The sequence below is a fragment of the Nomascus leucogenys genome, chromosome 12, assembly GCF_006542625.1.
Source record: "Nomascus leucogenys isolate Asia chromosome 12, Asia_NLE_v1, whole genome shotgun sequence".
Taxonomy (NCBI): Eukaryota; Metazoa; Chordata; class Mammalia; order Primates; family Hylobatidae; genus Nomascus; species Nomascus leucogenys.
Window position 1 is genome coordinate 43,220,183 of NC_044392.1, and position 143,389 is coordinate 43,363,571.

The 143,389-nt window shown below is 48.2% G+C and overlaps 1 protein-coding gene and 1 pseudogene across 3 annotated transcripts; both read right to left on the reverse strand.

Annotated features, from left to right (window-relative positions):
- Nucleotides 1-12,858: 12,858 nt before the first annotated feature.
- On the reverse strand, nucleotides 12,859-13,705 carry LOC101178019 (annotated as a pseudogene). Its single transcript, XR_004032625.1, has one exon. The product of XR_004032625.1 is annotated as an uncharacterized LOC101178019 (transcript).
- Nucleotides 13,706-14,059: 354 nt separating this feature from the next.
- KIRREL1 (kirre like nephrin family adhesion molecule 1) lies at nucleotides 14,060-116,678 on the reverse strand. 2 transcript variants are annotated; one of them, XM_003258647.4, is made up of 15 exons: nucleotides 116,547-116,678; nucleotides 33,807-33,956; nucleotides 31,926-32,075; nucleotides 25,185-25,342; nucleotides 23,034-23,184; nucleotides 21,934-22,039; nucleotides 21,640-21,788; nucleotides 21,340-21,467; nucleotides 20,483-20,609; nucleotides 20,293-20,393; nucleotides 18,562-18,760; nucleotides 16,677-16,784; nucleotides 16,361-16,500; nucleotides 15,713-15,790; nucleotides 14,060-15,464 (listed from the first exon to the last, which is right to left on the reverse strand). In XM_003258647.4, exons 1-15 carry the CDS (start codon nucleotides 116,596-116,598, stop codon nucleotides 14,988-14,990), a joined length of 2,274 nt encoding a protein of 757 aa, XP_003258695.1. In that variant the 5' UTR covers nucleotides 116,599-116,678; the 3' UTR covers nucleotides 14,060-14,987. The 2 variants fall into 2 exon arrangements, with proteins under 2 accessions (XP_003258695.1, XP_030680018.1); XM_030824158.1 differs by lacking the exons at nucleotides 31,926-32,075; nucleotides 33,807-33,956.
- Nucleotides 116,679-143,389: the final 26,711 nt, after the last annotated feature.

The window sequence follows — 143,389 nt, forward strand, 5'->3', positions numbered from 1 at the left end:
GTGAAACCCCATCTCTACTAAAAATACAAAAAATTAGCCAGGCGTGGTGGTGGGCGCCTGTAGTCCCAGGTACTCGGGGAGGCTGAGGCAGGAGAATGGCGTGAACCCGGGAGGCGGAGCTTGCAGTGAGCCGAGATTGCGCCACTGCACTCCAGCCTGGGTGACAGAGCAAGACTCCGTCTCAAAAAAAAAAAAAAAAAAAAAAAACAATAACCGAGGCATGTGAGGCCATAGGGAGGGGCACTATGAGATGACAAAGGAGGGACACTTAATTTGGCATGGTGGGGCACAGACCTTCTGTGAGGAGATAGGAGATAATGCCTGATTTGAGTCTTTAAATAAGAATGAGCCAAGCCAGGCATGTTGGCACATACCTGTAGTCCCATGTACTCAGGAGGCTAAAGTGGGAGGATCATCTGAGCCCAGGGAGCCGAGGCTGCAGTGAGCCATGATAGTGCCACAGCACTCCAGCCTGGGTGACAGAGCAAGACCATGTCTCAAAAAAAGAAAGAAAGAAAAAAGAATGAGCCTAGTTATCTTTTTAAAAGACAGTTATGGAGGCTCAAAAAGAGTCAAGAGATTGCACAAAGTCAGTACCAAATGATATAGTTTGGATCTGTGTCTCTGCCCAAATCTGAGGTTGAATTGTAATCCCCGGTGTTAGAGGTGTGACCTGGTGGGAGGTGATTGGATCATGTGGGTGGATTTCCCCCCCCGGGGCTGTTCTCATGATAGTGAGTTCTCACAAGATCTAGTTGTTTAAAAGTGTGTGGCACTTTCTCCTCTCTTGCTTCCTCCTGCTCCAGCCATGTAAGACATACCTGCTTCCCCTTCACCTTCTGCTATGATAGTAAGTTTCCTGAGGCCTCCCCAGAAGCAGAGCAGAAGCTAGCCTGTAGAACCATGAGCCAATTAAATCTCTTTTCTTTATAAATTACCCAGGCACAGGTATTTCTTTATAGCAGTATGAGAACAGACTAATCCGTGTTATGAAGAAATCAAGCTGTGGAGGGAAAGCCTTAGTGCCAAAAGATCTAGATCCTTGCTCTTGCCACTGATGTGCCATCAACACTGTAGATACAGAAACTGAGTTCTGAATGGAAAATTGGTGCAAGACATTTGGAATTGTACTTTTCTGAAAATTCAAGTGGCTTAGTTGCCACCACTTTGACATCCCTAAAAGAGATCAGAATCATGGAATCCTACATGTTAGTGTTTAGAGAGAAATTAGAAATCATTGATCCAATTCCCTTTTAAAAATGCAATTCTAGTCCTTTACTTTAAATTTCAGACCCCCAATTTTTTACAGATAAAAAGACATGCAGGTGCTTCCCTGCCCTGAGAGTGTTTCAGTGTTATTGATGGACCCCACACACCTGAATTAGACATGCGTAACCAGCCATTGGCCTAAACTTGAATACTAGTTTTTGTTCTTTCTCTTCAATCTACCAAAATCCCAGTGGTTCTACACTTGCCTTTAAGATCCTTTACCCCTCTGAAGATTTTAAATGCAAGAGGAACCTGTGCCCAAAGGTGAGGGTCTGTGTCCTCCCATCAGAAAGAGACTGATTCTTGAACAATGAGGTCTGTTTTTCTTTTCGTACCCTGATGAGGGGCTGTCCTTTTAAAAGGAGGATCTGAGAATTCAGGCCTTTTTTTTTGGCATGTAGCCAAGACCTAAGGGACAGTCTACAAAAAAAATTGTTTTAATAAGTGAGGAGACTGTTAATAGCCCTTTAGGTTATGAGGAGGAGAAAGTTGGAGCTTCAGGGGCCCTGAGGCTGGAAGCCTCTCAGGTTTATTTGCTGAGCTTTTCTTCTAGCTCGTTTACTGGGTACTGGGGATGGAGGATAGGGGAATTCCCTGTAAGGGCTAACTTCAGAGGCCCGTTATACTGAAAATTGCATGTAATCACATATATGAAAGTGCCTGGCTCACTTATTAAATATTAACTCTTTCCCTATTGCAAGCCCCCAACCTAAGCATCTCCATAAGAGGGTTTGGCATTTTATCCCATGATGGAATGTCATAGACAGCAAGGTCAGTGAAGCTGGAATGGCAGGTGACAAAGTAAGAATGGAGAGAAGGTGGGCAGGGGCCAGCTAAGGTAGGGCTTGTAGGAAATGAAAGAAGTATGGATTTTATTCTAAGTGAGATAGGAAACCATAAGGTCTGAAGCAGAGGAGTGATGTGATGTGATTTACATTTTAAAAGGATTACTCTGTTGTTATACAAAAAGATTGTATTTTATTGTTGTTAAAGTCTTCTATGGTTTGAATGCTTGTGTCTGCCCAAAGTTTCTATGTTGAAATCCTAACTCCAAGGTGATGGTATTAGGAGAGGCCTTTTGGGAGATGAATAGGTCATGAGGTCGGAGCCCTCAGGAATAGGATTCGTGCACTTATAAAAGAGGCCCGATACGCGGTGGCTCACGCCTGTAATCCCAGCACTTTGGGAGGCCAAGGTGGGTGGATCACAAGGTTAAGAGATTGAGACCATCCTGGCCAACGTGGTGAAACCCTGTCTCTACTAAAAATACAAAAATTAGCTGAGAATGGTGGCGCACACCTGTAATCCCAGCTACTTGGGAGGCTGAGGCAGGAGAATCGCTTGAACCCGGGAGGCAGAGGCTGCAGTGAGCTGAAATTGTGCCACTGCCCTCCAGCCTGGTGACAGAGCGAGATTCCATCTCAAACAACAACAAAAAAAGTGGCCCTATAGAGCTGCCATGTCCCTTCCACCATGTGAGAACATAGCAAGAAGGTGCCATCTATGAACTAGGAAATGGGCCTTCACCAGACACTGATGCTGCCATCAGTGTTTTGGACTTTGCAGCTTCCAGAACTGTGAAAAGTAATTTCTACTTCTTATAAGACACCTAGCTTCTGGTATTTTGTTATAGCAGCTCAAACAGACTAAGACAAAATCTAATGAATTTTAGTATTCATAATGAAACTAACAATAGGTAGGGAATTGCTACCAATGCCCTGCTGTGGAGAACAGACCCCTGGGGCACAAAGACTGGAAGCAGAGACCACTTAGCCACTGTAGGAGTCGAGGGAGAGCTGGTGGACCCTTGGACTTGGGGAAAGCAATGGAGGCCTTGTGCAGTGGTAGGATTTGGGTTACATGCTCAATACCCATCTGTGCTTGCTCCTCCTTCTGCTAGGGTGGTAGTATCATTATTCTCATTTTATGGATAAGAAAGCTAAGACCCAGAAATTTCCAGTAACTTGTCCAAGTCAAGTGGCTAATAAGTGGAGTTTAGACTAGAACTCATGTTTTGATTTAAAAACCAAAGAGAAAACAGATCTGGATTCTGAGAGCGGAAAGGATCTGGGTCATTGTGATGCTGACCATGTTGTTAAAAAATTACAAGTAGACCCACTACATAGAGCACATTAAGTCTTGGGATACCCCAGGAGAATCTAGGTTGTAATGCCTGGCATGGCCATAGCTGAGCTGCTGGACCTGGGAACCCCTCTTATTTCATCTCCCTGGGATTTCTGCCTGAGAATCTGGCACCATCTCCTACTTCAGTGGAGGGGATGGGTATCAGGACCTTTGGGAGGTAAAGGGGCCACAACTCCCTCCTGGGGAAAAGCCAGAATTCAGTGTCTATATTTACTGAAGATTAGGAGGTGAAGGAACATAGAGGATCTTAATGGGCTGAGATGGGGAACTCTCCCTCAGACTGGTAGGTTGAAGTGGGAGACGCTGAGCACAATGGGAAGAATCCAAAAACCATATCCTAAGAGAAAGGGTTTGAAGAATTGGAAATATTTAACTGAGAAAAGAAACTTCTTAGAAGAGACATGACATCATGACAACTACATTTCAATATCAAAAGAACTGCATGGGCCGGGCGCGGTGGCTCACGCTTGTAATCCCAGCACTTTGGGAGGCCGAGGAGGGCGGATCACGAGGTCAGGAGATCGAGACCACGGTGAAACCCTGTCTTTACTAAAATACAAAAAATTAGCCGGGCGTGGTGGCGGGCGCCTGTAGTCCCAGCTACTCGGAGAGGCTGAGGCAGGAGAATGGCGTGAACCCGGGAGGCGGAGCTTGCAGTGAGCCGAGATCATGCCACTGCCCTCCAGCCTGGGCGACAGAGAGAGACTCCGTCTCAAAAAAAAAAAAAAAAACAAAAGAACTGCATGGAGAGGGAGGGGGAGGTGGCAGACTACCCAGACAGCACTGTCCTGAAGGCAGAGCTACAGCCACTGGGTAAAAATAATAAAGAGGCCCGCTCAGCCTCAATAGGAGGAAGAAATGCCTTTCAATTAATCCTGCCAACATAATAGAAAGGCTTGTTTTTTAAAGGTGGTAATGATAAATCAACAGTACTGTACGTTTACATGTATTAGTTTGAACCATATAAAATTGCTGCTGTTCACCCATTTTTGACCTGTAAAAACAGTTCATATGGCTTGATTTACTACGTCGTCTCATCTCACAGTAATTTCCAAAGCCCTTTCAATGGCCTGCAGTTCTCACAGGATCTGTTCCATCTCACCCTTTCCAGATTTCTCACCGCCCTCTGCTCATACTGCTCCCCCAGCCACATTCCTTGCTGGCCATTGACTAACTCATTTCTGCCTAAGGTCTTTGCAGGTGCTGTTCCCTCAGACTAGTATATTCTTTCCCTAGATATAAACCCAGCCTACCTGTCCTTTTATCTTGGACACTGTCTTTGACCATCCAACATAAAATAGCACATCTCTCTTCCCAGTGTCCCACTCTACCCAGCCCTGTGTCTCTCCTGACTCCTGTCTGACATTCATTTGTTTATTCATTGTCTATCTCCCATCATTACAGTGTAAGTTCTGAGAAAAGAAAAGAACTTGCATTTGAGGAATGCAAGTCCTTTTAATTATCAGACCCAGAGAGACATTAAAAGAGATCACAATCATGCCTCACTCTTCCCTTTGAGCTATGTATTCATCTCTTGAGACTGCTTACTTTTGCCACAAGTAGCTATAAATTAACCTAATAATGCCATACAGAACACTATAACCCACGCCCTATAGTTTAACAATTTATAGCCAATCACTAACCAATGTTATTTCTGTAAACCAATAAGAATTCGTGACAAAAAACTTTGTAGCAGTCCACTCCCTGTCAGCTTTTTTTGCCATTAAAAATCCGCTTGTAACTGCTGCTAATTGGAGTGTATATTCAGGGCAACTTGAGTCTATGCTCCTGGGTTGCAATCCTCAAGCTTGGCTCAAATAAACTTTCCATGTGTATTAATTTTGCCTCAGCTTCTTCCTTTTAGGTGCACAGTTCCATGAAAGCAGGGACATTGTTTTGTTTCCTGCTGTATCCCCAGGTTTTGATGTAGTTTCAGACACAGGGAAAATGTTCAATAAATATTTTTTGCATGAATGAAAGATTTTTATGGTTGAGAAAACCGAGGCCCAGAGAAGGCAAATGGTTTCCCCAAAGGCACAGAGTTGGTGCGTGCAGAAGTTCAGGGGAATCAAACATTCAGATCCCAAAGTCCAGACCCCATAAAGAGTCACCCTGCTTTCTGGTCCCCTGTTGGTCTTGATGCAGAGCCCATTTGTCTCTGAAGCTGAATTGGGGCTTCCGCTTCGGGTCCATAACAGGGCCAGGTGACCCCAGAGGTGCCTTCAACTTTTGAGATTCGATTTCCACTGTTAAGGATCTATTTTAGTGAGGGAATCATAGAGGCTCTGAGAAAAGCAAGGTTTTGGTCATCCCTCGGGTGATCACATGATTCTGGGAGCCAGACCCTTTGCTAGGAATGCTGACAGGATACTGCTCGAATAGAAGTCCCAATCAGTGTCTCTTTTGGGGAGGTAGAACATTAATCTGATCCTCAAAATATGAAATATTCCCCAGTTTGCAAATGAATGCAGGATGTGTTTGCATAGTGACCACCAAGAGAGCAGTATTATGTGGAGAGGAACAAAAAGACAAAGCTCCCTGGTTCAATTTGGGGAGCTGATGGCTCTGCTCTCCCCGGGAGGTTGCCTCTGTGTAGCTAATTACAATGAGTAAAGGAAATGGGAAAGTGAGTGCCGATGAAGTGATCTTTCTCCTCCCCCAGGTTCCTGCTTTACAAAGAGCTGGTCTTTCGGTTTTAGAACCCTGGGGGCTGGCAAGATGGGCTCTATCATGCCCAGCTGGATGGGCACATTCTCCTAATATCAGGTCACTGCTAGAGCAGCGTTCGTGTTGTGTTTGTGGCAGGGAGATGTGTGGCGTGGGATGCTACAGAGAGTGAGGCAGGTGGGGTGGAGGGGCGGTAACATGCTTCAGAGAGTTAATAGACCAAAGTAATCAACTCACATTTGAATAGCATTTAGCAATTTACAAAAGGCTTTCGTCTATCTCATCTCATTGAGTTTTTACACCATTTTAAATATAAAGAAATGGTAACTCAAAAAGGTGTGCTGACCTGCCATGCATTGCAGTTACAGGAGGCTTTGCTGGGATTTTAAGCTAAATCTTCTCATTCCAAAATCCTTGTTCTTTCCATATCCCTTGGGCAAACAGAGACGTCTTTCCCGATGTCTCTAAGGAAGAGGCAAAGGAGGGAAACGGACAGATGCCCAATGCTCCCCTTTCTCTAGGCTAACAAAAGCTCACCTTTACTGGATATTTACTTGCTAGGAACTCTGCTAAGCATTTTCCACGGGATAGTAACTATTACTAGTCCACTTCACAGAGGAGAAAAGAGGCATGCAGAGAGGTAAAGTAACTCACCCAAGGAGCAAATGGTGAAGGCAGGGTTTTAGCACTATCTGTACTAATCAGGATAGGATATACTGTGTTACAGTAACAAACAACCACAAAATTTCAGTATCTTAACAACGATTCATTTCTCCCTCAAACTACATATTCACCATGGGTTGGCTAAAGAGCTCGGGACACAGCCAGACAGATTCCACTATGACAAAGCCGTACCATTTGGAATAAATGGGCTCCTGTCGCTAGAGCAGAGGAAGACAATGCTGGAGGATCTCACACGAGCAATTAAATGCTTTGGTCTGGAAGTGACATGCCACTTCTATTTATAGTCAGCTTGGCCTTGTCTAACAGCCAGGGAACCCAGAAACAGAGAATTCAATATGAATAAGTACTGGTCATGTCTATCGGCTTCGTAGACCGACTTGAACGTCCATGTTTTTAATCACCATGCTATACTACTTTATCAAGCATGAACTCTGTCAGGCCTCTGAGCCCAAGCCAAGCCATCGCATCCCCTGTGACTTGCATGTATACATCCAGATGGCCTGAAGTAACCGAAGATCCACAAAAGAAGTAAAAATAGCCTTAACTGATGACATTCCACCATTATGATTTGTTTCTGCCCCACCCTAACTGATCAATGTACTTTGTAATCTCCCCCACCCTTAAGAAGGTACTTTGTAATCTCCCCCACCCTTAAGAAGGTTCTTTGTAATTCTCCCTACCCTTGAGAATGTACTTTGTGAGATCCACCCCTGCCTGCAAAACATTGCTCTTAACTTCACCGCCTATCCCAAAACCTGTAAGAACTAATGATAATCCACCACCCTTTGCTGACTCTCTTTTCGGACTCAGCCCGCCTGCACCCAGGTGAAATAAACAGCCATGTTGCTCACGCAAAGCCTGTTTAGTGGTCTCTTCACACAGACGCGCATGAAAAACTCCTCTAGGTTAAATTCCTTTCATGTATTGTGTTTATGGGTTTGCTTCTCCTCCCTCTTTCCTTCCCTCCATACCTGCATTCCTCCAGCACATGCTGAGAAACTACATGCACTCCATTGGGTGATGGATACTAAAATAAATGATACATGCTCTCTGCCTTTCAGTGACCTTCTTTTAGGAGTAAAATGCTAATGTGTCATACACAACATCCTGTTAGCAAAGCAGAAGGGCTATAAATGAGATGAGATCAGTGACATAATAGCTAACCCACGAGACTTCCAGGGAGGAAGAGAAGGTGAGTAATGAGTCAGGCAAGGCTTCCTGGAGGAGATGGCCTTTGGGCTGGGCCTTGAAGATAAGTAAAACTTAGAAATGGGAAAGTAAAGGGACTCCAGGCAGAGAAAAGAGCTTGGACAAAAGCACAGAGGGAGGAAAGTTCAGGGGCATACCACAAACAAGGCATAATTCCATTTAACTGTGTTGAAATGTAGGGTAAGTGAAAGGGAGGGTTGTGAAGTAAGTGAAAGGTGTGGGGTCATGTCATGGAGAAATTTAAACTCACACAGGAATGTGTTTACGCCTGGGCCAATAGCTCCTCTTGTGACGCAAAAGCCTCACAATGAGGGTGTGGCTTTTACAACTTTGCAAAGCCAGATGATAAAGTGGCTGTGTCATTATTACTTATCCTCAGGCTGGAGGTGACTTAGAGGGGCTGGGGCTCCCATCACAGAAAGAGGCCTGATACACAGGGACAAGGTCCTGTGGCCTTTCTTGTGGCTGAGAGTTGGTTTAGGCCCTTGGAGCCTTATGTAGTGCCCTATACAGACTTGTCCCAAAGAACCTGCTGGCCCTGTGCTGGGGTCTGGGGATGTGGAGATGAATAAATGTATCCCAGGTGGGCACATAACATAGGAAGCGCCCCACCTAGCACCACTTGGCCTAATAGTATTCACCTGTGCCTCCACATTTGCACAACTTTGCTTCCTCTCCTGGTTTTTTCTTTTTTCCCTACTCTTTTCTGTTTGCTTTTGTATTCTATCAATGCCATTTTTACCTATGCCAGTGCAACTTACCTCAATGCAGCCTCCAAATATAACTGTACCTTGGCCTCTCATTCCCATCCAGATTGGATTCACCTTGGGCTACCTATAGGTTCTTGGTCCTGGCTACATGCCTCCAAACCCCAGGCCCCACGGCACCTTGCACCTTCCCTCAGCTGCAGCTCCTGTGCCGTGACTTCTAGCCCTCTTGGAAATGGGTTGCATTATTTCGAAAGTATTTTTTCAGCTCTTACATCCTATCTTCCTCTCTGACTATGTTGGGTGTCCCTTGTGTACAAAAAAGGCTACCGTAAACTGTCTTGAGTTTGCTTGGTTGTTAACTGGATGAAGAAAACAATAAACCCTATTTCTCTAATGATTTATAGCTTTAAAAAACATTATCTGGGCCAAGCACAGTGGATCACACCTGTAATCCCAGCGACTTCAGAGGCCGAGGTGGGTGGATTACTTGAACTCAGGAGTTCGAGACCAGCCTGGGCAACATAGTTTCTACAACAAAACAAAATAAAAGTCCAAAACAAAATAAAACAAAACATTATCTGAAAAAGCATTATCTGAAAACAATTTCAGGTATCTGCAAACACTCCTGAGAAATGAGCAAAGTGAAACCCTTGGGAACTCAACTCAGAGAATTTAGGATTTCTCAGCAGGATGGCCTCTGTGTGTGTGCACTGCTGCACCATATGTTTTTTCATTCTGCTTCACTACAAGTTCAAAAGGTTGGAGACCTCGTAACTTTGCTTTTTACCCAAACCACATCATTTTAAATAAACAAAACTAGCCATTCTTACACACCTGTCCCAATTCCTTTGGGATCCAGATCTCAGATTCAAAAGTCTCCCCCTTTCGCATTCCCATAATGCGATTTGGCACAGAACACTTGGATGCAGTTTTCCAATAGCAGGAGCCTCCAGCTGTTTGTCCCTGAACTGCCATAATTGGCCTCAGGGTTCTGCACAAGTGGCAAACTAGAGAATACATTTTGCCCCACGGCCTGGAGGCGGCACAAACATTGCTTCTGCAATTTCATTCCAAGCCTGTTTTTTCCCCAAACCAGGATAACACCCAAAGCCAGATCTTTTAAGTAACTAGCCATTAATGCATTAAATAACACAAAACATGGTACTTTTTAAAACATTTATATTTATATATATAAAAAAATTAAATATATATAATATATAGTGTGTTTGAGACTAAAAATATAGTACATAATATTTTAAAAAAAAGAAAAAAGTAGAATAGGAAAAGGTGTGAGGGACACACAGATACACATTGCTAAAAACCTACGATGGTTTGTCCTAACAAAAATAATATCTTTTTTTCTCTTCTCTTAATTATCATCATGGATCCATTTATTTCTGGGGTCTGGGTGGAGAAAATTCAACTGGAGCTAGAAATGGAGGTTGCAATGCCAAGAATGGCTGGGTAGAAAATGTGACCACAGGGAGCCCTGGGCCTCTTCTGGTAAAACTGGACATTTCAAAATTTTCTGGGTCACTGTTACTAACAAGATTGTGTGGAGTTTTATTGTATTGGGATTTTGGCTGCTCTCTCCCCAAAGTTAGGGTATTCCCAGGGGGGACAGCATCTGAAGAGCTCCAGAAGCAAACAGAAGAGCTCAGGGCCCGTCAATACTCAACAAGGCCAGTGGTTGGGGCCAGCAAAAAACCAGGGTAGGGACAGCAGACTGGCAGGAATGAGTGACAGTTCTATGCAAATGGGGTTATTATTATTATTGTTATTATTATTAAGGGCAGGTTTGTACCAGAACTGCCCAGTATGGCCTGTGACTTCTGCGCAGCAATTATTTCTCCAGGGACAGGGCCTGGAGCTCCCTCACAGTGATGCAAAAAAATGGGATTCCTCACCAACCCCGACACATACCCCCTTCCTACCAAACCATACATCTCTCAGTCCTCTCCAGCAGCCCAGAGGTGAGCGTCAGGACCACGCTGACAAAGGTGAGCCAATGCCTTTCACAAAAAGCCTGGCCTTGAGGAGAGGAGGAGAAATACCATAGTGGGATAGGAGGAGGCCAAGAGAAGGGAATGGGATATTTAAATGCTAATTTTATAGCATCTTCACAAAAATAAATGCCTTTCAATTACATCCCTTGGCCTGTGCACTCAGTGTTCATTATGGCCTCGCCAGGGTCAGGAGCTTCACTAATCCTTCTTGGCGACTCTCAACATGCACAGCGGCCTGTAGAGGCACCAAGCGGTGGCCTGGCTCAGGTCAGACAGCACAAACTTGGGGAAGCCAGGATTTCTGAGGCCAGGGTGCTTGGGGAGGAACTGGAGTTCAGCAGTGGGGACAGAACCTTCCACACAGCAAAGAACAAGGCAGTTCGCTCCAAACCGGGTCTTGGCTTTAATGTGGTTTTCTTCAAACCCAAATGGCTGAACATTGCTAATGAACGTAGGTCATGTATATTGAGACACCGATTCCGTTTTATGGAGCCCTGTGACTCCTGACAGGTTAATGAGAGGGCACGAAACTCCAGTGCGACGTGCTCCATTTTGAAAGCAGATAAAGCTCCCCTCATCAGAGTGAAGAGGAAAGTAGCCCTGCTGGAATAAGGGGAGAGCATACCGCCTGAAGACAGGGTGCTCAAACGGACGTTTTCATTCCAAGCAAGACAGTGATAAGAGCACAGCACTGCTCCCATCCCTGGCCCCTTTCCTTTCTCACCTACTAGGCTTTTTGCTTCATGCAAACTCTGTGGCTGGACTTTGAAGGATCCAGAATTTAGGATATAGGGCGGGTCCTTCACGAGGGAAGTGACCGTGGCTCAGCCAAAATCACAAGATCCTCCGTCAAGATCCAGAACGTATTCCAAAGCTGTTGTACCCCTTTCCCTCCACCGGCTCCCCTTGCAAGCTGCTCCTTCTCAGGCAGGGGCAGCTGTGCTTACTCCCCGACCTCTCGCTCCAGTCACCTTGGACTGCAGGCTTCACCTGTTTGGTGAGAAGAACAAGCTATCCCTGGACCGGAGGAATGTTCCTAAGGATCAGGGTGGAGGAAGGCTCCTCCCATTTTCCCCTACAGAAAAAGTGCCTGAAACCTAGGCACATAATATCCCTATGTGCATACTATGTCCTGCCCTGGCAAAAGACACCTTTGCAAACCCATCAGAAATGCGTGGGGAGCAGCACAGATGACCCGATAGCCAAAGGATAGCCCCATATCAATTTTACTCTGAGGTTTAGGGTGTATTTTGTGTTGCTGTTTGGGATAAAGGGGTCCCTGGTGGAAACTAATTCACAACACTTCTGACAAGATAATGAAGCCCATGGTGAAAGCTCCTTAGAACAGGAGAGAACTCCCTCAACCAGCTCCCCAGCCCTCATCATGCTTGCTACTGTTCCCAGTTCCTTGCAGCAATGGGCAGTCCCATCCCTACCCTCAACCCAACGGGTATAACAAAACCAGAATAGTTTTAGGTTTATGCAACCCTCCCCCTTCATTTTATAGGCCAGACAAATTGGGGGTAATGAACAGAAAGTTAGGCCGAGATCTAACCTTCGCAGCTTCAGGACTGGGTCCTGGGTCTCCTGACCTTTAGTCCCTTGCTCTTTCCACTAAAACAAGCCGTCAAAGGTGATCAGGATCACCAACTGCTGAGGCATCACCATGTTGCAGGACTCCAGGATTCGACAGCAAAGCTCTGTGATCAAGGACACCTTCCACTCCCCAGAAAAGCTATTCCACTGGGCCCATCAGGTAAGTTCCAATTCAGATTCTGATGCACCAACATGTAAGTTACAGAGGGCAGAGACTACCTTGGTTGCTGATGCTTCCCTGTGCCTTCCAGGGTGCTTTTTTGACACCCAAGAGGCTCCAGTTAACTTGTTAAGGAGTAGAGGACAGTGAAGTAGCTCTGTGTCAGGCTTCTGGAAACTAGGCTTCCTTTTTCAACAATTCTCCCTGCACCATTAGCTCAATTACCTAGTAACCTTAGGCCCTCTCTCCATCATTTCGGTAGAATGAAACTATTACTTAAGCTAAAAAGGGATAAATAAGAGAATCTAGCCAAACCCAAAGCAAAACTGAATTCTTTTTGGAATTTGCATGTTTAAAAAGCCACCATCTTTAGACTTTAAGTCTTTGGATTCCCCATGGCTTCTGGTTTTTGTGAAAATAATAGAAATTTGCATGAATTTGTCTGTACAAGAACCTGAATTTCTTGACAGACCTTCCCACTGAGCTCTCATAAAAGGATTCTGTAGAAAGGTGTCAGCTTCCAGGGATGGAATACAGCTGGAAGCCTGTAAATGCCCCAGGTAGGGCCCACTCCACAGGAGTTTTCCCTGCTGAAATGAAGGAGGATGCAGAGACTTCCTGCGAGGTTAAAATTAGAGCTACTTGCTTCCTGGGTATTATCTGGTCCTTCCTAGCAAGGCGTTGGCCAGGAATGTCGCCCCCCAGACCCATCCGTAAGGGTGGTAATGGCCTGTGGCTGATGAACATGTAACTCATTAAAGCGAACATGAATTATGAATGGTGACCATGGAGAAAGGGCGAGGAACATTTTGGGAACTGCACCAGAGGCCCTGTCTCCCATTGGGCTGGACATGCAGCTGGGGAGGCGGGAAATAGCCACCTCCAGACACTGCTTCTTAGGAAGGCGAGGCTGGGGCAGGGGTACAGGTTCTCCTCGGAGCGCCTGTTCTCTTTGGTCAGAAGGTGGTGGCTGAGAAGCGGTCACATGGAAGGTGTGTGTTGGATGTGCGTGCACATGGAGGAGGAGAAATGGCCCGTGGAATGCCTGTGGTGCCCTTCCGCGCCACCTTCTCCCAGTCAGCACAAGTTCTCTGCCAGGGCCATTTCCAGGCCCCTTACCTCTCCAGGTCCTCTCACCCATCTCTCTCCTAACACTGTAACACTTAACAGTGTGTCCGAGGCTCACAAGTACCCACTCCCTGCACAACCGCCCACGTAGGGTCAGTCATCCAAAGCTTGACACTCAAGGCACTGAAAGTGGAAGAAGGAATCTGATTGGTCCAAAAAAAAAAGAAAAAAAGACACTTAAAAAACCAAAACCTGTCTCCCATACCCCCGGAAGGTGGCCTCCAACCAACTGATGGGACCTAGGAGAGTAGAGCCTGAGAGCCAGGCCCCCTCCGTAACCCTATCGGAGCCCACTGTGTGACAGGTCTGGCAACCTGAATGTTTAAAAATGGATTCAAAGTGCTTGGAGACTGAAAGAGTAATGGAGGGTGTTAGGAACCCCATGGAGAAGAATAGGTACTACCTTTCCTTTCCACTGGGACTTGTATTTGGGTGGGGGAATCCCTACAGCTTTTCTTCCCAAATGAGGTTTTCATTGTTTTTTGTTTTCTTTGAAAAATAGCCTACAGCACCCCCACCCCTACCTCACCACTCCCCAAACCAGCTCAAGAGTTAAAGCCAGGAAGTGGGGCAGATTGGGGAGAGGAGGCTTGTGTGGCTCCCTCTAGTGTTGGTTCACTGCTGTGCAGCACACAGCGGTATCTGGGTCAATCAGGACATAGTCCTGCCTTTCTTTCTCCACCAGGACCCTGACTTATCTGGCTGGCCCAGCATGGAGGAGAAGGCGGGCAGTGCTGCCGGGGGGATTCCTGGATCCCTCTGCATGCTGACAGACAGCTGTCCACAGTGGGTAGCCAAGGTGACTGGCATTTTGATCCCAGCTGAATGAAGGCTGGATTTGAATGCAATGCCAGGGCTGTTCTGTAGACAAGAGCAAACATAAATCCAAGCTCCCTTCTGCAGTACCCTGAGGAAGGAGAGAGGCACCCAGGGCACGAATGCAGACAACAGAGGGACTGGCCAGGCTATCCTGCTTTCCATCTGTCTGTGCCACAGCCACCCACTCCCATACTTCATGTCCCTAGGCCAAAGCATGCCCATCCCTGGGTACCCCCATTTCCACTTATGGGAGATCAGAGGGGTGGGATAGAAAGGGAATGCTAAAAAGTGCCCCCTTTGCTCTCCCTAACCTTCACTTTCCCTGTCCCCATTTTAGGGTCAGGCAAGAGTGCAGGTCAGAAGAGACACATCCTCCCGAAGAAGAGGGAAGGGCAGGCCCAGGAGGCTGGGGCATGCACAGAGCACCATCCTCGGGACAGGGTGTTTCTGGGAGACCTGCTCCCCACCTGCCACGGTGGGAGGAAGAAGGCTGGTCCGAGAAGGGAGCAATGAGCAATGCCCCTGAATATCAGGGAACAGCTGTGAAAGCCTTCTCCTCTGCCCCGCAGAGATGCCCCAGCCAGGCTCTGGCCCCTACACATGAGTCTGCATGCGCTGCTGGAATCGCTGGCCGTAGTCCGAGTGCTGGGAGGTGTAGGAGAATCGAGTGGCTGTGGCGTACTTGCCAATGGGGTCATACGCCTCATATGGGGTCCGCTCCAGGCCAGAGGTTGGAGCCTGGGGGTAGCCCAGTCTGTAGGTGGGGTACCCAGCTGCCCCAGGGAAGGGATGGGAGTTGAACTTCTCATAGTTCTCGTAGGACAGCTGGCTGGTTGTGTCGGTGCCAGCTGGGGCAGCAGGGCCAGGGGGTGTGGGCTCAGGGCCATAGTCAGAGGCAGGCGCCCGGCTATAGGTGTTGAGCTGGGCATAGCCACTGGAGTGGGAGAGACGGGATGAGGGGCGGCCGTCGAAGCGGGCAGGGCCAGGGGCACGGTAGTCAGCATAGAGCACTGCCCTGGAAGACGGGCGATCTTCATGGGCACGCACGTTGTAGTAGCCATTGGTGGGGTCCTGGGGGCAATGAGAGAAGAGGATGGAGGCAGTGTCCCCTCTTGGGTGGGGATCAAGTCTCACCATGGCCTTCTGGGCCTCTTCCTCCAGCTCTCCCTATGTCCCTATCTAGCATTCCACCTCCTCTGCTCCTTCAAAAACCCTCCCAACCACTCCTGCCCAAGTCTGTCCTCACCTCCCCGCTATAGGACCTCAGAAACCCACTGGCCCACTAGCCCTCATGCCCTGGCCCCTTCCCTCTTTCCCACCTTCATCTCATACTCCTCCCGGGTGTCGATGGTGTCGCAGCGCAGGTCCTGCTTCAGATCCACATCATCCTTAAATGACTGCGGAGCAGCAGGAGTGGGGCATCAGCAGACGGAAGCCCTGCTCTTTTCGCCCCTCACCAACCCCTCCCCACACTCAGAGGCCACCTGCTCATGGGAGGGGTCTGAGGTCAAGGGCAGACTTGAGTTCTGGTGCTCTCAGCAGAGGCTCTGGGATGTGGTGGGAAGAGGCCAGAGACCTTGGTTCGAGCACTAGTTTGGTTGCTAACATGTAATGTGACCTTGTGTATGTCACTGCCCCTCTCCAGGGCTGTTTCCTCATCTCAGCAATGAGGCAGATGGACCAGAAAGCCTCTGGGGACTTCCAACTTTCACACTCTGTGGGGCAAAGGAAGTCTTTGGAGAACCCCAGCTGCCTATCCTCTGCTGGAGGAAACTAGCCTGGGGTGTGTGTGAGAGAATGTGTGTGAGTGTGGGAGAGTGTGTGTGAGTGTGGGAGAGTGTGTGTGGCAGGACCAGGGATGGCCGACTGAGGAAGGAGAGAATGACCACGGTTATTAGAGATCTGGGATGGAGCTGGTCCTCAGAGAGTGGAGAAGGCAGGAGGCCAGCAAGGAGCAGGACCCTCACCGAGTAGATGGCCTTCATGACCCGGGTCGCTGTGGAGACGCTGGTAGTGTCATCCTCCCGGTCAGAATGCATCGTAAGTGGCTCTCGGTTCACTGTCTCCACCTTGATATCCAGCTTCCTCAGGGTCACGTCCTTGCGACCTGGGATGGGAGAGGCAGCCTGGAACAAGTGCTTCCTGCTGGCCTCTGCAGTGGCTGCTTCTGGCTCCCTCTGGGCTAGAGCTCAACGGCCAACCTCCCATCCATCCCGAGCACTGCCTCTCATGGCCCCGGAAGAGCCAAGGGAAGGCTGTGGGCTGCACAGGGCCCATACTCACTGCCTTTGCGGCGCCGGTAGAGGAAGAATACCAAGGCGATGAAGAAGAAGATGAGCAGGATGCTCGCGCCGATGGTGGCCCCAGCTATGATGCCCACAGGTAACACCTCTTTCGATGGGGAAGGAAAGGTGGAGGGGTGAGGCTGGAGTTATACTGGGAGCTAAGCTCAGTGCTGGCTAAAGGCTAGGCCACAGCTACAGAGGCAACCTTGGCTTGTGTACAGGGCTAAGTTTTGACTGAGCCCTGGGACAGTGTTAGGTTTAAGTCAAGGTTGGATTAGAGAGGAAGGTCTGCATTGTGGTTGGATTTTGGTCTGTGCTCCAGCTCCATCAGAATGGAGATCATGGTCATGTCTCATCCCTGCAGCTGGGGCAGGAGTTTGCCCCTGGTCTTGGTTGTCTGTTGATCCCTGTTCTTCAGCCCACCTGACTATGATGCTTGGCCCCTCGCTCTTGTTTGAGGTCAGCCATCTCCAAACTCTCCAATCTGCCACCTGTGTCTCAACATCTTTCACCACTGTGCCATCCATAATACCACTGTGACTGCCGCATGTGCACCTATCTACTCAGTGCTCCAACAGTTTTCCTTGGTTTCCTCTGCTTCCCAGAGCTGAGGAGGAGCTCAGGAATCCTGCTTCCAGCCTTCTCGCTCTTCCTAGCAGCCCTAGTTGAATCCAGATCCTGCTTATAGCTCTTCCCCTCTGAGATCCTTCCCTGTGGAGCCCCACATTACTGTATCTACTCCATTCTTCCCCACCCCCAACCCCCTTGCTGGCATCCTCATTTAAGACTGAAGTGATAGGCTGGGCACGGTGGCTCACGCCTGTAATCCTAGCACTTTGGGAGGCCAAGGTGGGTGGATCATGAGGTCAGGAGATCGAGACCATCTTGGCTAACACGTTGAAACCCCGTCTCCCCTAAAAATACAAAAAATTAGCCGGGCGTGGTGGTGGGTGCCTGTAGTCCCAGCTACTCGGGAGGCTAAGGTGTGAGACTCGTTTGAACCTGGAAGGCACAGGTTGCAGGGAGCCAAGGTCGCACCACTGCACTCCCGCCTGGGCGACAGAGCGAGACCCCATCTCAAAAAAAAAAAAAAAAAAAAAAAAGACTGAAGTGATGGGATGCTGTCATTTCCCATGCGGTTCCCCATCTCCTATGTCAAATGGTTCTCAAAAAATAAAACAACAACAACAAAATGCTATCTTTTCCTCCTTGGACATGGTAGTTTCCAAAAGCCAAAGGAATACCTCTTTTATCATGTGAGAAGTGCCTTAAAGGAGAGAACACTTTTCTGCTATCAGAATGACAATTCTTGAAGAGGTAGGGGAACCCATACTTACTAACACCTATTATATGCCAGGCATTTTGTAAATATTCTCTCATTTAATCCTCACAACAACCCAATGAGATGGGAAGTGTTTTTCCCTTTTGCAGTTCATATGATTCTTCTCCATCTGAATTAATTTGCTACCCCTCTGTAAGTCCCTCCACTACACTGAAAGTTTCTTGAGGTCAGGGACTGTGTCTTGTTCACAGCTCTTCCTGCAGCCCCTGGGGCAGAGCCTAGCACACAGCAAATGCTCAATACACTTTAACGAAGTAAGGGAACTTCCCCAGTTGAGCACGGAGGCCAGGTTCTGGAGGGGAGGCCCAAGAGAGTTCTTTCCCTCTGATGCACAGACTCTTATAATAGGCAGGAATCAGAGGGGTGTAGCCCCAAACCCCTTCACTCCTGACCTCTCAGCCAGGACCTCTCTCTGTGTGTCCCCTCCCTCACAGCAGAGCCCAAGGGAAGGGGAGCAGCTGAGCCCTGCCCCTGGAGAAAAGAAGGAGCAGAATCCTCAGGCTGCCCTGCACCCCAGCTGGCAGGCAGCACTGCCAGTCACCTCGCTCTTCCAGCTGGATGATGGCTGTGCCCGGCCCAAAGCTGTTCCAGGCGGTGCAGTTGTAGTGAGTCTGAAAGTCGGCCTCCATGACATTGTTGATGGTGAGCGTGGATAGCACCCCACTGCCTGAGTTGGTCCTCTCCACTGTATAGCGTTCCAAGGTCCCCACCTCCAGGAAGTTCTCCTTCCAGGCCCATGCCTGAGGTGGAGAGGGAAGGGAGAAGGTAAGAAAGGGGCAGGTGGCAGAAGCCCATGCCCACGTATCCCCTGATCCATCCTCAATGCACCCTCACCCCTATGTGCCATGTGTGCCCCACGAGCCCAGCCTAACACCTCCCTGTAACAAACCTAAGTCACACCTGCTACCTCACACCCTCGGCACTGACACTCCACTCAAGGAGAAGCAGTGGCTCCCAAGCATGGCTGACATCAGATTTACCCAGGGAGATTCTTTCAAGTGTAGATATTTGGGACTTATGTCCTAAATAGGAATCTCCAGGGAGGAGGAGAATCTCTATTCTCATAATGATCACATGTAATGTGGATGCAGCTGATCCAGTGAACCGACACTGGGAATCCCAGATGTAGAAAAAGTTGTGCATTTGTCCTCAAGAACGCTGGGCTCCTCTCCCCATCAAGCCCCTGTGTGGCCTCCCTGTCCCTCTCTAGGCCTCATTTTTTTCATCTATACAATGACAGAACCAGGCTAGGGCTAGACAATGCTCAAGATTTCTTCCAGCTCTGATAGTCTGTGATTCTAAGCAAGCGTAACTCAATCTTTAGGCGTACATTTAACCAACCCACATGACCTGCCTGGCTGGCTCTGAGACTGATCCACAGACTTATAATAGGCAGAACCCACAACAGGGTATTCCTGGACCCCTCCATCCCTGACCTCTCAGCCGGGCCATTCCCCTGCATGGCCCCTTCCTCAGAGTGGAGCCTAAGGGAGGGGGAGCAGCCGAGAACTGGCTCTTTTCCAGGGATCAATCCTAGATCTGCAGGGAAAGCCCCCCCAGGAGGCCAGCCGCCTGCTGCCCGGGCTGCCGTGGTAATGAAGTGTCCCTGGGCAGCCCTGGAGTTAGCCAAATGGTCATTAAATGTGATGAGGGGTTTGACAGTTAATAGTCACGGAAGGAATTAATGGCTCATGGTGTGGGGGAGAGGAGAAAGGAGGGAGGAGAGTGGCAAGGCAAAGGGGCTGGTAGGAGGAAGGCAGGAGGAGGGAGGGAAGAGCAGGCCAGGCAGGCAGGAGAACTGATGGGAAGGGAGGGAGACAGCAGGAGCCAGAGGAGGAGGAGACAGGGAAGCGGAGGGAGCAAGGAAAAGAGCAGGAGGTCAATGACAGGGCAGATGAGGGAGAAAAGAGGGGAAGTGTTAGCCCAGGGGAGAGAGCGGGGAACTAACATGAATCGAGTGCTGGCCTAGGCATCTCACACCTGCTGCTGCCATGACTTCTCACAGCAACCCTATTAGGTAGGAGTTACTGGCCCTGTTTTATAGATGAATAAACTGAGGTTCAAAACATTAAGTGATCTGCTCAGGGACACATAACAAGTAAGGGAGGAGGTGGGATTTGAGCAGGTAAAGGGACAGAGGGACAGCAGAAGATTCAAGGATGGAAACGGGACAGGGAAGTTGAAGGAGCAAAACCAGCAGAAGTGAGAGGAGGCTGGGCCTGGGCAAAGAAGCAGGGAGGGCTGGCTGTCTGCAGCCAGGTCCGCCACTCACTATGCGGTCTGGGGGTGGTGTGCTCCCAATGAAACATTCCACCTTGCCACCGTCACCCCTCACAGCGTACTGCACTGCCTCACTGGAGATGATGGGGGGCCCTAAAAGCAAGAAGACACGAGTCAGAACCAGTTAAAAACTGCAGTACCAGCCCGCCCAGGCCCGGCTGCCTCTCAGGCCACTCACTCACCGTTCACATAGAGCGGCACCTCCCGCTCAGCCACTCCGATTCGAGGCACGATGGCCCGGCAGGTGTAGGTGCCAGCGTCTGCCTGAGTCACCGACTTCAGCAGCAGCTGGTTGCTGTTACTCAGGACCTGGGCAGAGAGAGCAGCCTCGGGTGGGGAGCCAGGAGGCCTGGGCCCCTACGTCCATGAGGGCCCCACATTGGAGGCATTGGAAAGAAAGCAGGAAGGGCCACAAGTGAATTCCCGGAAGGGAAATGGGGTTCCCGAGTCCATTTTGGTCCATGCTCTGACTCTACACAGGTTGGCACGTAAATACGCCATCTCTGCAAGTGTGGGCAGGGATGCGGTGGAGGCCAAAGAGGGCAGGTGAAGGCTGCAATCATTTTAGGAGGATGCAGCCTCTTCTGATGATCTGTTCTAGTGTTTTCATTGCCAAATGAGGTAGGACGTTTTACTCTGAAATTCCTCTTCCTGCAATTCTGGCCCAAATGGTCTAATGGGGGTCTCTGCAGAGCTGTAGACTCCAGCCTTCTTTAGTGAATCGCCTCAGCTTCCCCACCTGCCTGTGCAGCATTATTTACCAGACCTTTGCCACTGCAGTAGGCCTGTCCCAGGCCCTCTCCCTTCCTCCCACCCCACCCTGCTTCCCACGCACAGGTGAGTTTGTCCCCCCAGTGCTTCTGAACTGGGCAGCTGTCCTGTGAGAAGAGGTGGGGATAACTGTAAGCACTTTCTCCTCCAAATTCCAAGACCCTAGAAATAGCCCAGGTTCAAAGATAATGCTGCAGCCCCCCATCTACTCCCATCTGTGGCCGCACCCCTTCCTCCCAGCATTCAGAATAGGCAGTAAGAGTCTTACCATATTTGAGTCCTTTTTGGTCCAGGTGAGAGTGAGGGGGGGATTCCCAACCCAGACACAGGTGAGGGTCACATCAGAGCCAATGTCTGTGGTTGTGGGTTTGGGGTCAACTACAATCCGGGGAGCAACTGTGAGGGAGAAAGAAGCCACTCGTTAGGGTCTCAAGCTCATGGGGTTAACTCCAATCAATCTTTCTCCTGCCCTGTTACCTCCCCATTCATGGAGCAGTCCCCGACTCTGCCCCAGGCCCTTTGGGGGCCCCTGCTCTCTGTCCCCATCCCTGCCTTCCCAGCTACTCACAGTGGACATTTACTAAAGTGCTGACATTGGTGCTCCCCACTTTGTTGTGAACCTCACAAGACACAGGCTCCGTGAAAAAGGAGTAATCCACATTTGTCTCATAGCGACTCTCATGGGCGTCTTCAATCAAGAAACCCCCTTTGGCCCACCTGGGGGAGGAGGCAACACAGAGGGGGGATCAGGCCTCAGACCCTCTCAACTACATCCATGACACTTGGCCTCCCCAGTACAGCCTCCAACCCCGAACTCTTCCGTATCACTCCCCAGAGTGCTCCCAGCCTCTGATCCCCTCACCTGTAGCCCAGGATCTCGGGGTTGGCTGTGGCCTGGCAGGTAAAGACAACACGTTCACCCTCCTGCACCGTCTGTGGCTCAATGGACAGGGTCACTGTAGGAGGGTCTGCAAAGTAGAGCACAGGGAGTCAGGGTCTTTTCTGTCCCTTGAGTTTCTTTTTCCCTCCCTAACACATACACTCAGACCTGACCACTCTGGTGGGGATCTGGGAATTTGAGGTTGCAGTGTATCAGCTCCAGTTAACGTGCTGTCTTCCTCACCTTTTCCACATGGAGCCTCTAGGGGGCCTGCTAGGGTGACCACCAATGAAGGCACCGAAGGGAAAAATAACGCAATGGACTAATGACCCACTGTGGCCACTAGGCGTCAGTGTGAGCTTGCTTGGCTCACTAAAAGGGATGGGGTGTGGGCATCCCCAAGTGCTGCCCACACCACCATGGTTCCCTGGGCAGAGACAATTTATTACACACCTATCAGGTAAGGATACTCCATGCTAGATGCTCTTCTGCTATATCTCATTTAATGCTCACAACCCCAGGAAGCAGGTCCAGGTCCACAATCCCTTATTTGAAACCCTTAGGACTAGATGCATTTCAGAATTTAGAATTTTTCAAATTTAGGAAGGCAATGTTGTGCATAGAGCGTTTACTGTGTAAGATCCCCAGCAGCGTCTGGACCACATCCCATAGTCACACATATGAATACATTTGCAGTAAGACTTAAGACTAAATTAAATAAAAGACTATGAAGAGCCTTCGTTCAGGCTTCACCACCAAACCACTTTTAGTTTGAATAAGGGACTATAGGCCAGTATTTTATCTTTTGCAATATACAGTATACAGAATTGGAAACTGAGGCCCAGAGACTATAAACCATTGACTAATAACAGGCTGATTTAGACCTGGGGACTGCCTGACTCCACAGCCAATGGTCTACCAGCCCTTAGTCCCCACGGTTCAATCCAGGGAATGAAAGATGTGAAGAAGGCGAGCGTTTGTCCTGGGGACCATGGGGGGACTCTTAGTTTGTGCTTCTCAAAAGGCTGCCTACGTTCCCCTCCCACCCCCCTGCTCCAGACTGCTCCCCCCAGCCCACTCACGGTGCACGTCCAGCTCGATGGAAGTCTCCTTGCCACTAGGGATGGCTTCGTTCATGCTTCGGCAAGTGAAGACACGCCCAATGTCCAGGTCTGTGGGGTTAATGAGCAGTTGGCTCACGGTGGTCTCCCTCTTCCCATCCTTCAGCAATTCCTGGAACATGACAAGGGTGGGAGATACGGTCAAGCTAAAAGCCCTCTCCTCTGCTCTTAAGTTCACCTCACTCAGAGATGGGCTTGGGCTGGAGGGGTACTTTAACTTAAAGCTCAACCCCCTTCACTCCCCCAATCTCTTCCCTGTGTGTGTGTGTGTTTAATCAATAGACTATTAATTATCTTTTACTTAAAAGATATATTTTTAGGGTCTTGCTATGTTGCCCAGGCTAGCCTCCAAAGCCTGGACTCAAGCAATCCTCCTGCCTGAGCCTTCTGAGTAGCAGTGACTACAGGAGTGTGCCATCATGCCCACATCATAGACTATCTTTTGGAACAGTTTTAAGTTTACAGAAAAATTGAGCAGAAAGTACAGGGAGTTTCCATATACCCTCCTCCCTGACCTTACAGTTTTCCCCATTACTAACACCTTAACACCTGGCATTAGAGTGATAAGTCTGTTACAACTGATGGACCAAAACTAACATATTATTATTAAGGCCACAGTTTATATCAGAGTTCACTCTTTGTGAGTCCAGCGCAAATCCCTTCTCTTCTGGAAAGCCTTCTTCAGCCAGCCCAGCCCTCAGAACTCTCTCCCAGACTGAATTTATGCCCTTATAGTCAGTGTGTCCTGCTCACAGCTCCAGACACATCCAGCCTTGCTTGTAGGCACCATGTGTGAGTGTTCCAGGGTTGGGTTTTTTCTGCTAAACTGTAAACTCCTTGAGGGCAGGGAAGGGACTCACAGGCTCGAAGTCTTACACTTGCTCAGTGACAGCCAGGGGTCCCTAAATATGGTCACAGGAACCCTTGATCTGTTTTCTATGTTGCAAACTGCCTGAGGGAAGCCGTATTATTAATCAAAGTAAGGCCCCGTTGTTTGACCACCATGCATGCAGCTTTGCTGGACAGGCACAGTTCAGGGCCAGTGCAGTAACACTGACTCCCTTGTGTTGCTTTGAAGCTCCATTGTCTTTAATGAATATGAAAAATGGGGGTGGATGACAAATGGATATTAACAAATCAACTTGTTTGGTTGCCAAAATATCTAAAAACATGTAGCCCTGAGGAAGAAAAATCACAGTTTTTGGTTGTGAAAAGGTTAAGTACCACTGAGGCCAAATTATCATTTGTCAAACGAGAAACTAAGGCCAGAAAAAAGTGAAGTGAATTATCCAAGGTCACACAGTGTGTTAAGGGCAGAACTGAAGCCAGAAGCCAGGTATCCCTGGGATTACATGCTGAGGAGCATGGGAACATCTCTCTCTCCACACTGAGAAATGCTCCTGCAGCACCAGCAAAGGGCTGAATACACATATGTTTACCCACAACTGGCAGGGTAACCCCAACCAGGAAATCTGGCTTTGAATTCCAGCTGTACTGTCCGCTTTGCTATGTAATCCTGGGCAAGTCACTAGATATCTTTCATGGCTTCCTCATCTATAAAATGTATACAAGGACCTCTGCTTCCCCAGCCTCTTTGTTATGATGACTGGAATAATCTGACCACCAGATGCTGAAGGAAAGAGGTAGAAGTGATCAGTGGAGAGAAAGCACAGTCAGACCCAGGTACAAACCCCAGCTCTGTGCCAGCTGTGTGACCTTAGACAAGTCACTCAACCTCTCTGAGCACCAGTTTCCTCCTTTGTGAGTTGGAAATATGCCTCCTTTATGGGACTCCTATAAAGATTAAGAGAGACTGTCCATAAAGTGTTTAGCATGCACAGTGTCTGGCACACAGTAGGTGCTTAACCCATGGCAACTTATTATTACTATTAGTCTCTGTTCAGCTACTGAATGACACAGTAAACCTGGGAATTCATTTCTCTTCTCTGGGTTTCAATTTTCCCAACTGTAGAATGGGAGGGCTGAACCAGATGACCTCTAAGACCCCTCTCATGTCTGTGTGCTCCGGAGTCTGTGGTGAAACCCCTGTGGGAAAGGAGAGGTGAGCTGGGCTAGGCCCAGGAGGAGCTGGGGGAGCTGGCCGGAGCTCACCGTGCTGGCCACAGCGCCCTCCTGCTGCGTCCCGTCCCGGAACCAGATGATGGTGGCAGCAGGCTTCGCATTGAAGGCCCGGCATGTGAGGTTGTGGGGGGTGCCTGCCTGCAGTAGAATCACAGGGCCTCCGTCAATCCTGGTGTCCTCTGGGGGGACTGTGGGAGAAAGCAGAGCAAAGTCAGTGCAGGGTGTGGCTAACACTTCCCTGATGACCGAAACTACCGCCTCTGGAAGCATCCTTGCACCTGCATGTGCGTCTCTAGGTAGGCAGTACCACCCTACTCCTAACCTACAACCACTGTCTCCATTGCTCTTGTGGTGGCTTCCCCCAGGTACTCAGCTCACACATCTTTCCCAGCCCTTGTCTGCTTTTCTTTCCTGGCCTATAATATTTTCTGGTACTCCATGCCCCTACTGGTTTTTTGTTTGTTTGTTTGTTTGTTTGTTTTTGAGATGGAGTCTCGCTATGTTGCCCAGGCTGGAGTGCAGTGGTGCCATCTCGGCTCACTGCAACCTCCGCCTCCTGGGTTCAAGCGATTCTCCTGCCCCAGCCTCCCAAGTAGCTGGGATTATAGGCGCCCACCACTGCTCCCAGCTAATTTTTGTATTTTTAGTAGAGATTAGGGGTTTCACCATGTTGGCCAGACTGGTCTCGAACTCCTGACCTCTCAGGTGATCCACCTGCCTCAGCCTCCCAAAAGGCTGGGATTACAGGCGTGAGCCACTGTGCCTGGCTCCATACCCCTACAGTTGCTCAGAGCTGCACACTACAGATGGAAGCCTCAAACTTAGGAAAGGGCTGGGCTATCTCAGGCCCTGAGTACAGCTCATACCCTTGGGAGTCTGGCTCGGAAAGGCGGCTACCTCCATAGGACTTCTCCCATCCTCCCTCCTGTCTGCTCCTCTGCCCTGGAGCAGCCAGATGGGCTGCCCTATCACAGTAACCACCATGTCACACTGCTAGCAGGTTATTTTTCCCTACAGCACAGCTAAGTATGTGCCACTCCCCTGCTCAAGCACCTTCAATGGCTACAACTGCCTAGGGCATAAGTTCCAAGCATTTCGGCCTCCTGTTCAGGGTCCTCAAGCCAAGACCTGCAATGCAGTGCTTTCCATATGGCATGCCCTTCTCCCACAACTTCTATTGAAGTGCCTCCCATCCTGTTCAAATCCCAGTTGATGCACAAGGCTTTCCATGCTGTAGCCCACCCCAACCATGGTGGCCCCCACCAGTCACTCAGAGCTCTTAGCACCATCTGTCTTGGATTTTGTTTACTTATAACAGCTGCCCCAACCAAAACTGTGATTCCCCTGGAAAAACAGCAACCCTGTCTCACTAATATTTATGTGGTCACCAGTGCCTAGAATGTGACCAAAGTAGGCTCTTGCTAAATGTTTAAAGAATTGAATTGACCGATATCTGATGCTAGCAAACAAGGGGGGCTCTCCCTGTCCTATCTCCATAGGCTTCTAAGACAAACCAGACTGTAAGTTCCCTGAGGGTAGCGGCTGCTTCTGATATACCATCAACACTTCAATATCTAGCCCAGGGCTTGGGTGATCACAGGTGCTCACGGATATTTGCTGAATCAATGAATGGATACTGATGAAATAGAGGCAGAAGGATTTTGATTATAATTTTTCTGGTCCACCCAGTGTTCATCAACCATAAATGAGAAAGGAACTCCTGGGCTCAAGCAATCCTCCCACCTTAGCTTCCCAAGTATCACAAACTACAGGTACACACCATCATGCTTGGCTAATTTCTATTTTTTGTAGAGACGAGGTTTTGCCACGTTGCCCAGGCTGGTCTGAAATTCCTGGGCTCAATCAATCCTCCTACCTCAGCCTCCCAAAGTGCTGGGATTACAAGCACGAGCCAGTATGCCCCACTGATAAAAGATTTTGTTTGCTTCTTTCTGAAGAAGACAAGAAAGACTCAGAAGAGGGTCCAGAGGGAACACTCGAGAGGAGATCTTGGGAGACCCACAGTGCCCAGTGGTGGGCAGGGCTGTTCTAGAATTTACACAATGAAGGTCTCTATGCTGGGGTTTCCAGTAGAAACTACTCGAAACCTGTCTCAGCATTCTGTTCAACTGATGCGTGCCTAGTGATATAGTGGAAAAATAATAAAACTTAGATTCAGACTGCCTGGTTTCAAATCCTGGCACCTTTGTTCACCTGCTGTGTGATCTCGGCTGAGTTCCTAAAATCACTGAGTCTCAGTTTCCTCATCAGAGAAGAAACCAAGACATAACAATGCCTACTCACTAGAGCCTCGTGAAGGTCAGATGAGACACTGTACATAGACTATGATGTGCAGGGCATGCGTGAGGTGTGGAATGTATTAGCCTTACTGCCTGGACGAGAGTAACAGTGGCTCCAACTCCTGCCTGGCTAATTATCCTCTGAATCCCTGGCTCTTCCTCCTTGTTCTGTGGTGTGTCTGGTTCCAATGCCAGATGGGGACAGGTTTGAGGATGGGGATGGGGAGCAGCTTGAAAAGTAGAGAAAGGTGGAGAGAAATGAATAAACAGCTGCTACTCAGGGCCTCCTGGTCTGCTCAGGCCCCTCTAAGGTCACATGCTGCTGCCACACCCAGGAGGAAGATCCTGGATGGGCAGAGCCCTGAGGAGACGCCATGCCCAGGTGTGTGCCCAGGCGTGTGAAGCCCCTCCACTGGGAAGGCATCAGCTTCCTCTGCCCTGGTAATGCTTCCTGCCCCTTTGTTCACGCAAAGAGTACCCATCTCTCACCTCTGCCAGCAGTCCACCTTTCTCTGAATTTTCCAAACTCTCTGCTCATCCTCCATGAGCTCATCCCTGCCCCTCATATATGGGACAAATGACAATAAAGCTGTTAAGGTGCCTGCTGAGCCAGCTGTTAAAGGGCATGCGTCCATGTGTGCATGTGTTTATAAGCAAGTTTTTATGGTTTGTGACTTAAATCTGTATATCCATATGCTCATGTGCTTCCCCACACTCATGTGCCCCTAAGTCTGTGGTCAAACAAGGCCTCAGTCTCCTTGTTTATAAAACTTCAAAAATACAGTGGATATCTACTCCCCTGAGTTGTTATTGTGGAGGCAAAACAAAATCAAGAAGGGGAAGCCAACTGTAAATGGTGGTGGGATCGACAATAATTTCTGCCACTCAGTGAACGTTCACCTTGTGTCAGCCAAAGTGCCTCCTGTATATGACTTCATTTAATCTCTACCACAAAGTATATTTCATTATTCCTTTCATGGTAAATATCATTAACCCCAATTTACAGACAAGGAACGGAGGCTCGAAGAAGATAAACAAATGTGCTCAGAGACAGGAGAGTGAGTTAGAGGGTAGAGCTGAGATGTGGACCAGGCTTGCCTGACCCAGAAGTCATGCTCATCACCATGGCTTTGGAGGTCTGTATATCTATGTTATGTCTGCATCTGTGGGGGGAGTGGGAGGCATCTTTTCAAAGTCCTACCCTAAGGAAGAATGACAGAGGCCATTTTGTGAAAAAGGCTGGCCTGGGGAGCTGGGGGGCCACTGAGGGGGATGGCTGGGGAGGAGAGGAGTCTATGAGACTGATGTCATGCAGGGAGGCTGATACCAGGCACTGGGCACAGCCCACTCCTCATTTCTGCCCTGCCTAGTCTCTGGGTCCCCCAGCTGCTGTGAGCAAAGGCTGTAGGTAAGCAGGTATGCAGGAAGGGATGCAGGAAGTGTCATGCCTTCTTATTGCCTCCATGTGCTGCAGGTGGCAGGGTGTTTGAGAATTTAAGAGAAAGACAAGGAGAGGAGAGAGTGAGGGGAGAAGGGCCTCCTGGTCTGCTCAGGCCCCTCTAAGGTCACACGTTGCTGCCACACCCGGGAGGAAGATCCTGGATGGGCAGAGCCCCTAGGAGACACCATGCCCAGGTGTGTGCCCAGGTGTGTAAAGCTCCTCCAGCTGGACTAACTGTCCCTGTCTCTCTTTCAGCTTAAAGTTATTCCTGGGGCCTCTCCCTGTTCTCTCATCCATCCAAGTCACCCAGGCAGGCCAGCAAGGACCATACCTTCAATACCCACCATGCCCTCGAAACAAGCCAGTGGGCTCTCCTGCTATGTAGCTCTCCCTCATTGGCCTGCAAGCTCTTAAACAAGGCACTCTTCCATCTAGGGTTCCCATTGATATTCTCCTTTTCCAGGTTCTTCCTGGATTGAACCAAGCCACTGGGTGCCATTATAAGACATTGTTACTGCAGGCCGGGCGCGGTGGCTCAAGCCTGTAATCCTAGCACTTTGGGAGGCCGAGGTGGGCGGATCACGAGGCCAGGAGTTCGAGACCATCCTGGCTAACATGGTGAAACCCTGTCTCTACTAAAAATACAAAAAAATTAGCAGGGCGTGGTGGCGGGCACCTGTAGTCCCAGCTACTCGGGAGGCTGAGGCAGGAGAATGGCGTGAACCCGGGAGGCGGAGCTTGCAGTGAGCCGAGATGGTGCCACTGCACTCCAGCCTGGGGGACAGAGCCAGACTCTGTCTCAAAAAAAAAAAAAAAAAAAAGAGACATTGTTACTGCAACACTTAGTAGCTTAGCCGGCCTTTCTTCATCTCTTTCCATCTCTGTGATAAGGTAGCAGAGAGAAGAGTATCAAGGTCCACTCATTAGGATGAGAGTTCTCTAGGGCAACAATAGCACCTTCCAGGGCCTAAGATAGAGGCAGTTAGGGAGGAAAAAAGGAAGAAGAAGGTTTCCTAAAAGTCTCATGGTTCCTTGGAATGCTTGATTGAGCATGGGGCTGACACACTTCAGTGAGGGATGAAAGATGATGTCTTGGTATTCAAGCTCACCCTCTAATTTTTGCTGTCTAACCTCGTTCCTGCTCCTTGCTAATTCTTTCCATTTTAGTCCTAGAGAGGAAAAGCAAATCATCCAACAGCCTTGAATCCTGGTCCTTCAGGGCCTTTACATCCAATGAAATTGGCTGTTGGGTCCCTCCAGTCCTCACTTATTCTGACACCTCACATTCACCCAGACCTTCACAGTTTACAAGTCTCCATGCAGCAAAGCAGCAGTTGCTAAGAAAAGGCTGGTGTCATTATGCCATGTTACTGATGAGAAAACTCATGCCCAGAGGTTGTCACCTCTTTAGGATCATGATGCCAAAATGGCCAAGGTACCCAGGTCTCCTAACCACCAGCAGTCTAGGACTCTCTCTTTCCACTACACTCTGAGGACTTGTTATGTTCTCACCTCCCTCCTTGCAAAAACAAAAAACAAACAGGCTGGGCGCAGTGGCCCATGCCTGTAATCCCAGAACTTTGGGAGGCCAAAATGAGTGGATCAACTAACTGAGGTAAGGATTTCGAGACCAGCCCAGCCAACATGGTGAAACACCGTCTCTACTAAAAAATACAAAAATTAACCAGGCATGGTGGTGGGCACCTGTAATGTCAGCCACTCAGGAGGCTTAGGCACAAGAATCGCTTGAACCCGGGAGGTGGAGATTACAGTGAGCCGAGATCATGCCACTGCACTCCAGCCTGGGCGACAGAGACTCTATCTCAAAAAAACCAACCAATCAACCAACCAACCAACCAACCAAACAACAGAAAACCTTCCTTGTGCCCAAACTCCCTCATCTCAGCTCCTCTCTCCTTTTCTCCCATCCATCTTGGGGGCTCCCCACAAATTCAGTGATTTCAAGTTAGAGGGAAGGAAAGGAAGAGGGGCAAAACATAGCAAATGGAGGCAGAAAAAAAGGGACAGAGTCAATGTAAATAGGGAAGAAAGAGGGTCACAGATGGACAGAGTCCAAGCCCAAGACAGAAAGCACAACAGAGGCAGAGGCCCAGTGAGACAGCAGGGCTGGAGAGAACAGGAAGACTGGCAGATTCAGAGGTACTGCAAGAGTGAGACCTGGAGAGAGGCTGGGGGCTGAATGGGCGAGGGGGGGCAAGGGGTGTGCTGAAGCTGGCCTCCTTCCGGTTCTGTGGTGCTGCTGCAGGAGAGAGTCCCCTCATTATGCAAATGGCCTCGGGGGTTACCATAGAGGGGACATCTGCTTGGTCCCCCAGTGGGTGGCTGCCTGGCTGGCGCAGGGTTTCCAAGAGCCGCAGGGCTTCCAAGAGCCAGCAGCCATCCAGACACAGCAGGACCCCATCCCTCCCACCCCTCACCCCAGTTCTCAGCCTCAAGGCCCATTCCTTCCAGTCCTATTCCCCTGTTTCTGGAGGAGGCCCCCAGGGTGAATCTGAGAGGAGGGGTGAGCGCTGAGGGAGGAAAGGAGGCAGCTGAGGGAAGAAGGGCTGTGTGAGGCTGGGGTGAGGTGGAAGAGGGGCACAGGGGCCTTCTGGGGTCTCTGAGGCAGCTGAGAGGAAAGTAGAAGGGAGACACCCCCTCACCAACAAGCCTGCCAGCCAGGACAGCTGGGAAAGGAGGGCCTGGGCCTCCATCACTCCATAGTTCCCTGCTCCTTGTCTCCACAGCCTTGTTTCTAAAAGGCAGAAGGCCCTGTCCCTGAGTGGCTGAGGCACCGGCTAGAGCAGAGAGGATGCTGGGCGTCACACAGCCCACGTCCCGCCAGCACCCCACATCTCCCGCACGCCTGGTTTGCTTTCTTCTACCTGGACTTGAGCATTAGGGCAGGGATGAGGCCAGTAACAGAGAGGGAGAAGCTGGGAAATTAAAGAGGGAGCTGGAGAGGGGGAGAGACTGCCAGGATACAGAGAGACGGGGCCTCGAAGTACTGAAGGGCATTGGGGTCCTTACTGAGCACGGTGAGTTTAGCCCGCCGAGAACGCAGGGCGGCCTCCGTGGCCTGGCACTCGTAAGAGGCGTCGTCAGAGAGCTCAGCATCTGTGATCTCCAGGTTGTACTGCCCAGCGTCTGCGGAGCCCACGACCCGGTACCGTGGCCAGGCTGCAGAAACAGAAAGAATGAGGCCCAACCTTGAAACAAGGACACATCCTCATTCATCCCACACCAGTAGTCCTCCCTCTGCCCTCTCCTGGGACACCACTGGCAGGTGAGAAGGTGAGGCCCCAGACACAGACACCTGATGCCACGACACCCCACGGCGAGGCTGGGAGCCATACAGCCGGAGGAGCAGACAGAAGGGCAGCAGAAGCAGGGAGGCCAGCAGGAGCAGATGAAATCTCCAAGGCTGTTTGCAGACAAATGCCTCTCATAATGATAGGAGAGAAAGAGGAGAGAAAAAGGCACACAGCAGGGAGCAAAGGAGAGGGGGAGAGAGGGAGAGCGAGTGTGTGGGCGCCAGGAAATATAGGGCATCACGGCACAGACATGAGCTCACGGGAGCACCTCTGCGGGACTCATAAGGCAGAGGGAAGCCCAAGGCAGGCCCAGGGAGGAAGGATGAGGCAGGGGCCCGCCAGCTCCCAGGAGGAGCCCCTAAACCAAAGAGTCCTGGTTTCCTGCAGAAGCAGTGGCTGAGGCAGTGGGCCTTGCCCTCCTTCCTCCAGGCTCCCCCACCCCCTTCTTGTTTCCCAGCCCTCCCCTCACGTTCCCCCATCAGCTCCTTCCTATGATCTCCCTCTGTCCAGAGGCTATCGATTCTTCTCACTCCATATCTATTGATCTCACTGTCTCTCCCAGTTTCTTTCTCTTTCTATCATCAATAGATCTACCAGACCCATCCCTTTCCCTTTTATGGATTGCTCTACACAGACAAATTTCCCCTACCTATACTAACACATGGAACTCACAGCAAATAATCTCAACTCCCTCAACAATAATAAGAATAAAAATATACAGCCCATCCCCCACACCCATACTTACTTCATTACAGTGCTTTAAAGCTAAAATGTGTTTTTACAAATCTCTTCTCCCATTTGGATCAAAACTCACAGATGCACTTCTAAGGCAGACAGGCTTGCAACCACTATGCCTGTTTCACACATCAGTAAATAAAGGTCCAGAGAGGTGAAGTGGCTTTCCTAAGGTCACCCAGCTGGCGGAGGCAGGACTAGAACCCAGGTGTCCACTCTGTCAGGCAGCCTTTCCAAAGGTCTCTTTACTTGCTTTAGAATATAGGAGGTTGGCTTTTTCGTGTTTGACTGACTCATTATGTTTGCTTCAGCACCAGCTACATAGCCAGTGCTTAATAAAGGCTTGTTGAATGAATAAATAAATGAATGCTTAGGCTGATATTAAAATGAGTTTTTGGCCTCTGAGCAGACATCGCCTGGGCAGCGGGGAGGAGAGAGGCTGGAGCCAAGCCAGGCCGGCATGAGACACTTGCGGGACACAGAAGTTGCCTGTGCCCTCTCCTACCCTTGCTGCAGACTCTGGAGTCTCCCAGCACTTCCTGCTAGATGGCTGTCTGCCTGCAGCGCCCCTCACGGGGTCTGTGTCTGCCTGAAGCTCTCTTATATAAAGGTCTCTTGGTTTCCCTTGACCTCTCAGGCTTCGTACTTCCTTCCTCAAGTCAGTCCTCAGTGGGAGGAAAGGCAGAGCTGCAGGGTGGGAAAGCTGTAGAGATGGAACTCAGCAGCAGAGAAAGAGGGGAGGCCATGGCACAGAGGAGGGTGGTGAGGGAACTAAGGGATGGTGAGTCCAGGAATCTATGCTGGAAGTGGGGAATGGCAGAGAAGATGGGACAGTTTGGAAGTTGGGTAGCCAGCCACTCACCTTTGAGGCCCTGGCCCATGCCCAGGGCCAGCCCGTCCTTGGTCCATTGCACAATTCCAGAGTAGTTGAGCAGCACACAGGGGAGCACGGCCCGCTGTCCAGCCACCACCGTCTGGTCAGCCGGCTCCTGGCTGAAGCGGGTCTGGGTCCCTGCAAAGCCAAAGCCAGCACTGGGTAAGATGAGTAAAGAGAGGGGCTCCTCTAAGAGGTCCCCCTCACCATGCAGCAGGAGGGAGGGAGACAGCCTCAAGTTGGGGATGGGGACTCTCCGGTCCCTGCCCCGCTTCAGCCTCAACCCCTTTGTTCCAAGATGCCACGTCCTCACCCTTTATTCCTTCCTCCCTCTGAGACCCATGGGAACGGATTTCAGGAGATGAAGTGCTCAGCAATCACAGAAAATGGTGCACTGTTATATAAGGGCCTTAGAAATGGGTCTAGTCCAACCTTCTTATTTTACAGAGGAGGACCCTGACTTCCAGGGAGGAGAGTAACTTACTCAAGGGCAAGTTAATGGCAGAGCTGGGATTAGAACGTGAGCCCCTGCATCCAGGTCCTGGCTGTTCCTCTACTACCCATTGCCCTAGCTCACCCCCACATTAATGACTCCTACTTAGACATGCGTCATGTGAGCTGATGGGAGCCAATGTGAACCAACACACATGTGCAACTATGCCAGGTACAGTTCCTCCATGAATACATCAGGGTAGATACTATAGAGCCAGCATGTCCACATGTGTGTATAGAAGCTTCCTGGGTGGAAAGTGTATCCAAAACAAAGTAGCTCTGAACCCACTTCTTGGCACATGTGCCCTGCTCCGTGTGTTCATCCTTTGCTCCCAAGTGCAGAGGGGCCTAAGTGTGTACACATGAACACACCTACACACACCCCGCCTCCCTCACTGTGGGAGCCGAGAGGCCACGTGACTTTGTTCCACTCTCCCTCCGGCTGTGGGAGCTACACATGGCTGCCTGGCTGGCAGCTCGGCCGGGAGCATTTGATTAGAGAACTGCAGAGTAATTGCCTTTAATTGTGGAGCCTAAATGGAGCAGGGAATTGCATTGCGGGTTTTTTCTCCCCCACCACTCCCACCCACTGGCTCCAACCAGCACTGGTCGGCCCCAGTGGTGGGGCAGGCCTAGGCTCCTTGCAGAGCTATGTGAGCTATGGGGCTCAGGTTCCTTTGCCACGTTGTGGGGAAAGGAGAAGGGGGACAAGGGAGTGACTAGAGGACAGCAAAGGAGAGTTCTGGGACTTCCTTGCCATGCTCCCAACCTGTCATACCAGGTAACTGAAATCGGCTCTCCCCAAAAGTCACAGCCTTGTCCTTCTTCTTTCCCTCCACAGCTCATGAATCTGCACAGAGGCCACAATCCCCAAATCTGACCTTTTCCTAACACAGCTTTCTAAAATTTATCTGCCCCATCATCACTCCTGTGTGTAAGCAAACTTAACTCACCCCTCCCCACCCCAAAATCTCCCTCTAAGCCCCCACAGAAGTGGGATCCTAGTCTCATCTCCTCCATTCCTTTTTCTTCACCAGCCCCATTTCTCCTTTTCTTCCCAAACCTGCTCTACATGTCCCTCTTCCAGGAAGCCCTCCTAGCCCGATTCCTTGGCCTCTTGGGCAAATATAACCGGTCGCATCACTCAGCCCTGCTGTCATCACTATGTACAGGGTTTCCTCTCTCAAACGATCAGGGGTTATGCCCACGATTTTGTTTGTCACAGGGTAGAGGGCAGCTAGAAGGTGAGAGCATTTGCCCTATCTGTTCCAGCAGAATGCCAACATCTCCTTTAAAGCAGAGGGCCAAGCTCTTTCCTCCACCTGAATCTCCCTGAACATCCAACATCCATCCCCATTGGTTGTTGCACACAAAGGGGTCTGAAAAAGAGGTGGCCGGGGCCTAGAGTGGACTGATAACCAGAATGTGATCTAGCATGAGGCAGACTCTTTACTCTTGATTAAGTGTGCAATTTTAGCTCTTTGGGTCTGCAGGGGCCAGGAAGTTAGAAACAGGGTCCCTCTCCCATACTCCATGAGTGGCTCCTCAAGTCTGCTGACCTGACCTCTCATTCATGTCTTTGAAAGGATAATCCCTTTTGAGAGATCAGGGTGGCAGGTGCTGAGATCCTGGGAGAGGGGTGGGTCAGGTGAGCAGCCAACATTATTAATTCAAGCATTGCCCTCATTATTATTCAAATTTATTCATATCCTTGCGCATTTCTCTAGTGCAGCTATATGCTGCAAACTCTCCACACTCACGTTTCTCCTCCCCATGGCCCCCAGAGCCCAAGTCAAGGGCTTAAGAGTGGGCTTGCGGGTGAGCCCTGGCTCAGAGGTGGAATTTATATGCATAGCTTTCCTGCATGGAGCCTGGACACCCCGGTCTCTTGCTGAAGTCTCTCAAGGACAGTGAGCAGCTGGCTCCTTGTCCACTTGGAATGAAGAGGCAGCTGACCCTGCGGCAAGATGGAGATGGGAAGCACTTGAAGTAAGAATCAGGAGACGGGGGTCTTGTGGAGGTGAGGAGTGGTGTGACCTTGGGCATGTCAATTCGTCACCTGGGCCCCCATTTGCTCACCTGTACAATGACAAGCCTGGACTGAGAAATGCCAAATCCCTCCGTGCCCAAATACCAAGAGCACAGGTTTAGGAGACAGACTGTGGTTTATATATTGCCTGTGTGGCTTCCTCACCCAGTGACCTTGGCCAAGTTACTTGCTAAGCTTCATCTTCCTCCCTGGTAAACTGGGGAACGTTCATGTCTATTTCTGGATTGCTGTCAAAGTCAAATGAGATGAGGTATATGCTATGCTTGGTACAGTCCCTTGCCTGTACGCACTAAATGGCAGCTATGATCATGATTTCTCCTGAACAGTTAGACAATTAGAGGGACAAGTGGAAACCTTAACAGGAACATGACAAAGAAGGTGGTATCTGACTTTCTGAGAGTTTTGAAGTTTCCTCTTGACATAGGCCTGACTGAAGCAATTCAGTCCAGACACAGGGGGATGGAAGTAATAACCCTGCAGAGAGTCCAGAAAGGAGGGGAAGTAAAGACATCTCGGGAATTTAATTGGATGGAAAGGCAGCCTAGATCCTGAGCCTACTAAAGCCACTGGCAATGTTTTCTGGTCCCAAAACAGCCCCTGCAGCCAACACAGAATCCCAAATAGAGTTCAGATGCCCCTGGGTTATGCCGACCTGGATTATGATTACAGGAACGCCCCAAGTCTGCCTTCACCAAGTCCTGTTCTCTCTGATCTGTACACACTAGGCCTTTGTCACCTCTTCATGCCCTTGCACAGGCCTTTCCCTGGGGAGGACACTGCTCTCCCTGCTCCCTCGGGATTGAAACAGTCACCTACTCTGGGAAGTCTCCCGTGACTTTCGTGTAGTTCCCTCAAGGCCTTCCTATTCACGTCTCACTTCTGCTGTAGTAGGGCCCACACTGCACTGGCCACCCTGTCCCTGCTGTTGCCCCAGGGGCAACTCCAGGAGTCTGGACCATGTCACTCATAGTCAAAACCATCACCCGGTGCAGGGCCTGCTGCCCAGCACACTACAGGTGTTCCAAATATGTCTGTTGACTGAGGGAGTGAGAGTGAGCAAATCCGAGTCCACAGTCCTGCCTGTGAAACCACCATCCAGAAAAGGAGGCAGGGCATGCCCCTGACCCCAGGGGAGGCTCACAGACTTCCACAGAGGTAGAGACAGGCTGGGCGGGTGAAGAGGACAGCACCCTCCTCTCAGCAAGAGGAGGAACAATGCTGGGTGGAACTTGGAGTCGGTCCTGGGAAGCTCCCTGAAAAAGAGAATGTGGAGCAGAGAAGGGAAGGGCAAGGGAAACAGGCTCTGGACGGTTCTGACATATGGTGGTGGCGAGGGGGATGTGGAAGAGCAGAGGAGAAAGCCTAGAAAGTGAGCAGTCAGATGCAGGCCTCGGACAGGGCACGGCTGCTCAGTTAGCAGGAAGGTGAGAGGGGACCCAGTAGCATTACAATGTAAAAGAGGGGTGAGGTGTTGGTTTGCCCTTGAGTGTCAAGAAGCCACCAAGAACCCACGACAAGTGGCCTAGCAAGTGGCCTAGGCACACATTTGTGTGCACATCTGCCTCTCAGGTCCTGGTTGCCTGGCCGTTCACCATCCACGCCACAGAGCAGAGCCTGCCCTGGACTGGGGGTGACATTTCAATCCCATCCCTATGCCTGCGCCCCCTTCCAGGAAATAAAACCAGTGCCAAACAGAAACACAAGGAAACTGCTCTATGTGGGGTGGGAAGGTGGCCTCGGGGGGCCAGGTGGGAGAGGAACCAGGAAGGTCCTGACCACAGACATAAAGTGAAAACAGACCATTGCTGGGTCAAATTCTGGCAGCTCCAGTCTGGGGCCAGCCGGTGAGATTCTGCGCGTATGTTTTAAGTGTATTCCCACCTGCTTTGATCTTGCTCCCTCCCTGCCTTCAGACACCATCACAGCTGTGGTGAGCTCTTAAGCAGTCATTGTGAAGACAGGCAGAGAAAAACTGAGCAGCACACCCGTGTGACAGGGCACACACACTCACACATACTCACACGCACCCACACGTACCCAGAAGGCTGACAGAGGCGCAGACAACGCTGAGAAACAGAGACAAAGACAGACACCCACACAGAAGCAGAGGAAGAGCGAGGAGGGAAAGGAGACTAGAGTGAGAAGGGAAGAGGCGAGCTCTGTGGGAAAGAGCCCAGGGTGGAAAAGACGCAGGCCGGGCCGACAGAAATCCAGAGAGAAAAGCGGAGAGAAATCCAGGAGGAGTCAGTGAGACAAAGACACCCATGGAGTAATAGAGACCCAAGGCAAAGCAGGGGGGATGGAAGGCAGAGATATGGATACCAGGAGAAAGACAGGTGGGAGGGGAGCTGGGGGCCCTGGCAGCACCGCATCTCCTGCCCCAGGGTTGGACACTCCGTTTTTCTCACCAGATAGGAAATTACCAGAAGGCCCAGCCAGGGTTTGCAGGCAGGTGAATAGTCTAATTAGGTGGAGGAGATCTGAGCCTTGAGGGGTGAGAGGGGCACAGAGGGACCCTGGGGAGAAATTAGGAGAGCAATAGGGAATTTGGTGTGGCAGCTCTGTGCTTCTTCCCCAGGTGAGGCGAGGTGAGAGGTGAGAGAACCCCAATCACCCACCAGCTTCCTCTCTGCCTCTCTCTCAGACATCCGTCCTTTCAGGTTAGCCCACAACCCTCACCACCCGCACCCCATAAGGCAAAGCTCCTCTAGCCTCAGACTGGGAATCATTCCCTCCCTATTCTCCTACTGCATTGTTGGGGCCTCTGGTTGTATCACTTTATCACAGCCTGCCTTGGATTAAAAGTTACCCATATGTGTGTGTTTCTGTCTCCCCCACACTCCTGGGAGCCCCCGGATAACAGAGATGCTTTGATTTACCTTCCTTGACCCTTCAACCCCAGCAATGTTCCTTAATAATAAACACTCCCAATTATAAGATGCCAACTATGTGCCAGGCACCAAGGCAGATGCCTTGTAGACATTGTTTCTGCATAATAATCCACTATTATTATCTCTGTTTTATAGAAAAGGGAAATAAGGCTAAGGGTGCTTAAGGTACAGTTGTTAAGTGGCAGAGATGGGTTGTGAACTCAGGTATTTTCTGCTACAGGGATACCCAGGATGTCTCTCCTGAATGGACGAGATTCATGGCCTCTACCCAGAAGAGAACTATCAGTGACCCTAAGTTCTGCCCATCTACCACTCCTGCTTCCTGCCCTACAGCTTAGACTCCCATCTTAACCCTGTTTACCTCCTGGGAGGCTGCACTCTTCAGCTCTGGCCTGGTCAGCACTCTACAGCCACGCAGGACTTGCCCCACACGCTGCCACCAACATAGAAGGCTTGGTCTAGATGTCCCTACAGGAAGGGAGGAGCGGTAGCCAAGGCTGGAACGACTGTCAACAGTATCCAGAGAGGTTTTGGTGATTCATAAAGCACCAACCTTCAGGCCACCAGTGGCTACCAGCAGAAGTAGCCCCTGCTTATAAAGGGCCAATGACTGTTCTGTGCAGCTCACTAATCCACTGCCACTTTTATACACAACAACCCAATAAGGTAGGCACAATTACTATCCTTAATAAAAAAAAGCTAAGGCTCAGGGACATTAAGAAACTTCCGTCTAGTCACATAGCTGGTAAGTATCGGACAGAGAGTACAGCAAGGAGCCGGATCACTGGCTCCCTTGGAATGCCATCTCAGCAGCCTGGCCACTGCTGTCTTCTCTTGGAACCTCCCAGCTCAGATTCAGGTCACTGTGCAAAACCAGTCCCAAGGGGCTTCTCCACCTCCCCTTCATACTGTCCCCTCACCTGGAGCACTCTCTCCCTCTTAACACTGATGCTCCTGGGGCGACTATCCCTGTTCTCCAGCTCCCTGCTCCATCCTCATCACAGCACTGGGGTCCAGAGCTAGGCCAGTCTCTGTGCATGAACACACTTCCTGCTCCTGCAAAGGCCGGGAGGACAATGAGGTCCAACTCCATTTTTGACAAAGAACTAGGAAGTGACCTCTAAGTCTATCCTAGAGGGGCTGGAAATGCTTAGATTCATACACACACACACACACACACACACACACACACACGTATGTCATACACTTCTTATAGGGACACATGTACCATAACACAAAAGCGCACGCATTTACCAGCAAGCACATGCACACACACACCCCTCCCACATTCAAGTACTTGTCTCTGCACCCATGGATGCCCGTCTGCTTCCGTGTCTCTGCACACGTGCCCTGATGGTCATGTTCCCAGAGCCTGGGCTGCCAGACTAGCCCAGAACCAGAGAGGGAATGGGGCCAAGCACATGAGATGCCAGGGGACCAGGCAGCAGAAGAGGGGGGTGGTGGAGGACAGGCCCTGTCTCCCTGGATTTATCAAATGAGCAGTAATGAATCCCCTGGGCCAGAGCAGTCCCCAACTCTCCATTCCAGATCGTGCTGCTGGTTCAAAGAGAAGCCTTTGATTCGCACCGACAGCTTTCAGATGGAACTAAATCTCTCCACTCTCCACTCTCCCTCCCTCTCTGCTCTCACATCTTGGCTCTCCCTACCCCCGCCAGACTCTTTTCCCCCCAACCCCAGTCATTCCCTTCTTGCTCTATGAAAAATACAACAGCCAGAGAGGTCCCCTCACATTGGGTTCTCTCAGAGAAAAGAGGATTTCAATTCTCTAGGCTGGGCCATCGAAGGGGGAAGGAAAGAAGAAAGGGAGAGATTGGCACTTCTGGTAGAGGAGAAGAGAAGGCAAGAAGGAGGGAGGAAGGGAGGGGAGTGCTGGGCTGGGGCTGGGCAGGGTGAGGACAGATCCAGAGAAAGAAACCTGGCAAGGGCCACGGAGGCAGGCAGAGGCTCCCCAGAGTAAAGCTCTGTGCCTGCCCAGCTACTGCGGATGAGGGGTCTGGGTCTGTTGATTTTGCCTTACACACAGCCCAGCCCAGAATCCTAAAATGTCAAATTTTGATGAGACTGACTTTAGAGACCCTTAACCCCCTCCTTTGACAGATGAGGCATGAGAGGTCAGAAAACTCCATTGCCTTGCTCTCAGTGGATAATCTCAGAGGAATGACTATGTGTAGATGTCAGGTGATATGGACATCAGACGAAGAGAGGGAAATGACAAACGGCATTCCCCAAAGACAAGTTTCCAAACATTTAAGGACTATTATCACCTCCTGTCTCTGCCCACCGAAGCGCTCTGGCTTCATTTCACAGTTTGCAGTGAAAAAGACACTGAACAGTAGGAGCCTCAAATGCCCAGACTGAATCCACCTTTACCGCCTTCCCACTGCTGGTCCTTTCTCATCCCAGGAAGCCGAAGCCATGGGCAGAAGATCAATCTCTCCTCCCTCATCCAAGCAGCTTGGCCACCACCTCCCTGATGTCCATCTCTAAGGCTGGGGGTATGGTAGGGACAGCCGTAGGGGAATCTTTCCAGGGACCAGATGGGATTTTACAAGTGGCCATGGTCTGGCCTGGTTTCCTTGCATCTGAGCAGACCACAGAGACCAGCTGCAGCGGCTGGCTGGAGGGGCTGGCTGGTGCTCGCAGTGACAGGGCAAGAAGGTTTACTGTTCTGGGCCTATGGATTAGTCACCCCAAGAGGCAGGAACAGAGCCCTGAAAAATGCAAGGGGGATCAGCCCAGCACAGCCCTGCCAGGAAGGGGCAGAAGTACTCTAAGCCAGAAGTTAGGAGACGTGGACTGGTCTGGTCCTGGCTCTGCCACCAACTTGCTGTGTGACTTGGAGAGCTCACTTCACTTATTTGGGTCTCAGGCTCCTTAGCCTGTAAAAGGGAGGAGAAGATTCACTTGGCCCCCAAGGGCCTTCCCATCTCTAATGTCCTCAGACTGCACCCCTGCCTCCTGCTGACCTGGGGCCTCGGTCAAACCTTGAGGACACTTAAGGACTCAGCACCAACTGCTGGGAGGAACTAGTGTACCTGGGCCCATCTTGGCATTTCCTCCCTGGGGCGTTTCCTCCCTCATCCTGCAGGGATGTAGAGGGAGGTCTGTGGGTTTGTGTCACTAAGACAGAGGCTGAGGACCCAGATGAGGTATCCAGCATAGGAGAAGAGAGGCCATCTTTCCTTTCCCATTAGAAGCTCGCATCAGAGTTTCTCACATCCTTTCCAGTAGGGCTCATGGTGGTGCATGGAGGATAGAGATCAGGCAGGCTGAGATCCCTGAAGCCACCTGCCAGCCCAGGCCCACTCACAGGACTTTGAGCTCTACATGGAAAAGGCTGGAAGTGGTGCTGGAAACACTCCCACCTGCCCCTTTTGAACCTCCAGCTCAGAGCACCTGGGCCAGACCTAGTAGGACAGCTCTGTGCAAATGTACCCTGGCAAGGGCTCCTGAGAATGTTTTATGGGAAGGACAACGGCATGGGGAGCCTAAATGTGTTGGCTATAGCAGGTACGACAGACAGGTGGGAGCAGAAAGGGGGTGGCAGGGCTGGTAGATGGTTCTGCTGAAAACCTGAATTTCAATCTGGCTTTAGTGGGCAAGGGAAGGGAGGTAGGGGAGACAGGAGGCAGGTGGCAGGCAGGGACTTAGTTCAGATAGGAGGCTAAGAGGAAGGAGAGCAAAAGACAGAGCAGGAAGGAGGTGAGAGAGCAGAAACTAGGCCAGGGCCAGAGAGGCTGCAGGAGATGGAGAAAGGCACCAGAAGCTGGGGTGGGAAAGCAGAAAGGGAGGGGGAGCCTCTGTCCTCTCCATCCAGGCCCTGTACCTGCCTCCCTGACCTACAGGAGCACATGGAGGCAGGGTCCAAGGCTTGGCTTTCCAGCAATCCCCAGGGTCCACACAGTGGGAGGGAAGGAAACTGAAATGCAGGACACTGAAGGAGATGCCTCAATGTGCAAAGGCAGACTGGGAAGAGAAAAAGGATGAGAAGAAAGAGTCATAGGCAGAAATAGACAGCAAAGGAGATAAAAGAGAAAGCTAGTTGTGGGAAAAGTAAGCAAGAGGCTGCTAAAGATTGTTTTAAGGTCAGGTAAGGAAGAAAGGTGCTAAGAGGACACTACGGTATGAAACAAACAGAGGACAGGATAGAGAGACAAGCAAGGGGAAGAGAAGACAACTGAATTAGAATGATGACAGGAGGTGGGTGGGAAAGGCCTTGATGGTCACCACTCCAACATTCTTTATTTTGAAGGAGCTGAGGGTCAGTGAGGGAGGGAGTTATGTGGGGTGGTCATGTCTCCAAATTCCTGGTGGCTTTGGCACTAGCCTCACAATAACAGAGGGCCCCACTCTAGAGGCAGGGCACACCCCAAAGCCTACTCTTCCTGCACTGATGGTGGGGCAAGAAGAGGCTCTTCCTGGAAACCCTCCTTCACTGAAAGAAGAAACAAACAAAGGTGGTGAGAGAGGAGTTATGGAAGAGAAGGTTGGGAAATTTGATAAAAAATAAGAAGTGAGAATCAAGAAAAAAGTAAGGAGACCATCTGGGAGAGGAAAATGAGAACAAAGATAAGGATAGAGGAGCAAGAGAGAAGAAACTGGAGAAGGCTGAGGGGAAAGAGGGCAGGCGGCAGAGGCAGCGGGGTCCCACAGGCAGAAATCCGGGCTGCGATTCCTACCCTCTGGCCTCATCTGAAGGCCTTGAGCTTCTAGGTCAAAGAAAAGGAATGAAGTCGTTGGGAAATGGAAGGGAGCTTTGAAAGGATTAGCCAAGGAGGGAGAGAAGAGAATGAGGTGGGCTATATCTGAGGTAACACAGAAGGCAACAGAGGACAGGGCCTTTGTGTCTCCCCACAAACCAAGGCTGGCTCACAGCTCACCTTCCTCCCACAGGAGTCCTTAAGGGGCTCTCTAACCTCACCTTCTTAGAAGAAAGGTCAATCAGTTACTCCTTCATCTCCTGCCATCCTGCCTTTTCCTGGGCAGGCACAAAATTTTTCCTGGAGTCTAACCCCATTCACTTCTTTTATGTAAAAGCCATCCCCTCTGGGCACGACACCTCCCTACAGGCTCCATAATTAAGGAAAGTGCAAGTTCTGCTCTGAAAACCTCCCACTGCTTACTTCAGCATTCTTAGTTACCACTGTTACCAACAGAGCTTGTAAGCACAGTCTGAGAAGAGCCAGAATGGTGCCTGGGTCCCCGCAACAGGCTGGAAGCCCAGGAAGAAATGCAGGCTGGTCCCAGACCCTTTCTAGAGGTCTCCTGGCACTTTTAGGAACAGTCTCCTGAATAAACAGCCTCAACTCAGAAATCCACAAAGGGCTGGGCAACAGTGAGGAGGGCATTCTCTCCTTGACCCTGAAACCAAAAGAACCAGAAGTAAATCCTTCGATACCAGGCAAGCGCTCTGAAGGACACCTCTCTGTTTCTAATTTTAACAAGCTTTATTACATTTCTATGACCCCTCACCTCACACCCCCCAACTCTTGCCCCTCTTTCCCACCTCAAAATTAAAAAAAAAAAAAAAAAAAAAAAAAACAGCAGGTTTAGATGTTAGACATTATTCTCCTTCCAGAGGCTGGAACTCATCGCCACAGATGACTTGCAGATTTCTCTAGAATTTCCAGATGGACCATCTGAGTCTATGAGCCAGGTGAGCAACTAATACGGGAAGGTATGGGGCTCTGATGAATGCTCTGGACATCGACCCTCCCTGGCTCTCCACTAAGTGGAGTGCCTCTAAGAAAGGCTGGCTTGGCAGACACTAGACATGCCCATAACACAGGTGTGTCCCCAGACGCCATCACTGCACCTTCCATACAAGCCCTAGGATAGACATTAACAGTTGTAGATCCCAAGGAATAGCACATAGCAGAGGCTTGCCATCACTAGAAGTGTTCTGGATGGCCGCCTAGCAGCAATGCTCCGGAGGGCTCTAGGTAATATTTAGGATTCCTTTCAACTCTGATGCTTTAGCATTCTATTTACACACCATATATTTTCTTCTTATTTTGGACTTAAACCCATCAAATAATCAATTTGTAACAGGTCAATTAGGGTGGACTCAAAGTTTAAAGGGAGGAATTCTTTAAACAGGGCCATCTGAAGGGGAAAGAACAGGTCAAAAAACAGTCTAGGATGGAAGTCAAAGGTATAAGTAAAACCTTTTCCCCATGGCAGTTAACCATGACGCCAAAGACATGGTAATGGGACTTGAACATAATCATATGGATTCAGACCTGGAGTTTAGTCTGCAGCTATAACTTTTTTTATTCTGGCTCCTTTTCCAGATGAATAGATGGCAAACTTCTTGAGGCAATGAATGTAATCTCAGTCGTGCATCATCCACACACATGTTAGGTGCTCACTAAAAGCTTACTGTTTGCTTTTCTGAATTAAGGATGAAAGTATAAAACACCACCCTCCAGAGAAAATAAACTCAATTCAGCATACATCGATTCATGTAATAAATACTTATTGAATGCCTACCATACTGTGCACTGTCCTGGACCCTGGAATACAAAGGTGAACACGACAGACCTAGTCCTGCCATCATCCAGCTTCAAGTCTAGTAGACATACCCAAGCACCAAGTCCATACAGTGCAATGGCGGCTGTGATAGGGCAACATGGAGGAAAGTACCCGAGGTGCAGGAAGAAATCCTGTAGGAAGTGATGTCTTTGACAAGATCTGAGGGATGAGTAGGTGTTTTCCTGGTAAGCAGAGAGAGAAGGGAGAAGAAACTGTCCTGGGAAGGCAGAGGGCATAGACAGCAGTGTGAAGTTGGGAAAGTGAGGCCTTTTGGGATCCTAGAAACAGTTCAGCCTGTCTGGTATATTGAGCACAGCTCTCCTGGAAGCCAAACAGTGTGCTTGATGAGATGGGCAAGCTGGAAAATGGGAAGTTGCCTGCTCTCACATTCTATCAGGGGAGACAAATTAGTTAACAAATAATTCAGTGCTGGAAGACTTTACCAGTGTCATGCAGTAGTAGCCCATGCTGATGAGATGAAATCAGGGCCCACTTGGTGGGGGGCAATGATGTGGGAACCCATGCAGTCTGAATACTCCTGAGGGCATGGACATGGAGGTCTTATTCCACTCAGGAACTTACAGCCTTAATAGATGCTTGTTGAATGAATATCTTAATTGCTGTTTGTTCAATGAACAAATACATTGCATTTTTTTCATATCTGACTTCCAAACTGGTCTTCCCTTGGGCTGAGACTCATGTTAGCCTTTTATAGTTCTGGGCCCTTACTATAGCCTCATAAGTTGGACATAGGTGGTCTTGCTTGCCACAGAGTAGGTATTCAATAAATGCACATTTATCAGCCAGAATGGCATTGAGCCTTGAAGACAAGAAATATTTCAACAGCCAGAGAACTGGGGGAAGAGTATCTCAAACAAAGGGAGCAGCATGAGCCAAGACACAGAAACATAAAAGTCCAGTGGAAGTGGAAGTCCAGTTGGAAGTGGCTGGGTTGCAGGCACGTAAATAAATTGGAATCATGATCAGGCATCTTTAAAAATCTAATGCCTTCTCTTTCTGGACATTTCTCTGGCTGTGCACTCCAGAAACTTCTGGGCTATGGAGAGAATGGACATAGACAAACAAAGAGGTCCAGATTCAGAAAGACGAAAGTGGAAGCTGTGACACATCTAAGCTGCACAGGGCCATGTGTGTCAGCCTGATAAGGTTTGCGGACAGGCTTGAGAAGAATCAGAAAGGAAGAGGCTGCCTATGGTGATGTGAGTGTGTTTTGTATCTGTGTGCAAGGGGGGACACATGTGTCCTTGTTTGCATTTACCTGTCTAGGTAAGCGTGCGTGTGTTACCACACATCAACATACTAGTGTTGGTATGCAGCCACCAAAAGGGAGAACGAGGCACTTTCTGCACATAAGCAGGACATGCTAGAGTTTTCCAATTAATCTCCATTAAAAATATTTCCTGCAAATGTGCTCCTAGAATCCCCAGGTTGGGGTCATCTGGATCAATTCTGCGTAAAGTAAAAGCAGTTCCAACCGGCTGCTGAATCGATCCATCTAACTCAGTTCATTCTACACGTGCAAGGGGCACAGGATGTTAATTTGCTGCAGGGAGCTGAGGAAGCCTGGAGTGGAGGCTCCATAATTAAGAGCTGTAGGAGCAGGTCTCAATATGGCAACAGTCAATAGGCAGAGGCTTGCATAGAGGAGGGAGCATCCAGAGGTAGAACTTCAGGGTTGATGACGCTGGAGCTCTTGTTCTTCCCTGCTCTGCCTGACTGAGTTTCCTTGTCAGGCAGAAAACAAATGCCCCAAGAGCAGCGGAGGCCAGGGAAGCCAAAACCACTCATCTTACCACTCTCAGAAATTTACAGGATATTGGTGGGGGACATGATTTGAGTGACCAATTGCAAGCCTGTGGTGTGGGCACATGGAGAGACTTTCTCTTTAGGGCATGCACACTGACGACTGTTCTTGGGACCCCAAAGCATGTGAACACCACGGCAGCTCTGTGCCCTCATTTCCATGAAGGAGGCAAGTATTAGCAGAAAGAGAGAGCAACTACTTGTCCACAGGCCAGCCACTCCACCATCTCCTAGCAGACCTACATCCATCCACAGCCTGCTATGCAACCTTCAAATCTCCGTCCTCCAGACAGTCTTCCCAGAGGGGATATAAAGGAGGTATTCAGTTTCCTTTCCCATCCTACCAAAACCAGCCACCCTGAACTGTGCCCTCATCAGCCTCCCACATGAGCCTGTTTCAGTTTTTCTACTCACCCCAAATTCTGCTGATCTGGGGGCACCCAACTCTGCTCACTTGTCTCTCTGTCCTGTGTCAGTACATCTCAGCCTCAGAACCACCCTAGATGCCAGAGGAGGGGCCAGAAACATGTGACTGATGAAGGTGCCCACTAAAGCTTCACACAAAACTGCCTAGAGAGGAGCTGGATACAGCTGTGGCAAAGAGGATACCCCAATTCCAGGTGTAGGAGAAACCTTGAGAAAGCAGCCTGCCTCTTCCCTCACACTTTCACTCCATCTCTGAGTTTTCCTTTCCCTTTTTGATCTCCCTGTGTTGCCCACCCCCAAGGAATAGGGAGGGGATCTCTCATCCCTCTGCCTCTGTTGACCCTGTTCTCTGCAACAACCTAATGATTTCTCTTTCAGTTGTCCAGGGCTGGATGCAGAAAGGCTCGTTTTGATTGCTTGTGACACCTATCTCACAACAAATTTAGCACCTAGTTTCCTGGATGAGGCAATATTCCCCCTTGATTATCTCCCAGCAAGAGGGACAGGGTGCCATGCATTCCAACGAGCAGCCTTTGCTTCCTGATATCAGAATCAATCAAGCTCACAATCCTCTGATGGATGGATGGATGGGGGGTTAGGTTCTCAGGGGGGCACAGGAGAGCTCCAAGAACAAGGAAGAGGTAGAGGACAGAGCAGGGCACAGGGAAGCCTCCGGAATCTCAGCCCTCAGTGGGTTTACAGGCAGAATTCTCTGAAATGGAAGGTGGGGACAGGAGCAGTTTAACCTCTGCTCAGGTAGTTCTGGAACTTCCTTCCCAAACCACTCCTGAAATTTGGGTATTTCATTCAGCCACCCCCAAAGGTGCCCTAAACTTTGGGCTAGGAGTGAAATTCGGGTATTTCATTCAGCCACCCCCAAAGGTGCCCTAAACTTTGGGCTAGGAGACGGCACTGGAGTCATGCTATTTCACCCTGGAATAAGATGAGAGTGGAAGAGACACTTCCCTGCTTCAAGTCCCCACTCCAGCATTCCTCAATACCTTGTATCGCATGGAAATGACTCTTCCTACAAAATCACTTGCTCCTGGCTGGGCTGCCAGGAAGCACAGGAATTCTGAGGGATCTGCCCCATATGACTGATGAGGGGAGATGAAAAGAAATTTCTCCAGCCCAAGAGGCAAGCAGAGGCTGTTGGATGGATGGGTTGAGAGTCCTCTCATAAGGGAGTTAACAGAGGAGGAAGGCTCAGCAGAAAGGCTCAGTGGAGGGGGAACAGGCAGATTGAAGTAAGAGACCAGGGGACTTCTGGAAGGACATGGGAAAGGGATCCAAGGAGGAGAGAGAGAGTAATAAGCAGAACTCAGCTAAAGACAGAAGGGTCCCATGCATGAAAGCTAGAAGTGTGAGGGACTTAAGCTGTGCAGGGTAATAGTAGAAGGGAAGGAGGGTAAGAATGGGTGAAAATGGCTCATCATGGTGGCTACAGACAGGGAGATGGAGAAGGAGGGGCAAAGGTCAGAGACCCCCAGAATGTGAGCTGTGAAAGAGGACAGTTGTCATCAGAACCCTGCCCAGGAATGCAGGATGCAGACTCCCTGCTGGGAAAGGCGAAGGAGGAGCAGAGAGGAAAGGGGAAGGGGCTGATCACTAGGAGGGGTGGCAGATGGTCGCTGTCATTAAACGGATTCCAGTAAGTCCAGAAAGCCTTAGACAGCACAGACAAGCTTGGGTAAGCAGTGGGAAGAGAGAATTAAGGAGCAGAGACTTGGAGGAAGGAACTTACACAGAAACCTCACACCAACCTGTATGTTTACATATAATCTAAACGTATTCCCACTTCAACCCTAACCCCAAACAGTAACCCCGACCCCAACGTCCACCTCAACACTAATTCCAATCCATACTTAATCCTAGCAATCACTCTAACCCCAAATCCCAATTAGAACATGAGCTCTTGAAGAGGCACAGCATCTCAAGTCCCCTCAGAGCCAGGTACAGCATAAGTGATCAATAGGTGCTTATTGAATAAATGAGAACATTATAAGCCAAACTTTACCTCTATCCTTAACAGTAATCACTGCTTCAAGCCTGAGCCCCACCCCTGCCTACCCCGATGCTCACACTGAGCACTAGTAAATCCCGCAGCCCAGCTGAGTATTCCCTACCCTAATCCTAAAGGCCACTTTCCTAACCCCAATCTCATTTCGCCTAACTCTAATCCCAGTTTTTTTCTGTCCCCACCTCTGGATAGATGGGGGTCCTCAGTTAGAATTCATCTAGGTGAACAAAGGTAGAGACAAACAAAAGTGTCAACTCAACCTGGAGGCCAAGCCAAGGTGGACATGTTGGCCCCTGAATTCTCAAGCTAATTGTGGATGCTTACCCTTGTCTCTAACCCAGACACCCAGAGCATTCTCCGCTACAGTCCTATTCTTGTCCCAGGGGCTGGGTGCTAGAAACTGGGGCAGAACATGGGTTTGAGGGCTGGGCCAAGGCTGTGAGGCTTCGGAAAAAAGGACTTGATGCTTTAGACAACAATAAGAATGAGTTAGATCTGAAGAGGCACGTTCCTGCAAAGAGAAATCTGACAGGGAGTAAGTGAAAGGACTCCAGTTTGGAAGGCAGAACCAAAACATCTTCCCACCCACAGCCCTGACCCTGGGATCCCTTGCCCAAACACAGGGCGCAGGAGTGCTCTATTGGGTGTCCATGGAAAACACGCAGTGGGAAGGGTGCTGTGAAGGGTGTGGAACTGCTCTGGAGACACTTCCTATCTGCCCCACAACTCAGGAGCAGGGATCTCTCCCTCTGGGCCCTGCCACTCCCTCTCTGCATCTCCAAAGAGCAAGGCCCTCCACATCTCTCAGGACATGTCGGCTGCGGCGTCTGGGAGAGGAGCTGAGTATTATGTTCTGTTCTTGCCGCAGCCAAATCTGATTATCAGGATGGGTGATGGATGAGCTGGGTTTGGACCCCCAGCGCAGGAATGGGATGATGGAGTTGGCCTGTCACTCTCTCCCCAGGCGATGAAGCATCGGGTCCCAGATGTTGTCTGCAATGTGCATACCTAAGAGATGTCTCCCTAACCAAGAACCCTGAGGGACTGAAAATCCCTCTCTGGCTTCCAACTATTTCTTGATAGAAAGAACTTTGAGTCTCAAAGTACCTGCACTAGCTCCCCGAGACCTGCAGAAAGCAGGATCAGAAACCTAGGTGTCAGAATTCCTAACCCTGGGTGAGACCCATTGCTTTTGGCTGGCTGCCAACATCCATGGGGGCCACTTTGAGGGAGGGGGTGGAAAAGCTTGCCTCAGCTCTTGGCTAGGGGCCTCCAGGCATTTCTCAGTGACAGCCATGGGCCTTGGAAGCCTGGGGCAGGGCAGGGAGGGAGGAGGGAGAGACAGCACAGAATAATAATGAAGGATTTTTAATAACTCGTCAGCTATGGTGTCAGCTGAACAGCAGCAGCAGGGCAACCCGTTGGGAAAACTTGGTGAGGAATTGTCTTCCTAGGAAGTTAGAGGAGTCAGAGGGGCTGAGGGCAGGGAGGAAGTGTCTTCCTCATCCCAGGCACCACAAAGCTTTGAGTCAGCGGTGGTGCAGGGCAAAGTACAAACAGAATTACAGAACCCGAGGCCTGGCCCTCTGGGAGCTTCCACTCTGGACCAGACCCGCAGGCCACTGACGCAGCTGAAGACACAAGCAATCTATGAGGACATTACTGAGCACAGCCAAGCTTCCCCTCCAGAAAATCACAAGCCCCCAACTCACCCTGTGAAATCAATCAACTGGAAGGCAATTACATGCTTATCAAAGGGCTTCTTCTCTTTACCTAATAATTCACCAAGGATTTGTTTGAAGTAGCAGTGTCATCAAAGAAGGTTAGAGAAAGCCCCTAGTGACTACCTTTTCAATGGCCTCGTTTTTCAGATAAGGACACTGAGGTCCAAAGACACTGCAGACAGTTGGTGGCAGAACCGAGACTGCTAGAAACTAGAAATCCAGGTCTCTTGGAAATTAATATTATTTTACCTGCAAAAGCAGAATTTCCATATACTTTTCAGGGGACCAACTGCTGCAAAGAGTGGAGTACCTGGGTACTCTGGCATTTCAAGGGCAACTGTCTTTTGAGTGGGAGCAATGGGGAAACCTGGGGTGACCCCAAAAAACTATTACACATCTTTTCTTTTCCTCAGATCATCCTAGGAGGCCTTCCTGGAAGCAGTGGCTATGGATATGAACTGACTAATGGAGAAATAGTTCCCAAGCCTTTAGGTGATGGTGGGAAAGAGCTCAGTGGCATGAATAGAGAGGAATATTCTATGTCTGTGAAAAGCCCTGGAGACAAATTAAAAGACAGGAGTACTTATCTTGCACACAAATGAAGGCACAGAAGAGAGGACTGAGAAAGATTCCAGGTCTTAGGAAGTCAAGGGCCCTAAAGGGTTAGTGGCTCAGAGCAGACCACCAAAGACAAGGCAGGGCTTCCTTTCTGGGAAAACAGAAAGAGCTGGCTGGGATTTCCTGGAAGCTCTGGCATCCTGCAGAGACCATCCCATGTGTCCCCAAACACCAAATAAAGCTGAGTGGAGGTGTCAACCCTCAGCTCTTTTCATGTTAGGCCACAGTGCTGGGGGCAGGGACTCACACCTCTATCCCATCTACTCCCAAGAGCCCCCAAAGGCAGTAACATCTCTGCACCTCAGGTCCTGGCACACAACAGGCACTTCATTAGGGTTTGATGAATGAAGGAAGGAATGCTGGGGTCCTCCTAGGAGATGAAAAAAGGTAAATGAAGGTTTGGAAGAAGGAGATGGGAGTGGCAAAGATGCTGGGATATGGCACCTCCATATCCTGGCAGAAGGTCAAGACTGAATGATTCCTTCCCTGTTTTAGAAGGAGAAACTAAGGCACCAAGGAGTAGGCACATGTTCCACATGAGAAGTTCAGAAATGAAACCCAGGAGTCAGCCCCACAGCTCCAAGCTCAGGCTGCCAGCACCCCCGCCCATCCAGCTGCTCTGGAAGATGTAAAGTGCTATCTAAACGTGATGCATTATTAACACTTTAGAAATCATATTTCACAGCCGCCCGGCTGGAGCTGGAAAATGAGTTTCTTCCTCCTGCTCTCTGAGCAGGAGAATTATTGTTGGAGCCAAATGTGACAGCAGTGACATGTGACCAGGGCCAAGGGAGAGGTGGCTGAGGGCAAAGGCCATAGGCACGCACCTGGGGCAGGTGCTGGGTGCTCCTCTTCTTCCTAAGCCCCAACCAGGCAAGACAGCCAACCTGACCCCTGCCTCTCCTGGTCATGAGCGTCAGCCTTCGGGGGCTCTTTTGCCTGTTCCCTCACCCCTAGACCCCTGCTGATCACTCCCCAGGTGCAGAACCTTGTCCTGAGCTGTGAGGAGGAATTGCAGATGGTGGTGGATGCTCCAGCCTGATGCGAAAGACAAGTCCTTGGGAGACAGACACAAGGGCAGAAGATCTGTCATCACCACTGCAGGGGCTTCTCGGGAGAGGAGGGTACAAAGCAGGATGGGGAAAGAGCGCCCTGGAAGAGGGCGAGTGGCCTCCAGGCAAGCCCAGAGGTGTGAAAGGGAATGGTGTTGACAAACAGAGACTGGTTTTGCCCATTTGGGCTGAAAGGAAAGGAGTGGGCAGGATGAGGGGGGGCGAGGAGTATATCCCCGGCAGGGCAGAAGGGAGGAAGCAGGCAGTGAGCTGCATCCTGTCCTCACTGCAGAAGCACCAGCCAGAGAGGGAGGGGGATGGGGCTGAGGGAGCGTCCTCCCTGCAAACACCAGTGCCTGCTCATGGGTAAGAAACCAGAAGGCCTCAGGTGGTAGATGCGGAAGAGGTAAAGCTGCCAAAGTCACTGCTGTCCCCATGTGGGACCACAACCCCAGGCCTTCCTGGAGGGTGCTGGGCTCCTGTCCTTATGCTCCATTGGCAGTGCAGGCACCTTGTAATTAGGCATGGGGAACAGATGAACCGACTTTCAATTAAAACCTTATCTACAGGGTGCATAGATATCAAGGCAGGTAGGTTTGATTCTTTTCTAAGCCAGCCTTCAATATTTGCAGTGCCTGGAAGGAGACGCAGGGAGGGCGCCCAGGCAGCCCTGGTGACATATAAATCCTGCTCATAATTACATGACTTTCAACACCATGAGATGCCAATAAAGCATTTGCAAGGCACACAAATTAATGACATGTTGGCATTCCCGAGATGGCACTTGGACGGCCAGGGCACAGGAAGGGGGGCTGCCGCTTTTGCCCATGAGGTTGGGGAAACTGAGGCTACTGATACATAATTCACCTGTTTCTTAACAAAGATATTCCATATTCAGGTCCCCTGGACCTGCCAGCTGATCTCTCTCAAATCCCCTGCTCAGTGAGAGCTGCAAAAGTAAAGGACTTAACCCGTGTTTCTACCAGAAGGGAGTGGAGGGGGTCAGAGGGACCAAAGAGAGTGGAGCTGGCAAGATGCAAACAGTTGTTAGTGATGACAGCAAAAGTCAGGCTCTAGGAGCTCTGGAGAGGCCGCCTCCCCTTCCTTGGTTTAATCTCTTTCCGTGCTCCCACCTTCTTCAGGTGGGCCAAGAATAGGCTAGGCAACCCCAGGCTTCTTTGTTCTCATTCATTCAGGGGGAAGGCAGGCAGCAGAGTCGCAAGTGCAGGTGATTAGTGTCAATCAGGTGCCAGTGCAGCCTCTCTGAGTCCCAGTTTCATCCATGGTAAAACGGTGATTGATGGTGGATGGCCCAGAAAAGGGAGAAGCAAGAAAGCCCAAAGAAATGAGTCTGAAGATGCTTGGTGCCGTGCTCAATAAAAACTCACCCCCCAGTCACCTCCCACCTCCACCCACAGTGTAGGTAGTAAACTTGTCAAGATCAGAAACTTCCATCTTCCCTGTCGCTCTATTGTCTCAATATCCCCCAGCACAGGTCTCTCTGCAGGAGTAGGTACTCGATAAAATAAATATTTGTTGAATTGAACAGAATTGAGGAAGATAGAATATGAGGAATTCTAATGACAATTTGGTAGAGGCAGGTTTTAGTAGAGAGAGCAACAAAACATATCAGCTGGAAATCAGAACTGGATCTGAACTCCAGCTCTGCCACTTACTGCCAGCGAGACCATGGGTGAGGCACGCAGCTGTAGGCCCTGTTTCCCCATCTGTAAAGTGAATGGTTGGACAGAAGACATGGAAGATGCCTTCCAAATCTCAAGATGGTGTGAGTTCTTTGAGGACAGGGACAGGGCTTGGAGAACCATTTTGAGAAAATGTCCTGACAAGTTCCTGGCACAGGCATAGGTTGGCCATCAGCACTTTACTCAAAGCTCAGCATGCTGTTTGGGATAATAAAAAATTAAATAATAGTAGTGATGATGATGTTTCCATAAATATCCACAGGCAACTTGTTGGCAAGAAATTTTGTTTATATAACTTCTATGAAAGAGATCCCATCATGGTTAAGCAGCCTCCCCTTTGGTCCTGCCCTCGCCCACCCTCAGTCTCAACCCATCCCCAAAACTTTCTTTTTCTTTTTCTTTTCTTTTTTTAGAGATGGAGTCTTGCTCTGTCACCCAGACTGGAATGCAGTGGCACGATCTCAGCTCACTGCAAACCGCCTCCCAGCTTCAGGCGATTCTCCTGCCTCAGCCTCCTGAGTAGCTAGGATTACAGGCACACACCACCACACCTGGCTAATTTTTGTATTTTTAGTAGAGATGAGGTTTCACCAATTTGGTCAGGCTGGTCTCAAACCCTTGACCTCGTGATCCACCCGCCTCGGCCTCCCAAAGTGCTGGGATTACAGGTGTGAGCCACCGCACCCCGCCCATCCCCACCACTTTCTTGATTCCTTCTGTCCTGTGGTTCCAGCAAAAACTGGAAGAACTCTGAAACCTAAACAATCAATTCAGTTCAATTCCATTCTTTTCTAACTAGCAAACAAGCACTGGGGACCTACTATGTGCCAGAGTTTATGCTGAGTCCCATAGAATAAGGGGATTAATAAGGAATAGCCTTGTCCTTGAGGAATTTATATGAAATAGCTTCAGCTAAATATGAGGCTCAATTCAATCATCAGCTTTGGTGTTTAGGAGAAAAATGATCGATTCCAACAATGGGAAAAGAGGAGAGGGTGAATCTGAAAAGGGTCTGTGTAAAGGGCAAAATTAAGCCTCAAACCAGGGAATGTGGGAGTAAAGGGATTCTGGGCACAAAGAACAGAAAGGACATGAGCAGAGAAGGCTGTGGTGTGTCTGGGGAAGAGTCTGGTGTGGCTGAGTCACTGGGTATTTGTGGAAGGGCAGGGTTGTAAGGATTAAAAGTGATAATCCCCTTAAATACACTTGCAAGCTACTTGTGCATGACAGCCTTAAGATGCTGCATTTTTATTGTTTATGAAAGATAAGAAAGGACAGCTAGACTCTGACCAGATTGTGCCAAATCTTGAATGTCATTCATTCATTTATCCACTCAATATTTAATGCACCTGCACCCTACTGTGTGTCAGGTGCTGTGCTGGGGGATGGAGACAGGAAGTAGAATCCCACATGCCTCCTGCTCTCAAGGAACATACAGGTGAGTACAGACTTACACACGTAAACACAACCTGCAGTTATAGGTGTGATAGAATTTGGAAGTTTGTCCCCTCCAAACCTCGTGTGGAAATGTGATCCCCATTGTTGGAGGTGGGCCTAGTGGGAGGTGTTTGGGTAATGGGGGCAGATCTCCATGAATGATTTGGTGCCCTCCCCAGGGTAATGACTGAGTTTTCTGTCTGTTAGTTCACACATGAACTGGTTGTTTAAAGGAGCTGGCACCTCTTCCTCTCTCTCTTGCTCCCTCTCTCGCCATGCGACACACCATCTCCCCTCTATGCCTTCTGCCATGAGTAAAAGCTTCCTGAGGCCTCAGCAGAAGCTGAGTGGATATTGCTGCCTGCAGAACCGTGAGCCAAATAAATCTCTCTCTCTTTTTTTGAAACGGAGTCTCGCTCTGTTGCCCAGGCTGGATGGAGTGCAGTGGCGCTATCTCGGCTCACTGCAAGCTTTGCCTCCCGGGTTCACGCCATTCTCCTGCCTCAGCCTCCAGAGTTGCTGGGACTACAGGCACCCGCCACCACGCCCAGCTAATTTTTTTTTTTTTTTTTTTTTTTTTTTTTTTTAGTAGAGATGGGGTTTCACTGTGTTAGCCAGAATGGTCTCGATCTCCTGACATCGTGATCCGCCTGCCTTGGCCTCCCAAAGTGCTGGGATTACAGGTGTGAGCCACTGTGCCCTGTATAAATCTCTTTTCTTTATAAATTATCCAGCCTCCGGTATTCCTTTATAGCAACACAAAACAGACTAATACAAGGTACAATGATAAAAGTAAGGAAGCTTGGTGGTCAGGTAGTCTTCATAGAGGAGATATCACTTAGACTAAGATTTGAAATATAATAGGTGTTCACCAAGCAGATAAGGGGAATGTTGGTTGGGTTGGCTGCAAGCGGGGCAGTTCCTCCAGGCAGGAGATAAATGTTAGCAAGGGCTCAGGGGCCACAGATGTTTGTGGACTGCTGCATATGTAAGTGGTTCTGATTAACTAGAGTTGAAGAGAAGAGAGGGAAGAGAGATGGGGTAAGGGAGGTAGGTTGGGGCCAGATCATGTAGAGTTTTACATGCTGGATCAGGAGTTTGGATTTTATCAGAGTAGTTAAGACAAGTGATTAGGCAGAACACTCTGCCAGTAGTTAGAGGGAGGGTAGGTACAGCAGGGAGCTGCTCTACTGCTCCTGGAGAAAAATTATAAGGATATAAAACTAAGACAGTGGATAAAGAGAAATGGAATAGGTATGAAATAAATGAAGGGGTAGAATCAACAGGATTTAATGATTAGGAGAATGTGGAAGCTGAGAGGAAGGGGGGTCATTTTCAGTTTGGGTAACCAGAGAGGAGGTGAAGGCATTTACAGGAATCCTGGAGAAGAAGGGTGTGGTGATGGGGAGGCAAAAGTCAATGGCAAGTGGCCTGGTGGCCATCCAAGGTCATTCCAAGGAGCATGAACTTCATCCTGTAGATGATGGGGACCCACTGAAGAGAAGATTTTAGAAAAATTACTCTTGCATTTTTCCCAGGAAAAGAGTAAGCAAGAGGGGGGAATTAAATTGGAAGAAGGAAGACAGTGGAAGGGAGAAGAGAGCAGGTATCCATTCACTACGTCTCTATGAAAAGGAGGAAACAAGAAGTTAAATATAGTGATAGTTACTCTAGTGTTGATGTTGATGCGGCTACATGCTGGTTATTGGTAGTGTTGACTAAATGAAATATATACGTAGCAAGTATTTTAAAATATTAGCCACTGTTATTATTTCAATAATGCCACTTCTGTCATCTATAGGTATTCACGGTGTGACCGTGAACCACTAATAATAATAACTGATCATCTGTCATTATAGATGATAGAACTAGAAGTAGGATCTGGGAGTCAGGGTTCTTATATCTCCCCTTGCTTCAGGAAAGACCACAGGAAGGAAAGGAAGATCTCCCAGGGAACAGCATAAGCACAGGCACAAAGGCAAGGGGACAGGGGAAGGCACCAAGTATGGACTGAGTGTGAGCAAACCTTGCACCTACACTGGGCTGCCCATGTGCTTCTTGGCCTCCATGCACCACGTCCACCATCAGAACAGTTGATTCAATGCAGCCAGCACTGAAGTATGAGGAGGGGACCTTCATTCTGAGCAACAGTGGACAGATGTCTTTTCTCCCCAGTAAGGTCTATGCTGAAGCAGGAGAAACAGAAGGTAGACATGAAGAAGAACTTCCTGCTCTTAAGTTTTCAAGAATCCAGAAAAAGTAGGATTTTGGTAAAGTGTAGATAGTGAGATCAGGGAAGGATCAAATAGACTAATCTTAGAGCAAATATCTGACTGCATTTTTCAGAATAATGGAATTTTAGACCTGGAAGAAACCTACATGAGATAATTTAATCCAATCCTCTTATTTCACAGATGAAATACCTGAGGCCCAGAGAGATGAAGTGAATCTCCTGAGGTCACACAGCTGGTCAATAGTAAAGCCAGAAGGATAACTCTGTGGTCTCTCTGGACTTCTAATCAGGTGCCATCTCCACTCCCCACTTTCCTCCCCAGTTCCTATTCATGGTTAAGGTCCCTGGAACACTGAACACCCTGTACTGCAGTGCTCAGTGGTCCCTTAAACAAGTGGCTTCTGGTTTTAATGGGCAGAATCTAATTCCCCCATCCCACAGTTCTGCAAGGGGTCAAGGAAATTTCCAATGTTCAGTGTTCCAGGGATGTTTATTGTGAATGGGAACTGAGGAGGAAAGAGGGGAGTGAAAATAGCACCTGATTAGAAGTCCACAGAGACCAGAGTTATGATTCTGGCTTTACTGTTGACTAGCTGTGTGACCTCAGGGAATTCACTTCACCTCTCTGGGCCTCAGGTATTTCATCTTTGAAATAAAAGGATTGCATTAAATCAAGGAGTCAAGGAAATCTCCTTAACCCCCCACAGAACTCTGGGATGGGGAGAACTGAAATCGAGTCTATGTTCACGCTAGGAGGCTGTCGGGGTGAGGCAGTACTGCCACCTGGGACTTCAGAAGTGCAGTAGTTCCTGGAACCCAGAAATTCCTCCCCAAATGTTGTAGATAATCTCTAACCACATCTCACATGCATATGCACACACACACACCTCTCTCCTCCAGTCTCCACTTACAGACACTGATTTTTTACTTTAAAACTGAAAAATTGGCAAGTCCTTGGTCCCCATCCAGGGATTTCCAGGAATTGCTCACCATCACTTGAAGAGCAGCTCAGTCCACAAAACTTGTGGACTCTGGCTCTGATGACTCTCCCCAATTCACTGAGGGCCCATGGCTGCTGTAATATGGGTCTTTTCAGCTGCATTTCTGTAGTCTTTCTGCTCACCAACCCCGCTACCTCCCTACCCTCATTTAAACCTGGGACTCATCCCAGACTCTCTTCTCCTATCTCACTGCAGGCACCACTAAATATCCCTCCTAAATAGGTCTGGATTCTGTCTCTTCCTCTCCACCCTACCACTTTGCTTAAGGTCTTTATCCTCACTCCCCTGGACTATTGCAATAACCTCCTAATTGGTTCCCCTGTCACCAGCCTGCTTCCCTTAAGTCCATTCCTAACAAAGTTGCCAGAATGATCTTTCTGAAACACAAATCTAATGATAACATTGCCCTGTGAAAAACCCTTCAGTGGCTCTCCATTGACTTCAGATGAAGTTCAGATTCGGTTAGACCCTGGTCAACGTGCACTTTACCTTCTAGAAATCCCAGACTATCAGAGGTGTGTGCACACACCAAACCATTCTCTCAGTGCACCGCCTCAGGATGCTCCTGTGCTCCCGTCACTTGGCTCACTCCTCTCCATCCTTCAAGACACAGTTCCAGCTTAGGGCCCCAGAACCTCCCTTAAACCCTCAGTTGAGCCAAGGGCCCTGCCTGAATTCCCATCATACTTGTGCATCCTCTAACTCTGTGAAGCTCTGAACTATAAGCTCCTTGAAGATAGGCACTACTTTTTAAACTCATTTTTATACTGACCAAGGAAGTCCGGCTCTTAGTAAACATTCAAATTACATTTGCAGAATTGAACTGAATCCAAAAGTTAATTCCCTCCTTTTCTATCCCACACCACCTTCTACAAATACCTTATTCGTTCTGTCTCCACACTTGCAAATGCAAGTTTTTCTTCTTTAGTGCAACCCAAATGCTCTCTCTTCCAGAAAGCCTTTCCTGTAAGCCCCACCCGACTGCTTCTCAGGAATCTCTGAGCTCAGTTTGTACTACCTCCCTTAGCATCCCCACCTTACCTTTCAATTCTCTCTCAGAAGTGAGCTCAACTCCTACCAAATTGGACTGCTCGTTATTTTTCAAACACTTTAAATACTTTACACTCTTTCGGTCAATGTCATCCTATTTCCTACTCTTGCAATTTCCCCTCAGCTGGAGGGCAAGGACTTTACTTCACTCCTGCTGCAGCATCCAGACATGTATTTACTGTAACAGGTGCTCAACTTCAGTTGTTAATGGCCTGCCTTGAACCGCTGACTTGTATGTTTTATGCTATTTTTGTATGCGTGTAAAAGTATGTGTTCCCTTTTCCTTCACAGGTGTTTCACTTCACCTCCCTGTGTCCCAATTTGGATGACATCTCCACAGTCTCTTCCAACTTTGATGTTCTATAATTCTATAGCCGTGAGTTCACTGTGGGCAAGGACTAGATCTATTTCTTCCCCACAGCTTCAGCACACTGCCGGCTCAAAACAATCATGCTGAAAAAAAGCCTTTCCTAGTCTTGTTTCTCTCCTCCTTTCCTTCTTAAGGGAAGCAGTGGAGCACAGCAGCTAAGCATGGCCACTTGGTAACCAGCTCTGCTACTCAACCTGGAGCAACCTGCTTTAGCTCTCTGTGCCTCAGTTTCCTCAATTGTAAAATAGAGACAACAAAAATAATTCTTCATAGGTAGTAAGCCTGATGTAAGTTTTAATAATCACTATTATTCTTGCCCTATCCTTCTTCCTTCCATCCTTCTTATTTACAGCGTTTAGGTATCTAACTCCCCTAATTTTTTGGACGCAATAGGTCTCACCAACATCAGAGGAACCCAAGGACTGCTGGCCTAGAAAGTACGAGGAATCTCACAATTTTAGACCACAATGAAGTCCAGAGATCTTCTTAAAGTAAGAGAATGTGATGTAAGATCAGGCAAAAGAGAAGGGTTGGAACCAGAGAGAAAGAGCAGGGGAGAAAGCCCCAGGAAGAGGAGGGGAAAGTTTCTGGCTTCATCAGAGCAGATTCTTTTGCAGAAACCAGGCTGGGGAAAGCTCCAAGAAATCAGGAGAAGGGGCATGAGGTTAGGAAATGTTTCAGCTGAGACCCAAATCCTGGCCCCAAAGTACTTTTGTGCATGGGTCAGAGAAGGGAGACGATAAACTATAGTCAGCATTTCACAGCTCTGAGAGGGTGTGTTCATTGGACCAGGGACTCATGAACCAGGTTCTGGCCCCAGCTCCATCTTTATAATAATGATGTGACCTTAGGCAAGGCTCACTGCTGTGAGCCTCGGTTAACCCGACTATAAAACAGGGACAACAGAATGATCCTGGCAGGCTGTTGGGAGGATTAGAAGTTCTCTGTAAATGATAAAGCACCACCCATCTATCAGACATCATTTTTATGAAGGCTGTATCTACATGGCCTAGCCATCTAGAAAATGTACTTGATAACTGGGGTTCAAGTGCCTTTTTAAGCCTCATTTATTTAGGCCAAATAGGCTCTCGGTTATCAGAAGGTGGAATATCCTCAGCCAACAATGATGACTTCTCCACCCAGCCTGACCTTCCCCTGAACCCCCATTCCCCACCCCAGTCAGACACAGGGGCCTTGTCAGCACTTTCCACATGGCACAACCATTGTTTGTCTGTGTTGCTCTCTTCCATTAGCCAGAAAGGGCTGAATCTTCATCATGATGACCCCTGGTGCCTAGGCCAGTGTCAGACATGCAGCATGCATTCAATACCGACTTCCTGAATGAGCAAATACATGGATGCATAAAATTCTTATTTAGGCTGTGCTACAATCCTCCTCTTTGTAGCCTGTAGCCATTGGTCCTAGTTCTTCTCTCTGGAGTCACATAAAATGAATCTAATTTTCTTTGATATGACACTCCTTTAAGCATGTGAGGAGAGTTATGACATGTCCCTGGAGTCTCCTCTTCTCATGACCAAACATCCCTAGTTTCTTAACCTGTTGTTTCCACAGGCATCTGCATACAAAGGGGCTGCATTCTCTCCTCTCTTAAAACCTCTCTGTTGACCCTGTGCCCAGCAACCCCCTCCACGCTCTGCTCTCCTTTTTAGCAAAAGTACTGAAGCATAGTAGTACACACAATCCTTCTCCTCCCATTCACTCATGAACTCACACCAGAACTTTTAGTGCTGAGTTACCAATGACCTACAAGTTGCTAAATCCAACACTGGCCCTCATCTTCATCCTCATCTTGCTTAATGGATCAGCACACTTGTTACAGATGATTCCTCCCTCCTCAAAGACCTTCCCCACCTAGTCTTGCAGGACCCCACAGTCTTTTGGGTTTCCTCCTCCTCTCTTGTCTGCTCCACAACCTTCTCCTCCTCTTCTTGTTGAAGGGTCCTGACTGGCCCTCCCCTCCCTCTCGGTTCGCTCCCTTGTTGAATTCAACCAGTTGCACAGCTTTAAACATCATCTCTAACTTGATGTTCTATCCCAGCTCAGACCTTTCCCTCCAGCTGCAGTGGCATCGCTCCAACTTCTTACTGGACACCCCCACTTGGCTGTCTCATTGGCCTCTCATACTTAATGTGTCCAAAACTGAGCTCCCGATCTTCCACCCCCAAACTTGGTCTTCTCAGTCAAAGCCAGCTTCATTCCTCCAGGTCCGTAGGACAAAGCCTCAATGTCATCCTTGACTGATCTTTCCCTCTCACCCTTCGTCCAATCCATAAGGAAGTCCTGCTGGTTCTCATTTCCAAATAATCCCAGAAATTGACCACTTTTTGTGGCCTCTAGGTGTGCCAATGGTGCCCAAGCCATCATCTTGTGCCTGGATTACTGCAGTAGCTGCTTAATGGGTTTCTCTGCTCCTGCCCTTTCTTCACACAATCTATTCTTGACACAGTACCCAAAGCAATTCTGTTAAAACATGAATTATACCATGTCACTCCTGTGCTCAAAATCTACCAATGACTTCCCATTTCATTCAAAGTAAAAGCCTAAGTCCTATGATTCCTTCAAGGCTCTGGTCCAATAAGGAAGAATTTTTCTGGCCTTGGTCCACATTCCTGGGACAGAGATTTTAAACTCCTGGAACTTCCCAAGTGATAAGAATGTCTTTGTTATTCATTGCATACTTGGGTTTATGCTAATGAGGTGACTCTGGATTGGGGCTGAGGATGCTGGAAAGATCAACCACGTGATTAGAAGGTTAGGGCACTGAGCCACATGACACCAGCTTCCAGAGAGGAGAGGGAGGTTGGAGACTGAATTCAATTACATGGCCAAATGATTCGATAATAAAACTACAATAAAAACTCTGGACTCCTAGAGTCATGGAACCTCCTGGTTGGTACACACATTGATGTGCAGGTTGGAGAAAACATCTTGATTCTACAGGGAGACGGCACAGAAGCTCCATGCTTGGGACCCTCTCACAGCTGGTCCTGTGTGTCTCTTCATTTGGTTCATCCAGATTTATATCCTGTATAATAAAACTGTAATAGTACAGCACTTTCCTGAGTTCTGAGAGTCATTCTGTCAAATTATTGATCCCAAAGGGGTTGTGGGAACCACTGAATTTGTAGCCAGTTGGTCAGAAGTGCAGGTGGCCTGGGGACTCCCAAATTTGAAGCTGACATCTGAAACGAGGGCAATCTTGTTGGGGACTGGGCCCTTACCTAACCTGTGGATTCTGGGCATTCCCATTAGCGTCGTATGGCAGTGTTGTAGCCCCTCATGATTTGTGCACATGTGTAGGCACACTCCTCACTTCTATCACCAGTTCCCCTGCTCACCTCCCTCCATCCACACTGGCTTTTCCTCAAACACGCCAGGTGCATTTGCCCCTCAGGACCTCTGCCTCTGCTGTTCCCTCTGCCTGGAATGCTTCTTCCCCTTAATGTGCCTATTCCCTGAATTCCTTCACATCTTTTCTTGTTATCACCTTCTCAGTAAGTTCTTTACTAACTGCACTACTTAAAATTGGACCACTGCCGCACCAGCCTCCGGATTCCCCTTCCCTTGCTTAATTATTTTCCATTTTATCAATATCCAACTAACTGATATTTTACCTATTAATTAGCTTGTTGTCCCTCTCTCTGACAGAAGCCATATAAGGTCCATGAAAGTGGAGATTTTCTTTTTTCATTTTGTTAATTGCTGTATCCTCAGCACTTAGAAAAAGTGCCTGGCACTTTGGGATGGGCGGATCACTTGAGGCCAGGAGTTCGAGACCAGCCTGGCCAACATGGCTAAACCCCATCTCTATTAAAAATGCAAAAATTAGCTGGGCATGGTGGCGCATGCCTGTAATTCCATTTACTCAGGAGGCTGAGGCATGAGAATCGCTTGAACCCGGGAGGCAAAGGTTGCAGTAAGCCGAGTTTGTGCCACTGCACTCCAGCCTGGGTGGCAGAGCAAGACTGTCTCAAAACAAACAAACAAACAAAAAATGCCTAATACTTTAAAAATATTGAATAAATAAGTAAATCTGTTATAATTTCTGGAAGCTTCACCACTGTCCTCCATTAGGGAAGTCCAGTTTATACACTTCTCATTAAAGTGAGTGTCCAGAGAGGATGGAAGCTCTCTCCGGGCATGGACCTCCCAGTCAGCACAGATAACTGTCCCCTCCCAGATGTGGGACTTTGCATTAAGCCCAGCCTGGCTTTGGAGGCAGACAGAAGGGGGCTTACCACCTTCTGCCACTTTTTTACAGCTGCCTTTTATGTAATGCTTCTTATATCTGGAACCCACCATGCCTTACAGAGATTGCTTGTTTTCACAAAAGCAGGGGCCATGTCCAGCTGCTCACTTTTGCATATCTAGCATGCAGCACAGTCCCTGGTATGCGGCTGGCATCCAGTTCACATTTAAATGAATGAATGAATGTCCAAAACACCCGAGCTTGTTCTTTTATGTGGATTGCCTCACTGAATCCTCAATATCCACCATTAAGATACCTATTATTAACCCCATTTTACAGATGGAAATGTGGAGGCTAAGAGAAATTAAGTAATTTGCCTAATGTCACAAAGCTAGTAATTTGCAGGGTGAAGCTGGAAAAATAGGGTTAAACATGGGGTCCTTTTTGGCGTCAAAGGGCATGACCCTGATCTCACTGTAGTATTGCCTCAATAGTAATGTCACCATGGATAAGTGAAGTAAGCCTCTGAGCCTCAGTTTCTTCATCTGTAAAATATGACTGTAAAGATTAGCTGAACTTAAAGTATGTAAAGTGCTTAGCCATAGTGAACTCCATGTATACAGTAGCTATTAGTAATAATTATGATTATAAAATGACATAAAATTGCATTAGCCTTTTTGTTCTCCACACCATGATTCTCAGCTTACCTTAATCAAGGCAATAGTTAGTACCTGTCTTCCCCTGGCAGGGACTGCATGACGTCCTCATGGAAACCGCCACCTCCCAACCTGGCATGGGCTGTCAGGAGCCCCCACCTCCTCTTGGCACTGCTGAGGCCATGGCTGGTCTTGGTGGGAGCACATGGAGAAAGCGGAGAGGGGGCCTCACAGAGATGCTGCTGTTCACGGCTCCCTGCCACAGCACAGCCCACCACTGCCGCACCCCCACCCCCAATGCCTCTCCAGGAAGGCACATTTTCTCCTGTTTTCCTCTTTCCCCCTATGCAGGAGCCCAAGAAAGCAGAGGCCTTCTCCACAGCCCCTAGAACTCATGGTAATGGGGTACCCAGCCTAGGGGAAGGTAATGGGGAGATATGGCCACTGGGTGGAGGGGAAAGGCGTTTATTTAGGGATTCCTGTCTGACTTCCCAAGCTGTCCCTCAAGCTCCCCTGAACTATCAGTGTTCCCAGACACAGAGGCCTTTATCCCCTGAAAGGGAGCAGCCAGGCAGAAAGACAAAGACCATATCTGATCCCGCCTGGGGTGGAGGCCACAGGTTGGGGGAAGGGAGGCGTGCAGCAGGGCCAAGAGAGGGCTGAGCACATCTGAGCAGGAATGGAGGAGGGGTGGGGTCAGCATTCTTACTCCACTCTTTCCATAAGGGGAGAATGAGGAGCTGGCTGGGACAACAATATCCCATGCCTACGTCACCATTTTCAGTTTTCAGGAGCTTTCCATCCATTCTCTTTTCCCATCTGTAGCCTCTCCCAGTGTGGATCTCACGGTCCACTCTGCAAGCAGCTTCTCCCTCTCTCCATCACTGCTTCCTCACAGTAGGTGTTGGAGTGCCCCCACCCTCAGGATGAAGGGCAAAGCTAATCTTTTTTTTTTTTTTTTGAGACGGAGTCTTGCTCTGTTGTCCAGGCTGGAGTGCAGTGGCGCGATCTTGGCTCACTGCAAGCTCTGCCTCCTGGGTTCATGCCATTCTCCTGCCTCAGCCTCCCAAGTAGCTGGGACTACAGGTGCCCACCACCATACCCAGCTAATTTTTTTTTTTTTTAGTAGAGACGGGGTTTCACCCTGTTAGCCAGGATGGTCTCGATCTCCTGACCTCATGATCCTCCCACCTCGGCTTCCCAAAGTGCTGGGATTACAGGTGTGAGCCACTGCGCCCGGCCGGCAAAGCTAATTTAGAAGGCATAGAAAATAACATCACAGAGCGTGCAGCAGGTGGTTAAGAGCACAGGCCAGAGCACAGCCAGTCTGCATCCATTTTCTCATTGACAAAACTGGGGAATAGTCATACCTACCTCAGGTTGTTGTGAAGGTTTTAATGAGGCAATATGCATCTGTAAAGTACACAGACCAGTGCCTGGCCTCAGTAAACACTAGCTAATGTTACAGCAGTGTGGAGCTCTGCTTCCACAATCTCAACTCATCTCATAATAGCTCTGCAAGGGAGGGACTGGTATCCCATATTACGCACGTGGACACTGAGGCTCAGGTAACAGAGAATGAGGTAATAGCGTAACCAAAGAAGCAATGCTTCTGGGCTCATGTTAAAGATTCTTCCAAATATCTTAGCTGTCTCCCAGTGAAAACCAAAGCAATAGGAGGGCACAAAGGTCACTCTCAACTGGTGCCCAGCATCTAGGCTGGGCCCCCTTTACCTGCACATTCACCTGGAAACCTTATTTAGTTACCAGGTCTGAGTCAAACACACACACACACACCCTGGAGAAGATCCACACCATGCAGCTACTCACAGCCCTGGGCCCGCCTCCATTCTGATGTTGGAGGAGCTCTCTTTCTCTTTCGTCCCTCCCTCCAAGCCTCCTCTGACATCGAGAGCTCTAGAAGTGCTCGGGCAATGTAACAATGTTCTCTGAGCTCCAGAAGTGCTCAGGCAATGCAGCAAGTTCTCTGAGTCCCTGTGAAGGCCCTTGAACTTCTGAGGTCCACTTTGTTCCTCTCGAATCTCTGAACCATACCAACTGCCTAACCCTCCTCGCCATCTCTAGCTCACCATGCTCTTCCACTCCATCCAAGCCAATCTGCTGCCTGCGGTGATGACAGTTAATGTCCTAGCATCAACCTAGGGTTTTAGAGTACAAAGCACCCCCATTCTCCCACCGCACAAACCAGAGGGGAGATTTGTTCACCATCATGCACACAGTAGGTAAGGGAGCTGAGATTTGAATCTGGTTCTTCTGGGAGAGGACTGAGATAGAAATCTGAAGAGAGAGGTGGGAAAGCCCAAGCGAGGGTGGAGAGAAGTGATTCCCTCTGGGTTAGGTTCTAAGATAAGGAGAAGTGAGGCTCAGAGGGCAAAGGTCCCTCAGGTTTCTGGTCATTCCCATTAGCTGCTCTGATGGTTTTCCTTTCTCCTTAGACACTCAAGCCTCAGGCACCTTCAGAGAGACTGTTATGAGCCTGGATCCCTTCCTCTCCCTTAATCCTTATCTCAAATCTATTGTCAATTCCAACTCCAGAATACTTTTTGAATTAAATGCTTCCCCTCCTGAATTGTCTCTCCCTTGGTTCAAACCTGTATTCTTTCTCTCCTAGATAATTTCAAGACCAAGACCACTTTACGAAGTTGTGTGATGTGTGCACACCTATGCGGATAAATGAGTGGCCTGTCCACAGCATCTTTTATTAGCTGACCCTCCCCAAGGCCTCTACAGGACCTGTTCTCCCCTCTAGCACAACTCTTACCACAGTTTATTGTGTTCCCTATTTATCTGTCTACCCCAGGGATCCTATTCAATTCATCTTTGTATTCCAAATGCTCAGTGGAGTGCCTAGCACATAATAGCTGCTCAATAAACATTTGTTGCTTGACTGCTTGTAGTCTCTCCTGGATGCATATCTACCTGCTCTCTCTCCTCTGTTCCACTCCTACTTCCATACATGCCCAGCCCCCCAGAGCTATCCTAAAACACAAGATTGATTCACATCATTTACTGCTTACAAACCTCCATTATTTCCTTGCTGTTGATAATAAAATTCAAAATCCTAAGCTGGACACCCAAGGCCCTTCATAACCAGGTTCCCAACTTCCTTTCCATCTTATCTTCAGCCCCCCACCAACCACCACCTTAGCACACGCTCCAGCCCTCCTCCTCTGAATAGACCAGCCTTTTCATTACTAGGGTTGGTATTAAGGAAATGCCTGTTCCCATTTTCTGAAATGTTTTCCCCCTCCATTTTCACCTGAAAACTGCTCTCTGTGTTATAAAATCAAGCTCAAAACCCACCTCCACTGTGAAGCCCTCTTAACTTGCCTAGGCAAAGTGAGTAACTCCTTTTATATTCTCCTAGACAATGGAGAGGAAGAATCCATATTTATAGAGTGCTGACTATGTATTATCTAATTTAATTCTCCCTCACAACAGTCTTGGAAGATAGATGTTATCATTCCATCAAACTTTTGCTGGAGTAGGTATAAAAACAATAAAAGCTGGGGTCAGAATTTCAACCGTGGTCTGTATGACTCTAAAGTCACAGTTTTTTCTTTTCCATGTCTCTCACCTCTATTATGGGACTTGCTTGCTATGCTTTATGGCATTTCTCAGCCCACATGTCTGTTTCCCCTGTTAGATGTATGGTCAGAGGCTGGTTCTTACTTATATCTACATCCTGGAGGTCAAGCCCAGGAATGGTCTTACATAAGGGCCTCAATAACTGTGGTTAATTGAACAAACAAGTGAGTGACTGCACGAGTGAATGAATGAATGAACAAACTGAGGATTATGTTATTCCCCTAGACATGAGCAATAATGAAGGAAAGCAACAATTTATGCAGAGGAAAAATACGCAAGGGAGGCCCAGTCTCATGCTTTCTGCTGGAGAACCCCTTGTGCATCAACTGTCTCCTCTCCTCAGAGCTCTGCTTTATGAGCAGATCAACAGCCCACAAGGAGATGGCATGGTTGCCAAAAAACAAAAAACCAAACACATCAAAACAAACTGAAAAACATAACAACAACGCCCAGAGGTGGCAAGAGCAGCTCCCTATAAAGAACAAGACAGACATGCTCTCTCCCTTCTGGGACCTCCCTCTGAGACCAATACACCAACACAGGTAGCAACATCTAGGCCATTTGGAAAGAAGGCCTAGAAATAGACAATTTATACCTGACCAGACTGTATTTACATCACAGGCCCGATAGGAGACATGAAGGAGTGGGGAGGAAAAGGAAAGAACTGTGCTCAGGCAAAGAGGTCCCTGCAGGACAGTAGGTTCAGGAACAATTGGCATGACTGGGGAAAAAGCTGGCTTGATGAGTAAGTGTGGGGTGGGAGGTTCTAGACATATGGTAATGTGAGTGCAGGCGCATCCTGGCTCTGGTCACCCCAGCTTGCCCAGCTCTCACATCCTGCTCAGCCTTTGCTGCTTTTGTGTCCTCCAGCTTAAGACTCGAGCCAATACCACTAATTGTTTTCTCTACTGGCCAACTGGTGGGAATGAGGGGCCATAAAGGAAGCAAACAGCACATGCCATGCATCCAGCAATTTTACTGTTGGCAATTTGATACAGAAAAATAAAATGGGGACAGAGCTGCAGGGTCAGTAAAGGGAAGTATATTTCCAAGTGATTTTCCCTTTTACTGCTGAGCAGTCAGGGCTCCTCTTCATGGACAATTCTATGGCAAGCAAGACATAGGCATTGTCAGCAAAGTCCAGGCATTTATGATGCAAAATCATAGGCAGGCTGGGCCTGGGAAGGGGTGGTGCTGAAATGGCAGAGCCTCAGTGTTGGAAGGGATAATGGCAGTCACCTTGTCCAACCTTCCTCTCAATCAGAAGTCTCCAGTCCAGAGTGCCCAGCATGTGGTCAGCCTGGCTCTTCCTGAACCCTCTTGGGCTGCAGGGCTTTCTGCCTCATGAAGCAGCCCTTTCTATCTGCTGACAGCTACAGCTATTAAAAAGCTATTCTTTATAGTCTGTGGAACTCTGCCTTTCTGTAACATTGACAACCATTCATCTTCGTTTAGCCCTCTGGAGCCAATCAATGTTTATTGAAGACCTACTACGTACCACTCTTCTGGATTCTGAAGTTACAGCCGTGAAAAAGACAAAGCCCCTAGTGGGCAAGTCTACTGTTTCTTTGACATGACACAGAATTTTTCACGTCTCCTCAGACCCTTTGGAACCCTATTTGTGTTCAGTTGTCAGTTTGTGAGATCTCCCAGGGCTAAGAATAATCACTCCTACCACACACTAGGAAGTATTCCTTAAAAGAGGAAGAGACAATGGCTAGACACAGTGGATCATGTCTGTAATCTGTTTTGCGGGGGCCAAGGCAAGAATCGCTTGAGGCCAGGAGTTTAAGACCAGCCCAGAAAACATAAAGAGACCTTGCTTCCAAAGAAACAAAAAAAAAGGAAGAGACAGCTGTAAAAGGACTGGAAGACATCAGATTTTTTCATGCCACTCTGTTTCATCTTTAACATCATAACACTCATTCACAGTCCATATGTTCTTGTTTACTTGCTATTGTCCTCTGCCCCCTCCCACCATCAGTGACTGACCCCCTGCAGCTATGAGGGCAAAGCCTCGTTACAGCGACCCTACCGGGTCCCCAGGGGCCAGAGCAGTGTGGGGCACAGAGTGGAAGACTCAATAAACATTTGCCGAATTGAGAACTAAACGGATGAATGCACGGGACTCAGCTCACACATGAGGAGAACGGATGGAGTCAACACACGGACCTCTATTCCTCCAGCAGGAAGAAATAGCTGGCCTTCCTCCCTCATCAGCCAGGCAGATGGGTGGCGGGCCTGAGACGAGCTTCCCAGGAAGGTCATGGGCACAGAGCCAGACCCTAACTTAGCTAGAGCCATTGAGCCGCTGGCAGGCTGGTCCTGCCCCGAATCTAGCTGACACTGGGCCTGAGGGTGTTTCCTGGTGAGAAAATAGGTGTGAGTCGTAGGAAGTTCAGGCACCCTCAGCTCAGCCCAGTGCACTGCGGGCCAAAATCTGCAATGGGCCATGAGGAATCTGGGGAGGAAAGGAGACAGGTCCCCACTCTAAAGACCATGTTCCTGGGACACTCAGGACAACAAGCCAACTGCTACCTGGGAACTCCAAAGTGAGGCTGCAAGAGCCTGGGTGCAGTGTGTACGAGCAACTGGAGACCTGTGAGCTTAATCAGAGGATGCTTCCTGGAGGAGGGAGCTACAAACAGGGTTTGGAAGGAGAGATGGGACTTGATAGCTAATAATAATTAAAATAATGGTCATTTATTGAACACATATATAAGCCAGGCATGCTGCTAACCATTTTATAAATATCGATTCACTTAATGCTCACAAACCCTGAGAAGTAAGTGTGATTGACCCCTTTCTTTCTTTCTTTTTTTTTTTTTTTTTTGCCAGAGTCTTGCTCTGTCACCAGGCTGGAGTGCAGTGGCGCAATCTCAGCTCACTGCAACCTCTGCCTCCCAGGTTCAAGTGATTCTCTTGCGTCAGCCTCCCAAGCAGCTGGGACTACAGGCACGTGCCACCACGCCCAGCTAATTTTTGTATTTTTAGTAGAGACAGGATTTCACCATATTGGCCAGGCTGGTCTCGAACTCCTGACCTTGTGATCCACCAGCCTCAGCCTCCCAAAGTGTTGGGATTATGGGCGTGAGCCATGGCGCCCGGTCGATTGACCCCTTTCAACAAGCCCAGAGGGATGAAGCAACTAGGCCAAGGTCCAGTGCTAGTCGTGGCAGCAGTGGGACTAGAACCCAGGTGTCCAGGACTCCAAATCTGGACTCGCTGCTGCATGACACCCATGGGCCCACAGCAGCCTCCGGGATTTCTTTACCATAAGAGAACCAAAGGAGACACGGGAGGCCCTGAAGGGCCCAGCTGAGACTGTCCCATCTCAGCCTCCATCGAAGTCCAAGACTCTCTCAATGGTTCACTCCAGACCTGCCCTCCAAGGCTCCTCTGGCTGATTAAAGCCCACAGTCCAGCTATCGGCCGTCCTCACTCCTGTCTAACGGCCCTCATTCATCTGCTCTCCCAGTCTTTCTTCTCCAGACAGCTTGCTGTCCACCCCAAACTGCCCTCTCTATCCCCTACTTTAGGCCAGAAAATATGAAAACCATAAGCATCAGGAGGCCTCAGGTATAATCCAGCCCAAGCCCTTCACTGTAGACTGGAAGACATCAGCCCCAGTGAGCTGACCGAGACTGCAGCAAGCATCGCGGTCCACGGATGTTTATCTCCTCCATCAAGCGCCTCTCTTTCCCAGGTTGTGACTGCTTTGAGAGAACTTACACCATCCTCCTCCATGAACCTTGCCGCTCTCCTTGAAGGTCCTGCCAAAACCTGGAAAGGTCTAGGAGCCCTCTCGAATTGCTCTCATTCTCCATGTCCTTTCCCCATTTGTAACTACAGGTTACATAGTGGACTGCTTTCTGTTACCTAAGCATCATGCATGTCCCCTTATTACCCAGTCTGCAAAAAACCTGCATATTCTCCATGTTAGTTTAGCTCCCTAAGCCACCTAAACTGTCTATCACTGCCCAGCAGCTCCAGCTGATCTGTCCAATTGGTGCTACAAGTTCATTGCAGTATTTATCTGAATAAGTTACAACCAGAAAATAAGCCTGGAACGGTAATAAATAAAGAAATGAATAAATGAATAAATAAATGGAAATTCTGTATTCTAATTACGTGCTCCAGGGGGCGCCATTTGCACCGTAGTCTACATGCATTGTAATGTCAAGGCCCAAGGTCCCTTCTATATCAAAACACGAACAAACCACAACACTTTTAGTAATCCCCAGTATCCCTGGGTTTTGACTGTTGGTTTAGGAAAGTATCTGTCCACACTCTGGTTCTCTGCGTTTGTTGAGAATTGAGGGATGACGGTAAACTCTGTCAATGCATAAATCCACCCCCGGAAATACCAGTTCCCCCTGGCTCTGTGTAGTTCTGTAAGGTTCTGTAGGTTTCTGGGACTTTGGGGTGGTAAAATGTCTTTCTAAGGGGCAAAGGTATGTTCCTCCCAAATTACTGACACTACTGCTACTAGGACATAGACTGTGGCTACAATCACCCAAACATCCAATCACTGTTATTAACCTCATGGTCTCCACGTAGCAGGGGCATGGCCTATCTCCATCAGGGTGGTTCTTTAAAGCCCTGACAGATCACGGACTGGCAAAAAAAAAAAAAAAATACTAGGATTTGGGGTCAGACAGGCCTGGGTTTGAATCCCAGCTCCACCTTCACTTCTCTGAGCCTTAACACCTCATCCAGAACATAGGGTGAGTAATTCTTATTTAACAGGGCTCCATAAGAATTAAATTAAATAGGTCAACAGTAAGTAGAATATCTAGCAGTGTCTCTTGCAGAATAGGTTCTCATTATATATGAATTGTCTCCCCCTTGATTTCTCTCCTTTCTTTGTATTTACCCTTCTAGTGTTCAGGGCAGGGTCTTGTCATTATCCTGATACCCTGGACCCTCTGCTGATGGAGGAAAGATGCCAGAGATGGGGAAAAAACTCTGCAGTCCTTGCTGTCGGGCTCCATGAGGGCAGTTGCAACTTTACATCGGCATACAGCATCTGGACCTCACTTCTCTACTACACTTACTGCCTGGGGCCCTAGTCCCAAGGGGGCTGTTCTAAACAGGTTTCCTTCCAAAAGATAAAAGAAACTGACGGATGATAAGTAATTGATCTCTTAAAAGAGGCAGAGAGGGAGCCTGAATAGCTACCTAGCCAGGGGGCAAAGGGAATGGCTCCTACCAGTTCCTGCTTCAATTCCCAGATTCCAAGATAAAATACATACCCAAAGAGGCAGAAGAAAAGGAGGTAAGAAAAACAGAACAATGGCAAAAATAAATACACACACATATACACACATGAACACACACACACAACCAGTTCAGTAAAGATGTTTGTTAGATAGAAAATATAGAGAGAATTTAAAATTTTTTTTCTAGCTTGCCTCAATTTCTTTAATGAAAAAAAGTACACATTTATATCTGGTAGCATGAGAAATAAACGTGTGATTTTTCAGTAATAACTAGATGGCCCCACATTATCCAAAAATATGTCTACCCTAGCTACTGAAGTTGTAGATCACCAGGGTCTCCCATCCCTCAACCCCTATTGCCTAAGTAACTGTGCTAAGATGGAATTAGCAAGAAATAACAATCCCTTATGTTTCATGAACAGCTTACAATTCAAAAATCACTTTTTATTCATTTGACTTCTTCAGCCACAAAAAAACTCAGCCCTAGGAAGCTGAATCTGAGTTTCATATCTTTCCTAACGTCTCACAGCTGGCGAGACGAGATTCTGAACTTGAACCCACATCTGACTCCTAATACACACTTTCACTCAGTCACATTACAAAGTAAAAGGTCCAGGTAACTGGATAACAGAGACTAGAAAACAACACCCTTCCATTTTGGTCATGCTCAGAATCCTACTGAAGCTTGGGTTTCAGGGACATAAAGAATGTCAAGTACTTGGATATAAAACGGAATGAAAATTGGGAAAGGGGAGTCTATGGGAAACTGAGGCATCTAAAATCAAAGAGGAGAAGGATAAAGAAAAATTTCATTTTTTTTTTTTTGAGACGGAGTCTCGCTCTTTCTCCCAGGCCTGACTGCATTGGCGCTATCTCGGCTCACTGCAAGCTCCACCTCGTGGGTTCACGCCATTCTCCTACCTCCGCCTCCTGAGTAGCTAGGATTACAGGCGCCCGCCACCGCGCCCGGCTAATTTTTTGTATTTTTAGTAGAGACGGGGTTTCACCGTGTTAGCCAAGATGTCTCGATCTCCTGACCTAGTGATCCGCCCACCTCGGCCTCCCAAAGTGCTGGGATTACAGGCGTGAGCCACCGCGCCCAGCCTTCTTTTTTTTTCCGATGGAGTTCATTTTGTCGCCCAGGCTGGAGTGCGGTGGGGCAGGATCTCCGCTCACTGCAACCTCTACCTCCCAGGTTCAAGCAATTCTCCTGCCTCAGCCCCCCAGTAGCTGGGATTACAGGCACGTGCCACCATGCCTGGCTAATTTTTGTATTTTTAGTACAGACGGGGTTTTGCCATGTTGGCCAGGCTGGTCTTGAACTCCTGATCTCAGGTGATCCACCTGCCTTGGCCTCCCAAAGTGCTGGGATTACAGATGTGAGTCACCATGCCCGGCCGAAAACTTCATTTTCTATCTTTGAAATGTTAGCTCCATGATATGTAGTCAAGGGCCAAACAAGAAAGAGGACTCTCTGCAGCAGTAGGCTTTGAGACAAGGATCAAACAACCTGACTGGGGCAGTGGGAGCATGAGGAGCAATAAAATGAGCTGCAAAGCAAGGAAGAGAAGGCCCTGTGGAGCACTGATGCCAAAAAGTCACCATCCAGCCCAGAACTGCAAGGTGCTCCTCAAAAGGGAAGGCGGCCACTCATAGAAAGCCCTGATGTCTCCTTTAAAGGTGAGGCATGGGGATAGTGGTGGGGGTACTCTCAAAAGGGAGTCAGGGCCTGGCACGGTGGCTCACGCCTGTAATCCCAGAGCTTTGGGAGGCTGAGGTGAGTGGATCACCTGAGGTCAGGAGTCTGAGACTAGCGCGGTCAACATGGTGAAACCCCGTCTTTACTAAAAATACAAAAATTAGCTGGGCATGGTGGTGGGCGCCTGTGATCCCAGCTACTGGGGAGGCTGAGGCAAGAGAATCGCTTGAACCTGGGAGGCAGAGGTTGCAGCGAGATCACGCCATTGCACTCCAGCCTGGGTGACAACAGCGAAACTCCGTCTCAAAAAGAAGAAAGTGAGGATTCCGGCTGGGTGCAGTGGCTCATTCCTGTAATCCCAGCACTTCGGGAGGCTGAGGCGGGCAGATCACTTGAGGTCAGGAGTTCGAGACTTGCCTGGCCAACATGGTGAAACCCCGTCTCTATAAAAATACAAAAATTAGCCGGTTGTGGTAGCACATGCCTGTGGTCTCAGCTACTCGGGAGGCTGAGACAGGAGAATTCTTTGAATCTGGGAGGTGGAGGTTGCAGTGAGCCAAGACTGTGCCATTGCACTCCATCCTGGGCAACAGAACAAGACTCCATCTCAAAAAGAAAAAGAAAAAAGAAAAAGAAAGTGGGGATTCCCCATCACAGGCTGAGGATGATTTATAAGGAGCCTGGGGACAAGCAGTGAAAGGTGGGAGGTGGGGGGCGGTTCTTACGCTTGGGACACACCTGGAGTTAAAGGAAGGGATATCCAGAGTTCATCTCTTCTCAGACCTGCAGGGAGACCTTTGAACGGACTTCCTTTTCCACACTTCCACCCTCTGCATCCTGTTCCCAAGAAAAATAGTTTTTGAATTCTGCCTTCAATTGCCTTCTGACTCCTACTAATTCCAGAGACAAGTTCCCTTACAGCCCATTTGCACAGAAGCCAACTTCATACATCATTCAAGTACCTACTATGTTCCCGAGATTGAGACACTAGGGGAAAGTCAGCCCCACCTTCAGGGAGTCCACACACAGCCAGCCTCGCATTACCCCAACCTCATCTCCCTGCTCCCAAGCCTGAACTTCCCACTTCAGCCAGACAGGCCCAGCTCCTCCTCATCCTCTCCAGCCATCTCCCAGCCCTGTGGAAGCCATGAGAATCCCTGCCCCTAACTTCTCAACCCTGCTCTAGTTTCCCCCATGGACGCCAGTCCCCAGTTACCATCATACATTAAGTTCTTAATACTTAATTTTGTCCTGTCTTGCTCTCATTTGCATGTTTGTTTGTTTGTTTGTTTTTCTTTTCTTTTTCTCATTTACAGGATCTGGCTCTGTTGCCCAGGCTGGAGTGCAGTTGTGCGATCATAGCCACAGCCTCAGTCACCTAGGCTCAAGCAATCCTTCCACCTTAGCCTCCCAAGTAGCTGGGGCCAAGGGTACGTACCACCACACCAGGCTAATTTTTTTTTCTTTTTTGTAGAAATGGTTTCTAACCATGTTGCCCAGGCTAGTCTCAAATTTTGGTGCTCAAGTGCTCCTCCTACCTCTGCCTCCCAAAGTGCTGGGATTACAGGTATAAGCCATTGCACTGGCTTCATCTGTTCATTTTTAGAAGACTTTTCAATCTTCTTTAATCTATCCCTCCAAGCAACTGGGATCCCTCAAAATACAAGGACTAAAACTCTTTTCCCTTCAGTTTTTCCCACCCTGATTCCCACAGGGGGTAATCAGCCTCAGGAATTTGCTGCCAGGGCACAGAATGCTTCCAGAAGTCACACAGCCATTTGGACTCAACAGGTAAGTATTGAGTACCCACTGCATCCCTGTGAACTCCTGAGCATTACACGCACTATTCTCTGATGAGGAAGGTGGTGAGTGACAGAGAGGGATTGGAATTGGGCTCTTCTGACTCCTTCCATCCCACTTGGCCCCTGAGCCTAGAGGGCACCTGAGAAGTACCACTGGGCAGTCCCAGCCAGTTTCAGTTTCAGTCACAAGAATGGAACCCTAACTCTCCAAGCCTCATGGCAGTGCGTGTGTGTGCATGTGTATGTGTGCGTGTGTGTGTGTGTGTGTGTGTAGTGGAGGGGAGAAAGAAAAGAATAAGAAGACAGAGAAGTTCTAGAAGCGAAGGCAGCCTTCCTAGTTATTATTTGATATTAGGGAAGACATCTTACTGTTTGTTTCCCATTACAGCCTTCAATTCCCTTCTCGTTCGGGGAACCTGAAGCACAGAGCCGGCTTGTTGATTGGTTTGAGTTTAATTCATTTGTGTAATATCCCTGTTCTGAATGACGTCTAATTAACACTTTTGTTGGGGGGAATAAAACCTTCCATAATCATTAATGAACAGGGGAGAGGAGGGGACTCTTTCCCAGGCAGCAGCCTCGATGCTACTGGGCTGTTTCCTGGCTCCATCTTAAAGAAGTCTTAATGAGACGTGTCTTAACAATGGGATTATCGCCCACTTTGGACCAGGATGAGCAGATGGAGCTGGGATTTGATGACGGGATGTTCAATGCAACATGAGTCAGCACTCACACCTACTCCTGGGGATCTTGACTCTGGGTACCAAATCCAGAGAGGGGGTGCATGGCTGGACAGCCTCTACCACATAGGACAGGTACTCCAGCTACTGGATGAAATTCCAGATATGAGACTACTTCTTTCTGGTTTTCTCACCTGCTCCAGGCCTAGCAGGGAGAAATAATGTATTAGATTTGTTTGTAATTTCACAGTTTGCAAAATGACTTTATAAATGTTAGTTCACAGCTCCTGGGGACAGAGAATACCAACCCCATTTAACAGCCAAAGAAAGTTAAACTCAGAGAAATTGAAGGACTCACTCAAGGTCACAAAGCTAAGATATGCCACGGCCTGGAGTAGAACCCAGATCTTCCGACTCCAGAACTTTGGGCTCCCTGGGGAGCAGGTTCGGTTTGCAGGTCACTGAGCACACTCCACTGCTCTCCAGAGAAGTCCCATAGAGCTAAAACCCTGGTGATGATATAAAGATATTGGGATGGTTTAGACTTTTGAACTTCTAGTGTTTGAGAAACCATCTAAAATATATGCAAGTCTGAATGGCATGTGTATGTGAGAGTGAGAAAGAAAGGATCCATAACTTTCATAAGATTCTCAAAAGAGTCTATGGCCCCAAAGCGACAAAATTCAGCAGCCTGGGGTCCATCTCTGACCACATCTTCTAGTGTGAAACATGAAATACAACAAGCTGGGGTACTAACAGGAAGACGTGGGTTCTAGTCCCACCACTTTCATGTGGGTAACTTCAGGTAACCATTTAATCTCTTTGGGCTTCAATTTCCATATCTGAGAAATAAAAATCAAAAACCCTGACCTGCCTTATACACAGGGATTTTGTAAGGACCAAAATACTTAAGGTTATGAGAAATGGTAGCTAGAGGATAATGGTGGGAGAGAGAGTTATTTTCACTATTTTCTTTTGTAGTTTTTATATTTTGTACTATGTATATTACCTACTAAAAATATAAAATTAAAAATTTAACAAAAATACATTAAGCCATCAGGTTACAGAGTGCTTTACTTATACAATCTCACTTAATTCTCTGAAGAGCCCTGCAAGGTAGAGATAATTTTCCCAATTGCATGTGAGGCAACTGAGGCTCAACAAGCTCAGATAAATTGTGCAATGTCACAATTGTGACTGAATATTAGCAGGTCTAGGATTAAAGTTCGTATCTCTCTGATTTCAGAGTTGCTATTTGCTTCTCTCTCTCTCTCTCTCTCCTATATTACAGGTGCTCATTCCACCTCATAAAAGCTCAGTGTTAAGAGATAAACTTGATGTACATCGGAGGAGAATAAATTTCACTATACTGCTACAGGAGGGCTAAAAGTTTCCCCATCATTATCTAAATATAGGACTCCCATAACTATTCACCTTCTAACCAACCCAATTGTGCATTGGCAGCCTGAAGAACAATATTTTAAAATTATACATATTTTATATGCGTTATACATATGTGCATATATGCACATGCATGCATGTGCGCACGCGCGTGCACGCACACACAGGTTTTTGTTACAGCAACAGGGAGAGAGAATTAGGGCAGCTACTGAAGATGCACTCTGTGGTCTGGCACTGTGGAGATCTGCCCAGGCACCTTGGCAAGGGTTATTCCTTCTGTCTTATGCCTGAAATGCGCTTACCCTTGTCTTGCACAGTCTTGTAAATACTTTGCTGTTGATTCATGATAGGTTATTGTTTTCATTCTGCTGTACATGCCCTGTACAGGTTTTTCCATGTCAATGCCTCTGGCTTAGACTGCAGGCCCCAGAGGGCAGGGACTGGACCATACGTATCTCTTTATACTACATCCACACTGAGCCAGACGCAATTATGTGTTTAAGAAAGGTTTGAACAGATGACCACAAAGATAAAGGTCATTTATTTCAACTTAAAGGGATATGAGCCCTCTAGGTAGGGTAATTTTCACCAGACAGTGTTGTGCAGTGGAATGTACACTAATACCTGGAGAAGGTCAAGTACTGCATCCTGACTTTATCTGGTTCTACCAAGACCCAGAGCAAGAGAATTAGCCTCTCATTTATTAGCTTGTGCACCTATGAAATGGACATAATACCTACTTCACAAGACTGTAGTGAAAATTAAATAGAGAGACTGTGAATCCCTAGTAAACTGAAAAGTGCTATGTAGTTTTCAGTTACATAACTTAAAAAAGTAGAAAAAATAAATGAAAAAATGGCAACTGAGCAAACCCCTAAGATGTGGAAGCATCCCAGGAAAATGCCTCCTGGGCTTTCCAGCCTCGGTGGAAACTATGGCCCCTATGCCTTGCATAAGGCCTGGTACATCATCGCAAATGGAATGAATACTCCAGAGGTCCTTGCAAAAGCTAGTTGCTGCAATTAAAAGCAGAATTTGCTCCAGCTTTGGGAACAACTAAAGAGGAAAGAAGCAACCCAAATTCTCCCTAAATTTCATTTAAGTTGCATTAACCCTTCTCTAGCCATTCTGGATGGGACACATCACACAGCTACACACTCCCCAACATTAGAGAGGGTTTATTCAAGTGACAGACCAACTAGTGCAAATTACCATGCAAAGGTACACCCTGAGGACCCAGGTGCCCAACAGCCCCTGGGCAGGCAGACAAGGCTAATAAAGTCACAGTTCCTGCAGACCACTGCAGCTGCTTTGGCAGGAGATGAAGGTCAAGGTTAGTTGTGGAGAGAGACAGGGCATCCGGCAGAGACAGAGGCATGTTCCAAGCCTGAGGGCAGGAATGAGCAGACCCTACCTCAGGGACATGGTAGGGTGGGGGAGTGGAGGAGGAGTTGCATAGGGAGGTGATGAGAAATAGCATTATTAAAACCTGCAGGGAAGTATAATGGGGAGGTAGGAGTGTTGGTCTTTTCTGAAGTGGTCTCTAGATTATCATTCCTTCCCTGGGGCTGCCCCTGCACTATCCCTAAGACTGAAATCCTATTAATTCTTCCTGAAGGTCAATCCTTCTCCAAGCACCCTAATAAGAAGTAATTTGTTGTTGCTGGGAGCTTCCTGGCTATGCTACTCACAAGGCAATTTAACATCTACTGCTTTGCTCTGAGACAACACAAACATATTGAGGACCTACTATGCACCAAGTGCTTTCAGCTGATCTAATTTTCCCCACACACCTGTGTATTATCCTCATTTCTGAGAAAGACTTTTGTGATATTGTGAAATACATATTTGGTCCTGGCTCTTGGCATATACTCCTAAAGTCCTTGGAATCTCCCAAGCGATAAGTGTCTTTCTGTATGCTAATGAATTCACTGGTGGCTGGCAGCCCCTCGGTAGCTTCAGTATGAGAGGTGTTCACCAGACAAACCAAGGCAGGATTAGAGGGTTGGGACCTTCCGCTCCATACCCCGACTTCTAGGGAGGGAAGAGGTGCTGAAGGTTAAGTTGATCACCAGTGACCAATGGTTTAATTAATCATGCCTATGTAATGAAGCCTTCATAAACCCCAAAAGGACAGGATTCCGAGACCTTCCAGGTAGCTGAACACAGGGAGGTTTCTGGAGGGTAGCAAGCCCAGAGAAGGCATGGAAGCTCCACGTTCCTTCCCACGTGCCTTGCTCTGTGCATCTCTTTATATCCTTTTCTACTATCCTTTTATAAAAAACCAGTAAACGTGTTTCCTACCTCTGTGAGCCACTAGAGAAAAGGAATAAAACCTCAGGAAAGGGTCTTGGGCACCCCAATTTGTAGCCAGCCAGTCAGAAGCACAGGTAAAACAATGCGGGGCTTGCGATTGATATTGGAAGTGGGGGACAGTCTTGTGGGACTGAGCCCTCAACCTGGGGGATCTGATGCTATCTCCAGGTAGATAGTGTCAGAGTTGAATTGAAGGACACCCAGCCCAAGTCTGCTAGAGGATTGCTTGCTTGCTGGAAGACTGATTGCTCGCTGGAAGTGCAGGGAAAACCCCACACATTTGGTCACAGAAGTCTTCTGTGTTGACTGTTGTGGGGGGTGGGGGGTGCAGAGCAGAGGAAAAACAGTTTGCTTTTTTTCATTCAGCTTTGGAGCATGGAGATTAGGAGCATAGTCTCCAGGCCAGACTGTCTGACTCCAATCCCAGCTGCTCTGTCACATCTTAGCTGTGAGACTAGACAAGTTACTGCTCTGTGACTCCGATTCCTGTTCTGTAAAATGGAGATGATAAAATATCTACCTTATAGGATCATAGGGAAGATCACATAAAGTAATATCACTTTTAAGGGTACTGGCATTTGGTTAGCTAATAAAGCAACTGATGCTTAGACATTTGCCCAAGACCCAGTAAGTGATATAGCTGGCATGATAACCAAGTATGTCTCCCTTCAAAACCATGTTGTTTCCACTTTTCCACATAGCGTCCCATTCCCTTGTATTTCTCTAAGTATGCCGTCCCCATCTCCTGCATGTTCTCATTAGGTTAACAGTGGTGTGTCCTCCACGGGGCCTAGAGGACGTCCGGTCAGTGAGCCCAGATAAGCAAGTCTACAGTGAAGATATGCTAGACCTAGCTTCTACACATTACCTGGCAGGACAGGAAGAGGGAAGAAGCCAGACCAGCCAGAGGCTGCAGTTCCACCTACCCCTGGTGTGCTTTCTGTGCCTCTGAGATTCAGAGGGCAAAGCATCAGTACCAGACAGAAATACGGGGCAAAGAAAAAGGCCCCATGGAGGTGCTGGGGAGTAGAAACCCCAGCCTGCAGCTCCTTCTCTGCTTCTCACTCAGCCTTTGGCCTTCTTATGACTTAGCCAAGAGGAAGGCAGTGCCAGAGTGCCAAGTCAAATAGGTGTGCCCCTTCCCACCACCCCACCAGGACTGGCAGGAAGAGAGGCCTGCAGGAACCAGGGCAGGGGTCCCATCTGCTGTCCTGCCAGCTCAGCACTCCTACTTGCCCCTGCCCCAGCCCATCCTCCCTTCACCCCACCTCCCCCAGCCCTTCTGCTGGGGGAGGGCATTTCTTCAGACCTCCTGACCTCCTCCTGCCCAGGAGGATGAAGGCATAATTAGCAGCAGCCTCTCCTGGGAGTGGGAAAGAAGAGTGGCTCATTAAACCAGCCATTCGTGCCTCTTCTGCGGCTCCCTCCCCGGGTTCTGCCTCTTCTGCTTGCCCTCTCCTCTCCATCTCCTTTGCTCCCATTCCCTCTCCCGTCTTCTCACCCTCTGGCCTCTGCTTCTCCTCTTCGGTGCTGCTCTTGGCTGCATCTCTTCCCGCCTGGCCTCATCTTGCTCTGTTTATCCTCTCTCCTCTCTCTCTCTTCTTTCTCTGGCTGTTTTTCCTTCTGGACTTTTCCTTCCTCCTTCCTCTCTAGACCATTTTTCGGCCGTCCCCCACCCCCATCTCTCTCCTTTGTTTCCTTTCTCAGATCCTGTCTCCGCTGTCCTTCTCCCTGGGGCACCCTTAGCCTTTGTCCGTCCTCCGAGTCTTCAGTTCCTTGCTTCTCCTGCCCTTTCGCTTCACCTCTGGCCTCCGCTCTGTTTATTCCCAGCTCCCCTTTCTCTGTCATTTCCCCGAGTTTTCTCTTTCCCCTTTTCTTACTCCGTTCCTCTTCATTCCTGGGCCTAACAGCGCCTGTCGTTGCTCCACTCGGTGTCTCTGCCACTCTGAAAGAAATCTGTGCATGCATTCTTTCCCTTTCCTGGTGGGAAGAGAGAATGGGGGGAACTTGGGGAGGACCCATCTGACTTTTCTCATCCAAAGCACTCCCCTGCATTCAATCCACGCATTAATCCAGAATGTGAGACCCAGTGACAGGTCAGTTTGCAGGGTCAGAAGAAAATTGAAGATGCTTTCTCCACACAGAGGAGGTGGCTACAAAGGAATAGGTTTTGAGTGTCCATGGGTCCCTCGGGGACAGGGTGTCTGCCAGCCACACCTGGGCTGCTCACAGTGGTGGCTGAAGAAATCGGAAGGGAGGATCTCTTTTTTGGGTCTGGTTTCCTCAGCTTAGGGCAGGAAGTGCCGACCTCCGAGGAGTTACTTAATTTGGTTTTGCCGCACCCCTCCCCTCCTTCTAAAAATGCCACTGGTGCTGAGCTACTTTCAATTCTGAGGTCAGGGTGGACCCTGGGGAACTGGGTGGGGGAAGGGACACAGGGAAAACACCAGGATCCCCTTTGCCAGATCTGTTTCAAGTTGTCCTCTATAAACCGTTATGTTTTCAGGTATGGCATTCTACAGTTGGATCCAAGTGCCTTCCTACCCTCATCCTCCAGGTCTACCACTTCCTACACTACCTGTTCACAATACCTGTTCAAAACTCTTTGTCTCAGCCAGGTGCAGTGGCTCACACCTGTAATTCGAGCACTTTGGGAGGCGGAGGTGGGTGGATCACCTGAAGTCAGGTGTTTGAGACCAGCCTGGCCAACATAGTGAAACTCCGTCTCTACTAAAAATACAAAAATTAGCCGAGTGTGGTGACACACACCTACAGTCCCAGCTACTAGGGAGGAGGTCAAGGCAGGAAAATAGCTGGAACCCAGGAGGCGGAGGTTGCAGTGAGCAGAGGTGGCGCCACTGCACTCCAGCCTGAGAGACAGAGCAATACCCTGTCTCAAAAAAAAAAACAAAAAAAAACCATACAACAACAACAAAAAACCAGGCTGGGCGCGGTGGCTCACGCCTGTAATCCTAGCACTTTGGGAGGCTCAGGTGGGCGGATTACCTGAGGTCAGGTGTTTGAGACCAGCCTGGCCAACATGGCGAAACCCTGTCTCTACCAAAAATACAAAAAATTAGCTGGGTGCGGTGGCGCGCACCTATAATCCCAGCTACTTGGGAGGCTGAGGCAAGAGAATCACTTGAACCCGGGAGGCAGAGGTTGTGGTTAGCTGAGATAATGCCACTGCACACCAGCCTGGGTGACAGAGCGAGGCTTCGTCAAAAGAAAACAACAACAACAACAACAAACCCTGTGTCTCTTCCATCCCCTCCCACTACCGCACATTCCTATCTCCATTTTACCAAGATATTCGACAACAGGACACCTTTCGCAGCACAATAACTTAATGTGTTTTCTTTCCACTTTCCAAACAGTTCCTGAAATTGTACTTCTCTCAGGAAGCTGTCCTGGATTGACTCCATCTTAAAGCTGGAAGAGAGCTAAGAAATTATTTAATCCTGTCTCAATTTAGAGTTAGGACACTGAAAGAGCAGTAAAATGATTTGCCCAGTGCACCTAGGATATTAATGGCAAGGCTGGTAGAAGACACCCAAGTCTCCTAATCCCCCTACTTGTGCTCTTTCCATGGTACCCAGCTGCCTTTTAAACGGAGAATGGAGAATTGATGGTCCTGTCTGGTGTTGGGATTCCTGTAATTATGCCTCTTATTCTCTACTCCAAAATACTTTCCCTTGTAGTCTGTCTCTTTGCTATATTTGAGACTGGTATTATTGTTCTTAAGTGAAAATTTACTTAACTAGAAGGGAAGTAACCATATTGTATTCATCTCTGTTTCCTCAGCACTGAACAGTGCCTGGCACTCAATAAATGCTTGCTGAATTGAAACTAACTAAAATGAAAACATACTATTGACTGTCTATAACTATAGAGCCCTCACCATCAATAAGAGGGTGAGGGAGGTTTTTTGTAGACAAGAATGGTAAGGCATGGCCCAGTCCACTGGGGGCCAGCTCTCTCCTGCCACTCCCCATCACTCCCAAAGGAAAATGGGGCCTGGAATGATGCCTAGGGACACAACTTGCACGTTTTGCCCTTTCCAAGGCCCGAAGAAAAAGGCATAACCTTCCAGGCCATGACCTTTGCATTTGTTTGGCCTGCTTCATGGCTGCAGGCAAAACCTGTGGAGAGGAGAGAACAGGGGCCACATAGGGATCCAAAAAGAACTTCAGAAGACACCCGTGGACCCTCACATCATCCAGGGTGGTCACTCTGGTTGCTCCTGGACCTAACCCCAGGTCTCTCTTCATTTGCAGCCAGACTGAGTATACACAGGTAAGAGTGCACGGGTGTGCAGGTGTGTGGCTGGAAGAGGCTGGAAACAGGCTAGGGCCCTGGCACTTTAGCAGAAGGCCCACAGATGCAGATGTGGAGAGGAGCTGGCAGAGCGGTACTTGCCTGAACACTTGAACCCTTTCTCCCACCCTTCCCATTAAGTTATTATGCAATCTGTTCTGGAGGCTGTTTGGGGAGTTTAAATCTCAGGGCCTGGATTTTGGCAGCTGGCAAAGGATCTGGGACAAGACCTAACTTTTAACTATAATGGGAAGCACATCTATAGTAGGGGTCCTGGGTGTAGCCAGTGGTGCCCCTTTGGCACCAGATGTAAATTCAGTAGGGAAAGTGAAGTCAAAGAATATGGGTGTTTTTTAGCTGTAGCAGAAAGAACAGTAGAGTGGGAGTCAGGAATCAGGGCTTTTACATCTGCTTCTGTCAGAATCCGCTGGGTGGCACTGGGAAGTTTGCATCCCTTCTCTGATCTTCAGTTTCATAATTCATAGAACAGATCACCTCTAAGGTCCTTTCCAGAACGGACATCCCAGAACATAGTAGGTGTTTAGCACAAGTTAAATGCTCAAATAGAAATAATTCTGAGTCTCTCTTTCTCGGGATATTTATACAGCTCTTATCCTTTACATCCCACTGGTCTCATTTGGATGATAATGGCCCTTCAGCATCCTCCTTGCTTCATGCCTTCCCCACTTTTATGTGCCCAGAAATCAGAATGCAGCCTCTCAAACTTCATTATGTTGACCCACTTCTCCAGAACCCAAAATAGCTGCCTACTAGGAATCCAGGTGCATAAGGCTTTAATAACTACCCACCAAGCCCCACCCCAACCGCACCCACCCACACACCTGGAGTGGATTTCTTTCTCCCCTTGCAATCCATGCCATGTCTCCTCCTGCTGAGCCCTGCTCCAGATTTACCTCTTTAAGGAAGCCTGGCCAAACTAGCACTATCCATAACCGCACCCAGTATTATTTCCTGTCCCTTCAGTACTTAACACCTCAGGTTGCATGGCATTTCTCTGCAGTTGCTTACATATATCCTGATAAGTATAGGCACAATTTTCTTTGAAACCTTACAAGTGAACAGAAGGGACCAAAAAAACCCCTTTTGTAAAGCTCTCCACAGCTGCCACACCCACAGAACCTCTAGGGCCTATTCAGTCTTCCCCAGGAAAGGGAGGGAGGCTGAAAACATAATTTTATATATATCCTGTAACCTGTTATAGAAAGTAAATAGTATTCAGTCAAAAGTCACATATATGCACATTTCTTCTTAACCTCAATTACAGACTTACGCAAAGAGTTATAGCTAAAAAGAGCCTCTGCTTTTACCTAGCCCAACTTCCAAATGTTAGGGATTATGATTACCAAAGCCCAGAGAGGTTAAGCAACCTGTTCAAAGTCACACAGCTCATTAGTAGCAGAATCAGGAATGAAACTAAGATGAGGGTAATGCCTCGAACAGGGCTCCTTCCATAATGCCATGATACTTTCACCAGCTGACTGAATTAGCCAAAGCAAGGAGTCATTTTGGCATCATGCAGCCAGCTGAGTTCTGCTTTTTTGGTGGAGAATCTACAATATAGTGCAGTGAAAGAATCTCTCCGGGTCACCAGAAAATAATTCTGATAACAAAAGAGGGACAAATAGGTCAGAAGAACAACCAAAAGGATTTTATAATTCCACCAAGAAAAAAATTAAGAGCCCTAGGATACAGCATTTTTTACTGTGAATTTTTGAGGTTTTGGTCGAGATAATTCCTTGATGCCAGCCCACATTGGCCATTTTTAGGTTGCTGCTGAGGGTGGGACCATCAACTCTAAGTGTTCTGTGCAAATCCAAGGAGCTTAGCAACTGGAGAAGAATTATAGAAGATGTGGGCCACTGCTTCTTCCTCCTGGCACCCAATAAATCCAACTGCCCTTTAAGGTGGTCCCATCATCAATTATGATGAAAATGTTTATGTCTCAGTTATCCACACCATTGAGGAAGGGCAGTGGAGTGGATAACACAAAAGTCATTTCTTTTTGGCTTTGGAAAGCATGATGATGAATTTTTAGCAGCACCTCATTATGTTGTACTGAAGATAATATTTAAAAACTGTTTGCATTCTCTGAGCACATATTAAGTGATAGTACCAGGAGCTGAGCTGGAAGAGAAACTAGACTTTGAGTTAAACATTAATTATAGGGATCTACCAAGTGGATAATCCACACTCAAATAACTGGGATATTCACTAAACGGCTTTTTTTTTTTTTTGATTTATTGTGTGGCAGTCATTCTGCTCTATGCTGGGGAAAAGAGGCAAGAGACGGAAGTTACAGATACAAACAAGTCATAGTCCCTATCCACAAGTAGCATTATAGTCTAGTGCAGGAGCTTAACAACCCACTATGATTAAAACAGAATGTATGATCTTTTGGAATTTCAAAGCAATTTGCTTTGGAAGCCCCCAAAAAAGAATAGTCCATTCTTTGGGGGGAGTTGAGAAGACTACCTTAAGAAAGTGGCATGGGAGGCGTATCTTGAAGGCAAATCCAGACCTCAGAGAGTAAAGGATGGGAAGTGGGGTCATTGGGACTGATGCGGCAGTGTTAGCTAGGTATGGAGGTGAGAAAATGTATGGGCTGTCCAGGGAACATCATCTTCCCAGAGGTGATGACTGGGATATCCTGACCAGGTGCTCTGGGAGGAGAGCTCAGAAAGGGAGAGACCTGACTGGTTTCACCCTTATAGCAAAAGGAAATTCTGTCCACCCCAAGACCCCTTCCCATGTGCTCCCTGCACAGCCATCATTTATTTCAGCAAGACAGTTCTTGCTCCTAAACCAAGTTCCTTTCCACTGGCTATTCCAAAGAACTAAAAAAACTCACCCCTGGAAAAATGCTTATCCCGGGCCACAGCAGTCTATTTTTGACTTCAAACTTACTCAATTCAGGACTAATTTCTCTGGGATTCCCAGACTTGGGACTTTCTTTACTGGGGTGGGGGGTGTTATGCTTGGGGCCTCTCTCATAACCATTGGCTCCTCCAAACCCTTATGATTTGCTGCAGCTTTAAAATTGCAAGAGAAAAAAAGATGGAGAGAAGGCAGTTCTCTGCCTCTCCTGCCTCTTTCTCTTGCTCTGCGGTTAAGCTCAGCAATGATCCTACAAGCCTGGAATTTGAGGAATTTCCTGCCCCGTGCTCCCTGGAAGAGCTGAGAGAGACCTAGCAATTAGGCCTGGAGTTTCCACTCCTGCCTCCCTCCACCCAAGTTAAGTGCCCTGAGTGAAAGCCTCAGTCTAAGGGGGCCAGGGTGGAGCTCAGCCGGGGATGTGTCTGTGGCCTTAACTTTCAGCCCAAATGCGACCCCCGTATAGTCACTCCAACAGCCATGCCCTCCTACCTCCCCCTCTCAATCACCCAAAGAGTGTCTGCCAAAATGCTCCAAATACTTTCGTTTGCCCATCTTAGAGTGTAGTAATGATACTAGTACAGGACATAACAGAGTTAATTCCTTCCAGAATCCGTCTTGTCCTTCTGAAATTGTCTGAGAATAATTCAATGCCTTTTTTTTCCACCTTCCCTTCCTCTAACATCACAGGAGCAGAGCTATGCCTCAGCTCTTTATTCCTTCTCCTCCAGTCTACTCCTTTCTCTTGTCCCTTCTCCCTTTTCTCCCCTTTGTCCACATGTTCATCATGACAATACGTTGCCTTATTCGATTTGTGCCCTTGTTCCATGTCTGCTATAGGCTGAGGGTCTTAGATCTGCTCCTTGAGCTCATGTCTGTCTTGGCAACTTCCAGAAGGCAGAGTGGAGGCTCTGGGCGTCTATTTACTTGGTTCAAGCCAGATAAACGGGAACAGGAACAGGGAAGTAGGGAAGGTGATCCCAAGTCATCCGAATGAACCTTATGTAACTTCTTTGCTGCAGCAACTGCAACAGCAGAAGCAAATTTCTCCTTCTAATTATGTTTTGTTCAGGCTAATGATAAAAGTGGTTCATCTTCTCTCGTAGCACATCAATCGATGGCTGGATACCAGGTGCTGGGGCAAAAAGCAGCCTGGGATTTAAACGCTTGCCACAAATGGTTCTCAAACTGGCCCATCGACCCTCATCAGATGGCCTCCAGGAAAGGAGGCCCCCCCTTTACACTTCCCCTCTTTTTCCAGGGCTCCCCCTTGTCTGGGTGTCCAGCTTTATGTTTGCTTCCTCATTCTAGCAGTCCCATTCTTGACACCCTTTCAATAATGCCCCATGCTACTTTTTGCTTTCACCCTTCCTCCAATCATCTCTGAGTCTTTTCTCCTCAAAGTCCTAGAGCAGCTGACTAATTAGAACCTTGCTTCCCTACACGCCACACTGCATTCCCAGGTTGGCACCATCTCACGCTCTGATGCCTCCTGGCTCCATGGCCATGCTGCCAGCTGCCTCCTACCTGCCCACAGTTCTCTCCCGGGGCTTCACCAGCTTCACCATCACCAGCTCTCTACATCAGTTCCCAAGGCCCTTCCCCTGCCCCCTGACTCTGCCTACTCTCTGCTTCGTTCCCTTTCTGGGAAGTATTAGGCTGGGACGCCTGGTGTAGTGCAGCACAACAGAGCCTGAGGCTTCAGGCCTAGGGCTTCTTTGCAGTCATCCTAACTCCTGACAATTCTGACCCAGGGTGAAATTAAAATGGCAGTTTCCTGCTTCCCCATGCTTCCCACCCCCCCAATTCTTCCTCTCAGCATATTCCACCAGCCTCAAAAGGACAAGACTCTCTGGCTAAAAAGGAAATCAAAGCTATTCCACTACTTCAATGGGAGTGTTCACTATCTCCAGATTTCCTTCAACTCTCAAGATATTTGCCTTTTGAGGTTGAGAGTTGCCGGTTGCCAGTTCCCTCCTCCTCCCCCTTCACATTCCCTTCAAACAAAGCTTTTCTGTCAGGTTTTTGACCCTGATGAAGATTTTTAAGATTTTTAACTGGAATCTTTTTTTTTCTTTTCCCCTCTTCCTCTCTAATTCTGAAGGATCTTTTGTCTTCTAAGCAAAAGAACTGAGAGATTGAGAGGGAGGGCTGCCTTCTTTTTTTTCCTTGTAAGTAATTAGGAAAGAGGTTTAAAAAAATAGAAAAAAAATGAAACTATTTTCTTTCTCAGCAATTTATTTTTTATTATTTTTGTTTTTTTGAGACAGAGTCTCACTCTGTCACCCAGTCTGGAGTGCGGTAGCGCAATCTCGGCTCACTGCAACCTCCTCCTCCTGGGTTCAAGCGATTCTCCTGCCTCAGCCTCCCAAGTAGCTGGGATTACAGGCACCACCACCATGCCTAGCTAATGTGTGTTATCCTTAATAGAGACAAGATTTCACCATGTTGGCCAGACTGGTCTCAAACTCCTGTCCTCAGGTGATCTGCCCTCCTCAGCTTCCCAAAGTGCTGGGATTAAAGGGCCACTGCACTCGGCAAAAAACTTATTTTAATAGGAAAAAAAAAAGAGAGAAAGCCCTTGAAAATGTAAAAGGAAAAGAAGGATCTTAAAAAGGAGGGAGAGGTAAAGAGGGTAGGAGAGAAAATGAAGAAGGGCTAGAAAGACCTTGAGGGAATGACAGAGAAGAGTGAGAGGAAGAGAGCCCTTGAGAAACGCAGGAGGAAGCAGGAAAGGAGGAAAATGAGGAGCACTTGCCTGGGGAGATGCCCATTTCCTGGGCCATGCGTACAATGATCAGTGTCTCCACTGGAACCTGCCCTCCGCAGGAAAGGGAGCTCGCAGGGACCTGACACATCCAGAGCACCTAACAGTGCCTAACATATAGTAAGTGCTCTGTTAATGTGGGGTTGAACAAAACAGAGATGTCATGGCGATTTTTTTCTTTTTCTTTTTACCCTTGGACCAAATGAAAGGTTTGTTGGAAATGAGCAAATAAGAGACAAAGAATGCAGGGCCAACCTCACCTGAGCTAGGGCAGGTTGTGCAAGCAAGGCTGAGAAATAGATAGAAGTCACACTCTGTCAACCTCCTCTTGTCTTATCCTATTGTCTTTCCAAGGCTTAGTTCTCTCCCTGTCTGACTAGGCAAAACTGATCCAATGAAATGCTGTCAGCTCTCAATTACTCACACGTAGGTTCCTCACTTTGGAGATTAACCATGGAAAAATCTTAATCCCAGGCAGGCTGATTCCCTTTGCCACCCAGAAGGTTTCGGTTGTCAGTCTGGTGTGAGCAGGGAATTAGAAACTCATTTAAATAGCAGACCAAGTCAACTCTAATAAGCAAGGCAAATCTGATTATTTATCATCATTATTATCACCATGATGCATCCCAAAGTTAAAAAGAAAAGATTAAAAAAAAATCAGTGGCTGGGTGTTACTCAGGTCAAGGCTCTTCCTTCTATTGAGTCAACTGGGAGTTAACTGTATTTACTGCCTTTAACTGGTGGCCTTTGATCTGGCTAGCTTTCTGCAGTCTCTGGTCCATATTTGCAACATCTCTAAAATAAAGATTAGAAACAATTTGTATTATTTGTTTACTTAAAATAGTAGTTGACATTTTCTTTGCTTTTTTTTTTTTTAGACGGAGTCTCGCTCTGTCGCCCAGGCTGGAGTGCAGTGGCACGATCTCGGCTCACTTCAAGCTCCGCCTCCCAGGTTCACGACATTCTCCTCCCTCAGCCTCCCGAGTAGCTGGGACTACAGGCACACGCCACCACACCTGTCTAATTTTTGTATTTTTAGTAGAGATGGGGTTTCACCATGTTGGCCAGGCTGGTCTCAAACTCCTAACCTTGTGATCCACCCACCTCAGCCTCCCAAAGTGCTGGGATTACAGGCTTGAGCCACCGCACCCAGCCTGCTTTCTTAATATTTGTCAGGCACTATGCTCTATGTTTTATAGATCTTAACTCAATTAGTTTACTTGTTTCATAGAAAATCTGAAGCAGCATACATAGATTGGTCAATTATATTAAAAATAAGAGAAGAAACTAGACACTGGGATGGGGATGGTGGTGATTAGGGAAGCAGGGAAAGAGACTAAAAACAAAATAAACAAATTGAGATTGGGGTAAAACTAATATACTAAATATATGCCATAAGATCCTAAGTGCCTCATCAGAGATGAACTACAAGGTCTAGCCCTGAGCTTCCAAGCAGTCAGTGCAAAGAGGAAAATTTCAAAATTCATGATACAATTTGCAGTATCCACAAAATAAAAATGAACCAGAGGCTTAGGTAAAGTAGCTCTGGAACTTTCTCCCGTGGATCCTCATAAAAGGACACTGTGATGTGTTGAACCATGTCCTGGACAACATTCCTACCATAAATGCAGTAAGGAGTCTCACAGGGCTGTTCCTTAAAGCATTCCCCAGTGAGGGCTGGTGGCACAGCACCAAATGCTCAGTTCAGTAAAAGCAATTCTTCAAGGGGCCAAAACCATTCCATCTTGGTTCCCAACTCTCCAATGGTCTGGCTTAGTCTGAGGATAACATTGAGAGTATCTGCAGGAAGGGACTAGAGGTGGGTGATAACAGCGGGCAGGAATGCGGAGTGCTGCAGGTGCAGAACAGGACCCTTCCTACTTAGCTATTTTGCCCCCCAGTTCAGAATTGCATCAGAGATGAGAGGAAGAAAAGGACATCACAGCCCTCTCTGATATTCATAGTTTCTTAGGAGACACTGAAGGTATGGCAGGACTCAAAAGATTATTTCCCTAAGGAGATGGGGTGAGGGGCCAGCCAGCTGTTGTGATGTCTGGGGTAGAAGTAAGGTGATTTTATGAAACTCATTTAAAAAAGAAAAGAGTACTTTAGCACTAAAAAAGAATTTCTTCAGAGTACACCTAACCCCCAAAATATCAGCTTAGCTTGCGGCCATCCTGAGGCTTGGGAAGATTAAGCCTGCTGGAAAAATCCTAAGAAGCATTCAAAGAGGAATTAGTGGTAGCATTAAACACAGTTAAATAGTCCCAGTAAAGCACCGGAAGGAGGAGAACGCACCTCCCCTTCTGAGGAAGACCCCAAGAATCCCAGAAATTCAGAGATCTGGAGGGCCTCAGTTAACACAGAGGTGGGCCTTGCCTGTCGTATCCAAGGAAGGAAAGAAAAGTCCACAACTTAGTTATCCATCTAGTAACTCAGCGTCAAGAAGTTCTTCCATTTATCTGACTAAAACCTCCTTCCCCCTCGCCCCCCCCCAATAAAGACTATATTTCTCTTAATAGTGAAGGAGAGAAAGCTCGCCCAGTGTCGGTCTAAGGAACTGGGACCAGAGTAAGCAGGTCAGTCCCTCACTAAAGGAAAGAAGATGACAGGGAGGGTGGTCGGGTGTTCCCTGGCTGCTGCTTTGAAATCCTTGTGAGTGAGGGGAAGGAGTAAAGGGTGGGAGAAGAAGGCAAGATGGGAAGGTGACTAGGATCTCAGGCCGAGTCCCGGACAATGGGCAGGAGTATGGAACCTGTGGCCTTAATTATCTCTGAATGGTTTTTGTTCCTGGCTTTAAACATTTACCCCTATTGGGTTTTCACGGCTTCACAAGCTCTCTATCTTCTTTTCTTTGCTGTTGCCATGGCAACAACTCCAGGCTTACAACTGCTCTCTGATTTTAAATAAAAGTTGAGGTTTCTCTCTCTCTCTCTCTCTTCCCTCCCCCTCCTCCCTCCTTTTTCTCTCTTACTCTAGTGAGGTCTCTCTCATCTCCCCCTTCCCTTTACCTTCCTCGTTGCCCTCCACTTCCCCCACCTAGCTCTGTTTTTTTTATCATCACCTCATTCTCTCATTTCCTCCTTCCACCTGCCTTCTTACTAAGCCTCTCCCATATCTTTGGGCTTCCAAGCTGGTCCTAATCCCCTGGTTGCCATGACAGCAAGAATAGGCCCCTTAGGAGGGATGGGGGCAGAGGTCGAAAAACAAGGGCATCTCTGGGGAAGGTGGGGGATCTGCTGACAGTCCCAGGAGCAGTGTCACCTAAAATCCTCCAGGGACCACCACCTTCCTCCAGCAATTAATGGACAGTAAGCTCCTTAAGTCACCACCCCCACCCCCACCCCAGAAAGGACTTTTTGATCTGTGCAGTGGGGAACGGTAGGGGAGGCAGGGAGGTCTGTGGAGACAGCCTAGATGAAGTGGCAGTTTTCTAGTTGGCGGGAGGTGTACACATACCTTGGTTGTGGAGCAAGGGCAGGGGACTAAGGTGGAACTTGCGGCTGTGGTCACTGCTGTGGGGCAGCGAGTCACTTACCCTCTGAGTCTTGGTTTGCATTTGTAACATTCAAGGGTTGGAATAAATCTGTAATTTTCAAACTGTACTCTAAGATGCCCCAGGTCGTCTCAGAACTACTGTGGGGCATGGGGTGAGGTATGCAAAGTGAGAAGAAACGGGGAGCCGTAGGCACCTGAAACCCAAAACAGTTCTGTCTGGCATCACAAGGAGTCTGCTTTTATCTGCTCGGGGTAGAGATGTGGTAGATTGTCCAGCAATCCTCATCACAAACATGAGATGCTTCTAGGGGAAGTCAGGTCCTCCATCCACTCTGCTTAGTGGACTGCCCACGTGACTCTCTTTGCCACCTGCCTCCTTCCTTAGCCCTAACCCAGGACAGACAGGTCAGTCGCAGCTTATGTGGAAAATAATTATCTCTGAAATGGGCTAGAGGACAAAATACTTTACTTCATCCTTAACAACATAAACCTCTCTCTCTTAATTTTATGGGCTATGGGGTAAAGGGACAAATGGAAAACAGTGTGGCATTTTAGAAAAAGCTATGGAAGGGGAGTCAGAAGACTTCATTTCCAGTTCTAGCTTTTCCTCTGCTTAGCTCAGTGGTTCTCACTTGGAGCAATTTTACTTCCCAGGTGACATCTGGAAATGTCTGAAGACATTTTAAATTGTCACACCTGGAGACTGGGGTGCTACTGGTTTCCAGTAGGTAGAGGCCAGGAATGCAGCTAAACATCCTCCAATGTACAGAACAGCCCCCACCACAAAGGGTTACCTGTGTCCAGCTTAAGCAAGTCATTTCCCCATTCTGGGCCTCAGTTTCTTTGTTCATAGATTAGTGTCTTACACTAATTATCATTTATCTCACATTTCCTGAGTGCCCATGCACTAGGCGGGTAATGGGAGGCTGAGACAAAGAAGGCCCTTGCCCCTATAGACTTTACGTTAACTTATATTCACAACTCCCAGTGAGGGGCAAAACAGGACTTACGAATTCCATGTTATAAAGTGTTAGGGAAACAGACTTGCACAAGGTCACACAGACAATTGGAAAGGAAAATGGAATGTGAACTCAGTCCCTGATTACAAATCCAGGACTCTTTTTATTACACCACACCAAAAAAGGTTAGGATTTAAGAGTAAGAGCTAACTTATACCACTGGCTTACAGCATGGTACCAAGCCGCACATTCTATGCAGGTTATTTAATGCAGTCTTTATCATCACTCCATGAAGCAGATGTCACTGTTCTCCTACAAAGAGGTGAAGTGACTTGCACAAGGTCACATGGGTAGGAGGTGACAGGTCCTTGAATCTGAGCAGTCTGAACTCCAGATCTTGCTCTTTTTTCCAGAAGGTGAAAGGCATTTTTGAGGCCTCAGGCATCATTTATGGAGCTCCTCATTTTACTACTGAATAAACCGAGGCCCCAAAAAAGCACATGTCTTGCCCAAGAGAAAGCAGTCCAATAAGAAGAGTCGAGATTAAAATCCAGGTCACCTGACTCCCATTCTAAGGTCAACTCTAATCCACCCTCAAGCTCTACATTTTTTAATCTTATTGGAGAAGGGAAGCAGGAGGTGGGAGATACACTATGAAAAACAGACCGAAGTCCAAAGGCCCAGGAATCAAAGTTTGAGGGAAAGTGGGAGGGGGAAAGTGGGAGAAACAGCTGGTGGTCATGAGAATGAAGAGAGCTGCCTCCAGATGGAGAAAGAAACTGAGAGCTCAACATTGAGGGGGAAGAGCTGGGGGAGGGAGCTCAGAAAGAAGAAAGATGCTGAGCACAGAGGGGACCCAGTCCAGGGAAAGGAGGCTTCTGTGTGTAACTACGTCCTCGTGGCCACTGCCTGGCCTCCTGCTTCCCCTCCAGGCTCCTTCCCCCACTGCTGCCCTCTGGGCCTCCCACCGATCACCTCTCCACAGCTGGCAAGATTTCCTGGTTCCCTCCTTCACCTTAAAACCCACCGTGGCCCGGGGAAGGAAAGAACCTGGAATCCCCCATCCCATCTCCCAGCCACCTGTGTCCAGGAGCTTCGCCCAGTGCCAACCAGCCCTACCCCTGAGAGAGGGGACAATAAGACCCTCTACCTCCCCTAGGCCTCAGCGAAATGCCTCCAACCCCTCCCACAGGGCAGCCTTGAGAGAATCCTGAAGTGCCCAATAGAGCACAGCACAGAGGAGGCACCAGCCGCCAGGCTCCTCCCAGCTCCCGGTTCCTTCTGGAGTCTCTTCAAGGCTGGGCTCAGCTCTTCAGCCCATTTTACAGATGAGGAAGAGGCCGTGGGGCTTCTCCGAGGGTCCAACCCTCATGCAGGGGAAGAGGCATAATTATGAAAGAGGCTTTGGTTTGTCGTTTGTTAGTTTTGCTTTTAACAAAACATAATCCAGGGCCTTGGGGAACTTGCAATCCGGTTGGAAAACTGAAAGGTCAGTGCTTGAAAACCGAGTGTAAAGTGAGATAAAAAGAGAGGGTTAGTCAGGATGGGCTCTCCGGAGGTGGTAAACCATCTGCAATCAGACAGGGGAGGTCAAGAGGGCCTGGGCTGAGAAGAGTGAGCAGCTTGCATAGGAAGGCTGTCGGTCTTTGCAGACAGTCTGAGATTCCAGCCCGCTCCAAGTAGAGGGCCCTGGTTTTCATTTTTTCCCTTCCCCCACAGCTCAGCTCTGGTCAGCCTCTGAGATGATTAAAACCAAAAGAATTTTAAATGTCTGGAATTCACTTTTCACCACTGATGCCATTGGTTTATTTTCTCTCTCTCTCTCCTCCCTTCCCTTCTTATAATTTCTCCTCTTTGGAGAGCTAGTTGCTTTACTCCTTTCTTCTGGCCCAGTTTGCTCTGAAATGATTCCCAGTACACACCAGTTAACTTTGTTTTCATTTTGGAGAGGAGGAGAAAGGGGGTTGGGTGTCTCAGGCAAAGGGGAGGGAGGAGGGAAGGGTGGAGGGCCCTTGATCTTGCTGGCAAAAGTTCCCAGAAAAAGAGAAGAAATAGCTTTCAGGGAAAGAAATCTGCCGAATGTTTATGTTCCCACAAGATTCTGCAAAACCTTTTCATAGACCAAAGCTAAAGTTCAGGGCAAAGCCAGAGCATGTTTCTTCAGGGAGAAACTCTTATCAACATGCATACACAAGCACACACACCCTTGGTCCAGGTCCCCACCTTCCAGGGCAGGCTGGAACATTCTAAGAACAGTGTGTGTGTGTGTGTGTGTGTGTGTGTGTGTGTGTGTGTGTATGCATGTGTGTGACATTCTCAGGACTGTGTGGTGTGTGTGTGTGTGTGTGTGTGTGTGTGTGTGTGTGTGTGGTGGAGACTCCTGCTCTCCTTACCCCAAGTTCAGACCAGATCTGAAGATGCATGAAATGTTTGCTTCCACCCTGGTTCCTGAGCAAACGCTGCTCCTGGGATACCCCTGCTCTGGCCCTCTGAAATCAGTACCTCTGGCCTTGGCTCATAAACCAAATCAGAGAGATCCAGGGCCTCATTTGGGAAGAGCCAGTCCTTTTCATGAACTCTCACTGGATGAGAAGGAGTTGGAAAACTGTGCAGCCAGAAAGAAGCTTGGAAATTAACCTTCTCATTTTATGATAAGAAAACAGGCCCAGGTCACTGAGTAAGGTCTCTCCAGTAGAGGCACAAATGAGGCTAAAATCCACATCTAGACCTGCAATCCAGTGCTCTTTCCATACTGCCTCCTGAATATAGATGTTCCTATTGTAATGCCCAGGAAACCAGAAGCTGAGTCAGAAGTTGCAAGCCATGTGATATGTTTAACCCTTTTATGTTTAACTCGATATGTTTAACCCTTTGGCACACAGGCTTGAGGTGGGCAATCTGAGGTCTGGCAGGTGGCAGAGGCAAGATCAGCCTTGCTTGGAGCTGGGTGCCAATGAGCTTTCAGCCAGAGGCAGCCCCAGCTTGAACAGGCAATTTATTTGTGGAAAGAAGAATTATACCAGCACAGGCTGTCATGACTTTTCTCAATAGCACACCCTAGAAGCAGCACAAAGTAGAAATTCTGTGCCTTCCCTCCTTTTTCAAGGAAGTAGAACAAAAGGACCCTCCCTCCCTCACCAACTTTTTAAGAAACTAACTTGCTTTATGTGCTGTCTTCTAAGCCAGGTGCTTTCATGTGTGGTGGTAATAATAATGGTAGCAGTAACAACAGCCACCTTTTGTTAAGCACCTATCATGGGTCAGAGGCTCTGTTTTGCATATACTGTCACCAGTCTTTTCAAGACTCCCATTTACCAATGAAGAAACTGAGACTCAAAGTTTATATTGCAAGGTCTCACTGCTAGTTAATGGCAAAGAAGTAGGATCCAACTCATTTAATTCTAAAAACCAGGCACACTGGACTAGGGTCATGAAAGAAAATTCGATATGTCCAGGGAAAGAAGGACTTTTCCATGTCCCCCATCCGCTTCTCGGGGACCTGAAGAAGCTTGGGCCACAAAGAACTGCTGAGGAACAGGAATGAGGGACAGACATGAGACACACTAGAGATTAGGGTCCCCTGGTCCAACTCTGTGTCCAACTCACGGGCAAAGATTTCTGTCTCTTGGGCCTCTCGATTCATCATCTGGACGGGTGTCCTTTCTGTTTATCTCTGGGATGAAAGCCCAAGGAAAGCCCCGAGGTGACAGCAGAGCTGACCGTCTGCTGGGTCCAGAGGGGAGGGCCCAGCAGGAATGGTGTCCCCTCCCTCCCTTTTTCCATTACATCCTGTCCTGTGCTCTGACCCCATGGAGACAGGGCCATTGGGTGGTACGAACATGACCTTTACAACTAACCAGACAGACCTGCATTTAATTTGTTGTGACTTGAACAAATGACTGGCTCTCTCTGAGCCACGGTTTTCTTCATCTCTAAAACGGGCATGATGAGCACACTGTGAAACACCTGGCGCAGCTCCCACATGGTGCCGAGTAAAGGTGAGCCCTTTCCCTCTTCGTCTGATCCTACTACTGAGTGATCCTTCCCTGGTCATTTCCAGGGGCTCAAGCCTCAGGATAGGTGTCCTGCTCCCCCGAAACAGAAGAGTTCCCAGGCCAGGGTCCAGGTCCTGTTGTGATGGTGGCCCTGCCCTTCCTTTCCCTACCACAGCGATTCTCGACTTCCCAGCACACGGTTGACTGAACCTCACTGGGGACCATCTCCTGCTCTTCACTAAGCTTTCTGGCCACCAACCTGTACACATCTCCTGCTGTACCCCTAGGGCAGGTCAGAGGAGCTCAGGGGATAAAGCCTGTGCCAGCAGCCAGCATTGTGGACCAGGTGAGGCCTCCCCAGGGCGCACAGCCTCCTGCCTTCTGGCAGAGACCCCTGGGGCCTGCTGGGCAGCCCAGGGGTCCTGGCTCCCAGGCTGCCTTACCACCCCAAGTGTCCCTTTCTTCTCACTGCGCCCCCCCCTTCCTCCAACATGTCTCTTCCCACTTTCCCCTTCCTTCTCTCCCTCTTCCTCCCCACCCCCCTAGCTGCCGGCTTGGAGCAGGAGGTTATGAAAATGAGCTGCGTGCCCAGGAGACTGTAATTATCTGCTAAGTGTGAAAGCCAGAATGATTAATTAAGAGATAATAAAAAGAAAAGGAGGGCGAGAGGGGGGCCTCCCGGCTTTGCTTTGATGATAGAACCTGAGGTGAGCCAAGCAATTAGGGGAATCTTTATCGAGAGTTAGCTATAATCCACAAATTATCAAGCTCCAAATGCTCCAGGAGCAGGGCGCACTTCACTCCTGCCGAGTGACAGACCAACAGACAGGGAAGGACAGCAGGAGCCGGGGAGCATCCGGCTCAGGGGCAGAGAGAAGCCAGGACACGGGGGCTGCTGGTGGATGGCCAGCCGCAGGGCCAGCTGCACTTCCAGGACTCCGGGCCATGGTTGTCCTACCCTCCTGCCCTTGAAGGGTGCACTACCCTCAAGCAAACCCAGGCTGCCCACAGGCAGGCTCCAAGCTGAAGCCCGGTTTAACTCCAGGACAGGCTGCCCATGCTGCACTCTCCCCCCAGACACAGGAGCTCTTCTTCTTCAGAGGACTTACATTCCACCCCAGTCCTCTCCTGAGGTGTCGGGGGGCTCTGCCTGTGTGTATGGAAAGCATGTCACCTGGCCAGTGTGAATGTTGCAGGGACCACATTTGACAAAGCCATACCGCAGCTCTCAGCCTCCAGACCCTTCAGCCCACATAGCCCTCGCTGGGTGACCTCCTCCGGGCCCCACCCCCACCCCTTTCTATGAGCCCCCCTATAAGAATCGTCTTCACTTCTCTCATGGGCTCCACCTGGTGTCCTCCTTCCACCTGGGCCCAGGTTCCCTTCCCTCCACCCCTTCTGAGGAAACTTCCCTCACTGATGACCCAGCTCCAGTGTCTCTTTCTATCCTCTTCTGTGCAGATGCACAACAGGGTCCAAAATCTTCCCTTATTTAAATGATCTTTATAGGTGTTTATACACTGGTGAAGATGGGAACCCATGTCCCCCCATTATAATTAGCTAACTGGTAACAGAAACCATGTCTCCTGCCTCAAGTTCAAGTTTACAGTTGAGTTTGCACTTACATGGTTCAGTATCCCAGGAAAATGCCCACACTCCTTCATCAGACTAGGAGATCCCCAAAGGCAGGCACCCCATCCCACAGATCCCATGCCCTCCTCTCTCTGCTTACACTGCTATCTCTTGAGATACACCCTGGCAAGGCGGGGCAAGGACACCGCTGAGTGATTCCAAGAGGAAAACATTCCTGCTCCTAAGCTAAAACTGGCCCTGGCTGTGAGGCAGGCCCACCTCTGCCATCACCCCCATGCCCACTTTCCTACATGCTGGCTTCAGCAGCAGATGCCAGCACTGCTCTCAGCCTGGCTCCCATGGAGAGAGGAGGAGGGTCCCTCAGGCCATCGGCTAGAAATGATGGGAAGGACACCAGAGTCCTCTAGCCCCCAGCTGCTCTGAGCGGCTGAGAAGGGGACACTAGACAGGTAAGGGCACAGTGATTCAGCCAGGTTCTTGTGAACACCGTTCTCCTGGTACTGGCTGGGGATACTGTAGGAGGACAGCCTTGGTGGTTTGCTGGAAAGCAAATCTGACCCCTAACAAGATAAACTTCTCGGGCTCACGTGGGGCCCAGGAGGCAGTCTTGCCTATGACCTCTCTGGGCTTGCTTCTCTATTACAAGGAGCTTTGCCTTGAAGTATGAGAAAATAAACCTGTTGTGGAAAATGTTATTTATCCAGACATAGAGAAGACTGGACACGTGTTCAGTTACAATACCTAATTAGACAATTTCCATGCAGGAGCAGAGAAGGTTCAAGTTAGACACAAAGAAGAACTTCCTGCTTGCCAGAGAGTATTTGAAATGAAAGTGAGTGAGCAGAGAGTACTAATGAATTCCTTTCTCTTCAGAAAAAGGACAAACATTGATGTCTCTGGGTTGGTTCAAATTAGTCCAACCTAAAGAGAGACATTTTGAGAGTCCATTTTGAGGTTCTTAAGGAATCGTCACTCCACTTTCATTTCTCATCGCAGGTTCTGCGTTCCAAGAAGCCCAATCTATTGATCTCACCCCATCCATACTTTGCCTGTGTTCTCATTCACACTTGCAGATAGCTAAATGTGTGTTGATTTTCTGGGGGAGAAGAGCAGGTGAAGGAAAATTAATGGGAGTTCCTGTTTCCCCCAGTGGACAGGATTCCCTATGTATAAGGACCAGGCTTCTCTCACAAAACCAGGGAAACCCTGAAGGCAGGCAGTCTCTCTCCTCTGGCCTGTGGATCTCCCTCTACAGCCTGGGGTTCTGCACACAGAGAAGGGAGGGAGAGAGTGAGTTTGCTCATCATGTGGGTTGAACAATTATGAGGTCTGTGTGAGTGTGAGATGCTGACCTGCCCAGAGACAGTTCCCCACTGCTCCCCCAAATCATGCATCCAATTAAGTCTATGACCTACCTTCCTTCCCAAATCACACAACTTGCCCATGACCCAGTTTTTAAGCCAAAGCCAGCAGGGTCAAGGCCCAGACCAGAAGCTCTGTCAAAATGCTTTCCCCCACATCTCCCATTGAGAGATGAATTATGAGGACTTTTTTCATTTAAAAAAAAAAAAAGTGGAAATGACTGGCTCCGATATGGGTGAGTTTCCACCAGCACACCAGCAGGTTGCTTTTCAACTCCACAGCTGGCAGCCTGAGTGAAGACTTGGCAGGGTGGGGTGGGGTGGCATGGAGCTAGTGAGGTGGCAGGGAGGGGCTTAGATAGTACAATCTTGGGGCTAAGGATGGGCGTGCTGGCAAGCTCTGTGCACTCTCTTGTCCCACCAGCTGCTTCCTGAAAACAAACATATCAACGCTCCCAAATCAATGATCTATCAGGGCTGTTATACAACTAAGCTGGCTGAAAACCGAATTCAGTTAAATGAATTCTATTTTCTTTTGATTCTCATTAGAACGTTGAAGATCTATTTCCCCAAGGAAAGCATCCCCTAACACCTCAAGGTGTGGTCCTAGGACAAGCAGCATCAGCATCACCCGAGAGCTTGGTGCAAATACAGAACTTCCATCTGACCCCAGACTTTGTGAGTCACAATCTGCATTTTAACAAGATCCCCAGATGTTTTGTAAGCATGTTAAAGTTTGAGAATCATTGCTCCAACATACTGGGTTGAAACCTGGAAAGAAACGGGTTTTTTAAATTAACTTATTTATTTTTGAGACAGAGTCTTGCTCTGTGGCCCAGGCTGAAGTGCAGTGGCACCATCTCCACTCACTGCAACCTCTGCCTCCTGGGTTCAAGTGATCCTCCCATCTCAGCCTCCAGAGTAGCTGGGACTACAGGCGCACATCACCATGCCTGGCTAATTTTTGTATTTTTAATAGAGACGGGGTTTCACTATGTTGGCCAGGCTGGTCTCAAACACCTGATGTAAAGTGATCTACCCACCTAGACCTCCCAAAGTACCAGGATTACAGGTGTGAGCCGCCGTGCCTGGCAGAAAGACAGGGTTTAAAATGATGGTTAAGCTTACTGTACACTGTCCTGAGAGTGCTTTTCCAGGACTTACAAAAAAAGGAAAGTGGATGCTATCACTCTGTTTTACAGATAAGGAGACTGAGACTCGCAAAGGGCAAAATGGCATTCAGTTTCCAGATCCAAGACACAGACCTAATTCTAAACCAGAGTGTTTTCCATTACACCGTGCTGCCTCCCAAAGCTCCCACTGCACTGAACCCTAGAAAACAGAGCTCAAGGATTACCTACATCACTGGTCACCCTCCTTGGCCCAGTTAACAGTCTGATCTGTATTTGGCCTATTCTTTGTTCATCTCTCATTTCTATTGTCTGTTTTTTCAAGATCTGCCTTGGACTGAACTGTAAAAAGCAAGGACTGTGCAATATTAATAATAACTATAATTTATTGAGTACTTATTGTATTCCAGATACTGTTCCTTAATATAGATTCTCTCATTCAATCCTCACAACAACCCTAGAAGATAGACGTAATCATTTGCATTTTTTTTTTTTTTTTTTTTTTTTTTTTTGAGACGGAGTCTCGCTCTGTCACCCAGGCTGGAGTGCAGTGGCGCAATCTCGGCTCACTGCAAGCTCCGCCTCCCGGGTTCACGCCATTCTCCCGCCTCAGCCTCTCCGAGTAGCTGGGACTACAGGCGCCCGCCACCGCGCCCGGCTAATTTTTTGTATTTTTAGTAGAGACGGGGTTTCACCGTGGTCTCGATCTCCTGACCTCGTGATCCGCCCGCCTCGGCCTCCCAAAGTGCTGGGATTACAAGCGTGAGCCACCGCGCCCGGCAATCATTTGCATTTTATAGATGAGAAAACTGAGGCTCCAAGTAAGTGACTTGGTCATGATCACACAGGAGCAGCCCCTCTGAGAAAGAGGCTGCCACAGGCCCCCTGGTGAGGAGGTCACTCTAGGTGCTTCCCAATTCCAGGAACCGGGTTGTGTTGAAAAAGGCCAGTCTTAAAACATGACCCTGGCATGAAACCGAAGGCAATGCGCACAAACTAAATCCCTCAGGCACAGACTTTACAGGCTCCCCTCTCGATTTTCTGCATAAATGGAGAGTGGCAGCGGTGCAGATAATCCAGAAGTCATTTCAACTTGGCTTTGAAATGCATTAGATTTTTTTTTTTTGCAAAGTCAGAGATTTTCCTTTCTAATTATATTTGGCTCAAACTGACATTAAAATGAGTTTGCATTCTCACTTCGCCCACTGCCTGGTGAAGGGAGACTTCCCAGATGTGTGCTGTGTGATAGGCACGTCAGTCTGGGATCCAACATCAGCCACAATGTAGCTGCCCGGAGGGTGAATGCTGGACGGTTCTGGCGCTGGCAGCACAGCCAGCCACGAGTGTGTGTGTGGGAGGGTCGGGCATCAAGGGGAGTGTGGGACCTCTGGGAGTCCCCCATCCCATCCCACAGTGTCAAGCTGGTAGATTTCCAGGGAGAGTGGGGAGTGGTGGGGAGGATTGAGACAAAGAGGAGCAAGTCAGTTCCTCAAGGTTTTGGATTAAAACCCAGGAGTCCCACTGTCTGAATGAAATGTCCTTCTGGATGACTCGGGAGTCCAGATGAAAACTTCAACTTCTCTCAGAGGCTTCATTCTGCCAGCCTGCCTAGCCTTGGGTTTCTGCTCCTTTGAAATGCCTTCTCTCTCTACTGTGTTCTCTCTTCCTCTGCCCTGCCTGCCCATCTCTGCTCCTTTCCTTTTAATAACCTCCCAGTTAAGCGAATCGAATGGGAAGAAGCAGTTAAAAGCACCTCATGGCTTGACAATGCTGGGTAATGGAGCGAGCACGGCCCCGGGCTGTTCCTGGGAGAATTCGGGAAGGAGGAGGAAAAATAATAATAATAATAAAAACTCAGCTAACTTTGTCCTGATTACAAGGACAAAGTTAATTTAGAAATCAGCTCTGTTGGGTGGGAGTCGGGGGTGGAGAGTACGGAACTGGACACACGAGGTTGGGAGATTCGGTTTGGGGGAAGTGTGCTTTATATAAACTGCCTTTGTTCCTGGAAATCATAATCCTTGGGAGGGACCAGGGTTCACTCCTTCGGATTCCTCCGCTCCTTCCATCCGGAGCAGGGGGTACAATCGGGGATTGTCCAGAGCTTGGATATCTCGTGGCACCGCATTCCAGAGGCCCCGCAGCCCCTGAGCCTCACATCTGTGGCCCCCTCCCCGCCCCTGCTCCCTGCTCCGCTCCCCCTCGCTGGACAGTTAGGCTTCAGCATTTTTCACATACCTCTCTCACAACCTTTATCTTATAAAATTGTCAATATGTGTTTATACATCCATCTCCCACACCATACTGAGAGTGCCTCAAGAACAGGGACTAAATCTCACCCACCTTTTCATTCTCAGGCCTGGGCCCAGCACAGCCATTTAAAAAAACAATGCTGTAAGTTGAACACATGCTCTCACCTCCCCTGGTGGGACCCTCTTCAAAGGACTCCATTTGAAAAACCAGAGCTCACTTCCTAGCAGAGGTTTTAAGAATCTTTAGGCTCAGCTCCTAAATGCACATGTATCTAAGGCCACAGACCAGTGGAAATGGCCCAGAATTGACCCTGAAGGGACTAAACTCGGATGGGCCCTCTGATGGAACCAGATGGCTCCCCTTGACTCTGGGCAGTGTAGACATGGCCCAAGCTTGCGGGGGACAGGTAACAAAGAGCCTGGCCTCAGAGTCATGCTGCAGAGCTCTCCTCGCAGTTATTGCTGTTGAACTCTGCCTCCAGGCATCTTTATCTTATACTGAAGGATTCTCGGAGGAAAAGATTTCCTCATCCTTCCAAAGTCTCTCTGGCTCAAGTCACAGATCTGAGACTTCCCAAGGCAGAGCTGGTATTTCTCTATGGTTTTCTGCTCACTTCTGCCTGGCCAAACCTTGGTTATCTGTTTTTTTTCATGTTTTTAATTGGAGAGGTTACAAATTTCCATAGCATCTCCAGTAGAAGAGGTGTTTAAGAGGAGGGGAGGCTTTGGTGAGAAATGAGATGGGGATTATACCTGTTTTTAACACACTCTTTGTCTGCTTAAAAAACAGAAATCCATGGCTCCCTAGTTCTTACAGGGGAGTCTTTTTAAGAAGCCTTTGGCCTGGCTTTTCCAAGCCTCCTCTGGTCTGTCCCCATTCTACCGTTCTGGATCATCTCATCTATTTCTCCCAAACCAACCCAAATCCTCAGTCCAACTGGCCTCAGTGTCCGCTACACATCCCAGCAGCAACATTTTGGTTCAGGAAGTCTGGCCCGTCTGGTAAGGCTCTCCCTCTTCCTGCCACATCCATGTCCTGTCCATCCTTGGGCCCCACTTCCTCCACGGAGCCCTTCCTGGTCACTTCAGCCCACAGCAAACTCCCTTCTCTGGACTGCTATCACAGCACCAATGACTCCACACCTTGCACCACCAGCGGTCTTCATGTATGTATATCTTAGTTTCTTAAAAGGGAAGGACCATCTGCTGTCATATTTTTTGGTCCACATAATGCCTACCAGTATGTTTTGCATATAATAATGTACAGTTGATTAAAAAAATAATTCTCCCGATTTGGTGAAAGAGAAAACTGAGGCCTACTGAGATTAAGTAATTTGCACTGAAATCACAAAGTGAGACCTTCAAGGGCAGAGATCTAGTACATTATTCACTTTGCAACACTGGAGCCCAGCACACAGTAAGCACACAATTCTCTTCCACTGAATGAAGGAACAAAAGTCCTTCCTCTTTCCACACATCTTTCAGTGAGGATATATTCCTCAGACTGCCTCAGAAGGAAAGAAGGGGCAGAGAGAAAAGGCATCTAACGGCCTAGTCGATTCCGAAGCGGGCCTAGGATGGGACAGCTTCCTGGGATAAACCTGCTGGGCACAGAGTACACCTCCAGACACTCAGGTTCCTGTTATCCCTTCCCTGCCTCAAAACCCAAGACCCACAGCATTCTGGGTGAGTCTCCCATCACCTTCTAGAGCCAGACCGCAAAAGGAATGAAGCGGCAGCATTCTCTCCTGGGAAACTAATGGAATTTGCTAGAGAGTTCTGGAGATTTCTACCCCTGGATTTAAGACCCTTAATCCTGAGGAGGTTGACTGGCTGCAAGGCTCATTTATTTCAAGACGATCCCTATTTTGTTAAATGGGCTCAAGGAGGGCAGAGAGGGATGAGGACTGCAGCCCCTGGAGACAACAGAGGTTAATAAAAGTGGCTGAATAAATTAAACATGGAGGGAAGGACAAGCTGGGAGCTTGGAGTCAGCTGATAGAGGGAGAGTAAGTGGGATAGAAAGAAGAAAGAAAAGTGTCATACTTCAGTGGTGTCTGGGAGCTAGAGCAGCTTTTATCCTGGATGCTCCAAGAACTTAATTAGGTTTGCATTGTCTGACAATCAGACGTGGGAAAGTATAAGAGCTGGAGCTACAGAATGGAGAGGGACCAGTGTTATAGAATGAGGAACCCCAAGCTTCTTTCTCAACTTTCGTAACCTCACAGTTTGTGCATCTATCAGAGAGGATGCAGAGCATGCAAGGCAAGGCAAAAAGTAGTGCCTTTAAAGACACAGGAGGGCTGCTATGGCTAGAAGAAAAATGACTCACAAAAATGTACTACTGATGCACACTAGTGCTCTGGTGACTGAAAGGGCTTGGGTAAAGATGAGAGATATCTGTCCAGATGTGTATGGGGATGGGGATAAGAAGTGGGTGCATGTATAGCTGCACTATGAAGGCATGTGTGAATACATATGCATATGCATGCAGTGAGATTGCATCCACACGCTTGCATGCAGCAGTAATGCAGAATAGGTAGGTGTGCAGTCTTCCTTCTAGGAATTATCCTCAGCCCCCACCCCAACTTCCCTGCTTGGGTCCTAGTTCTGGCTCTGTCACTTACTAGCTGGATCATCTTGGACAATCTGCTTAACTTCTTTGGATCCCTGTTTGTCCTTCTGTAAAATGGGGATAACACCTAACTTCAACAATTATTGTCAGTATTGAATTAGTTACTAATATATGCAAAATACAAAATTGCCCTTCACAAAAGTGAACAGCTTTCTCCCCCACTCTGAGAGAGCCCACTATTTTTCCTGATTTCTGAAATTGCCTCTTCCTCCTCCCTGGTTTCACATTTGAGGATCAAGGACATGACAGCCTCTTTCTCCTCTACTGCTGACAACCCACCCCCACACCCCCATCCTTTTCCAGGTCAAAGAACCCTCCAGGAGATTGCCAAGTAAACTGGTCCAGAGGCCCTGGGAAGAAACCAGACAGGAACTGGTAGGTCGGGAAGGGGCATAGCTTTCTCATCTCTGGACATATGAAGAGAAATGTCTCTAGCCTCGGATGGAAACATCTCTCAGAAATTGGGGAGATCAAGGAATTTGTCCCTATCCCTCCACTCCATACCAACTGCCACCCCTTTGCAATTTATTTAACTTCTCTAGGTCTCTGTTTTTTCATGTATTAAATGGAGAAACAACTATCCTGCCTACATCATAGGATGAGTTTATCACTCTATCAAACGGGACATGCAAAAAGTTGCTAAAATTGGCAAGCACCATACATGTACAAAGATAAAAGACTCTAAACGTGGGAGGAAAAGGATTGAGGTTTTCCAAACCTCCTTCTCACAGGGGCATTATTTACTGGTCCCAGCCCCACTGATTAAAACATGTATCCTGACATCTAAGTTTTGCTTCACAAATGATCATCAAAGCAAGGCAGGGAGATAGATGTGGCCTTGGAATTTCTGGGCTGAGAACTAGGGAAGGGGGCTGAGCTGAGTGAGGCACTAGGAGAGGAAAAAAGGCCTAGGCTTCTCTCCTGTCCTTCCACAGCTGCCTTAACTCTAAGAGAGGCAGGGTGTGGCTCTTTTAGGCAGGTTGAGGCACACTCATGGCACTTAGTAGGGAGACAAAAGAGCGGTTGAATCTGGGATCTAACACCTCAGGTATGCCCTTAAGCAAGTTACTTAAACTCAACTGTGGTTTCTTTAACTATAAAATGTGAGTAACATTAACCTGAAAAGCACACTGTAGGAATTCAATAAAAGGTAATTTTGATGCTTTGGTATGGAGTTCACCTCCTACAATCACTTTTCACCACCTAAGCCAGGCAGTTCCCCAGGGCACAGGCTAAAAAGGAGGGTTGAAAGCCTCCCCAGGTGGGTTAAAACAAGCCATCTAAGACCCTAGCCTCCAATCCTACCAGACTACCAGGGACTAGATAAATTTGGAAGCTGACACTTGGGGAGATCCTGGTCTCAGGATTATCCCCTAGACCCCTTCTCTGTGCTTCTTTTGCCTCTGTATGGCTCTGGGCCTCTCCAGGAGTCAGCCTTGCATGGAACAAGAGTAATTCCCAAATTTGTAGTTCATGGACCTGTAAGGCTGTGTTTAATATTAGAAACAAACCTTTTTATTTGCCAAGTCCTTGAAAAAAGTCATTTACTAGATTTATCATATCATCAAAGAAAAACAATTTAACACCACAAAATGTAGGACAGAATCTCAGAATAAAGGATCGTTTTTTAAAGTTGAATGAGTTTACCTTTATGAAATACTCACTCCCTTTTCTTCCTAGTTTTCATTCTGCTATGGACCAGGAAAATCCCTGTCCCAGCCCAGCATCAGTCTCTGCTGGCATGTAGGATCTGGCAAAGGAGAAGGGTGCAGGCCGTGGGATCCGCTGGTTCCTACAACTACCAATAAGATACTTAATGTATCTAAACCTCAGTTTCTTGGCCAGGTACAGTGGCTCACACCTATAATCCCAGCATTTGGGAGGCCGAGGTGTAAGGAGCGCTTGAGCCTTGGAGTTTGAGACTAGCTTGTGCAACCTAGCAAGACCCATCTCTCCAAAAGAAAAAAAAAATTAGCCAGGTGTGTGTGGTCCTAGCTACTTAGGAGGCTGAGGTAGGAGGATGGCTTGAGCCTAGGAGGAGGCTGCAGTGAGCCATAATCACACCACTGCACCCTAGCCTGGGCAGCAGAGCAAGACCCTATCTAAAAAAATAAATAAATAAATCTCAGTTTCTCATCCATGAAATGGGGATAATTTACACAGCCAATCTCAGGGGGCTGTAGCATGGATTAAATTAGATAATGCATATGAAGTAGTTAACACAGGGCTCAATAAATGATCCATATTATTTCCAGACTCTGAAATGCTGCCACCTCGGGGCTAGTGTCCCTCCTCATTTCACACAAGAGCTCTGGTTCCTTCTCACTCAAGTGCCAACCTCTTCCACTTTTGCTCTCTCTCCTCAAATCCCTTCCCCAGATCTTTTCTGAGGTCTCCAAGGAGGGGGTCAGTTTCCCCTTCTGGGTCTGCCACAACATAGTTTTTTCCATGAGAGATTCAAAGAAGGCGCTTACTGAAGTCCAGGACCAAGAATCTGGGGAGCTGGAGCTAGAAAACACACACACACAAACACACACACACAACACAAAGAATCATAAGGAGAAGAAAAGGAAGAGCAGACAACTCGACTGCCTATCTATCTATGTCTCACCTCAAAGTCAAGATAGCAAGCATTTACTGAGCACTTCTCGCTGTGCCAGACACTGTTCCATGCACGTTACATGGATTAACATATTCAAGTGCCACCACGACCCTATCAGGTCACTTCTGGAAGAGCATGCTGAGGCACAGAAAAGGTACATGACTTGTTCAAGCTTACAACTACCAGATGGTGGAGGTGGGAGCTGGATGCGAGTCTGTGATTTAATAGCCATTGAATGCTGCCTCTTTCCAGCACTGCAGCACGCTCATCAAATCAATCCATTGATCAGATATTTAAGGGGCACTTACCACATGCTTAGCACTGTGCCAGAAACTATAGGATAAAAGAAATTAAGACTTAGTCCCTGCAAGGATGTAAAGAGGTCCTAGAGGAGTAAGGGGGGCAGAGGTGGGGCTTCCTCCTCCCATCTCACTGGAGCACCAAAGGCAGAGCCAGAACAACCAACCGCTCAGCTGTGGGAAGGAGCAGAGGCGAGAAGGCCTGGATGTCTCCTCCCCCTCCTCCTGACCAGGTGCTCTGGAGCCCAGGGCTGAGGCACTGAGTACTTGGTTCACACCCTCCCTTTGGGTCTAAGTGAGTAGAAGGCAGAAAGTGGAGTCCAGTCAAGAATAAGGAGAGGAACCCAGTGTGCTGGTTTCTGCCATGTCTCCCCTGACTCTTCCCCAACCTCAGTGCCCTGCTCTGGGCAGAAATGGGACATGTAAAGTGTGTATATGTGTCTATGTGTAGCACCGGGAGGGGAGAGTCCAGCTACTCTCCAGACCTGCTGTTCTCTGCCAGGATTCAGCTGTACTCAGGGAGTTGAATCCCGGGAATTTAGGAGGCCCTCGGGCCTCCTCCCTTTACCCTTTACGCCCCTCAAAAGCTGTGGCAGGAATGCCAGGGGGAGCTCTGGGGGCTGGATGGGCTTATTTTTCTCCTGCCCCCACATCCATCCCCGCCCTGGAGCCAGCTCCCGCCCCGAGCCGGCCTGTCATCCCACATTGCTCTGATTAGCTATAATCTTTCTTTTTCAATTTCTCCTCCCCGAGACTAGGGAGCGAAAAAATCTCCCAGAAAATGAATAAATATTTCAGTTTTCGGCGCAATCAGTCTGTGGAGCTGGCGCATGATGGAAACGGGGGGAAGGATAATGGTTTTCATTTAGATAAGATACAGAAAATTATTTAGTGAAAAATGAAGATTGATGAAGCCCATTGAAATTCTTTAAAATGCGATTTTTATTTCTCAGCCTAGGCTGAATCTCCCCTTCCCCTCTCCTCTCTGCTCCCCTCAATTCTATGGCTTCCTGCTGACACCTACTCCCCCATCCCTATTCTCCCACCATCATCCCTCCTCCCTCTTGTAGCGCCCCCCTCCGTTTCCTCTCTCACTGCCCCAGTCCCTGACCTAGAGCTCCTTTCTGAGGATGGAGGCTAAGGAAAGGGGGTCCTGCCAAGCTCTCCATCCCCATGTGTGTCCCAGTCTCCCCAGACCCCTACTCCTTCCCTCTCTGCCTCCTCCCCAGTCCCTTGCCAAGCTTCCCCCAACACTCACTAGTGATTTCCCCTCCCCTCCTGTCTAGTCTCTCCCTTTCTTTTCTCTGGTATCCTCTCCCCCCACCCCAGATACTTTCACCAGGTCCTGCTTTCACCCCTGTTGGAGGAGAGAAGTGGGAGCTCAGCATTCCCTAGCCACTCGCTCCTTTCCAAAGAGAGAAAGGCACACAACACACACTTCTTTCTGTCCCCAATTCAATCCACATGTCTCTCCTGTTTGCTAACTGCTGCTTTTGTTCCCTAACACTCATTTGTATCCATGTTGCTGACATGTAAGGGCTGTAAGAAAGGGGCAGACATAAGCTTGCCCCCAACATAGACCAATACTGACCCAGGGGCCCCCTCCACCACCAACATGACCCTCCTCCACCATCACCATGGCCCACCCCCTTCCTCCCCGACACCAACAGCCTGGCTGAACAAAGTCAGAACTTAAGTCATCTTCCCAACTTTCTGCCAAGTGGCTGGCCTGGCCTGCCAACCCCAGGGCCAGGCCTCCTCCTTTCCCCTAGCATCACCTCCCACTCTTGGCTCACACCACAGATGTGTGCCCTTCCCATATCATAGTGTGTGCTGGGGGGCTGGCATGGGTGCCCTGTGGGGAGAGATGAGTCAAGACCTGCCCCCACCAACTCAGCCAGGCTTTGCCTTCGGAACTGGGAAGAGACCTGACAAGGAGAGGAAAGGTCCAGCATACCACCCCACCTACAAACGCAGGAAGGGAACAGAAAGCAGGGCAATAATGCCTGAGGCTGTTCTACCCAGATTCATTCCCAGACACCCCCTAAAAGAGACCACCTCCTCCATCTGCAGTCTGTACATCTCCATAGGTGTCTGCCCATATGAATGTCTGTTCAAGTTTCTTTGTTTGCTAGAGGGTTGGTTTCTGTAAGAGCGTGTGTCCTGTCCTTGTAAACGCCTGCATACATGTACTGTGTATAGTTGTAACGTTCGGGTGGATGAATGCGTGAGTGTGTGCCGATCTGGGGGAGGAATCTGTCTTCCTCAGATGTCTCAGTGTCTTTGTGTATATGTGTCTGTCTCAGTGTGGGGGATGTTTGTGGGGATGTCTCTCTCTCAGTAGGTGAGTAGTCTGTCTCAGTGTCTGTGAGTGTTTTACGGTGTTTGTGTGTCAATTTCTGTGTGTCAGCTCCATTTTGGGGGAGGGAAGGAATTCAGCAGGATTCAGTCTTCCTTAGAGTCAGACCTGGGAGGCAAGAACCAACTCCCACAGACCCCAGTCCCTGCTGCAGTCTAGACCCTTGGTTCCCTCAGCCCTCTTCCCTCCCCCAACCCCAGCCCTGCCCAGGATACACTGACATCCTCATCTCTCTCAACCACCTCCCTCACCTCCCAGCCTCTCCCCTGCCAGTTCCAAATAAGCCCCAGACAGCAACACTTTCCTGAGCCCAAGTAGTGTCAGCCCCCTCCCCCCACCGCCTCTGCCCCCGCCCCTGTGAGTTCCCCCCTCTGTATCAAGCGGGCCCGAAGCTGTATTTGGAACTCCACTCTCCACCCAGAGCCTCCGTGGGCAGGGGTTCCAAATCCCCATTAGAGGCGCCGAGACACCCCTCCCTTCCTCTAGAGGGGGCAGCCCCAGGCAGTCTGGAGCCGTGATTCAGACTCAGAACCCCGAGGGGCTGGGCTGGAGTAGGGGGATCCCCTTAGCAACATCTTCGGGAGGTGGGACCCAGCTTTTCGCTCACCCCCTCGCCCAAAATCCGAAATCCCACCCTCTTCCCAGCCTTGCCCTTAGGCTGGACTGAGGTGTCCGGAACCCCGGCCTCAGAGGGCGAGGGTCGGTAGGGCTGCCAGAAGCTAGAGAGAAAGCGTTCGGTTCCCCGTTTTACTCGGACCTCCAGCCCTCGCGGCCCCATTGCTCTGTTCTCCCGCGCAGCCAGAGGAAACAACTTGGGCAAATCAACGGCAAACTCATTCTCCCCAGCCCCCCGTTACTCCGCGCCCCCTCCCCCAGGGCTCTGCGCCCGGACCGAGCCCCCGCCTCGTGGCGTCGGGACCCGGGGACTGGCCGCGGCCGCGGGGCACCCCAGCACTCCCCCACCTGGGGAGCAGTGCCCCGGCCCCGGGGGAAAGCCGAGCGTCCGGGGGCGGGCTGGGGGCCCTTACCTTGGGAGAAAGTATCGGAGAGAGTGAGGATCCAGACGAGGAGGCTCAGCATGCTGTCCGCCCGCCGTGCGCCCGCCCGCGGCTGGGGCCCGGAGTTGGCGAGCAAGCCAGAGGAGCGGGCTGGGGAGGAGGGGAGCCCAGGAGCCCGCCCCCCGCCCGCCCGCGCCCGCCCCTGCACACACACACGCGCGCGCGCACACTCACGCGCACAAACTCACTTCCCTGCCCTCCTATTCTCTTTATCTCTCTTTCCTCCCAGTCCTTTTTCTCGTCCTGGTCGCCCTCCCCCTTTAATTATTTCTCCTCTCAAGCTGTATCTCTCTGGGTCTCTTTCGGTCTTTGCTCCCCCTTTCTCTCCCCTTCTCTTCCTTCCCTCTCTCCCTCCCTGCCTCCCTGCCTGCCTGCCTCCCTCCCTCCCTCCGCCTGACGTCTACTCTCCCTCCGACGGCGCCTCCCTCCACGAGCCCTCCCCCTGCCCCCCCAACGCGCGCGCACACACGCACACCCCTCGCTGGAACTCAGATGGAAGGAGCGCAAAGAGAGAAAGGAATCGAGGGCAAAGGCAAAAGGGGGTGAAAAATGTGACCGTCGTGGGTTCTGGGGCAGGCACGACAGGATCCCTGGCCACCCCACCCCCTCCCATTTATAGACGCAATCTTGGTCGCGGGCTATGGAACTAAGCAGTGGAGGAGGAACATGGGCTGAGGGACATCAGTCTCTAGCTCAGAGGATGTGATGGGGAGTGTGTGTGTGTGTGTGTGTGTGTGTGTGTGTTTCCGTGTGTGTAAGAGTGGGGTGGGGGGCAGGGAGTTAAATTAACATAAAGACCTTTCTTTTTAAATTCTACACCCAAAATCTAGCCCCTAGATTCCCCAAATTAAGAATTCTTAGTTGACTAATGAATGCTTGGATAGGGGAGGGGCATACTTGCCTCTCCCCACCTACAAAACCCAGAACTGGAGAATGGGAGCTGCCTCTTGGACCTGCCTTGAGGCTCTGCCTTGGCTTCACTCAGTCAAGGTTGAGCACAGCTAGGCGTTGGAGGACTTAGCAGCCTAGAAGAGGCACAGTTGACCCTTCCTTTGTTCATCTTAGCCTTCCACCCATTCCGAAGGAGAAGGTAGCCAACTGGATGGCTTTGAAGGGCCAAGGCCTGGCCTCACCTCCCTGAATGCAAGCCAGAGGAGAAGACAGCCACCAGAGGATCTCTAAGCACGCTGGAGTTTGAGATCTTTTGGGTAGGGATATGGAAGGACTCGGAAGGAAGGGAATTCCTGAGAATCAGGAGAGCATTCAGGAGGGATCTCCACTTTCTTAAGGGCCCAGTTTGGCAACCAGCTCCTCTTCTCACCCCTGACCAGATACTTCTGCTCACAGGGTTGCTCGGGGAGCCAGAGGTCTGGACCCTAGGGAATGGACAAAGGAGTTGCTGGAATTGCATAATTTTACAGTAATGTGTTGGTCCAAAGAGGTCCCCACTTCTTTCCCCCCAGATCCCATATCTCCTGGGTCTCTGACACTCCCCGCCAAGCTTTCTTAATTTCTGCCCCTGAAAGTAGGTGCGTGGCTCTCTGGTGCCCTCTGTTGATGTGTAGCGGCCACAGCTCCTCTTCCCTCCGCAGATTCTACCACCAGCCTGTGGTCCAGACACATCCATACACAACTAGAAGACAGAGAAAGGCAGGAAAACACCCAAGCTCATATGCAGAAGCCCCATATGCACAGACCCAGGGAATTCTTCATATGTTCCAAAACACAGGCAAACACAGTTTAAGAATAGAGCCATACCTTGGCCAGAGAAATAGGACTGCAATCCCAAACGTATACAGAAAGATACCAACACACAAACACATAGGGCTTTTCATTTGTTCATTCATTAATCATACATTCCACAGATATTTCTTCAGCTCCAGACTGCTACTTTCCAGTCACCATTCTAGGCTTTGGGGAGACAATAATAATAAAAAAAAAGGACAAAGTCCTTCTCTTTAATGTTCCATTCTGGAGGAAAGTCAGAGGCAGTAGAAAAAATATGAAATACACTAGGTTATGGTAAATGCTATGTGAGACAAATAAAGCAGGATAAAATATTAGGGAGAGAGAGAGAGGGAGGAATTACTGTTCTTACAGGTAGTCAAAGAAAGCTGTTCTGCTAAAGCCACATTTAGGCACAGACCTGAAGGAACTGAGGGTTCAGCTGCTCAGGCATCTGAGGGAAGAATGCAGCAGGCAGATGGTAGCAGCAAAGGCAAAGGCCCTGAGGTAGGGAGCTCTGGACATGTCAGTGAGACAGCCTTTTCTCCTTTCCACTCCACATGATAGTGCATGGAGGGGAAGGCGAGGGTGACCCTGACTTAGGAAACTATTATTTTTTTGTGTGTGTGTGTGTGTTTTCTTTTCTTTTCTTTCCATTTCTTTTCTTTTCTTTCCTTTTCTTTTCTTTTCTTTCTTTTTTTGATGGAGTTGCAGTCTGTTGCCCAGGCTGGAGTGTAGTGGCGTGATCTTGGCTCACTGCAACCTCCATGTCCTGGGTTCAAGTGATTCTCCTGCCTCAGCCTCTTGAGTAGCTGGGATTACAGGCACCCACCACCACGCCCGGCTAATTTCTGTATTTTTAGTAGAGATGGGGTTTCACTATCTTGACCAGGCTGGTCTTGAACTGCTGACCTTAAGTGATTTGCCTGCCTCGGCCTCCCAAAGTACTGGGATTACAGGTGTGAGCCACCACACTCAGCCTAGGAGAGCATTAATTAAAAAAAAAAAGTCTTTAATCGAAGGAAGGGAATATTCTCAGCTCAGTGCTTCCTGCCTAATCTCCATGTCTGATATCAGGCTTGATAGCTATTCTTTTTATGAGAAGGGACTGGGTTATCAGAGCTTTTGGATTTTTGTGGGCCTTTTATTTTGCCTCAAAAGCCTAGAAACAGAGGAGGCAAGTTTCTCTAGCTCACTAATAGCCAAAACAACAATCTGGCCTGTCTCCTCTGGTCCTTTAGCTTTCCTTTTCCCTCCCCCTTTCTTTTAATTCCAAATCCTCACCAGCTCAGTTCATAGCAAACTCATGTCTCTAGAATCTCTTCCACATAAGTCATCCAGCATCCCAGATCTCAGAGCTTAAGACCCCATAGACCTCATCCCCAGCTAGTTGTCCTCAACGCCAGTTGTACATAGCACTTCCTGAGGGCCTTTAATTTTATTATTATTTTTTTTAAATTTTTCGAGACGGAGTTTAGATCTGTCACCTGGGCTGGAGTGCCGTGGCTCGATCTCAGCTCACTGTAAACTCCGCCTTCTGGGTTCAAGTGATTCTCCTGCCACAGCTTCCCAAGTAGCTGGGATTACAGGTGTGTGCCACCATGCCTGGGTAGTTTTTGTATTTTTAGTAGAGACAGCATTTCGCCATGTTGGCCAAGCTGGTCTTGAACTCCTTACCTCAGGTGATCCACCTGCCTCGGCCTCCCCAAGTGCTGGGGTTACAGGCATGAGCCACCATGCCCTGCCCTGAGGGCTTTTTAAAAACACCAGTGCCATGCCCTCGTCCCTAAAGATTAATTGTTCTGGGGTGAAGTTCAAGCATCAGTATTTTTAGACATAGCCCCAGGTGATTCTAGTAGACAGCCAAGGTAGAGAGCTGCTAAACTAAGCAAACCCCTGCTTTCCAGACATTGTCTTCAGCAAGCCTGCACACCACACAAGTGTCCTGCCCTCTTATCTCCACTAGCATTTCTTCTGCTTATTGCCAATCTTGTATCACTCTCCCCTCCTGGGGCAACCCCAATTAAGCTGCCCCAACTTTGCTCCATCCTCATCTCTTTAACACTAATGCTCACAATTTTGACTAGTCGAATTAGCTGAGTCTCTTAGAATCTAATAACATAACTCATCAAACTGTAGACATCCTGGGGCTGAGTCCCTAGTATCAGTCAGATGATCCAAAGATAAAGCTTGTGTCTTTTCCATCAGACTGGACATATCTTCCTAGGACAGGATATCTGCCTCCCCTATCAAACTTGGGGATTCTTGGGGGGGCAAGGAATATGCATGTCACACCATTCTGGAGCTCCCCGAGAGCAGAGCAAAAGCTGGGTAAGCCCCTCCCTATCAGAGAGGTACCTTGCAGAGTAGATGACAGCAAAGCACACTGGCCCTGAAACCAGACAGGGATTCATATCTAGGTTCTTTCCCTTCCTTTCTGTGTGACCTTGGACATTTTATGTGGCTAACCTCTCTAGTTCTTGTTTTTTCCATATGAAAACAGGGATAATAATAGTACTTACGTTATGGGGTAGTTGTGAGGATTGAGTTCATATCCATACAGCCCTTAGAACAATACTAGGCATAGAGCATATGCTCAGTAAATGCTAGCTGTGATTATTTTTCAGTTTTAGAGCTTCCCAAACAGACATCTTTTGAATCTTCCTCTTGTGGATTTGTCTTCATCCTCATGCACAGAGCCCTGCCCTGGCAGAAGCAGGCAGGCGTGGAGGCGGAGGAAGTAATCCCTAAGGATGCTACTTCACCTAGAATAAAGGAGAGAAACAGCCAAAGGTTATATGTGGAGTTAAGAGAAATATTAATAATTTTTTGAGCACAAAAGCAAAAAGATCAAGAGGTCAGGGAGTGAGCAGGAAGGCAATTTATGACCATCAGCAGGAGAAGCCACCTTGAGAGACAGAAATGAATTCTTGGTCTCAATGAGGGCTAAGAACAGCAGAACAATTCTATAAATTGTTCTTTTTCCCCCTAGAGAGGTGGAGTATTGTGTCCCTGCTGCTTACCAGAGACAGAGGAGAGAAAGGGTGAGATCCTTATTCTCAGCTTGGAAAATTATCCTGACCTAAAGGAAACCTTGAGTCCCCAAGGGTAAGGGATCACCAGAGGTCAGCTTGTCTCTTCCCCTGCTGCAGACTGTAGCCCAGAGCAGTGAGAGTGAGAGATGTACCCCTTCTTCAAAAGTCCTCCCAGCAAAGGGGGATCTTCATCCCTTCTCCACTTTTGTATCTCACAGCCCAGGTAACTGCGTAAGTCTTTCCAGATATTCAGCCTTGAGATTTCCTGCTATTATACCAGTTTATTTCTCTTGTGCTCCTTTTCCTTAAGATGCCCAGCTTTTGAGATGTACAAGAAAAAGGGCAGCATATGTCAGTGGAAACAGTCTTTAATCTGCACTCTGAGGGGAGAGTGGGGCAAGAGGAAAGACGGCATCAGTCAAAGTACCCCAGACCTCTCCTTAGTGGCCAGGGGGCCCTGATCCTGGGTCCAGCTAGGCTGGCCTCTCTGTAAAGACTATCTGGCCCTGTAAAAAAAAGTGAAGAAGAATTCTGGGCCTGGGGACTGGAGTTTCCTCATCTCAGTTTTGCCACCTATGCTTAATATCTTGCCAAGGAACAGGGGTCTCAGCAGTTGAAATGATAGTTGTTCACCCTCTCTGACATCTGTGCAGAGCAAAGAAGATATTCCAAAGAGGCCCAGATCCCTGACACATTAAGATATGAGGATGCCAGTAAGACACGCAACAGAAAGTAGGTACCCTGGACAGCAGTGGGGTTAAGTAGTTACCCTGGACAGAAGGGGAAGATGGTAGACGAAGGAGGTCAGGCTCCATGGATGGGGCATGGGTGTCAGAGGACACTTAGGAAGCAGTGCTGCTATTGAAGGAGAAAGACTAGAGGCTAGCCACCATAAAGGACTGTCTACTGAGAAGTATCCAAAATATTTAGGGATAAATGTTTTGGATGGGTTGAAGCTGCTCAGAGGCAGGGGCTTAGAAAGAACGACCTTGGCAAAGACAGGTTCCCAGTGTATATATCTACCGTGTGCCAGCATTGCCTGCGAATGACTGGGATCCATTCCACACCACCCATTTTCAGCCCTTCCCCTTCCATTGCTTCATATTCCAGCTCCAATACGGCAGGGGAAGTGTTGGGGGGAGGCTAGTTTGTACTAAATGAACCAGTTATCTCTTATTAGGTTTAATGAATATCTCACTGCCTGAGTCACGGGGATTGGAAGATCCCTGCTTCCAGTGAGTAGCCTGGTTGAGGAGACCTGTTCAGAAAAAAGAAGAGTGTTAGCGCTCAGCAATTCTGGGCAGAGGCCTTGAGATGGGGAGTGGGTATGTGTGTGTGTGGGAGGGCAGTGGGAAATAGACTTTTTGGAAAAAATGGAGACAGTAATAATGAATTAATAACTCAAATGGGAAGCTGCACAACTGGAGACAGTATGAAGTCCATTCCCCTTAGAGGTGGCAAAACTGGCCTGTCAAAGGTCGCAAGGGAAGGCACAGTAGACCTGGGACTAGAACCCAGGCCTCTCAGGCCAGGATTCACTTATGTATCTCACTAACTCCATCTTTCCCACCCTTGCACCCCAGTCTCATTCCAAATGCTTTTATCAGGAAAGACACTCCTGATACCTAAACGGCTCTGACCATTATGTGGCTCTAGTCTTCTGTAAGGGTCTGGAAATCAGAGAATAAAGTGAGCAGGAAGCAAGGGATACTGAGGAAAAGGGAGAAGTCTCTCATCTTCCTTTGGCTCTTGGTTTTAGTTTTCTTGGATTCTGTCCCCAAGCCCAGAGTTTTTTGGCCTTTAACATTCCCCAGTGCTTCCTTGAACAACTAAAACCACCCATTCATTAGATCCATTTAGTATCAGAACTGGTTTAGAGTGTTATGGTTTATGTTTTCATCCAAGCTAGAGATGAGATTGAGTTTGCAGCTAGGATTATGGCCTGAAGTTCTATTAAGGACACTGAACATCATGGCAGTTGAAGAGTGAAATTAAATAAGGTTCATATGAGTGGAAATATAAGGGCTAAGTTTACTTAACCCTAACTATAAGAGAGCCCGTTAACTTAAAGCACAACTCTTAACAATGTCACTCCAACCGTTATAACCCCCTAGTGGAGGTTTGCTGAGGGTTTTGGTTGAGATTAATTAAGTAATTAGTCCATTCACCCATTCATTCATCTATTCATCCCACAAACATGTACTAAAAGCTCACTTTATGCCAGGCACTGGGTGAAGCACTTGGGATATAAAGAAGAATGAAGCACACCCCCTTGTTGTCCAAAAGCTCATTGTCTAGTGGGAAAGGCAGACAGATAATTACAACAGAGTTGGGAAGTGCAGATAGAAAAATTCTTGTGTTTTTTAGTGCAAAACAGAAGTTACTCAACTCAGCTTGCAGGCATCAAGAAAAGTCTCCTAGAAATGGAGATTCAGGATCTTTAGAGTCTGAGTGTGGCTTTAGATTAGATAGCTCCCCTCTCTGGGCTCAATTTCCTGCTAACTCTGATGCCCCCACAATACTGTAATATTCTTTGTCTCTAATATTGAGTTACGAGATATTCCCTGGGGATGCCTTTTAGGGGGTTCCATCAGGGCCTATAGGGTATTCTGTAAATTCTCTGTGTTTGAGAACTACTTCTGGAAACTTTGGCTCATTTCCTCTCAAGGAACCAGAGCCAAGATTCTTTCCCAGGTCCAGAGTTGGGGACCAATTTTCTGACTCCCACTCCTTTCACCTGACTTGGTGCCTTCCTACCTGTGACAGTCAAGCTCCAGGACAATGGAACTCCTCTCTACTTCCACTGGCTTTCCAGCTTCTGTGCCAGGGAATAGGCCTCGTGGTACCTGCCAGGCAGGGTCTGGCTGCTGGCTTAGGTGGCATTTCCTAAATGGACAGATGGAGAATGTTGGTTTACTATCTCTCCAGTGCTTCTATTCCAGCCTCCAAGACACAGCCAGCAAACAGGTCCTGGTACCAAGTCGTCTCTTCCAGGCATTGGCAGTTTCCCCTTTTCTACTAGCCCTTAGCCGTGAGCCTCAATGCTTCCCCCATCCATAGGTCCTCCTCATGCAAAGCCCTAGTCTAGGCTTTGGGAATAGATCCAGAGGAAAGCAAATTCAGAGGAAAATGTTGTCCCCCAAGTAAAAAACAAAACAAAACAACAACCAACCCTGGCTACTCCTTCAGCAGTCCTCTTTCGAGAATGGCACCAACCTCCATCCTATTGTTCAGACCAGATGGAGAGTTCTCCATCCCCATTCACATTCAAACAGTCTCCAAATCCTGTGGATTGCCTTTCCCAGGTAGTGGCCTAATTTGCTTCCATCTTCACTGTCACCACCCTGCTCCATGTGTATCATCTCCTGCCTCAACACCAGCAAGGCCTTTCTGCATGAGCCCAAGCCTAATAATTTTTCTCCAGCTCAGATTTGACCACATTACTCCCCTGCTTAAAACTCAGTGGGGCTCTCATTGCCCTTAGGATCAGATACAGCACCTTCCCGTTGGTTCCTAGAGCCTGTCTGGGGTACGTTGGCCTTCCCTGCCAACCCCACTGCTCTCAGCTCCCCTTCTTATCCTTTATACTCCAACTCCACCTGGCTTCTCTAAGTTCTAGGGACTGGCCATATTTCTCTCATTGTTTGGGGTCTCGGCACATGGGGTTCTCTTGCCTGCAATGTTCTTTCCGCCCGGGGTCTATCCCAACCTTGCCCCTTAAGCTAAGTCCTACTCATCCCTCAGACCTCACACGAAATTGCACTTCTCCATGGAAGCCTCTCTAATTCCTCCAGACAAGCTAGATCAACTTGTTATTGCCTTCAAGCACCTTCTATTTCCACTAGTAACATTCATCTCCCTTCTAATTAAGTATTCAATGTCTGTTTCCCATGCTAGATCATAAGCCCTGTGCAGGTAGAGCCTGTACTGGTGTTGTTCACTGTTGTTACCAGAGTGCCTGGCAAAAAGGGAGATATTTCTGATTCTGAGTTCCACAAAGGATTTACTGGAGTAGAGAGGAGGCTGAGCTCCATTTCAGAGTACAAAGCCAGGGGGCTAGCAATTGAACTGCAAGAGGATATTCCCAACTAAGCAGGCACTTGATAAGTCCAGGAAATCATCCTTCCAAGGAGCTGGGAGAAGATGAGCAGAAGTGGCATAAAAGTTTATCTTCTGTTGTTCAGGATGAGTGTGTGGGGGGGAGACACTTATTACCTCGAATGTGGCAAGAAAAAAATCCCAGGGAACAGTGAACAAAACTATAAATACAGCCGAGCGTTGGGTGACATCACCTGAGCACAGTGCGGTGATTTATGGCCAAGTCACACGGCCCTAAACTATATTTATAACGGTGTAACTCACTAGTACTTCTCCCTGCTTGCCTGCCCTCCCTCATTTCCCTGTTCAGTGGTGGCCACATTCCTTGTTCTTCTGATGAAACAGGATGGCTGGGCCAGGCACCTGCTCTGGGGGTACTTGGCTACTCTGAAAAGCGGAGCCGTTTCTCCAAAATATGTATTCAACAACGTGCGATGGTTCTTTGCTTTTTGGAGAATTCTGAACGTTTAAGCTGCGCATTCAAGGCATGCAAACCCTCTGGCCTTAACTTACCTTCTAGCTTCATGGACAGCTTTGTTACCTTCCAGCTTTATTCACGTATGTCACATGGATCCTAATCTCCAACCTATTAGTTCTTCTCTGAAGTCTTCAGGTTTTTACCCCCTTACTTCTTTGTTCATGCTTTCCCCTTTATGTGATGTATTTTTCTACCATAATCTCTGGTCAAAACTCCTCCTTCAAGGCCCAACCCAGACACGACATTTTCCCTGAGCTGCCTGATATGAGGACAAGACTTTTAATTCTCTCTTTCCAAAGCCACTGACTCTCCACTCCTGGAGGCCACCTGTTTACTATTACAGTCATGTATTTACATAGCTTGTTTCCTCCTCAAACTTTGAAAGCCCTCCCCACACATCTTAGTTCCTCCCTGAGGGTTTGCTCAGGACCTGTCACAGGGAGGAAGCTCAGGGCACATTTTTTCAACCAAATATCTGTCCCTGCTGCCAACCCAGTCCTCTATGAGCATCTCCAACATGTCTGACACCGTGCTGAACATGCTATGGGCATTAGTTTCAATGTTCATAATGACAAGATAGGCATTATCATTCCCACTTCTGTATAGGGGAATTGTGGCAGAGAGAGGTTAAGCAGCTTGCCCAAAGGCATGCAGTATGTGAATGTGACCACACGATGCTCACCCAGTGTGTCAAACTCCACCACGTTTCTTCTATTTCTGGAGACCTTGGGCTGTGTGTTCCACAGCCTAATTTCTATCCAATATTCTCTTCTCAAAGACACTGCACACAGCCAGCTGAGAGCCTGCCTCTTCACAGAGAGTTCCAATGTGGCTCGTTCAGGCACTGGGGTTATCAAAGTGGAGTTTTTGAAGAAACTTTTCAGAGGATGGCTGCTATGAAAAAGGCAGCCCAGGCCCAGGAGGGCCTTTTCCTCCCTTGCTTCATTTACATAGGGAAAAGAAAGCTCAGAGTCAGCTCAGAGAGAGATAAACACTCACCTGCCAGCTGCTCACTCCTCACAACGTGGGCTCTCCTCTTCAGTCTCCACTCCTCTGATCCTGGATTTTCTCAGGTGATTTTACCACTACCTCTGGTTAGAGTCTAAATGGAGAGAGACGCAAGGTGGACTGAGATTCTCCTTCTCACAAACACATCACCAAGTGCTCAGCTCATGTAGAATGTGGCCTGGAAATCACCCAAGGTGGATGGGGTAGGTGTAGGGAGAGTTCAGCTAGGCTGGTCCCTGAGTCAGGATCTCTTAACAAGCTGAGGTTGGGCAGTGCGGACAGAGGGCAGTGGGGGAAGCAAGCCAAAGGAAGTTAGAGAAATTATGTCTCTCCGATTCAGCCTGAACTAAGTCACCAACATGCGGCTTAAAGCACTCAATAAAATCCAAAATACTTACCATGCAAAGTGATTTTGTTGAGAAATTGCTATTAATACTATTAATAATTATTTTCTATTATTGCTCATAATTGAAAAGTGACTAAAAATAATGCTGTATGCTAGAGGGGTTCTCTTTCACTCTATCTCCTCACATAGGCCACTTGTAATCCCAAATTTGGCTGTAGGACACAGCACATCCACTTTACACACAAAATGTGAAGTAAAGAAAGTTTGCCTTTGGTGATACGGTCTCTTTTTGTTGATACTTTATTCTACAACCATGAGAATTCTCTTACAGTTCTAAACTTCCCCTGGTGAATGCATTCATACTAAAATGTGAGGGACTCTATATCCTGTCTCCCCTCATACCCCCTGCCAAAGAGTATTTTAAAAGAGAGCTAGCATTGGCACAATGCTATAACCAAGGGAATACATTTCTGACAGTGTAATTATAGACACCCTTATACTTGATAAGGAGGCATTTTGGAGGTATACTAGGGAGACCTTCTACAGCCCCTGAAATTATAGAGTCTACAACCGGAGGCAGACTTATCATAAAGTTAATGAAGCTCATTTGTTCAGGGCCCTCCTAAGGCCCTGGGAGGTACCCGGCTAGTATGTTCATGTGGTTCTTCATAAAACATGCTAGAGTAAGATATTGTAACTATAACTCATTAAATCTGATGTCTCTTTCCATTATAATTTTCTCTCTGCCCCACCTCCCCTCATATTAGGTGGTAAAGGAGCCATGGGTGTTTTCGGGGTCTGCCTAAGTGGAAATTGAGTTGAAAATACATTAAGGTTTTTCCTTTCTTTCTTTCTTTTTTTTTTTTTTTGAGACAGAGTTCTGCTCTTGTTGCCCAGGCTGGAGTGCAATGACGTGATCTTGGCTCACTGCAACCTCCACTTCCCAAGTTCAAGCAATTCTCCTTAGCTGGGATTCTCCAAGCAATTCTCCAAGTAGCTGGGATTATAGGCGTGTGCCACCATACCTGGCTAATTTTTGTATTTTTAATAGAGACAGGGTTTCACCATGTTGGCCAGGCTGGTCTTGAACTCCTGACCTCAAGTGATCCACCCATCTTGGCCTCCCAAAATGCTGGCTTCAGCCACTTCGCTCAGCCTACATTTAGGTTTGATTAAAGGGGTATGTGATGTGGCCCACGATCACCTGCATGTACAGTTGTTGCTAGCTTCTGGTATAGGAATGGCTTCCAGGAATATTCCTACAGCCATTGAGCTGACTGATTCAGGTATCATCATGACATATAGATTCAGAACCTGAGGGTCATGATGGCAAGAACATGTCCTCTAGTGCCCGGACCTGGAAGTAGTATTTGAATTGTATGGAACCAGCAGCCAGTCCGTGGAAAATTCTCCTGATCACTATACATGTAACATTGCAAGCAGTGGATTGGGTTCTCACTGGTGCTTTATCAAAATGGAAGTTTTCCCTGTCAGGAATACGTTTAATAAGGTGGGATATACAATTATAAACATACCATACAAAAATGTTTCCGATTGATTTTCATATAAAATTGTTAGATAGAAATTATTCTGACATTAAGAAGTGAATTGTAACATAAAACTCAGATTATCCTCAAAGAGATACTGCAGTAAGAGGAAGAGATAGATTTCTAATAAGATCTTGGATTGTTTAATAATTCAATTAATGAAGAAGAGTAATTCATAGGAATACATTGCAAAAAGTTCTAAATTTCTTGGTGGTTTGATAAAAATAACATTCATAAACTTTGTAATAGACCACTACATCTAGGACAAACTGGCTGACTATTATCCTTTATAACAAATATTTAAGATTAGTTACTACATAAGAAAGCCTGAACTGTCCTGAAATCTTACAGCTCTATTGTGAAAAAAATTTGCATAGCTTTCTTTTTCAAATCTGACAATCCTAATTTCTTTTTTTCTTAATAGAAACAGAGTATTGCTGTTGTCCAGGATAGAGTGCAGCGGCACAATCACAGTTCACTGCAGCCTTAAACTCCTGGGCTCAAGTGATCCTTCCACCTCAGCCTCCCAAAATTCTGGGATTACAGGCGTGAGCCACCATTCCTGGACTATCCTGAAATTATATGTTGTATCACCAAGAGCAATATTTATTTATTTATTTATTTATTTATTTTTCTCTAAATGGAGTCTTGCTCTGTCGCCCAGGCTGGAGTGCAGTGGTGTGATCTTGGCTCATGGCAACCTCCGCTTCCTGGGTTCAAGTGATTCTCCTGCCTCAGCCTCCCGAGTAGCTGGGATTACAGGTGTGTGTCGCCACACCTGGCTAATTTTTTTGTATTTTTAGTAGAGATGGGGTTTCACCATGTTGGCCAAGCTGGACTTGAACTCCTGACCTCATGATCTGCCCACCTCAGCCTCCCAAAGTGCTGGGATTACAGGCATGAGCCACCGCACCCGGCCTCACAAAATTTTAAAGTTGAGACACATTTTTAAATAATATCAATAATAATAATAAAAAATTTTCATCAACCATGCCAGAGGAAAACTGAATTATCTTTCTGCTCTCTCTATAAAAAAAATGACAAAATCATTATGAAGAATCAATCAAAGAGCATGCTGCCAGAAAAAGTAAAAAAATACTATATAAATGTGCTAGGCAGTTAATATAAATTACTATGTTATTTTTCTGGATTTTAAGTGATTTTTGATTTGCCAACTCTTTAATTTGCAACTTGTTATGATTCCTCTTCTGATTTTAAAAATAAATTTTCAAGTAGGTATCTAATTTTGCATTTACACTTTTATCTTTTTTTCCTTTATGGGAGACCCTCCCTCCAACCAGTGTAAGCTTCAGGCCCCATAAAATTGGATTCACCTCTGTCCACAGCATTGGGTTTTTTTGTTTGTTTGTTTTGTTTTTTTTTGACAGAGTCTCACTCTGTCACCCAGGCTGGAGTGCAGTCTCAGCTCACTGCAACCTCTGTCTCCCAGGTTCAAGCGATTCTCCTGCCTCAGCCTCCCAAGTCGCTGGGATTACAAGTGCGTGCCACCACTCCCAGCTAATTTTTTGTATTTTTAGTAGAAACGGGGTTTCATCGTGTTAGCCAGGATGGTCTCGATCTCCTGACCTAGTGATCTGCCCGCCTTGGCCTCCCACAGTGCTGGGATTACAGGCTTGAACCACCGCGCCCGGCCAGCATTGGTATTTTATTAAGGTAGTGTTGAATAATAATAATAATGATAACTACAACAACAACAATGGCAGCACCTTTCCTGACAGTTTGCTATGCATCAGCACTGTCCCAAGGCTTTACATGAATTCTCTCATTTACTCCTCTATGACTATGTTGTCTCCATTTTACGGGTGAAGGAACTGAAGTCCCAGAAATGTTAGGTAACTTGCCCACGGTTGTTCAGCTGGAAGGCTGCAAAGCTTGTTTCCTCTATCTGTCTCCCTCATCTTTCCTGACTCCAGAGGGAAGAGCAATGTCCCACTTACTACGGCATGTCTTACAGAGGGTGCAGCAAAGGCTCGGAGGGGTTGAGTGACTTGCTGGGCGATGCACAGCGGGCAAATGGCAGAGTTAGACCTCCAGGCCGCAGGTTTTTCCCTCCCACACCAGCAAACACCGGTCTCGGCCCAGGCCCCATCGCAGTCGCTCCCTGCCGGCGGACTGAGGCCCTGTGTGGAGGGGATGTTGGGCAGGTGTGACCCAACGGCAGCCTGGGGCGGGGGAAGGGGACAGGGACGCAGGCTGGAGTCTCTCGGAGGAGATGCCTTCAGAACTCCGTCGTCTCCAGGGGCAGCGACAGGGACTCAGCCTCCCCCCATTTCATTAACTGGAAAATAAACTAGAGCCACAAAGGGCTGAGGGAAGCGGAGGGCCGGGGCCCAGCTGCCGCGGGGTCGAGGGGCGAGGGGCGAGGGGCGAGGGGCGAGGGGCGAGGCGCATGGTGGCGAAAGCAGGGGAGGAAGCGCCGCCAGCTGAGGCCGCTGCAAATCCCTGGCCCGCAGCCCCCAGACTGTTGCCCCTCCCCAGCCTCAGAGCCGCCCCTCCCCTGCCCCCAGTCAGCACCGCGGAGCCGGGGGAGCCAGTGGACTTCCCAGAGCGGGAGGGAATTTTTCCCCTCGGAATCACTCCACCCAGCTCTGTGGACACAATGGGCCGTCAGATGGCGGGGAGGGGCGGGGACAGTTCTACACCCTCCTTGGAGCCAAACCTTCTGCTCCCTGAACAGAACAGAGGCACATTGAGAGTGTGGCCCTGGGGAAAATGGGCTGGCCCAGGGGAAAATGAGATTTTAAGAGAGAGAAATGAGACTTTCTGTCTTCTGCAATCCCCCCTCCATACATAAAGTTCCTAGCTCCTCTTTTTTTTTTTTTTTTTTTTTTGAGACGAAGTCTCCCTCTGTAGCCAGGCTGGAGTGCAGTGGCGCGATCTCAGCTCACTGCAACCTCTGCCTCCCAGGTTCAAGCGATTCTTCAGTCTCAGCCTCCCAAGTAGCTGGGACTACAGGCGTGCGCCACCACTCCCAGCTAATTGTTGTATTTTTTTTAGTAGAGACAGGGTTCATTATGTTGGCCAGGATGGTCTTGATCTCTTGACCTTGTGATCCGCCCACCTCGGCCTTCCAAAGTGCTGGGATTACAGGTGTGAGCCACTGCGCCCGGCCCCTAGCTCCTCTTTTCAAAGCACCCACCCTTTTCATTTTGTCACAGGATCCCCTGAGCAATCCCCAGTGCCATCCCAATACCACCCACCTCTGTCCTCCAAGCTCACCTGTTTCCTAGCAGAGCAGTTTCCACTGCCCTCCAGTTCCCTTCTGCATTATAATAATTTTCTAGGGCTACGATAACAAAGTACACAGACTGGGTAGCTTAAACAACAGTAGTGGCTGGGTGTGGTGGCTCATGCCCGTAATCCCAGCACTTTGGGAGGCCAAGGCAGGTGGATCACCTGAGGTCAGGAGTTCAAGGCCAGTCTGGCCAACATGGTGAAACCCCCATCTCTACTAAAAATACAAAAAATTAGCTGGGCGTGGTGGTGGGCGCCTGTAATCCCTGCTACTTGGGAGGCTGAGGCAGGACAATTGCTTGAACCTGGGGGATGGAGGTTGCAGTGAGCTATTATGTCATTGCACACCAGCCTGAGTGACAGAGCAAGACTCTGTCTCAAAAAAAACAAAAACAAACAAACAAACAAAAATGTTGATTTTCCCCTACCTCTGGAGGCTAGAAGTTCCCGATCAAGGTGTTGGCAGGGCTAGCTCCTTCCGAGGCCTCCTTGACTTATAGACAGCCTCTTCTCGCTGTGTTCTCACACATTCTTCCCTCTATGCTTACCTGTGTCCTAATTTCCTCTTGTTATAAGAACGTCAGTTAGGTTAGGACCCACTTTAATGACCTCATTTTAACTTAAAAACTCTATCCCCAAATGTGGTCAATTCTGAGATACTGGGGTTAGGACTTCAACATATGAATTCTGGGAGACCCAATTCAGCCCATAACGCCTTATATGTCTAGACAGTCTGCCACCAAATCCTGCAGGTCACAGGATTACCTTAGACTGGATGCTGTGACACACACCAACACACCCTAAGACCTTTTCCACTTTTCTCTCCACATTCAGGCCCTCTCAGAACTACCTGGCCACAGAGGCCCAAGTAAGTTGGCAAGTATAACCTAGCACACGGGGTTACCAATCTCCTGCTCCCAAGAGCAAAGCTGGCCTCTGGCTTCTCACTCTGTGATTTGGGGGCTGCTTATTGTAGAATCATAGCTCTTCAGTTTCTTTGGTCCTTTAGAAATCTCTTCCCATCCCCCTCCTGCCCCCAGTGTTTCAATGCCTTTAAATAATATATTTTAACTAGTTCAAAGTTTCCAAAAAATGACTCAAAACCGAATACATCGAGGAGTCTTCTTCTTACCATCTCCACCTACCCTGTTTCTTCCCCAACCCCACCCCTTACAGCGAGTAGGTTTAATTAGCTTCTGTTGTGTCTTCCCAGTGTTTCTTTATGCAAATAGAAGCCCACACAAATGCATATATGTATATTCCTCCTTTCTTATACGAATAGTAGTATTCACTGATTTACCCTTTGCATTTTTCACTTAACCATATATCCAGGAGGTTTCCCCATATCTATACAGATGGCTTCACTTTTTTCCTGTAATAACTGCATAGTATTTCATTATGTGGATGTAAAATGATTTATTTAACCAATCACCGATAGACAGGCACTTGCGCTGTTTCCTGTGCCTGTCCTCTTAAGAGGAGTATCTTGAAAACTTTAATCCACCAAGGTTTCCTAACACCTGGGGAATATCAGGGCCTGGGGGGAAGGCAGAAGGGACAGCAGAAAGGATCCAAAAGTACAGGAGATATGGTCTCTGGCATTGGGTGTTTCAAATTAATGGGAAAGATATGGCTGCCCTGCTCTGAGGAGTCTTCTATATGAAAAAGATCCTACGGAAACTCAGACCAGGCACATTTCTTGGATACTGCTTTACTGGTTCAAGACCTCTGGGACTGGTGATATCACTGAGTTAAAGGGCTAAGATTGGAAGTAAACCTTAAAGGCCAATTTTTTTTTCCTCTTTATATTAGTTATCAGTGCTGTGTAACAAAATGTCACAAATATAACCGCTTAAAACAATGTACATTTACTTGCTCACAGTTTTGTAGGTCAAAAATTTGGGCAGAAAGAAAGGTGTGGAAGCTGGAATATGCTAATGGGGAGAGGGGAGGTAGGCAATAAGTAGCCCGGTGGTCTAGAACTCATTATGTAGGGAGAAAGGGGAAGTGGTGGTGTGATCTCAGCTCATTGCAAACTCTGCCTCCCAGGTTCTCCTGTCTCAGCCTCCCAAGTAGCTGGGACTACAAGTGGGCACTACCACACCCAGCTAATTTTTGTATTTTTAGTAGAGATGAAGTTTCATTCTCTTGGCTAGGCTGGTCTCAAACCCCTGACCTTAAGTGATCCTCCCGCCTCGGCCTCCCAATGTGCTGGGATTACAGGCATGAGCTACCGTGCCCAGCCTCTAAAATGTATCTTTTTCAGTGCTAACGAATGGAATGATGAAACATTCATTCTGTCTTTGTACCCTTTCCCTGTACCTAGCACAGTGCAAGGCAAAAAAGCAGACATTTAATAAATATTCGTGGAATTTAAATCACTGATGAGGAGCAAAAGAGAAAGCAGAACTATGGGTATAGATTCAGGAAGGGAGGAGGAGCTGGGAGCCAGGCCAGGGCTCGGCCTATGGGGATGGGCTAGGGGACAAAGAGCCACCCACCATCAGTATCCCAGCTTGAGCAGACTTGGCAGCCAAGCCCAGTCTAAGTAGCACTTTCTTGCTAAGTGTTCTGTGGGGAGGTGTAATGTGTCTCTATTTAAAATTAATTTTTCAGAATTGGAAGCCCCGTTCTGAAAGGCAGTGCTCCCTTGGTGGCTTCTGGCAGGACTGGAAAGCTATAACTTTGGAGAGAAACACAATAAACCAGAAATTTCCTCCCAGGTGAGCAAGAAACTGCCTCTCTCCTTCTGAACAGAGCATTTTCCAGAACTTTGCTCATCAAGTAGCTGGTTTTCGAGTCATTTCTTCTATTTGTAAGTGAACCACATTCCAGTCAACTGTCTGTTCTTCTCTCTGATGGATGGGACAGAGGCCTAGGCAATCAACATATAAGAGAGAACACAGAAGTAATTTCTCTCTGGCTAGGGGCTATGTTTCTGTATTTACATGTGAATGGAGTAGCATCTGATGCTTGGACAATTTGCCGTGCTTGCTGCCAATAAAGAAACACCGCTCTGTGGTGGACTTTGTAGAACTTGTTCAGTTCAACAGATGTTTACAAAGGACGTAGGTGCTGAAGCCACAAAGATTCATTCATTCATTCATTCATTCAACCAATATTTATTGAGTGCCTACTACGTTCTAAGTATTGTACTAGGCACGGAAGAAACAGCAGTGACAAAAGCAGAATCCCCCAAATCTCTGCCTTTATGAAGGGGAAGTAAACAGTTAATATTATAAATAAGTAAAATGCATATTATGTTAGGTAATGATAAGTACTAACGGGACTAAGAAGAAAGTGGGGAAAGAACATATTGGGAGGTAGGAAGGGTTTACCAGGAAAAGACTCACTGAAAAGGTGACATTTAATAACAACTTAAAGGAGGTGAGGGAGTTAGACATCCAGAAATCTGGAGAAAGTATTCTAGAGAGGCCACAGCAAATGTGAAGGCTGTGAGGCAGGAGCACATTTAATGTGTTTGAGTAACAGCAAAGACCAGGAGGTGTCTCAAGCCCAGAGGGTGAGGAGAACAGTAAATGATCAGAAAGGCAGTGGTTAGAACGACAGTTAGCAGCCATAGAGGTCACTGTAGAGATCTGGGCTTTTCTTTTTTTTTCTTTTTAGACGAAGTCTCGCTCTGTTGCCCAGGCTGGAGTGCAGTGGCACCATCTCCGGTCACTGCAACCTCCGCGTCGTAGGTTCAAGCGATTCTCATGCCTCAACCTCCTGAATAGCTGGGATTACAGGCAGGCATCACCACGCCTGGCTAATTTTTGTGTTTTTAGTAGAGACGGTGTTTCACCATGTTGGCCAAGCTGGTCTTTAACTCCTGACCTCAGGTCATCCACCTGCCTCGGACTCCCAAAGTGCTGGGATTATAGGAGTGAGCCACTGCTCCCAGCGGACTCTGGGCTTTTAATATCAATAAGATGTGCTACCAATAGAAGGTTTGAGCAGAGGGATGATCATGATATGGCCTGACTTATGCTTTAACAGGAACACTTTGGCTGCCATGTCAAGGATAGAGGGCAAAGGGAAAGGGGCAAAGGCAGAGAGCCATGGGGGGGGACTGCTCAACCATCCATGAAGAGTAGCTTGGGTTAAGATGAGAGCTGGGGTCTGGATTTCTCTTGAAGACAGTATTGACATGATTTATTGATGATTAGACGTGAGGTATGAGAAGAGCAAAGTCGAGGATGATGCCTGGGATCTCGGCCTGCACAACTGGAAGGATGAGGGCAGTGTCATCTGTTGCGACAGAAAAGAAAGCAGTAGGAGCAGGTGGGGGGCATGAGGAAAGAACAGGAACTTGTTTTTTGACATGTTAAGTTCGAGGTATCTCTGAGACACCCAAGTGGAGAGTGCTACTATATAGTTGGATAATAGAATGTAGAATTCGGGAAAGAATATTCTGAGCAGGAGTTATAAATTTGGGAGTCATTAGCATATAGATGGTGTTTAAAGCCATGAGACTGAATGAGATCACCTAAGATGGGAGTGAGTGTGGATAAGAAAAGAGAAGAGGTCCAGGGATTGAAATTGGGGGCGCTCCAATCTTTAGAGGTCAGGGAAACAAGAAGGAACCAGCAAAGGAGACACTGAAGGAGAGCGGAGACAAACTCAGGGGAGGGTGGGTGTCCTGGAAACCAAGGGGATAAAGAATTTCAAGGGGGAAAGAGTGGTCAGCTGTGTCAAAGACTGCAGCCTTCCTGCTGGGGTAGTGGGGGCTAAGGCCTGCCTGAAGTGGGTTCAAAAAAGAATGTGAAGAAAGACATGAGAAACAATGAGTATGGACAACGGTGTGAGACATTATGCTGTATAAAAAAAGGAAATAAATGGGTGGTAACTACAGAGGGAAGTGGGGTCAAGATTTTTTCTTTAAGATTGGAGAAATAAGGATGACTATGGTATGGTCTGTTCTCAAGTTGCCATAAGTCTAGCAGGAGACAGACACGTAGGCAGAAGAGATGGCATAGAGCTGTTTACAGGGGTCTGTACCAATGCACCCCAGAGAGAATTTAAATTGTAGCCTAATTTGGATGTTTTGCTCCATTGGAATCTTATGTTGAAATGTTGGAGGCCGGGTGTGGTGGCTCATGCCTGTAACCCCAGCACTTTGGGAGGCTGAAGCAGGCAGATCACAAGGTTGAGAGATCTAGACCAGCCTAGGCAACATGGTGAAACCCCATCTCTACTAAAAATACAAAAAAATTAGCTGGGCATCGTGGTGTGTGCCTGTAGTCCCAACTACTCAGGAGGCTGAGGGAGGAGAATCGCTTGAACCCAAGAGGCGGAAGTTGCAGTGAGCAGAGATCATGCCACTGCACTCCAGCCTGGGTGACAGAGCGAGACTCTGTCTCAAAAAAAAAAAAAAAAAGAAAAGAAAAGAAATGTTGGAGGTGGGCCTAGTGGGAGGTGTTTGAGTCTTGAGAATGGATCCCTCATGAATGGCTTGGTGCTGTCCTTGCAGTAATGAGTGAGTTCTCATTCTATTAGTTTACATGACATCTGGTTGTTTCAAAGAACCCAGCACCTCCTCCCTTCTATTTTGCTCCCTTTCTTGCCATGTGATACACTGGCTCCCACTTTGCTTTCCACTATGATTGGAAGATTCTTGAGGCCTTACCAGGAGCAGATGCTGCCACCATGCTTCTTATACAGCCTACAGAACTGTGAGCCAAAAGACACCTCTTTTCTTTATGAATTACCCAGCCTCAGGTATTTCTTTATAGCAATGCAAAATGGACTAACAAAAAAATTGGTACCAAAAAGTAGGACATTGCTATAAAGATACCTGAAAATGTGGAAGCAGTTTTGGAACTGGGTAACAGGCAGAGGTTGGAAGAGCTTGAGGTCTAAGAAGAAGACAGGAAGATGAGAGGGATTTGGAACTTCTTAGAGATTTGTTGAGTGGTTTTGACCAAAATGCTGATAGACATGTGGACAGTGAAGGCCAAGCTGATGAGGTCTCATGGGGATAAGGAATTTATTGAGAATTAGAACAAAGTTCACCCTTGTTATGCCTTAAAGAACTTGGCTGCATTGTGTCTGGGCCCAGGAGCTGGGGAAGGTTGAACTTAAGAGTGATGACCTAGGGTATCTGGCAGAATTTCTAAGCAGCAAAGCATTCAGGATGCACATGGCTGCTTCTAACAGCCTATTATCAGATGTGAGAACAAAATAATGACTTAAAATTGGAAGTTATAATTAAAAGGGAAGCAGAGCATAAAACTTCTGCAAATTTACAACCCTGGATGGTAGAGAAGGAAAGAGCATTTTCAGAAGAGGAATACAAGCTGGCTGTGGAGCAACCACTTGCTAGAGGGATTAGCATGACTAAAAGGGAATCAAGTGCTAATATCCAAGACAATGGGAAAAAGGCCTCAAAGGCATTTCTGAAATCTTTAAGGCAGCCCCTCCTATCACAGGCCAAGTGGCCTAGGAGGAAAGAATGGTTTTGGACACCAGGCACAGGGCCCTGCTGCTCTGTGTAGCCTCAGAATGCTGCTCCCCACATCCTACTCACTCAAGCTCCAGCCTTGGCTCAAAGGGGCCAAGATGCAGCTCAGGCTGCTGCTTTGGAGAGTGCCACTATAAGACTTGGTAGCTTCCACATGGTGTTAAGCCTGCAGGTGTGCAAAATGTAAGAATGAAGGAGTTTTGGCGGCTCCCGCCTAGATTCCAGAGGATGTATTAGAAAGCCTGTGCGCCCAGGTAGAAGCCTGTCACAGGGACAGAACCCCCACAGAGAGACTTTACTAGGACAGTGCCAAGGGGAAATGTGGGATTGGAGCCCCCACACAGAGTTCGCATTAGGGCACTGGCTAGTGGAACTGTGGGAAGGAGGCCGCCGTCCTCCAGACCCATGAATGGGAGAGCCACTGGCAGCATGCACCCTGAATCTGAAAAAGCCACAGACACTTAACTCCAACCTGTGAGAGCAACCGCAGGAGCTGCACCCTGCAAAACCACAGGGGTGGAGCTGTCCAAGGCCTTGAGAGCCCACTTCTTGCATCAATGTGCACAGGATGCAGGACATGGAGTCAAAGATTGCTTTGGAGCTTTAAGAGGTAAAGATTGCCCTGCTGGGTTTCAGACTCCGTGGTGCCTGTTGTCCCTTTCTTTTGGCTGGTATCTCCCTTTCAGAGTGGAATGTTTACACAATACTGGTATCACCATTGTATCTTGGAAGTAAATAGGTTGTTTTTGATTTTACAGACTCATAAGTAGAAGGAACCTGCCTTGAGTCTCAGATGAGACTTTGGACTTTTGATTGAGTGGATGCTGGAATGAGCTAAGACTTTTGGGGACTATTGGGAAAAGATGATTGTATTTTGCAATGTGAGAAAACCATGAAATTTAGGGAGCCAGGGTCTGAAAGATATGATTTGGGTGTTCTGTCCCTTCCAAATCCCATGGTGAAATGTGACCTATAATGTTGAAGGTGGGCCTGGTGGGAGGTGTTTCAGTCATGAAGGCAGATCCTTCATCAATGGCATGATACTATCCTTGTGGCAATGAGTGAGTTCTCACTCTATGAGTTCACATGAGACCTGGTTGTTTAAAAGGGCCTGGCACCCTCTCCCCTCTCTGTCTTTCTCCTTCTCTTGCCATGTGATATACTGACTTCCCCTTTACTTTCCACCATTATTGGAAGGTTCCTGAGGTCTTACCAGGAGCAGATGCTAGTACCATGCTTCTTATACAGAACCGTGAGTCCAAATATACCTCTTTTCTTTATATATTACCCAGCCTCAGGCATTCCTTTGCAGCCATGTGAAATGGACTAACACAAATACTTTGAAAAGATAAGTCCTAAACCAAGTCTTGAAAGGTAAGTGATTTTTATCCAGGGGAAGAAAGAAGGGAATGGTATTTCAGGTAGAAGGGAGAATATAAATCAAATCATGGAAGCCTGAAACAGCTTGTTGTGTGTGGAAATCACAAAGAGAGCAGCATTTCTTTTCAACAGCTGAACTGCCTGGGTGTGACTCCCAGACTCTGCAAGATATGTGACCTTGGGCACATTACTAAACCACTAGGTGAATCAGTTTCCTCAATCATAAAGTGGGGAATATCATAGTGTCTGCCTCACAGGGTTGTCATGAGAAGGAAACAAATCAATTCACGTGAAGTGCTTGGGACAGTGTCTGGCACATCGTAGATGCTCAATAAATGATAGCATTTCTTATCATTGGGTGCAGACAGTGAGGCAGGGATTAGATGGAATATGAGATTGAAAATGTAATTAGCTGGATGTAGAAGGTCTTGTATGCCATACCCAGGGTTCTGACTTTGTCCTGGGGACACTGGGAGCCACTGCAGGATTGTAGGCTAAGGAACAATATGATGGGATTTGGTGTTTCAAGTGGCTCACTATGGCCACCTAGTGGAGGATGGTCATGGGGAGGAAATTTGGAGGCAGGTTTTAGAAGACCTGGCTGTATATTCTGGCTCAACACTTATCAGTGTATGAATCATTTCCTTCTTTGAGCCTCAATTTAATAATCTGGGAAGTAGGAATTGTAAAACATATCCAAAGGGCTGCGGTGAAGAGAAAATTAAATAACAGAATGAAAGTGCCTAACCCAGTGCGTGACACATATAAATAGGTTTGCAATGAATATTTGTTTTGATTTTAATATCAGAAGTCTTACAAGAGAGGAGCAAAAAGCCTCACAGTTTCCCCATCTTTATGCTCTGTCCCACCAGGCTGGCTGTCCTTGCTACTATAAATGTGCTAGAAACAGTCGAACTGGCTCACAGACCACACGGTGAGTATCATCCTTACTCTCTCCTACTGCACTCTTCTCACCTCCATAGCTGTCCAGTTCACCCTGACTCAGTGGTCAGAACCCTGACCTCTTTCTAAAGTGTCTGCCATATCCAAGGCTAAGACCACATCCACCAGGCTAGAAAGGGGATAAGGAAAGCTTCTGATGTAACAAGTCTTTTCTTTGTCTGCTGATTGTCATCAGAGAGCTGCTGTTTTTCAATTGACCCTTACCACATTCAACACCTGTTGTTTTACGCAATCATTTTGCAACACCTCTGTCTTATCTCCCCTAATGGTCTGTAGGATTCTAGAAGGCACAGACTGCACAGTAAACATGTCTTAGGACCTGCCTCTTGCTCATGGCAGAGGGCTTGCCGGGGAATGAATCGAATGAAGAGTTGACTGATGCTCACGCAGTGCTGAAAGCCTGCCAAGCTGTGAATAAGTGTGAGCTGGTTTGATTATGAAAGATGGGAAGTCATGTCTTCTTTTCTAGAGTGGATGTTCATAAAGCTTCCCAGCCTCCTCAGGCTTGCTCAGGCAGAGCAGGCAGAGCTGTGACCTGTGAGCCCAGAATTGTACCCTTGATAATCTAAATAACAATCAGCTTATTAAGCCTTACAGTCCCCTGTGCAAGCTGATGAAGGAGGGTGGGCGCCTCAGTGGTCAACAACAGTTCAGGGGTCTCCTCCCAACAGTGGCTCTGTGCCTCTACAAGGCAGTTTGAAACACACACAGAAAACCAGCCGATTTACACACTCTTCTTCCTGCTGTTCCCTTGGCACACATTTTGTGCTGACGTGACAGCCACAGGAACAGATGTCTCTTTGGCCTCTGGGAAGGCAGAGGAAACCCAGGCCACATCTGAAGCTCCTCCCCTTCTTTCCGGGCCACCTGGAACCCAGGCCATGAGTCATGTAGGACCAGTTCAGGGATATGGTCCAGGAAGGCTACAAGGCGTGGGGGTGATGACAGTTGGAGAAAAGAATCAAAGGCATTGGCACAGAAGGGGAAGTTGAAGGAGTCTCTGGCCCAGCTCTCGGGTCATTAAATAGTATTATTACTCCAGTTTTGTAGTGAAGTAACTGAGGCCTGGGGTGGGTGAGTGACCTGAGCGAATCAAACGCTCCATGTGTGTAGAGAAGGGACAAGATGGTGGCAGCTCAGGCCTGCTGCAACTTCCATCACTGCCACCTGCTTCTGACTAAAGATGTCGGTGGTGGTGATGGAGAGAGGATATTGGAGAGGACGTTGTTACCTCAGACTGGGTTAACCAGTAAAGGTGAGTGTGCATATGTGTTTGTGGGTGTGACCTGCTCTTCAATACTCAACTTCAGAGGTCCACTTCTACAGGATACTACTGCTGCTGTCACACCTAATGATAATAATAATGGTAATAACAAAAGCTAACAGAGCGATTGAGCACTTAACTATGTGCCAGACAACTATGTGCCAACACTTAACTATGTGCTCAGTGCATTACACAGATGACCACATTTAATCCTCTAAGAGCTTGTTCTTATTATTCTTACCCCGTTCCATAGCTGAAGAAAACGAAAGATAAGTTTAGGAACCTGCCCACAGATGTACACTAGAGTCTTGGTTAGATTGGGTTGCTATGACAAATACCATAGACAGGATGGCTTAAAAATCAGAAATGTATCTTTCACAGTTCCGGATACTGAAAGTCCAAAATCAGGGTGCCAGCAGATGGGGTCCTGAGCCGCTCTCTGAGCTTCGGCAGATGGGTCCTGAACCCCTCTTCTGTGCTTCAGCAGATGGGTTCTGAGCTTCTTGCTGGATCTCTTGCTGTGTCCTCACATGGTGGAGAGAGAGAGAGAGAGAGAGAGATCATCTCTTTTGTGTATTTTAGGGCACTAATCCCATTCATGAGGGATGCACCCTTATGACCTAATCACCTCCCAAAGGCCCCACCTCTAAATACCATTATATTGGGGATTAGGGCTTCAGCAAATAAAATTTTGGGGAATGCATGCATTCAGTCCACAGCAGTTCCTAGATTCGCAGGACCAGAATTTGCATGTGGGGCAGTCATTAGGATTGTTCACAAATCCTTTTTTTTCTCTCTTTCCCCAGGTTAGAATTTTCTGTCTCAGCTGAGTTAAAGCATGACTGTGGGACTTTGTCTGGCCAATAAAATGTGAGTGGAAGTGACACTTCTGGCCAGAAGTTTTAGGAACCAAGTTATGCTCTGCCATGTTCTCTTTTCCCTTGGTCACAGCAGCTGGCAATAACCTAGGTGATGTTGTGCTATCAGCCCAGGTCCTAGGGGGAGGAGGATGATGGGGTTGAACAGAGCCCTCAACTGACCCTCAAGATTGCATAGTGAGAAATAAACCTTTGTGGTTGTAAGCCACTGAAATTGTAGGGCTGTTCACTATCATAGCAACAGGGCTCAGCCCATTTTGACTGAATTGGAGTGAGGCTTTTTTAGCACAAAGTGAAACTCAAACCCCATATTTTGCCATCTCCTCAATTTCTCCAGCTGTCCTGGATATTCCCCCAGTGGGCTCAAGTAGCA

What these genes read in the sequence shown, in the direction of transcription:
- KIRREL1 (XM_003258647.4), bottom strand. Translation starts at nt 116,598, where the DNA reads ATGCTGAGCCTCCTCGTCTGGATCCTCACTCTCTCCGATACTTTCTCC. An exon ending in GGCTAAACTCACCGTGCTCA is followed by an intron (nt 25,343 to 31,925) that starts GTAAGGACCCCA and finishes TTTCTCCCACAG; the next exon opens with TCCCCCCAGAGGACACCAGG. An exon ending in CATCCAGCTGGAAGAGCGAG is followed by an intron (nt 16,785 to 18,561) that starts GTGACTGGCAGT and finishes CCCCATCGAAAG; the next exon opens with AGGTGTTACCTGTGGGCATC.